Source organism: Lepus europaeus, chromosome 11 (assembly GCF_033115175.1).
Source record: "Lepus europaeus isolate LE1 chromosome 11, mLepTim1.pri, whole genome shotgun sequence".
Classification (NCBI taxonomy): domain Eukaryota; kingdom Metazoa; phylum Chordata; class Mammalia; order Lagomorpha; family Leporidae; genus Lepus; species Lepus europaeus.
The window spans coordinates 109,326,709-109,467,395 of record NC_084837.1 but is presented as its reverse complement, the minus strand read 5'-3'; the positions used below and the strand labels follow the sequence as shown (position 1 = coordinate 109,467,395).

The 140,687-nt window shown below is 51.3% G+C and overlaps 2 protein-coding genes across 9 annotated transcripts; both read left to right on the top strand.

Annotated features, from left to right (window-relative positions):
* The first annotated feature begins 21,103 nt into the window (after positions 1-21,103).
* ZFAND6 (zinc finger AN1-type containing 6) lies at positions 21,104-95,888 on the top strand. 8 transcript variants are annotated; one of them, XM_062206349.1, is made up of 8 exons: positions 33,481-33,553; positions 61,180-61,341; positions 71,043-71,160; positions 79,841-80,011; positions 82,116-82,221; positions 83,425-83,525; positions 92,774-92,887; positions 94,972-95,888. In XM_062206349.1, exons 4-8 carry the CDS (start codon positions 79,858-79,860, stop codon positions 95,118-95,120), a joined length of 624 nt encoding a protein of 207 aa, XP_062062333.1. In that variant the 5' UTR covers positions 33,481-33,553; positions 61,180-61,341; positions 71,043-71,160; positions 79,841-79,857; the 3' UTR covers positions 95,121-95,888. The 8 variants fall into 8 exon arrangements, with proteins under 8 accessions (XP_062062337.1, XP_062062331.1, XP_062062332.1 ...); XM_062206347.1 differs by lacking the exons at positions 33,481-33,553; positions 61,180-61,341 and adding an exon at positions 21,105-21,229; XM_062206348.1 differs by lacking the exon at positions 61,180-61,341 and having other exon boundaries at positions 33,463-33,553.
* Positions 95,889-104,360: 8,472 nt separating this feature from the next.
* On the top strand, positions 104,361-131,257 carry FAH (fumarylacetoacetate hydrolase). Its single transcript, XM_062206346.1, has 14 exons — positions 104,361-104,519; positions 107,615-107,725; positions 108,987-109,108; positions 109,593-109,642; positions 111,779-111,869; positions 116,172-116,269; positions 116,361-116,413; positions 119,549-119,648; positions 120,311-120,441; positions 121,168-121,243; positions 123,378-123,424; positions 125,633-125,734; positions 126,114-126,231; positions 131,094-131,257. Exons 1-14 carry the CDS (start codon positions 104,439-104,441, stop codon positions 131,171-131,173), a joined length of 1,260 nt encoding a protein of 419 aa, XP_062062330.1. The 5' UTR covers positions 104,361-104,438; the 3' UTR covers positions 131,174-131,257.
* Positions 131,258-140,687: the final 9,430 nt, after the last annotated feature.

Below are 140,687 nucleotides of genomic sequence, written 5' to 3'. Positions count from 1 at the left end.
GCCGCCGCAGTACCAGTTCTGCTGCGCCCTCTCGACTGATGGAGGAAGGAGACATTTGTTGCACTAACAAACATGCATATACACATGTGACTATTCCTGTTTATGTCCATCTGTGAGCACACACTAATGTCTCCCACTCCAGTCTAAGCCAGTACCACCTGGCTCGCTCCAGCCTTCCCCCACCTTGCTCATCTGTAACCTCCCCCCCCCCTTTTTTTTTTTGACAGGCAGAGTGGATAGTGAGAGAGAGAGAGAGACAGAGAGAAAGGTCTTCCTTCCGCTGGTTCATCCCCCAAATGGTCGCTATGGCCGGCACACCACGCTGATCCGAAGCCAGGAGCCAGGTGCTTCTCCTGGTCTCCCATACAGGTGCAGGGCCCAAGCACTTGGGCCATCCTCCACTGCCTTCCTGGGCCACAGAGAGCTGGACTGGAAGAGGAGCAACCGGGACAGAACCGGTGCCCCAACCGGGGCTAGAACCCAGGGTGCAGGTGCCGCAGGCGGAGGATTAACCAAGTGAGCCACGGCGCTGGCCCATGCAATTGCTTTTAATCTTGCAGACTCCATTCATTTCCAAAGTGACTTGGGTTACCACTGCCCCCTGCCCAACCGTGGCCCTGGGATCCTTTCATACATTTTTAACATGGTTATTTCATCACAGTTTGCAATCTACACTGAGGACCCCTGAGCTTCTAAATGCCTTTTTTTAATTTTTTTTTTTTTTTGAGATACAAAGATAGAAAGCCTTCTACCCACTGTTTCAGTCCTCGATTACCCACAACAGCCAAGGCGGAAGCTGGGAGCCAAGAAATGAATTGAAGTCTCCCATGTGAATGGCGAGGGTCCAATTGCCTGAGTCAGCACCTGCTGTCTCCTAGGGCCTGCATCAGCAGGAAGGCAGAGTTGGGAGCCAGAGCTGGGAATCGAACCCAGGCATTCTGATGTGGGATGCAGGCATCTCGACCAACAAGGCAAACGCCCACCCTCTCCCCTTTTCCTTGAATATATTAAGGTTACATCCTTGTTCTGTCAAGTTCTATGGGTTTTTACAAATTCATTGTATTATTACAGAATCATACAGAATAGCTTTGTCTCTCTAATTAAAAAAAAAAAATACAAAAACAAAAACAAAAGGGACTGGCGCTGTGGTGCAGCGGGTTAATGCCCTGGCTTGAAGCGCCAGCATCGCATATGGGCACCGGTTCGAGTCCTAGCTGCTCCTCTTCCAAACCAGCTCTCTAGTATGGGCTGGGAAAGCAGTAGAAGATGGTCCAAGTCCTTGGGCCCCTGCACTCGGGTGGGAGACCCAGAAGAAGCTCCTGGCTCCTGGCTTCGGATCAGCGAAGCCACTGCGGCCATCTGGGGAGTGAGCCAGCGGATGGAAGACCTCTCTCTCTCTGGCTCTACCTCTCTGTAACTCTTTCAAATAAATAAATGTATCTTTAAAAAACAAAACACAAAAACCTGTGCTTCACCTATTCAAATCTTTCTACTCCTCTTGGCACCGGCAACCACTTATCTGTTTACCAACTTGATGGCTTGCCCTTTCCAGATTTTTTTTTAAAGTTCACTTTTTAAGAAGATTTTATTTATTTATTTGAGAGGTAGAGTTACAGAGAGAGGCAGAGACAAAGAGAGAGAGAGAGGTCTTCCTTCCACTGGTTCACTCCCCAAATGACCACAATGGTAGGAGCTGTGCCGATCCGGAGCCAGGAGCCAGGAGCTTCTTCCCAGTCTCCCACGTGGATGCAGGGGCCCAAGGACCTGGGCCATCTTCCACTGCTTTCCCAGGCCATAGCAGAGAGCTGGATCGGAAGAGGAGCAGCTGGGACTCGAACTGGCGCCCATGTGGGATGTCAGCAGTGCAGGGCAAAGCCTTAGCATAGTACGCCGCAGCGCCAGCCCACCCAGAATGTTACAGAAATGGGATGCAGTGCTTCCAGACTGGCTCATCTCACTCAGCCATCACTGACGACTCACCCCCGTCTCTTCACACCTTGCTAGCTCGTTTCTTTTTACTGCGGGATGCTGCTCCATCGTACAGGAACATTGCCATTTCTTCATGCACTTACTGAAGAGCATCTTTATTGCTTCCAGCATTTGCACATGATGAATAAAGCTGCTCTCACCATTTGGGCGCAGCATTTTGCATTGGCACACATCTTCAGACACCAAGGACTGCGATAGTTGGATCACACGGTAAATCTGTGTTGAGCTTTGTCAGAAACTGCCGAACTCCTCCAAAGAGGCGACGGAGCTGTGCACTCCCACCAGCAAGGAATGAGAATCCCTGTTGGCTCCACATCCTTGCCAGCAACTTATCAGTTCTGGATTTTAGCCACTCCAATGGGTGCACAGGGGTGCCTCATTGCCTTGATTTGCGCTGGTCTAACGATCAGTGATGTTGGGCATCTTTTCATATAAGTACTTACCATCTCTATATATTCTTGGATGAAGCCTCTGTTTCAGTGTTGTGTCCGTATTTAAAAGTCAGTTTCTGTTTCCTTATTGCTGTGCTTTTAAGAATCCTTTGTATAAGCAGCATAAAAGGCCTTGAGCAGACCCGTGTTTTGCCACTATTCTCTCCCAGTCTGGCTTGACTTCTTATCCTCAGAACAGTGTCTCCACTAAGCAAAAAGTTAACTGCAGTCAAGTCCACCTTACCGGGTCCCTCGCCACCCCGCCCCGGTTCCCCAAACTCAAGAACCTCTTCTAGTTCCTCATCTTAGGCTTTAGTGACCCTGTGTGTTTTTTTTGTTTTTTGTTTTTGTTTTTGTTTTTTTTTTACAGGCAGAGTGGACAGTGAGAGGGAGACAGAGAGAAAGGTCTTCCTTTACCGTTGGTTCACCCCCCAAATGGTTGCCATGGCCAGTGTGCTGCGCCGATCCGAAGCCAGGAGCCAGGTGCTTCTCCTGGTCTCCCATGGGGTGCAGGGCCCAAGCACTTGGGCCATCCTCCACTGCCCTCCCGGGCCACAGCAGAGAGCTGGCCTGGAAAAGGGGCAACCGGGACAGAATCCGGGGCCCCGACCAGGACTAGAACCCGGGGTGCCAGCGCCGCAGGCGAAGGATTAGCCTGTTGAGCCGCGGCGCCGGCCTAGTGGCCCTGTTTTTAAAGTCCCTGCTTCTCAGGACACGGTCGCGCGTGCACGAGGGAACCCAGGGCACAGAACTGCATGTCCCGCCACTTGAGCATGCACAGAAGAAGGGACCGAGGAACCTGGAGCAACCCCAGAACTTACACGCTGGAACCCTTGCAGAAGAAGCCCAAGACGCACTGACCCAGGAAATCTGGAAGTGGACGGCGGCTTCCCACGCTGGCCTGATTCCAAGTCCCTCCAATCAGCTCTCGCCTTGACCGCATTTCCGAATGCCAGCTCTCTCCTACCTGCCCCTTCAGGCAGACCCCAGACCCCAGACCCCAGAGGCAGCTGGGGTCAGAGTCTCCTGCCTCCCTGCCCCCAGCGGTAACCCTCTCTCCTTCAAGGGCCAGCATGGCAGGTTGTACGTAGACACGAGGGCAGTGCAGCCACCTCCCTCACAAACTGGGTTTAAAAAAAAAACCCATCAGCAAACCCAGGATCGAATGGATTTCCCCTAATGCTTTGTCTGGAACTTTTACAGTGCTGTGCTGCATACTCAGGCCTACGATCCATTTTGAGTTCATTTTTGTGAAAGCTGTAAGGTCCGTGGCTATCTCCATCCATTGTTTTCCACATAAATGTCCAATTATTCCAGCCCCATTTGTTGGAAAATGATCCTAGCTATATTGAAATTGCCTTTGCACATTTCTGTCAAAACTCAGTTGACTATATTTGTGTGGATACTGAGATGTTTTCACCAAATAATACAAGAGACTGGCAGAGGCCTGATGTGGAATAATGACTTAGTATATAGTCAGTTACTGCACTTGATCTTAGCCAAAAGGCCGAGAAGCGATTAGAGTCAGTTACTGTTAATGAAGCTATCTTTTTGGTAGTGTGTTGACATTACAGAATAAGAAAGTTAAAATAAACCATGGAATATGTAGGTGTTTAGTGGTTAGATCCTATTTTGGACATGGCTTAACGGCACATTTGTTTCTTATTAAGAGGAAAGTTTTTTTTTTTGACCTAACGATAGTCCTTTTTGGTAGACAGACTGTGTCGTGATTATACAAGTCACAGAGGATTCGGGCTCTGCACTAGGGTTTAACTCAGTGACAGAAAATGCTCTATGCACATTATTTGTATTATGGTAAGCCAAGCTCTATCTCTAACCTGTCACTTGCAAAATTGTAGGTTTTCTTGTTGTTTGAATTTCTCTACAGCTTTGGAAAACTTATAAAGAACCAACATGTGGAGATGTTAGGGGATGGTTAACCCTTTCCTAACCAAGAGGTAAATAAACTCTGAAAACTGCAAGCAGCAAAAAGATGCAGCTGGTGATGCAAGAGCAGGAAGCTGGGAGATGCCTCTCACCAGGAAAGAAAAAGGCTTGATTCTACCCGGACTTTAGGAATGTAGATTTCTGTCCTGAGGCTTCAACAAGGGCTGGAGCAGAAGACAAAAACAAAAAACAAAACTGGGATCTGGAGTAGATTTGATAGTGATTTTGTTTTTCCTAGCTGTGCGGTCTGTAGCAAGGCCACTGGCTTCTTTGGGCTTCTGTAGAAAGCGGTAATCCGCCGGCGCCGTGGCTCACTAAGCTAATCCTCCGCCTGCAGCACCGGCACACCAGGTTCTAGTCCCGGTCGGGGCGCCGGATTCTGTCCTGGTTGCCCCTCTTCCAGGCCAGCTCTCTGCTGTGGCCTGGGAGGGCAGTGGAGGATGGCCCAAGTGCTTGGGCCCTGCACCCGCATGGGAGACCAGGAGAAGCACCTGGCACCTGGCACCTGGCTCCTGGCTTCGGATCAGCGCAGTGTGCCGGCCGTAGCAGCCGCTTGAGGGGTGAACCAAAGGTAAAGGAAGATCTTCCTCTCTGTCTCTCTCTCTCACTGTCCACTCTGCCTGTCAAAAAAAAAAAAAAAAAAAAAGCAAAAGAAAGAAAGCAGTAATAATACCTGCTTGGTGCGCCGCATCAGGCCACTGGGAATCTATTTATAAGATGCAAAATACTGTGCATATGTTAGCTATTTCGTAGCTCTCTTGTTAAGAGGGCTTTCATGCAGTAACATATAGGCTAAAAGCAATACAATCCTGAAAAGACAGGGGAGAGGAACCCAGGGTAGGAGGAAGAAAGTCAACAAGGAAACCCAATGGCCTGGAGCCTTCCCAGCAGGAGAGGCACAGCTCAGCCCCAAGTTCACTGTCATAAGGCTTCTTATGAGAACCTTATGACTTTAGAAGAGGGAGGAACATCCTCATGGCACTACTTAGGAAGAAGGCAGTCAAGATGAAGTAGTATGGGGCTGGCGTTGTGGGGCAGCCAGCTAACTGCCTCTTGCGACAGTGGCATCGCACATTGGAACGCGGCTCCACTTCCAATCCAGCTCCCTGCTAATGTGCCTGGGAAGGCAGCAAATGCCTGGGCACCTGCTACCCACGTGGGAGACCTGGAGCGAGTTCCAGCATCCAGGGTTCGGCCTGGGTAAGTCCCAGCCATTGCATTATTTGGGGAATGAACAGTGTATGGACGATACCTCTCTGTGTCACTCTCCCCCCAAATAAATAAATTTAAAAAAAGATATAGTAGTAGTAAAATCAATTAGAAGCCATTAGAAAACATTGGAATTGAGAAATATAAAATAGGTATTTTTTTACTTATTTATTTGAGAGGTAGTTACAGACAGAGGGAGGGAGAGACAGAGAAAAAGGTCCTTCATCTGCTGGTTCACTCCCCAAATGGCCACAATGGCCAATTGGAAGCCAGGAGCTTCCTCAGGGTCTTCCCAAGCAGATGCAGGAGCCCAAGCACGTAAGCCATCCTCTACTGCCGTCACAGGCCATAGCAGAGAGCTGGATCAGAAGAGGAGCAGCTGGGACTCGAACCAGCAGGTGCTGGCACCGCAGGCGGAGGCCTAGAGTACCGTGCCACAACACCAGCCCCTAGGTATATTTTTTTTAAGATACTAAAGAAGAGATAGTACTCTGAACTCTAGCAAGGTGCAGGAGTCATTACACTAAGAATGAAGGAAAGAGGCCCATGGCAGCTTTCTGTCCAGGACAGCCGGGGTGCCCACTGGGATGCTGGCTAGGGGAGGCCAGAGGGTGTCCCAAGGGGCTCCAGGGGCAGCATTTCCCGCCTTTGGGAGGTGACCACATCAGACTCTCAGTGTTGCCTCTCGGGAATCTGGTTCTGTCATCAGATTCGTTTCTCAGTGGCAGACTCACATTAGCCACGTTCGTAAGAATGATGGATAAGTCCTGGTACCCATTTATAAACTGAATACGAGAGCGCTGACTGAGGCGGGGATACAGCCCGCTCACATTAACTTACAATGCCGGAAGTCTGTTAGATGAAGCAGGCATCTGACAACCAGCACAGCCTCACAGAGACCGTGAGCTGGAAAGCACTTTCATTTACGGCTGGCCTTGCCAGCGCGACCAGCATATGGGAGATCCGGCTCGGAACCACCCCATCTCCTGGACGGGGCTGCATTCCTGACTGTCCATGGCCTCTGTGGTGACAGTCCTCCACGGGATCCACACAGGCTGGAACAGGGATGCCGGTGCGTTCAAGAAGGCTACATTAAAGGCAGGCTGGAACCACTGGATCTCTTTAATCATGGATTCTGTTGGCATGGGCCCCCGGTCCGCAGAGAGCCTCCAGGGGATCTGCAGACCTCATAAACCAGGTGACAAATTTTACGTATAATTTTTGGCATTTCTTTGTTAAGAAAAAGCTTATTTATTTGAAAGGTAGAAATACAGAAAGATGGACAGTGAGTTCTTCCACCAGCTGGTGTGCTACCCAAATGACCACAACAGCCAGGGCTAAGCCAGGTGAAGTCAGGAGCCTGGGATCCCACCCAGGTCTTCCATGTAGGTGGCAAGGAGCCAAGTATGTGAGCCATCAGCTCTCCTGTCTCCCAGGGCACACACAAGCAGCAGCTACCACTGAATCCCAGACAGAGGATGTAGCTGTCCTGAGTGACAGCCTTTGCCATTTTCTAAGGAGAGAATCTACAGGTTTCATCAGTCGCTCAAAGAGGCCCATAAGCTAACAGCATCTCTATTGGATCCCATGAGTTACGTTTGCATTTGAGTACTTAGCAATTGTCTTCAAAGATGTGTTTATTTGAAAGGCAGAGTTACAGAGAGAGAGAAAGAGAGAGAGAGAGGGAGAGAATCTTCTATTTGTTGACTGTCTCCCTAAATGGCCCCAACAGCTGGGACTGGGCCAGGTTGAAGCCAGGAGCCAGGCACTGCATCGAGGCCTTGAAAATGGGTGTAGAGGCCCAAGGACGGAGCCATCTGCCACTGCTTTCCCAGGGGCATCAGCAGGGAGCTGGATGGGAACTGGAGCAGCCAGGACTGGAACCAGAGCTCACAGGAGACGCCGGTGCTGCAGGCATCAATTTTATATTCTGGTGCTCAGCGGGAAGTCATATTAGCCCCAGAATGTTAACAGCACAAATATACACTAACAACTAAACTGAAAAATCCCAAGTGAAATAAGTGGTTTTCTATAAAAATGCACATTATCAAAATTGATAAAGCATGGAGTGAAAAACCTGAAGTCAAGCAAAGATGGAAAATGTTCTCAAAAATAATACTGGAAAGCAGGTTCCTGCTAATGCCCTGGGAGGCAGCGATGGCTTTAGCACTTGGGTTCCTGCCCCCACCCAGGGAACTCAGAGTGAATTCCAGGCTCCTGGCTTCAGTCTGGCTCTGCTTGTGCTGTTGAGGCATCTGGGAAGTGAACCAAAGGATGGACAATCTCTTTATTGCTGGTGCTATTAAAAACATTTATTAAGAAAGGAATAATATTGGGGGCCAGCTCATACACACATACACACGGATTTTTGGAATCAGTGCAACCATGGCAAGGCAAAAGCTATTCCTGCATCTGGACATCTTCAAACAGATTCCACTCAGGACCTGCAGAACAAGGAGGAAGCTGGAGTCCAGGTGAGACCTCCATCCACCCACCTCCTTGGTGACTCTCAGAAGATCTGTTCAGCCTTTTGCCCAGAGGAACTACCGCTGGACAAGAGAGCAAGCATGGACAAGACTGCTGGGGACACCAGTGGATGGAGCCACAGGACCAGACACACAGCAGAGACTCCTATGCTCACTGAACCAACACCCTGCTTGGCCCTCTCTAAAGTTAGGTAGCCTCTGGTCTGAGTAAGTCTCCTGGAATTATCACGAAAGAAGAGAAGAGAAGAGAGGCTAGGGGAAAGGATAGAGATTTAGAATCAAGGAATGTGGGGCCGGTGCTGTAGCACAGAGGGTTAAACCTCTGCCAGGGATGCCACCATCCCATATGAGCGCCAGTTCATGTCCCAGCTGCTCCACTTCCCACCTGGCTCCCTGCTAAGGGCCTGGGAAAAGCATCAGAGGATGGTCCAAGTGCTTGGGGCCTCTGCCACCTGCCTGGGAGATCTGAGAGAAGTTGCTATCTCTTGGCTTTGGCCTGGTTCAGCCCCAGCTATGCAGTCATTGGGGAGTGAATCAGCAAATGGAAGATCTCTCTCTCTCTCTCTCTCTCTAATTCTGACTTTCAAATAAATAAATCTTAAGAATCATTGAATGTAAGCTCATACCAAAGACTTGAGCTGAATTGGGTAAATAGAGATGACAAATCTAAATTCTAAAATATTAGCAGATATGGCTATCTACTGATAGAATACAAAATGATCACCTTCAGAGATAGGGAAAAATCTGTCAGTACAATTTCATAGCCATTTGTAATAATAATGATAAAAATAGCTGGTACTTCTTTTTTTAAAGATTCATTTATTTATTTGAATAAATTTGAAAAAATTTGGTTCACTCTCTGAATGGCCACAATGTCCAGGGCTGGGCCAGGAAGCCAGGAACTCCATTCAGGTCTCCCACGTGGGTGACAGAGACGCAAGCACCTGGGTCATCCCCTGCTGTTTCCAAGAACCATTAGCAGGGAGCTGGATTGGAAGAGGAGGAGCTGGGACTTGAACTGGCTCTCTAATATTGGGTGTGGCTATTGCAAGCAGTGGCTCAACCTGGCTTAACCCACTGAACCACAGCACCTACCCAGTGGCACTTCTGTAGCATCAGGCAACAATTATTTCAAATTATGGTAAACTGTATAGAACCTAAAATTTAGTATTTCACCCATTTCTTTTTTCTTAAAGATTTATTATTTTAAAAAACAGAGTTACAGAGAGAGAGAGAGAGAGAGAATCAATTTTCTATTCTCTGGTTCACTCCCTAAATGGCCACAATGGCTAGGGTCGGGCCAGGCCAAAACCAGGAGCCAGGAGCTTCTTCCAAGTCTCCCAGGTGGGTGCAGGGGCCCAAGCACTTGGACCATCTTCTGAGGCTTTTGCAGGTGCATTAGCAGGGAGCTGGATCAGAACTGGAGCAGCCGGGACTTGAACCTGCGCCCCTATGGGATGCTGGCATCACAGGCACAACTCGCCATGGCACAACACAGGCCCCATCTCACCCATCTCCACGTGCACAGCTCAGTGGCAGTTAAGTGCATTCGCCCAGTGTGCAGCCGTCACCAGCCTCCATCTCCAGGTCCCTTCATCTTGCAAAACTGAAATTCTACCCCTCAATCCCCACCCTCAGCCCCTGGCAACCACCGTGTAACTTTGTCTAGGAATTTCACTTTTCCAGGTATCTCATGGAGTGGATTCACGTAATATTTGTGTTTTTGTGACTGCTTATCTCACTCGGCAAAATGTTCTCGAAGTTTATTCCTGTTGGCGTTACTGTGAGGATGGCCTTCTTTTTAAGGTTAATAGCCTGTTACATGTACGTACTGTTTTTTGTGTATCACACAGCTTTCCACCTTTTGGCTGTTGGCAGTCATGCTGCTATGGACATGAGCATACAATTATTTGAGATGCTGCTTTCAATTTTGAGGATTATATACTCAGAAAGGGGATAGCTGAGTCACACAGTAATTCTACTTTAATTCTCTGTGGTGCCACCACTTTACAACCTCACTAATATTATGCACAAGGGTTCCAATTCCTTCACATTTTTGCCAACTCTCACTTTTTGGTTTGTTTTTATAGTAACCATCCTTAGAATGTGATTTTTAAAAATGTTTATTTTCATCCACACTAAAGGCAGAGTGAGAGCAAGACAGAGAGAGCAAGAGAGAGAGAGAGAGAGAGAGAGAGAGAGTCATCCATCTGCTGGTTCACTAACCAAATGGCTACAACACCCATGGCTGAGCCACGCCAAAGCCAAGAGCCAGGAACTCCATTTGGAGCTCCCACACGGGCGTAGGGACCCAAGCACTTGGGCCATCACCTGTTGTGGCACAGGAGGCACTAGCAGGGAGCCGGATGGGTGGAGTCAGGGCAAGGACTCGTGTGAGCACTCTGATCTGGGATGCAGGCACTGCACACATCAGCTCCTCTTGCTGTGTTACAATGCTGGTCCCAGAACTCAATGCTAAAAATTAAGGTATTTATTCCAATTAAACCAGCATTTGTCAGAAATCAGTCTAGAGTGTCAAATACTATGAATATTATTTAATTCTGCTTTGAAAATCCTGGCTCTAGCAGTAAGGCAAGAAACATAAATTAAAAATTATGAAAATGTGAAAGGAAGAGAGAAAATACCACTACTTTAGTTATGATTACAAAAAGTAAGCAATTGACTGGAGACATATGTAACATATTTTTTTTTTGACAGGCAGAGTGGATAGTGAGAGAGAGAGACAGAGAGGAAGGTCTTCCTTTTTGCCGTTGGTTCACCCTCCAATGGCCGCTGCGGCCAGCGCATCTCGCTGATCCGAAGCCAGGAGCCAGGTGCTTCTCCTGGTCTCCCATGTGGGTGCAGGGCCCAAGCACTTAGGCCATCCTCCACTGCCTTCCAGGACCATAGCAGAGAGCTGGCCTGGAAGAGGGGCAACCGGGACAGAGTCCGGCGCCCCAACCGGGACTAGAACCTGGTGTGCCGGCGCCGCAAGGCGGAGGATTAGCCTGTGAAGACACGGCGCCAGCCATATGTAACATATTTTTAAAGATCAGTTAAGGGGCTGGCATCGTGGCGTAGCAGGTAAAGCAGCCGACTGCCACACCAGCATCCCACATGGGCACCGGTTCATGTTCTGGCTGCTCCACTTCCAATCCAGCTCCTTGCTAAGGGCCTGGGAAAAGCAGCGGAAGACGGCCCAAGAGTTTGGGTCCCTGCCACCCACGTGGAGTTCCAGATGAAGCTTTGGCTTGGTCCAGCCCCAGCCATTGCAGCCATCTGGGAAATGAACCAGCTGATAGAAGATTCTCTCTCTCTGTGTGTGTGTGTGTGTCTCTCTAACTCTGATTTCCAAATAAATAAATGTTTAAAAAAATAAAGTTCAGTTAAATAGGTATAAGAAACACATACAATTAAGTTGTATGAAACCACATGACCAATAACCAGTTTGGAAATATAGCAAAAATTAAATTTTGTCCACAGTATCAGCAAAATGATAATAATATCAGTGAAGTATTAGTAAGAAATATACTGCTCTTGTAATGCCCCTTAATATTTTACTAAGTTCCATTCAATTGAGGAAACAAGGACAGTTTGACAAATGTATATTTTTAAAACAGAACAAACAGAGAGAGAAAAAGCAGATTCCTCAATGGGCCACCCAAACACTGCACAGATGTTCATGTGCCTCCCTGCTCCCTCCCTCGAATCGCTTTCAGCAAAGGCAATTGCAATTAAAATCCTGGCAGGATCTCTCTCGGAAAACTACCACGTTACTACAAATGTAACCTGGAGGCGTCAACAGATCAGAGCTGCCCATCAAATTCAAAGAAGGGCAAGGGATGATGGAAAGACAGGGTCCCGCAGACACCACGATGTGTGGCCAAGCAGGGCGGTGAAGATGTCCCGGGGCCTGAGGGCGAGCACAGGGACGGGGGGCGGGGGGAGGACGATCAGACCTGTGGGGAAAGCTCAGGCCTGGAGCATCGTATATGTAAAAACACGAGCATATGGCAAAGGGGGCCTCTGCACACAGAACCGTGGGGAAGACATGCTTGTAGGATCATTGGTTAGTGAGCTGGAAATGGACCAATTGATACCCGAATCTCACATCAGCACACACACGAAAGATCAACCTTCAACAAAACAAATTTTCGTTTTTGAATAATGATCGATAGATTGATTGATTGAAAGGCAGAGTTACAGAGAGAGGGAGACTGAGAAAGAGATCGTCCATTCGCTGGTTCACTCCCCCAAAAAGGCCACAGCAGCCAGGACTGGGCCTGGGCCAGGTAGAAGCCAGGAGCTTGGAACTCCATCCTGCTCTCCCCTGTGGGGTAGCAGGGGTCCAAGCACTTGGGGCCATCTTCCGCTGCTTTTCCAGGGACAGTAGCAGAGAGCTGGATCAGAAGAGGAGCAGCCGGGACACGAACCAGTACCCATATGGGAGGCCAGTGTCCAAGGCAGTGGCTTAACCTGCTGGGTCAGAACACCAGCCCCTACATTTCTAACCTATTTAGGAAGGCGACAGACATACAGATGGACACATCTCAATTTATCATGGAGCTACCGCAGAAGGAAGAACACAGTGTGCAAAGACAGACAAGAGAAGCCCTGATTCTGCCTACAGGAATCTACAAATCCTGCACCGTGAAGGGGCAGGTGTTTATGTTAGGTTCTGGGTGGCAAGCAGGAGTTTGGTAGGAACAAGAGAGAGTATGTGCACAAGGGTGGGGTCATACAAAGGGCCAGGGTCCTTATTGGAGATCGGCGGAAGGGAGTTCATGCGTGGAGGGAGCCGCTGGCCATCGTCAACATGTGATCCATGAACCCCTGGTGTTCCTGAGACCTTTTAGGTGGATCTGCCAGGTGGTCATTATTTTTACTCCAATACTAAGTCACCATTTGCCTTTTTCCCTGTGACTCTCATGAGTGTATGGTGGAATTCTCCTGAAGCTACGTGTTGATGTGTGATACTGCAACAGATAGAATGCCAAAGAAAACACATGAATCAAACTGTCTCATCAGATCACATGCTGCACAGATGTGCCAAAAAATATGCTGCTCTTTTCACTAACATATTCTGGAAAATATAGTTATCTTTCACTTAAAAAATTCTTAGGGCCGGTGTTGTAGCATAGTGGGTAAAGCCACTGCCTGCAACGCCAGCATCTACATGGGTACTGGTTCATGTCCCGCTGCTCCACTTCTGATCCAGCTTCCTGTTGGTGGCCTGGGAAAAGCAGCAGAGGTTAGTCCCGTGCGTGGGCTATCCACATGGGAGACCCAGATGAAGCTCCTGGCTCCTGGCTCCTGCCTGGCCCAGCCCTGGCCACTACAGCTGTTTGGGAAATGAACCAGTAGATGGAAGACCTCTCTCTCTCTCTCTCTCTGTCTCTCCCTCTCCCTCTCTGTAACTGACTTTCAAATAAATAAATAAATCTCAAAAAAAAAAATCTCCCTGGGAGTTATAAGATGAGGGCTCACAGCCACCCATGTGGGAGACCTGGATTGAGTTCTTGGCAACTGGCTTTGGCCTGGTCCAACCCTGGCTGTTGCAGGCATTTGGGAAGCAAACGCACAAATGAGATATCTCACTCACTCTCTGTCTCTCTGCCTTTTTTTTTTTTTTTTTTTTTTTAATTTGACAGGTGGAGTTATAAACCGTGAGAGAGAGAGACAAAGAGAAAGGTCTTTCTTCCATTGGTTCACTCCCCAAATGGCCGCCATGGCCGGCATTGTGCCAATCCAAAGCCAGGACCCAGGTGCTTCCTCCTGGTCTCCCATGCAAGTGCAGGGGCCCAAGCACTTGGGCCATCCTCCACTGCCTTCCCAGGGCCACATCAGGGAGCTGGATTAGAAGAGGAGCAACCGGGACTAGAACCGGCACCCACATGGGATGCCGGCGCCGCAGGCGGAGGATTAACCAAGTGAGCCGCAGAGCCAGCCCCTGTCTCTCTGCCTTTTGAACAAATAAATGAACTAAATGAACTAAATAGAAATGGTCTACATGTTAACATGTAACAGGTCTGTTACTGCTATATTTAAATGAATTAACACATTTTAAAACGTCTATTTTAAAGCCTAACAGAGAAAACACTAACTGATGCAATCCACACAAACACCAGTTTTTTGGGGTGCTCAAAAAATTCTTAAGCGTATACAGGAGAGGCCAGCACTGTGGCATAATGGTTAAAGCCACCACCTGCAGTGCCGGCATCCCATATGGGTGCTGATTTGAGTCCCGGCTGCTCCACTTCCGATCCAGCTCTCTGCTATGGGCTGGGAAAGCAGTAGAAGATGGCTCAAGCCCTTGGGCCCCTGCACCCACATGGGAGACCTGGAAGAAGCTCCTGGCTCCTGGCTCTGGCCATTGCAGCCAATTGGGGAGCGAACCTGTGAATGGAGGATCTCTCTCTTTCTCTCTCTCTCTGCCTCTCCTCTCTGCGTGTAACTCTGACTTTCAAACAAATAAATAAATCTTAAAGAGAGAGAGAGAGAGAGAGAGTATACAGGAGTCCTCAGACCAAAAAGCTTGAGAATCTGTAGCTTATCTTGATGAGAAGTCATTAGAGGAAGAAATATTAACCCGAGGCAGATGTGTGAGGGGCTTTTCTTCCCCACCAAGCATGGCCTCAGATTCTGCTCCTTGTGGGCCTTACCCCTCCCCCTGCAGGATAGAAGTGGGTTTTGTGTTGAAGATGGTTTTCAGAGGTGGGGCAGACCGAGGTGGCCATCAGTTCTTTGCGAGCACCCTGTTTCAAGAGCTAGAGTCGACCTCCCTGCCTCTTGAGGCCGCGTAGGTCTTGTGTCCTTTTTTTTTTTTTTTTTTTTTTGACAGGCAGAGTGGACAGTGAGAGAAAGACAGAGACAAAGGTCTTCCTTTGCTGTTGGTTCACCCTCCAATGGCCGCCGCGGCCGGTGCACCGTGCTGATCCGAAGGCAGGAGCCAGGTGCTTCTCCTGGTCTCCCATGGGGTGCAGGGCCCAAGCACTTGGGCCATCCTCCACTGCACTCCCGGGCCACAGCAGAGAGCTGGCCTGGAAGAGGGGCAACCGGGACAGAATCTGGTGCCCCGACTGGGACTAGAACCCGGTGCGCCGGAGCCTCAGGCGGAGGATTAGCCTGTTGAGCCGCGGCGCCGGCCAAGGTCTTGTGTCCTTGATCAATAGATTGTGGCAGAAATGGCTGTCCAACTGCCAAGAAGGACCGAGCTCACAGCCCTCGAATCCCAAAAAGCTGGGTCCTGTGAGACGTGGAAGGAGAGACGGGGCTGAGCAGCCATCACAGGTCGGGGAGGGGGGTGTTAAAAACTGATTTGCCAGCTCTTCCCTGGGAGGGTGCTGTTTATGGTTGTCATCATGAGCCTGCAATTTGAATTACTGCATGCTTCCGGTGTTGCAGGGTGCTCCAGCAGGTGTGGGGAACCAGGAGCGCTCTGACCTACGTATGCTGTGTTTCAGGAGTAGCTTTCTGTAAGCAGTGGAAGGACCAACCGGATGGGACGTGGGAGGCCAAGAGAAGGGAATGGAGTTGCAGGCGACTGCTTAAATCCAGGTGGGAAACCATGCGGGAGGGGAGGGCACTTCCAGGGTATTTCTAAAGTACAGTCAATGAAACACACGACTGATTGGACGTTGAGGAGGGGAGGGATTAAGAAAAAGATGAGTTGGGGCTGGTGCTGCGGCATAGCAGGTTAAGTCTCTGCCTGCAGTGCTGGCATCCCATATGGGCGTTGGTTCGAGTCCTGGCTGCTCCACTTCCCATCCAGCTCCCTGCTAATGCACCTGGGGAAGCAGTGGAAGACGGCCTGAGTGCTTGGGCCCCTGCACTCACGCGGGGCACCCAGAAGAAGCTCCTGGCTCCTGGCTTCAGATCGGCCCAGCTCCAGTCACTGCAGCCATTTGGGGAGTGAACCAGCAGATGAAAGATCTCTCACTCTCTCTCTTAAATAAGTAAATTTTAAAAACGTAAAAAAGAAAGGATGGGTAAAAAGCAAAAACTATTACACTTCAAATTATACCACCGAGCAAATGAATGGATAATGCACAGAATGGGAGAAAGTATTTGCAAATTATATATCTGAAAAGAAACAGGAACACAGACCCAACCATAAAAAGAAAATTTAAAAATGGCAAAGATGTGAACAGACATCTCTTCGAAGATACAGAACTGGGCAATTAGAGCTTGAAAGGATGCTCAACACTGTTAGTCACCGGGAAATGCAGAGCGAGGGGCTGGTGCCGTGAAGCAGGTTAAACCACTTCCAATGCCGGCGTCCCATACCAGAGCACAAACCCAAGTCCACACTGCACCACTTCCGGCCCAGCTCCCTGCTGATGCACCTTGGAAGGCAGCAGAAGATGGCCGGCGTGCTTGGGCTCCTGCCACCCACGTGGGAGACCCAGATAGAGCTCCTGGCTCCTGACTTCAGCCTGGCCCAGCCCCAGCTGTTGCAGCCATTGGGGAGTGATCCCAAAGATGAAAGATATCTCTCTCTATTTCTTTCACTTTCTCTCTCCCTCTCTGTCTCTGTTGCTCTGCCCTTCACATAAATAAACTTATTATTATTTTTTAATGCAAAGCAAACCCATTTCATGCTTACTGGGATGGCTAAAATGAAGACAGACTATAGCAAGTACTGGAAGGAGATAAAGATGTTGGAACACTCAATACTGCTAGGAATGTAAAATGGTGTAGTCCTTGTAGCAAACAGTACAGCAGTTCTTCAAATGGTTAAACACAGAATTGCCAAACAACCCAGCAATTCTACCCCTAGGTCTATATACCCAGGAGAAATGAAAACACATCTCATCACAAAAACTTGGATAAAAATATTCACAGTAGTACCACTCATAATAAGTGAAAGGCAGGCAACAATTCAAACGTCCACATTTTGATGAATAGATAAATAAAATGTGATATGGAAACACAACGGAATATTATTCAACAATAACAAGGAATGAAGCACTGCAACATGAACATGAACTTGGAAACACGCTCAGGGCCAGCAGCGAGCCTCGCAAGGCCACAGGTGTCTGACTCTGTATTTATGAAATGCCCAGAACAGGCAAAACTACAGGGACAGACGTAGGTCCATGGTTGCCAAGGGCTGGGGAGGGGGAAGGCAGGAACTTGGGAAAAGGAACAGCCACTGATAATGGGTAAGAGGTTTCTTTTGGGGCTGAAAAAATGTTCTAAAATTGACTGTGGTAATGCTTGCAAACCATTGGATTGTATCCTTTAAACAGGTGAATCAGATGCTATGTGTATTAAATCTCAACAAAGCTGAAAACAAATTAAAGGGGGAAAAAAAAAGCAAGGGATGAGTTTCCAGCTTTAATATCTGGACATGTGGTATCACCATCAGCCAGAACTGGGACTACAGTTGGGAGAACGTATCTGGGTGACACAAATGCGTCTTGGACACATGCAGTGGCTGTGGGACGAGGACAGTGGACATCCAGGAGAGAGGCTGGGTTTGAGACAGTGATGCAGTGTTTTTTTACTGGTGCATCTGAATGTATCTTTTTAAGAAAAATTTTTAAAAGATTTATTTATTATTTTATTTGAAAGGCAGAGTTACAGGGAGAGAGAGAGAGACAGAAAGAGAGCTATCTTCCTTCTATTGGTTCACTCCCCAAATGCCCACAGCAGTCAGGGCTGGGCCATACTGAAGCCAGGAGCCAGGAGCTTCATGCAGGTCTCCCACGTGTGTGCAGGGGCCCCAGCACTTGGGCCATTTTCAGCTGCTTTCCCACTAGCAGAGAGCTGGGTCAGAAGTGGAGCAGCCGGGACTCAACCCAGCACCCAACCGGCTACACCACAACACCTGTCCCTGAACGTATCTTTCAACCTTCGGAACAGCCCTTTCCGCTGGGTGTGTGTCCCCAATTTCCATGATTTTCCTACGACTACAAAGCTGCTAAGTGGGAGTGGTCTGTCGGAATTCCACATCACTGTGCAATGCTGCCATCTCTCAGTCTCTCAGTTCTCTGCTGATTTGGGATGAACGCAAACAGCAAAAGGTAATAAAAATGAACGTTTGCAAATTTACAGCAAATACGGGACTACCTGACTGTGTTAGGGGCCAGGGTTAATACAGTGATAAACTAGATGAGGATCCACAGTTCTGAACAAAAAGACATTTAAGGTAACATTTGTTGTGATTGCTCAAATGCTTGCCAATTCATGAAGATCTGTCACACATATTGTGTGAACCTCTCTCCCAAACCTCTCATAAGTAGGTCTGAGGGTATTTCAAAAGGCTCATGGGAAAATGAGATTAAAAGATGGGTTTATTTTGCTGCCAAAAACTTTGAAATCAATGCAGTTTTTTCATAGTATGCATTTTCCATGAACTGTCCAAGAAGATCCTTTGTGGGCGCGGATGTCAAAAAGGTTTTGTGCCCAAATCAACTTTTGTTTTTTAAAAATAATTATTTGAAAGTCAGAGTTACACACACACAGAGAGAGGAGAGGCAGAGAGAGAGAGAAAGAGAGATAGAGAGAGAGAGAGGCCTTCCATCCGTTGGTTCACTCCCCAATTGGCCGCAACAGCTGGAGCTGTGCTGATCCGAAGCCAGGAGCCAGGAGCTTCTTCCCAGAATCCCATGTGGGTGCAGGAGTCCAAAGACTTGGGTCATCTTCTACTGCTTTCCCAGGACATAGCAGAGAGCTGGATGGGAAGTGGAGCAGCGGGGACTCAAACCGGCACCCATATGGGATGCTGGTGCTTCAGGCCACAGCGCCGGCCCCATCAAATCAACTTCTTTTAAGTCCATTTTGCTTGAACTTTTCAGAGCGCCTTCCCAGTGTAAGTCCTCCTCAATTAGGCTTTTGCCCAACACCTAAAAGATGCTTCCCAAGGAGACCTGGAATTGCTCAAGGCAACAGCCGATTTTCAACTTGAACTAGGGGCTTCTGACACTAGCGGCTCTCCCCGACCTGGACACACCTTGCATTTGCCTTCCGGCTTTACTCTCCTGCCTCCCACTGTGGGACCTGTGCTCTAACAGTTCTCGTTCTGGAATGTTCTTCACACAACTAACAAGCCCGTTCAGATCTCAGGTCTTCAGTGAGGCCTGCCGTGACTACCAAACTTAACACTGCAGCCCAGCCGTCCCGCTGTGCACCCTTAACACTGACCAGCCCTTCCCGACTCACCACATATGTCAGTTACTTAGCAGGGTTACTATTCGCACCTCTCACCCCATGAGAATGAAAACAATCTACAATAGCAAGGGCCTTTGTTTTGCTCACTGATGGCTCATTATCACAGGGTCCTAACAAATCGTGAGCAGGAACCTGACTCCCAGCCAGGACTCCAAGCTCCTTCCATAGGAGCAGAGACCAGTGAACCGAAGGCATCCCATTCCCGAGACTAGCAGTGTCCACGCGGCAGTCACAATCCACCCCTCACCTCCCTTCTCAGTTCCACAGTGGCTTCCCACGTCTCAGCAAGCCAAGCCAACTACTCAATCTGTTAAGACCTATCTTGGGGCTGGTGCTGTGGTGCAGTAGGTTAATCCTCTGCCTGCAGTGGCGGCATCCCATATGGGCGCCAGTTCGAGTCCCCGCTGCTCTACTTCTGATCCAGCTCTCTGCTGTGGCCTGGGAAAGCAGTAGAAGATGGCCCAAGTCCTTGGGCCCCTGCACCCACATGGGATTCCGGGAAGAAGCTCCTGGCTCCTGGCTTTGGTTCGGCACAGCTCCGGCAGTAGCGGCCATCTGGGGAGTCAACCAGTGGATGGAAGACCTCTCTCTCTCTCTCTCTCTCTCTCTCTCTCTCTCTGCCTCTCTGTAACTCTGCCTTTCAAATAAATAAATTAGTAATAATAATAATAATAATGAAAAGACATGCACTCCAACACGGTCCTGCTTGCTTTGAAACTAAAAACATAGTTTGGATGCCTCAGGGCCCAAGGCACGTGGGCTCCAGTTGTCCACAGGTGTGACTGTTTCTCACTTGAGGCTGGACCCCAGGGCGGCAGGAAATTGCTTCCTTCCGTTGCTACTAGGCTAAGCCCCCTGCACATTGTCACAGTGTCACCTCCTCCCTGAAGGCTTCCTGGCTTCTAGCTCCGGCTGCATAATTAATCACTTCCTGTGTTAGGGGATCACTCACCGCCCAGCCCCCCAACTTGTACACAGCAGAAAGAATCCCACTCCTCCAAGCGGGCCCTGGCTTATTGAGCCGGGTGAGGTAATGGCAGCAGACAGAGAGCACCAGGAAAAAATAACATTTCCAGATTACACTTTTAAAAAATCAAAATTAGTGCAAAATATTGAAATTTAAAGCACAGCATTCAAGAGTTTCAGGACTAGGTCTGCAACCCTCGCCCACCAACTAGTGTGTGACCTGAACTCCCGACTCGAGCCAGGGGCTGGAACCACGCTTTCGGAACAGCCTGGGGACAGGGCGTGTCTGCGGCGCGCCGTGCACCTGTGCACGCGTGTTGCACACCTGCGCACGCACGTTTCCTGCTCTCGCTGCTCTTTCCCAACGCTGGCCCCTGGACAGGGCAGAGGAGCGCCGCCGAGGGCGCGGGGCTGCCTGTGGGGTCCGTGGGTCCCACGGGCACACCTGGCAGGTGAGGCGCGACCCCTCTCAGGGGCCTCGAGCTCAGGCACGCGCACTCCCAGAGAGGCGGCAGAAGGACGCGAACCTGCAACCGCCAGACCCTCCAAGGTCTCCGCGGGACGCCCGCAGATCGTCCTCCGGCAGCGGCTGGGGAGACGAGCAAAGAGCGAAGCGACCGGAGCCAACGGCGCAGGCGGGCAGGAAGGAGGAGCGCCGCCCCTCGCTCCGCCCCGCCTCCTCCCCCGGCCTCGACCAATCGGCGCGCGCTGCGAACCCGGCCACGCCCCCTTCCCCGCCCCTGCAGCCCCGCGGCTCCGCCCGGGCCGGTAACAATCAGGCCGCGGGCGGGCCGCGCCGCGTCAGCGCCGGGCGCCGACCAATCGGAGCGCTCTCCCGGCCTCGCGTCACAGGCCGAACAACCAAACAGAAAAGTTTCATCAACAGCGGACGGAGAGGGGGGCCGGCGGCGGCGGCTGGGCCGGAGCGAGCTGGAGGGGTTCGGCGGCCTCACCTGTCCCCATTCACCGGCGGCGACCGGCGGCGGCGTTGGCGGGCAGCGCGTCAGGCGGAGCGGCCGCCGCCAGGTGAGCAGCAGCGCGGCCCGGGGCGCCCGGCCGCCCGCGCCCTTCCCCCGCCGGGCGCCCCTGCCCGGCCCGCGGGCCTGAGGCGGGCGGCGCAGCAGGTGGGGGGCCCGCGGCGGCCGGCGCAGCAGGTGGGGGGCCCTGAGGCGGGGGGGGGGGTGCAGCAGGTGGGGGGCCCGCGCAGCAGGTGGGGGGCCCTGAGGCGGGGGGGGGGTGCAGCAGGTGGGGGGCCCGCGCAGCAGGTGGGGTGCCCTGAGGCGGGGGGGGCGCAGCAGGTGGGGGGCCCTGAGGCGGGGGGGGCGCAGCAGGTGGGGGGCCCTGAGGCGGGGGGGGCGCAGCAGGTGGGGGCCCAGGCGGCGGCGCAGCAGGTGGGGGGCCCGGCGCAGCAGGTTGGGGGCCCTGAGGCGGGGGGGGGGGGGGCGCAGCAGGTGGGGGGCCCGCGGCGGCCGGCGCAGCAGGTGGGGGCCCTCCGGGGCCGGCTTCCAGTCAGGGTGGGCGCGCCAGGCCCCCTAGCCCCCTCAGCCGCCCGGTCCCTGAGCCGTTGGCGGGTGAGGGGCGCCCCGCCGAGCGCGAGCTGGTTTCTGGCGGGGTCCCTCCGCCTGCCGCGTGTTGGGGGGCCCCGGGCGTGCAGAGGGTCCGACCCCCGGGGCGCCTCTTCCTGCCCCGCCCCCCGCCCCGCCTGGTTCTTTGCTCCGCGTTTCTGGGCGGGGGGCTGTGGGGTTTGCAGGCGATGGCACGCGGGGAGGGGGTGAGAGGGGGCCGCGTGCGCCCCCCGGAGCTGCACTTGTTCCTCGTGGGCTGGGGGGTGGGGGGTGGAGACCGCAGGCGACTCCGAGAAACTTGGAGCGGATGCCCCTTTGGAACCGCGGTCGGGATTGATGGATGGATGGATCGGTTTCCGTAAAATGCCACCAGCTTGTCCCGGGTCGCTGCGTGGCGACCATGTCACCACCAGTTTTGGGGCGCGCGCTGAGCTGTTGCAGCCTGCGGGGCTTCGGGGTGGGGGGCACGGGATGCGCACGGGTAATGTAGGAATCTGTGTATTTTTAAATAGGTGTAAGGGAGGCCGAGAGCGCCGGGAATGCGGGAGGGAAATTGAGGGCTTGGTGGATTTATTGCCTCGACTGTATGTCCATAACGTGCGGGCGCCTGCCTTGTGCGCCGTTGTAAATACTGACGTGGGTGCAGCTTTTTGTATGTCAGTTAAATCCGAATAAAAAAAAGATTTTTAAAGTGGCCAAGAGCGCATCTGATACCATAAAGGAAGAGTTTGAACACAGTGTGCTAAGGGAAACTGTGATTCCTCCCCGCAAACCCAGAACTGGAGCTCCAGGAAAACTTGGGTTTGGGTCTGGGCTCCCCGTCCTGTCTTCACTCCAGTCGGGCCCACTGGGTTCGTCATTCTTTTGCCTTTTTAAGAAGTTGTTTTATCACATATGTCGATGTGCCAGAAGCAGTGTGGGGTTTGCTTTGCTTTGGAGTTTTACGAGAGCTGGTATGCTGCCGTAGTCATCTATTGGGGAGCTTTTTAATACTGTGTTTCTCTCCCGTAACTCGGGTGCACGCAGGCCTGTGTTCCTGGTTTTGATTTGGTCTTGCCGCTAGCAGCGTGCTGTGTGAACACTTCTCGCTTCTCTTCCTGGACAAGTTTCCTTGCGAATGTTTCCTGTAGGTTGCATTACAGAGTTTCAGGTAGTGCGTGAAATAGATTGAAATACTTAGAAGGAAAGTCCGCTGGAACAAGTTGGGGGTCTGACCCAGGCTGATTGGCTCCCAGTAGCTGAACATTTGCATGAGAAGCGGAGATCCTGTTTGTAAGGAATCTTTCTCAGCGGTTCCTGTGTGAAGTCCTCAGGCCTTGTTCAGCATGTTCTGTAGAGGAGAAAGCACTCTGATGTAGCCGGCTCTGCCTTCCCTCCCCACTTTGCCACCTCCCCCCCCACTTCCCCCAGTGACCCTGAGACCTGCTCTGTGGCTTCCCCTGCTCCGGAGAAAACCCTGCCCCCAGCTTTTCCTTCCGGTTCTGCGTGGACCCGAGTTAAGGCAAACACCTGTCTAGTGGCAGAGCCTTCCAGGGAAGCCTTGAGACCAAGGTGTCACTCTGTGGCATTGCCTTGTGCGTCCTTGGCCACATTTTTGGAGAAACATATGGATATTTCAAGATTTATTAAGCGCATATTTCAGTATTTTTTAGATCTGAGAATGCCCCAAGGTGTTCTTCCAGAGCAGTCTGTTTTTATCATGCCAACAGCAGTGCAGTGACAAGTTAGGGCACAGTGGTGGTGGCGGTGGTGCTGTGTGTGTGTGTGTGTGTAATGTATAGTGGCAGGTGGCTTGTTTTTGTCTGAAGCTGGAAGTAGAGATGGTTTAGTGTTTGCTGTAGGTAGCTTGCAGAGTGTCAGGATGCTTTGTTTTAGTAGGGCTGTGCCATCTGGCTATGTTTGCATTTGACTGTAAGGGGTGTGGATGTGTGTGTGTGTGTGTGTTTCCCCCAAACTTTGAGAAGGAGTAGAAAGTTAGAAAGAAAAGCCACTCATGACATATCCCTGTCACCTTAAATAATCATTGTTGGGCCCTGCACTGTGGTGTAGCGGGTAAAGCCACCGCCTGCAGTGCCAGCATGTCATGGAGTCCCTGGCTGCTCTACTTGCAATCCAGCTCTCTACTGTGGCCTGGGAAAGCAGTAGAAAATGGCCCAAGTCCTTGGGCCCCTGCACCCATGTTGGAGACCCGGAAGAAGCTCCTGGCTCCCTGGCTCCTGGCTCCTGGCTCCGGATGGGTGAAGCTCCGGCCGTTGCGGCCTGTTGGGGAATGAACCAGAAGATGGAAGACCTCTGTGTCTCTCTGCCTCTCCTTCTCTCTCTGTAACTCTGACTTTCAAATAAATAAATGAACAAATCTTTTTTAAAAAAGAATCATTGTGAATATTTTGTCAGGTATATCCTGGTCTTTCTGTGTATTTTCTTTTCTTTTTACAGATTTATTTATTTTATTTGAAAGTCAGAGTTACACAGAGAGAAGAGAGACAGAGAGTGAGAGACAGAGAGAGAGAGAGGTCTTCCATCCGCTGGCTCACTCCCCAATTGCCGGAACATCCAGAGTGGCCAGAGCTGCATCGATCCGAAGCCAGGAGCCAGGAGCTTCTTCCAGGTCTCCCACATGGGTGCCAGGGGTCCAAGCACTTGGGCCATCCTCTACTGCTTTCCCAGGCCATAGCAGAGAGCTGGATCAGAAGAGGAGCAGCTGGGTGCTTCAGGCCAGAGCATTAACCCGCTGTGCCCCCTCTGTATTTTTTCTCTACCCCTCCTCTCCTTTCCTCTCCCCTCCCTTCCCCTGTCCTTCTCCTCTCCTCTCCTCCCCTCTCCCCTCTCCCCCTCCCTCGGTCTCTCTCTCTTTCCCCCCTCCCTCCCTCCCTCCCTCCCCCTCCCTCCCTTCCTCTTGTTCATTCCCCAAATGCCTGCAACTGCCAGGACTGGGCAGGCCTAAGCCAGGAGCCAGGAACTCAGTCTGGGCTTCCAAATGGGGGGAGGGACCCAAGTACTTGAGTTACCATCTGCTGCTTCCTCGGGTGTGCAGTAGTGGAAAGCTAGAATCTGGGGGTGGAACTTTGATATGGGATGTTGGTGTCCCAGGGAGTTTCTTCATTGCGAGGCCAAACACCTGTTCCTGTGTGCATGTTCTTTATATCCTAAACTAGTAATTCAAATCAGCCTTGGGCTGGCTGGTCTTTCTTTCTTTCTTTTTTTTTTTTTTTTTTTTTTTTTTAAGATTTATTTATTTATTTGAAAGGCAGAATTACGTAGAGGCAGACAGACGCAGAGAGAGCGGGAGAGGTCCTCCGTCTGCTGGTTCGCTCCCCAGGAGGCTGCAATGGCTGGAGCTGCACCCAACTGGCTGCCGGGAGCTTCTGGGTCTCCTATGGGGTGGGCAGGGGGTGCAGGGGCCCAAGGACTTGGGCCATCTTCTACTGCTTTCCCAGGCCACAGCAGAGAGCTGGTTCGGAAGTGGAGAGCCAGGACACGGGACACAAACCTGCGCCCGTATGGGATGCTGACACTCTGGCTGTACTTTCTAAACTGATCCCAAATACGATCTGTTTCTCTACCCTTGTTTTGTGTCGCATGGTGAGGCCTGCTTCAACTTTCACTCCTCTGCAGTCTACCCAGGCTGCTCTTGGCGGAGAGCAGTCATCTAAGTGTGTGAATTTAAACAACTCAAACCCTTCGGTGGTGTTTCAGTACACAAAATAAACGCAGACCTCTCACTGTGGTTTATATCTGCTAGACCAGCAATGCAAATAGGAAAATGATGGGAGCCACACGGAGTAATTTAAAATTTTCTGATAGCCACATTGCCAAAAAGAGAAACAGGTGCAATACTTTTTATTCGACCCCAAGTGCAGTGGTTTCAGGTTGCAGTCCATCCAAGAAGTTGTTAATGGGCTGATTCAGCCTGTGTTCTGGGCACAGCGCTGTGCCTCTCACTTGTGCCTGGTCGCGTTTCAGGTGGGCCTGGTGGTCTCCAGGTTGCATTCCACTGCTCCAAGACCATCCGGGCCCTGCCTGCCTTGTAGACATCCTGTCCGCGTGCTCTCCCTCATACGAGGCTCTCCGGCCGTCCTGGCCTTTTTGGGGCTCTCGAGCAGGCCAGATGTATTCCCTTAAAAGTGTTGTTCCTTCTGCCTCGAGCCATCAGCTGTTTCTGCCCACGGGTCACTCCTTCAGAGATACCCTCCGCTGACCCCTGTGCTGCCCGCTCTCTTCGTGGTAGAACCCACCAACTGAAGTCGTTATTGTCTGCATCACCTGTTTGAATGTAAACTACATGAGGACAGAGATTCCCTCCTCTTTACGGCTGGATCCCCAGGTATTAAAAATGTGAATTTTAAGGAGTATATGTACCATTTCATTTCATGAAAGTAGTACAACTTAGCGACCCATCATGAGTAATCGTACTATATTTTTTCCCTATCATAAGCTCTGTGAAGATCATCTTTAAAGCCATAGCTTCCTATGTATTCCCAATCGTTTCCTCGAAACATGAACCTTTTTTTTTTTTTTTAGAAGTCTTTAAACAAATAGTGCCAATGTTCCATACAGGCTAGACCAACACTACAGTGTGAGAACACACACTTCAACATTATCCGCTCACCCTTCCTTCCCTTTTCATAGGATTTATCACGGTGCTCAGCAGCAGAGATGTGGGTATTGGGCCTCTTCAGCTTGGGTGCATATTTGATTCCCTTCTCAGTAGGGAGGGTGGCAGCCTACTGTGTACTGGAGATGTTTGTCCTGCCTCTTTATTTGCCTTTTATTTGCTTATAGTGTTTTCTGTTTTGTTTTTAAAAACATGCAGCATTTTTACCTTTTAAGAACTGCAGGTTAATTCTTACCTTTTATGGCTGCTACCTAGCTTTTATATTAAAAAGATTCGCCTATGCAGATAACTGTTTTCTTCTAGTTCGTTAGCTTCTGGTTCATTTTTTCATGTCATTTTTTGTTCATCTGGGATTATTTTTATCACCTGGGACTTTGTATCATATTGGATCGATTTATAATATGTGAAGAGAAATGTTATTTATTCTTTTTTTTTTGACAGATAGTTATAGACAGAGAGAGAGGTCTTCCTTCTGTTGGTTCACCCCCCAAAATGGCCACCATGGCTGACGCTGCGCTGATCCGAAGCCAGGAGCCAGGTGCCTCCTCCTGGTCTCCCATGCGGGTGCAGGGCCCAAGCACTTGGGCCATCCTCCACTGCCTTCCCGGGCCACAGCAGAGAGCTGGCCTGGAAGAGGAGCAACTGGGACTAGAACCCGGTGCCCACATGGGATGCTGGCGCCGCAGGCAGAGGATTAACCAAGTGAGCCACGGCGCCGGCCCCGTATGTGATTTATTCTTAACAGTTATTTTGGCCCCGTTTAAGAAAAGTCTTTGTTGCCTCAAACAAAGCTGCCTTTATCATATGTAAGTGCACATGCACTTGGTTCTTTTTAGGATGGTCAATACCAGTGTCTTGGTGCCCTTGCACATTTTTGTGCCCTGGATATGCTGTTTTCATTTTGTGAACAAATATATGTTTCATTTTGTTACTTTACCTCTACACTCTTAACACCCTCCCCCCCCCCCCCCCCCACTCACCCCGGAATTCTTGGTTACCGCTTTTGTTAATCCTTGAGTTTTTTAGTTGATTCCTTGGAAGCACAAATTGGCTTTGATTTTGGGTTCTTAAAAAATTCAGGGGCAGGCGCTGTGGCACAGCAGATTAACACCCTGGCCTGAAGCGTCGGCATCCCATATGGGCGCTGGTTCGAGTCCCGGCTGCTCCACTTCCGATCCAGCTCTCTGCTGTGGCCTGGGATAGCAGTAGGATGGCCCAAGTCCTTGTGCCCCTGCACTCGCATGGGAGACTGGGAAGAAGCTCCTGGCTCCTGGCTTCGGATTGGCACAGTTCTGACTGTTTTGGCCAACTGAGGAGTGAACCATCAGATGGAAGACCTCTCTCTTTCTCTCCCTCTGCCTCTCCTTTCTCTATGTAGCTCTTATTGATTCAAATAAATAAATAAATCATTAAAAAATTCAATGTGTTATGTCTACACTTAATGTTTTATGTTGTGTGGTTTTAAAAATTTAATGCCATTGAAACTTCTCCTACTTGCCCGGGTTCTTGAAAGTTTGGTGATGTTTTTCACACGCATGTGTAATCCCTGTGGTTCCATTCTGTGAGCACCTGCTGCACGCTGGGCGTTGTGCTGGGTGCCCAGCATTCAGCCGCGCGCTGTGCGCAGCTCACAGCCTGTTGGGAAAGCGGAGTGCAGCAGTCGAAGAGTGGAAGCCGTCTCAGAGTTTGACACGTGCTAGGAAGGTGAGGAAAGGAGCTGCTTGGTGGGCTGAGAACCTCTCTCCTAGGAAATGACTGTTACGTTGATTGTGGTACCAAACTTCCTCAATCTGTAAGAACATTTTTAAAAGTAAGGACAAACTGAGTCTTTTGGGTAAAATTTTCTGCCAAAATTGCTTTCCAAGTAGCTTTGAAGCCTTCCCCCACCTCCTCCCTGGAGGACTGCCTCCGCGCTCATCCTGTGTAGAAAATGCGGCACGTGATTCTGAGCTCCAGATCAAGGAGTCGCTTGGAGGAAGTGTCCCCGGTAAAGGGGACAGCTGGGCGGAAGTGCTTGGCCTGGTGTAGACCGGGCGGTGTTGTTTTCAGGAGAGTGGGATGAGCCTTACTCTGAGACCTCTCTGGGAAGGCGCTCACTGTTTCCACGTGGTGGGGCCGCTTGCGTGTGCGCGCTGCTTTCCTGTCTGGTTCAGTTGTGTGGTCCAAATCCGTCTCCCCCAAGTAGCTCCTACGATTTTGCCCGTGGTGCTTCTCTTACTATTTCTTCTGTATTTCCTATTTTCTCTGCTCAGGACTTGGTGTGTGCTGTGATCTCCTCAAGGACTCGTGGACGTCAGGGAACTGGTCAGGTCCTCCTGCTGGGTGTGTGGGCTTATTTTGTACACACTCTTCCTTTCCTCCAGACCCGTGTTTTCCAGTCTGATAGCTATTCAAATGAACTAAAAGTAAATACTATTAAACCTTCAGGTGCTCATTTAGCTACACTTCAGGTGCTCACGTGGCTAGTGGTGCCTGTACTGGACAGTGAAATGTGCAGTCTTTTGCAGAAATATAAATTTACCTGAATTTATAATCTTGTGGCTAATGGGCACTGTATTTTATTTACATTTACATTGCCACATATGTACTTGATTTATATACTCAGCAAGAATGAGAATCTCTCCATTTAAAAATTATTCATCAGGCAGGCATTTGGCACAGCAGGTAAAGTGTGTGTTAGGTTACCCACACCCCATATCAGACTGCCTGGCTATGAGTCCCAGCTCCACTTAACAGTTCCAGCTTCCTTAATGTATAGCATGGCGAGCACCAGGTCGTGGCTCCAGCTCGCGGGTCTGTCTGTGCCACTGGTGTGGGAGATTTCCTGGTTTGGGCCTGACCCAGCCCTGGCTGTTGCTGTTAGAGGCATTTGGGGAGTAAACCTCGGGAGGTGGGAGATCTCTGTCTTTGTGTGTATGTGTCTCTCCCTTTCAAATAGTGTTGTTTTTTTTTAATATAAATTGCTTATCAGATGTATTAATAATTTTTATTAGTTTATTTAACTTTTTAAAAATTTTATTTATTTGACAGAGTTACAGAGAGAGGGAGAGACAGAGAGAAAGGTCTTCTGTTCGCTGGTTCACACTCCAAGTGGCTGCAATGACCGGAGCTAGGGCAATCTGAAGCCAGGAGCCTGTAGCTTCTGGGTCTCCCATGCGGGTGGGCTCAAGCACTTGGGCCATCTGCTGCTGCTTTCCAAGGCCAAAGCAGAGAGCTGGATCAGAGGAGGAGCAGCCGGGATATGAACTGAACTGGGGCTGCACGTGGAGCCCACTATTCCACAGCACAAGCCGGTTTATTAAAATATATTTTTTAAAGACTTGTTTATGTATTTGAAAGACAGAGTTACAGAGAGGCAGAGAGAGAGAAAGAGAACAGAGGGGGGGGGGTGGTCTTTCATCCCTTGGTTTACTCCCCAGGTGGCCGCAATGGCTGGAGCTGCAAGGATCCGAATCCAGGAGCCAGGAGCTTCTTCCAGGTCTCCCACGTGGGTGCAGGGGCCCAAGGACTTGGGCCATCTTTTACTGCCTTCCCAGGTCACAGCAGAGAGCTGGATGGGAAGTGGGGCAGCCAGGACTCGAACTGCCGCCCATATGGGATGCCGGCACTACAGGCGGCAGCGGTGGCTTTACCTGCTGTGCCACGGTGCTGGGCCCTTTAAATATTTTAATACGACTGTTAGAAAACTGAAAATCCCTTTGGCCCCTGTTGTATTTTTGTTGGGCAGCTTCTACAGTGTGGGAGTTCTGTCCATCTTATTTACCATGGTATCCACAGCAGCTACCGGTGCCCAGTCCCTAGTCGGGGTGCAAAGGTCTGGCAAGTGAATGAACTAGCTCTGTCAGCTGCAGTGTCATTGCTTAATTGACAGGCAGTGTTACCTGCACATGTTTTGATTTTCAGAATTGTTAGTTTTCATTGTGACTACAAGTTTTAAAAAATTTTTGAGGAAAGAAGCCTCTGATAGGTAGAAAAATCAGTCTTGCAATCTTTTACTTTGTCTTTTGGTTTATGCTGCTGAGGAGGTAGAGATTAAAGCCTGCCAATTTACTTTCTGTCCACTTGTCTTTGTCTAGCAGTTTTATTGATCATCTATGTTATATTGTTTGGGCGAATGAAAATTTATGGCCTTTAAATCTTTATAGGTGAGGATTAGGAATACTTTTTCCTTTACTTATGCTTTTATCTGCCTGTTATCCTTGTTTGTTTCTAATTTACAATTATTGGTTACCTTGCTATCCCTTTAGACTTTAGACAAAGAGTTTGCTGTCTTGCCCTCCCAGGAAGATGTCTCTTCCTATCAGTTTGGCTTATGCTTTCTTATCTGTCTGTGGCCTCACTGTGTCCTTTGTGTTCCGGGTTTGCTGGGTGGGCCATTAATACCCTCCCCAACTCCCTGATACACACTGTACTATTTTCCCATAATGAGTTGGAAGATAGACAGCAGGGGTTGCAAACTCTGCATACATCTTGTAGCCAAGGTGTACTTGCCAAAGAAAGAGTTTTTCTTTATTGTCTGTGCTCGCTGGGATGGTGGTTTTCAGACTTCGTCCTCACTGATCCCAGGCGCGTGGCCTGGTCTCAAGGTGGTCCTTTCATCACCTCCTGCCTAACCTACCAGCGGTGTCCAGGGAGAAGGCCCAGATTAACTAATTGTGTAGGCAGAGCGGTTCGCACTACTCTCAGTGCTTTAGTCTCTGCCCTGCTCTGTGTATGCTCTATCAACAGTTGTTTAATTCTTTAGGCATTGGCTCTTTATTTAGGGCCTTTTTAATCAGAAGTGAAGTGGGACCAAGTTCAGTGGCTTGTTCGCTTCAGAATTGTTTCTAGCTGATAGTTTGGGAAAATCTCAAGGCTCCCACGAAGAATACACAATGCATCCTTTGAGTGCTCGGTGTTGAGCTAGTGGTGTCATCGCGAGCAGTCAGAGGCGTGGCGCTCTTGCAAGCTCCTTGTTCTGTTAAGCCATACTGTTCTCATGTAGTCCTGCTTGGGAGTTTTATGGTCGGGATGCCACTTTAGTTATTTTGCTCTTTCTGGTGATTTAGAAATGCAGTAAAATTCCCCTGATTGTAACTTGTGTGACAGCTAAAATGATAACCATCACCTTGAAGTTCTTTCCAGAAAGTCTTGGAGGTCTCGGCACATCTGGAATTGCTAGACTCCCTCTGTTCTTGGTTACGGTGTGACAGCAGTCCTGGTTATGTGAATGTATGGTTGGTGTCTGTTCCATGCAGATAATCAACTTTGAAGTGAAAAGTGGATGTCAGAGCACAGGTTTATTTGGTTCCTCTGTCTCCTGCCGAATTTCGGGGTGAAGATGATTGCCATTTCTTTTTTGCTGTAATCCTTTAAACTTGTTGGTCATCTGCAGTCTGTTTTCCCCAGTCCTGGGCTGGAACTCACAATTAGGTGTTCTTCCTGGCCCTCGTCTGCTTCCAGGGTTCTTTTGCAAGAGTGTCCACATGGTGGGAAGAAAACCTGAACTTGACTCGCGAAGTGCTGGGTGTTCAAAGCAGTGCATCCTTGCAAAGGATCTTGGGACTAGACCTCTGTGAATCGGCCCTTTCAGTTTGCCCACTTACAGGCATAATGGGTGATGCAGCTCTTGGGGCTGCAGCAGGGTGTTGCTCCGTGTTGGCGTCTAGTTGCGTTATGGGGATTTTCAGTTGTTACAGAGTTCTCTTTGTGTTCAGAACTGGTTTGCGTTCTAATACAAGTTTTCTTGAGGAAAAATGGTTGTAAGATGTTTGAACTTCATAAGCTGTGGATTTAATTTAAAATTTGTTTAGTATGTACACTAATTTTAAGAAGCAATCATTCTAATCTGCTTTCAGTTTGAATTTATTTTTATGAATCACTGAATCACCATCACAATTTCTGGTGGAGGCGAAAATTATACTTCACTAAACATCCTAAATGCTGTTGAATCAGCCAGATAATGATTAATGTCAGAGCAGTGTTTGATGGGCCAAGCTACTAAAACATTAAAAACAGTTCTGATGAAAACATAAACCTGGATCATAAAATACAGCACACTTAGTCACGGATAAAGTGACAGCCTGTCTTTTTGCTCAAAATCGAAGTGCTTCTGTTGTGTCTCCTAAGACAGTCCTGTGATGCGGCTCAGCGACCCAGCAGTGTAAGGTCACAAACCCCCTCTTCCCACAGCGTGCCCCTGACACCTTGAGGGTCTGGAATCGTTTCTGCTCATCTTTTAAAAACAACAATTAAAAAAACTTTAGTCTTCCTGGACCTTATACCTGAGGACGTCCTAATCCTAAGAACAAGTGATCTTTTTTTTTTTTTTTTTTGAGATTTCCATTTGCAATGGATGAGCATTGACCTTGACTAAACATTCATACAGTGTACACCTGTTAAATGTGCCAACATTGAAGTGTTTCAGCCCCGTTTTTTTTTTTTTCTTCAGCTTGAAGTGGAACCATCAATCTTTGATGTCACTGAAAATTTTACTCTGTTGTGATACTGAGAACGTGTCAGTGAGTTTGATAGGTGGCTTAGGAATGCATCTTTTGCTTTCAGTATTTTAGTGCTATATATTTTCGCCTAAGTTAATAAGGTTCTCTTTAAGTCTTAGAGAAAATATTGTTTTGTTCCTCTTACGAAAATTTTGTCGTGGATTTTCTGTTGCCGTTTTACATCTTCAGACAAATGTGAACTCTATTAAAATAGGAATCTGGCTTTTTAAAGTGTAACTCCCCCCTCAAGGCTCTGTAAGAAAATGTCAAGTGGTTTAGGTTAAGACCATTCCTTTTCACCGGTTGGTTGCTGAATTCCAAATTAAAGCTCCTCCCGTGAGATGTTCATTGCTGCTACTTCGTTTATTTTTCACCGAGACAAAAGAGAAAGCGAATAGTATATGATGGGAAAACCGAAACGCGGCCTCTGTTTCTTTAAGAAGCCAGCTTATCCAGGGGGTTTTAGTGCGTCTAACCTAACCTGCTAGCACGGAAAAGTTCTTTAAAATAATGGATATTAGCCGGGCCCAATCACGGCGGCCAGTGTCGCCCGCTGGGAGGAGACTGCCCGGGCCGGCCACTGGGAGGGGAGAAGGTGGAGCCTGGTCTTCAGGGTTGGTTGCTGTGGAGAGCAGCTTCAAGTGAAGTTAACCTGAGGTGAAGCACACAGAAAATTGTGGAGGTTTCGTGGGTAGGATTTTTGTTCTAATCCTTTAACGACCTTTGCTTTTATACTTTTGCTGCTTTGTGCTTCTGTGTGTGCTGGGCTTTGGCACTGCTCTGTTTTCTGATGCAAACGGAACATTAAAATTAAGCAGGGAGGCAGAACAAAAGGGCTGTTTGGACAGGAAATAGGTGTTCAGAGAATCAAACTTGACTTTCTTTTATCATTATTTTTAGTTCTGGATTTGAGTGTCATGAAAGAATCTTTGAATCAGATCATATCCAGCGGCAGGCTTTTCTCTGGGCTTGGACGTCCGAGCAGCCGTTGTCAGCTTTCATAAATGACATCTTGAGGAGCTCTGTTTGTGTGATTTTCCTCAAACTTAAGGTGTGGAGTTGCTACCCCGATAAATGTGAGGGACTTAAATTCGTTCTTTTTAGAGAACTGAAATGCCAGTGCCAACTGTTTAATTTTCTTTTTCACCCTGGCGCACCCCCCCCCCCCCCTTTTAACTTTGATATATTTTAAACTTGGCAGTATGTTGATGTTTTTAATGTGCTCATAATTTTAGGCTTTTTTTTTTTTTTTGAAAGTCATTGAATCATATGATTTGGAACAGTAAAACTGGTTTCTTCAAACTTCATTTCTTTCAAAGGTCAAATTAAGTAATTAACACTCTTGAGATAGGAAATGAGTTTGATTTGTATTTTTAAAGGCTGTAGGTAGGCTACTGAAACTTTTTTTTAAAGTACTTTTAAGACCATTAATCTTATGTATAAAATGATTGTAGTGTTTTAGAGTTCTAGAATTTTTCTTCGAGGGATTCTTTTATTTATGGTGTTGCTCTTTTCTGTCATAGAAATTTAGGTGTAAAAATTCATCTCAATGATCAGTCCAAATGCCAGATGACCATGTTTAGCCTCTGTCCTTGTATTTGCTATGTTACTTGTTCCAGATCATGCAGTCTTTAACTTAATGTTTTTCCATTATGTCTGTTGCTTTACCAATGCTATAATAATAAAAGCAAGAAAAGTCACCCATTGGCCCACAGTATCGTTGTATGGCGCTCACATTCTTCCCATCTGCCCTCCTGTGTATCATTCTTGCATTTTTCCAGTAATTGTGAATGCAGTTTTGTACTCTTTTTCACTGAACTGTATCATCTGCTGTTAAAATTGCTTTCATTCCAGTATTACATAGTTCTTTCCCGTTGGTACAACCTTAATTAACCTAGTCTTTTGCCTCTTCAACTCTCAGGTTCTTAGTTTTTCACCATTTAAAATGGCATTGTGTTGAACACACTTCTGTGTGTATCTTTAGAATATTTTCCCTTTTAAAAAAAAGGTTTATTTCTTTTTGGGAAAAATCCCCTGGAGTGGGCTTACCTAGATCAAAGGATATGAACACGTCACTGGCCAAATTCCTCTTCGGAAAGGTTACACCAGTTTATATTCCACCAGCAGGATGCGCTTCAAAGTCTCTCGAATGGGCAGCCCCTTACATTTCCTATTAAAGCGTGCCTCTGGAGCTCTGGGCTGTTGATTAGTTTTTGCCTAAACGCATAGCCTACTTTAAACTCCATTTTTCCAAGATACAGATGGATCTAAATCCATTTTCTGGATATTAAAATCAGCTGAAGGACACTGTGAACATTTCTGCTGACTTAAGTGAGCAGTTACATCTTTGTTGGGGCTTTTATGTGTTGCCCATGTTGCTGTCACTGAGCACAGGGCTTTGTTGAGGCCAGCTTTGCTTAGTATGTGCTGCTTTGGATAAGTACACACCAGGGGAAATACTGCCTTTCAAGAAGATACATCCTGGACATTTGTTGAGGGGCTAGGGTATTGCCATTTCACACGACCTGTCTCTGAATAGCCTGTGTCCCTGCGTGCGTGTCGGAAATTTTTTTTAGTACAGTTCAAAACTGGAGAATCTATACAGGTTGTTGTAGGGTTTTACATGGTGTGTGAGCACCTCCGTCATGTCTCACAGGTTTCTGGTTAAAGGTGTGAAGGTAGCCAGCATGCTAGACAGCGTGTTTTGTCTCTCACAGGGACCTCCACTGCCCAGTCTGTTGGAGACCTGGGTTCAGCTGCTTGGGCTGTGAACTGGTTGACTGATGTTCCAGAATAGACATAAAAAGGTGTCTTGAAACACTATTCAGATAATTGACAATACGAATTTAATTTATAAGTGGGGGGCAGAGGCAAGTCCCGGGCGAGCCGCTGGTACAGTGCTGGTTCAACGCCCTGTGCTCTTGAATGGGAAGTTTAGCTCATTTTGCAGTTGAAGTAATGTCCCTTATTCTCTTTAAACTTTGTTCCGACTTACTGTTGGAATGTTTGTTTCCGGGGAGAGTGTTTTTTTATGTCTATTTTAATCCTTATCATTGAAGGATAATTTTTCCAGACACTGTTTTTTTTTTTAACATTTGGAATAGAATAGAAAGACTTAAAATTTACCACATTTTTATCTCTAATATTTTCCGTATTCTGAATTTGGGAAAATGTCCAATGCATGGGTCCCTCAGGAAGCTCATGGGAAATGGAGTTTAAAGTTTTTGAAATCTTGGCATAGGTTTTCCATAACATGCATTTCCCTGAGCTTTTGAAGTGTCCTAGTATTTGATTCTCTTCTAAACAAAATTTATTCCTTTTTGCTACCAGTAGAGATGAAGATAATTTAAAATATCATGTTAGTAAAAGTCATTCCAAGTTTTGGCAGCTGATTATATTTTAACAGACGCACAAGGTGAAGATTTACCTGCTCTTGGGACATTAGCATTTTGAGAGACTGTGGTCTTGGTGGTCTCTCTACGGTATATCTGGTTGGCAGAGCTAAGGAGAAAAATACCCTTAAATTGACCTAGATATTGGGGCAAAAATTTGAATAGTAACAACTGTTTTATTCTTTGGTAATGGAAAAGTGATAGAGGGTATATCCAGTGCTTTCACAGTCTTCCCTGTTAGCTAATTGAAGGAGAATGTGTGGGTTTTTTCCCTCTATAATACAAGGAAACATTGCAATGGACGGTAAATTGACAAAACTTGCAAGAACCTAGCACTTGGCTTGGCGTGTATGAGGTTTCCTTGTTCCACGTGACGGGAAATGACCAGCTGAGTGGTGTTTTTCCTCCATGAAGAGGCGAATGTTTTAGGTGGTCACTCCTCTGTCAGTACCTTAGGAAGCGCAGACTTAGGAACAGGTGTCTGTGAACCTGTTTGAATTTGGTTTTCTGTTTGGGTGTCAGCAGAAAAAGTGAACTTGAAAGTTTTGTGGTTGTTTAGCAGTATTCTGGTGGAGGGGAGCACATCCATCTGTTCTCGTTACACACTTTTCTCCCCCAGTTTACGCTCACTGGGTCTGTAAACACACCGGCCGCGGGTCCTGGTGAGCACTCTGACAGTCAGCCTTGCTCACTGCACCTCCTCACCTCCTCCCGTGAACTTGCTGACGCTGCCTGCACGACCCCCACGACCCGTGCAGCTTTCCCCTTTACAGCCCTCAAGCCGGAGCCTGGTGGGTGTCGCCAGCCCCTGCCCCTTCTGTGTGGTGTATAACATCCTGTATATGTTAAGAGCTCCCAGACCTGGAGCCCCACAGCTCCAGGCCACCAAAATGAACCGTCCAGGCCAGCGCCTGGGAGTCACTCTGCGTCTTCCTTTTCACTTCCATTCGCCACAGAGCCCTGTCCATTTCCAGCCTGCGCTATCTCCAGAATCCATCCCTTCCTTAGCCCAGGCCACACTATGGTTTTTCACTAACATTACTAAAATAGCCTGCTGACTGATGTTTACTTCCAGTTTGGGCTCTGTGTAATGCATTATTTACTGTGTAGTCATGTCTGTTTGTTTAAAATTTGCCACTGATTCCTGGTAGCCCTTTGAACATTAACAACCCAGGGTGATTAACAACACCAGCCGAGTCGATGCTGAATGTTTTCCCCAAACAACCTTAAGAGCTGAAGTATCGGTACCTCCCTCAACAGATGAGACAGCGGACAAAGACCGATCTGTCCAAAGTTGCCTTAGCTGGCCGGTGAGGAGCGCACGTTGACCCAGCGTTTGCCAGGTCAAAGTCCTTGCCTGTGAGCACTGAGCTCGGGCCCTGCTACCTGGCTCCCTCTCAGCTCTCTGCCCTTTTTCCCACACTGCTCCTCTTCACCCTTTAACTGTCCGTTTGCAGTTCCTCCTTCAAGGGCAAACTCAAAACTTGCTGCCCAAGTCTAAAAATACTTGAAGAAAAACATTTTCAGAAAAAGGTTTCTAACACTTTTTGAAACTCTGAAAAAAGGCATGATTCCTCAGCGTCCTCCGAGTGTAAGACAAAAGAATGAGCTATAAGGAAGGTAAAGGTAGTTTTCTACATGGGTTCATTCTTGAATTTCAAAGCTGTTGATTCCTTATATTTAACAAAAGCTTGAGACCGGGTTGTTTTAAGAGGAAGAGTTGGCAAAGTTATTTGAACTGCTAGTGGCCTCCTCAGACAGCAGGTCCCCGGGATCTGTGCTCGTTTTGCATCCAGGTGTGTTAAGGTATATACCTGTGGGGGCCAGCGCTGTGGTACAGTAGGTTAAGCCTCCACCTGCAGCGCCGGCTATCCCGTAAGGGCGCCAATTCGAGTCCTGGCTGCTCCACTGGGAAAACAGCAGAAGATGGCCCAAGTCCTTGGCCCCCTGCCCCCTCGTGGGAGACCCCAAGAAGCTGCTGGCTCCTGGCTTCGGGTCAGTATAGCTCCGACCGTTGTGGCCATTTGGGGAGTGAGCCAGCGGATGGAAGACCTCTGTCTCTCCCTGTCTCTGTCTGGAACTCTACCTCTCAAATAAATAAATAACAGTTTTTAAAAAAAATGAAAAGCAAAAAGTATATACCTGTGAACACAGGCCACAGAACTTTTACTGAGTAACTTAGAGGTAGGGGGTAGAGAGAGGCCATGTGTATTCTTTTTATTAACAAAACTTGAATATTGTAGCCTGCATCACATGAAAATTGAGGTAAACAGAAATAGTTGACTTGGAATAAGTTTCATTTAAAATATGTCATTGCTTTTCTCTTCACCTGGCACTGCCATCACCCAACATGTTTTATTTATTTATTTATTTATTTATTTTATTTTTTGACAGGTAGAGTGGACAGTGAGAGAGAAAGACAGAGAGAAAGGTCTTCCTTTGCTGTTGGTTCACCCTCCAATGGCTGCCGCGGCCTGCGCACCGCACTGATCCAAAGCCAGGAGCCAGGTGCTTCTCCTGGTCTCCCATGCGGGTGCAGGGCCCAAGCACTTGGGCCATCCTCCACTGCCTTCCTGGGCCACAGCAGAGAGCTGGACTGGAAGAGGAGCAACCGGGACTAGAACCTGGGGTGCCGGCGCCGCTAGGCGGAGGATTAGCCCGTTGAGCCACTGTGCCGGCCAACCCCCAACATGTTTTAAAGAGAAATTACCTACCCCCTGAAAAGTGTTTTAATTCATAGCTTTTTTTTTTTTTTAAAGATCTATTTATTTATTTAAAAGGTGAAGTTAACAGAGCGAGAGTCAGAGAGAGAAGTCTTCCATCCGCTGATTCACTCCCAGTGGCTACAATGGCAAGGGCTGGGCCAGACCGGAGCCAGGAGCCAGGAGCTTTATCAGGGTTTTCCACATGGGTGCAGGTCCCCAAGCATTTGGGCCATCTAGCACTGCTTTGCCAGGTGCATTAGCAGGGAGCTGGATTGGAGCAGCCAGAACTCAAGCCCTGAGTCCATATGGGGTGCTGGCATTGCAGGCGGCAGCTTAACCTGCTCATGCCACAGCGCTGGCCCCTCATCCATAGCTCTAAAAGCAAGTTGGTGGTAAAGGAAGAAGACCAAATGGATAGAACTTTTGAAGTATGGGTAATTATTACCAATAATTTTTTGAAGGAGTCGAATATTTAATTATAGTTGGAGGTAAAGGTAGTTATAGGCTTGTAATAAAAGTTTGTGTTACTGGTTATGAAAGCAGGGGTGCTTTTTGGTTTTTGTTTTCCAATCTGAAGCTTTGTTGAGAAAGGAAGTGCCATGCTTCCCGGAAGTCTTATTGGCATCCTTAATTATCCCAAGTAAGATTTTGCTGTCTTTAAATTAAAAGGTGTAAAATAGTTTATTTTGTAGATTTTTAGTTTTACTTTTTTGTGTAATGTACTTTTCTATAATTTGGGAAGGATTTTTTTCTTTAGCTTTGGTAAGTAGAATATACAACCATTTTTCCTTAAATTTTTTAGATAACTGCTTAAGATATATGTCTTTTCTTAATGAATACTAGATCTCAGTTTTAGAGAGCTTTATAAAATACGTTTACTTTTAGTAGGAAAACACCTGTACTGAAAGAATCCCATTAATGGCCTAAGATAATTGTTTCAGTAGCCAGTTCTCACTGGGTTGTGTGTTTAGAACCTAATGAGGTGGGTACTTAGCTGAGTGCAGAGTGGATTGAGGTAGTGCTTTTCTGAGAGAAGTTAGGTGCGGCTGGCCGGGGTGAGCGGCTGGCCGGGGTGAGCGGCTGTCTTCTGTCCGGTAGGTCGGCGCTGCGTACTACCAGTGACATATGGGGTTTCTATACGTGATCGTCGTAGGTGCTCCGTGGGGACCAAGAGCACTGTAAGCTAAGACAATCAGGAAACCAGAAAAAGCAACATCTGAGCCCTGCCTTGAAGATTGGTTCCATATGTTTGAGACCACCCAGTGACAGCCTTTTTTTAAATAGTTTATTTTGAATGTAGAGCAGTATTTTATAGTATTCACCTGAAAGTGGTAACATGGGGAGAATAAGAGATTCCAGCTGCTCCAGCTGAAGTTTGGACGCTGGGTTAGTGTGTGCGCTCTCATTTCCCACTCCTCCGGGGAGCTCTCACGGGGTGGGGAAGAGGCATGGAGGCCACTGCGGCTGCGGGAGTGGCCTGGCTGTGAACCACCGTGAGAACCAGAGAGTTCGTCTGACTGTAGTGTCATAAGATGGGTGTTACCTTCGTCCCAGGGTCACAAATGACGATAAAGCCGTGGAGACATTCGGGAACTTGACAGGTGACGAAGAGCTGGTCACAGGTCAGAGCCTGGATGCACACTGGCAAGGCTGGGACCTTGTGTGTGTGGCCCTTCCAGGTTTGCTTGGGGAGGAAGGGCAGTCCAGGGCAGGGAGGCTGCCAGACGTTGTTTCTGAAGCTCCCTGGTGATCTCAGTAATTTTATTAACATTCTGAACTTGGGTTTGTGATCTCAGGCTCACTGTGATGGACAGGGCTGACAAGCATTGTTCATTCTTACTTCAGTAAGCATCAAGTGGTAGAACTGGTAGAGTTCTGGATCCCCAAGGATTTTTGTGAAGATTCCTCAGCTTCTGGCTCCCCACCTTCCACCTTTCCTTTTCTGTGAATTTCCATTTTCTGGTTCTTTGATTTCCTACAAGCTTAAATAAGAATTTCTTTCCTTTTCCTTTTCCTTTTCCTCCCCTCCCCTCCCCTCCCCTCTCCTCTCTCTTTTCTTTTCTTTTCTTTTCTTTTCTTTTCTTTCTCTCTCTCTCCTTTTTTTTTAAGGTTTATTTTAGAGAGAGGGAGAGAGACAGAGATCTTCCATCTGCTGGTTCACTCCCCAAATGGCTGCAGTGGCTAGAGCTGGGCTGATCAGGAGCCAGGAGCTTCTTCCAGGTCTCCCACATGGGTGCAGGGCTCCAAGCACTTGGGCCGTGCTCAGCTGCTTTTCCAAGTGCACTAACAAAGAGCTGGATTGGAAGTGGAGCAGCTAGCACTGGAACCAGCACCCATAGGGGCTGCTTGCACCATAGGTGGCAGCTGTACCTGCTATGCCACAGTGCCAGCCACAAGAATTTCTTCTAAGAAATGTATTAATCAACTGATCTGTCTTCAGTTCTCTTGATAAGGATGCTTCTGAAGTGGGCGTGGTTTGGTGGACTGAGCACCTGATTTGTGCCCTGTTGTACACGTGTTACCTTAAACTTACCCAGACCTGTGAGTTGGTTTCTTAAGCACTTACTCAGTGCTTTGCTAAAAACGTATGTTGGGGAAACAGGCAGAGAATTAAAACGTTCAGTGAAACAAGATAAAGAGACCAGATCTTAATAGGTCTGGAGTCAGAAGACTTTATAAAGGATAAAGTGGGCCGGCACTGCGGCTCACTAGGCTAATCCTCCACCTGTGGCGCCGGCACACCAGGTTCTAGTCCCGGTTGGGGCGCCAGATTCTGTCCTGGTTGTTCCTCTTCCAGTCCAGCTCTCTGCTGTGGCCCGGGAAGGCAGTGGAGGATGGCCCAGGTCCTTGGGCCCTGCACCCGCAGGGGAGACCAGGAGAAGCACCTGGCTCCTGGCTTCGGATCAGCGCGGTGCAGCGCCCATTGTGGGGTGAACCATCGGGAAAAGAAGACCTTTCTCTTCTGTCTCTCTCACTGTCCACTCTGCCTGTCCAAAAAAAAAAAAAAAAAAAAAAAAAAATAAAGTGGTTGTGCTAAGATTAGAAGATAAATGAAAGGCAACCAGAGTGAGTGAAAGGGATGCAGGAGGCAGGCCTCATAGCTTGAGAGAGAGCAGGGACCTCTGGAGCTTAAAGGGCCCTGAGCGACAGTGGCAGAATGAGGCTGGAGAGATGGGCAGAGCGAGCCTGCTCTCTTCATGCTGGGCCCTCTGGACTGTGGATCTCGGCCGTGGTCTGATCATACCTGCTCGAGTATCTTCCTTTACAGTAAAGGGGCAAGGCACTGGGGGGTTCAGCTCGCATAGCCCATAAGAAACAGAGCTCGATTTTAAACCTAGGCCTGAGAGTATGTCAGCACTGTGCTTCTCTCAGTCTATTTAAGGCCTTTGGTCAGGAACACAGGAGGGGGAGCGTGTTGGGCACCTACTCTGTTAGCAGAAGTCCGGTGAGAAAGGTCACTTCCTGTGAGACTTGCCGCGAGACACACCTAATAACTGAGGCATAACTGGCCAGCACCTAAGCAGGTGTGTTGGCCACATGTGAAATACTGATCTAATTACTAATTTACATTTTGGGGGGAGGGCTGTGGGTCAGAAATGACTAAGATGTGAAGACAAGAATGGCAGAGAGAGTGACGTGTTCTTGCAAGAAAGAGGCGGGCAGAGCTGTTTTTTTGGAACAAGTTACTGAGGTGTGTTGGGTTTTGAGATTTAGGACTCTGTTTTAAAATCAGTGGAGGGTTTTGCACTTCCTGGTACAGGTCTGGCTCTGAATTAGACAGTGCACACAGAGGTAAACAGGACTCAGAGTTGCCACCGCTGTGCACCACGTCCACCTCCTCACGCATCGTCCAGCCTGAGTTCGCCTCCCGCACTGCAGCCTGCATCTGGTTAAGAAGTTTGAGGTCCCTTCATTCCTCCTCGCCCTTTTGGTCCCAGACCTGGTGTGGCTTCCTCCTGCCCCAGAGTTCCTGTCCAGAGTGAACAGGGCACCTGCAACAGCGTGTTCCTGTTGCTGCCCTGACCGAGACTTTCCCAGAGGACACAGGCCCTGTCGTCTCCCGTGGTGGCTGCTGACTCGTGCCTATTCCACAAGGGCTTACCAAGGGCATGAGGTCCGTGTTTCTAGCTCTCTCTGTTTTCAGGCCATTACTCTTCCAGGTGAAACACCTGAGATGCGTCGAGCAAGGCGCCTTCTCCTGTGCCTGCCGTCTTTGTCTCTGTCTTGCTCTGTCATCGTGCCTCTCTTTCCCCCTCGTCCCACCCAAAAGTCAGGTGTGTTTGTGTGTGTGTGTGGCTTGACTTCACAGCATATTGTGAAATCTTTCTGTGAAGTTATTCTTCATTCACTCAAAACATAGGAATGCCTGCTGCGTGCTGGGTGCTGTGCCAATTGCAAATAGAACGTTAAAGGCGCTAGTCCTGCTCTCTGTGCCGAGGATGCTCATGTAAACCTAGTGAGTGGGAACATAATTGTGAACAGCTACATAGCGTTCTGTTGCTTGAAGCACTGGAGGTAGTTTAACCATCTCCCTATTCTTGCCACTTTGGGGCCAAGTTTTTTCTTTTCTGTTAGAAGCAATGCTACCACCGTTGTGTGTCTTTGGTATAAATTCATGGAAGTGGAATTTTGGGTAAAAAAGTATGCGTGTTTTTAACTTACTGTACTGGAGAAAAGTTGAAGTTTACATTTTATTGATTGATGGACGAGACAGGGAGCCATCCACTCACTCACTCCGCAGATGCTCAGAATGGCCTTCAGGCCAGGCCTGGGACTCCTGGGACTCAGGCCCGGCCTCTCACGGCGGTGGGAGGAACCCAATTCTTGGAGCCCTCGCTGCTGCTTCCCCGGTGTCTATATCACCAGGGAGCTGGAGCCAGGAGCGGAAGAGTGGTTTTGAAGCCAGGCACTCCTGTATGGGATGTGGGCCTCTCAACGACCAAGCCAAATGTTCCCGCATGTAATATCTTGCTAGGAAGATATGAAGAAGATCGCTCATCTGCACCCATGCTGTGCATATGTGTTAATGTTTTTCAGTGATTGCCAGTTTGGTAGGTAGAAGTTTTTTTCTCGTAATAAGACGAAACTTACATACCACAAAATCTACCCATTTCATAAATGTTCAGTCATTTTCAGTACATTTACAAAGTTGTACAATTAAAATCCAAATTCAGTTTTAGAATATGTCATCCAAAATATCTCTCACCCCACTAAAAACAGTCCCAGTCTGCCTGTACCCTCTTCTCCCATCCCCCATTCCTGGGTAACCAACAATCTGCCCTCCTACAGAGCTTTCCCTTTTGACATTTCATATAAATGGAAACATGAAGTATGTGGTCTTTACTGGTTTGTGGTGGGACAGCATCACTAGCTCATCCTTTTTTTTTTGATTGTGATAAAATATACATAAAACTTGACTTTTAAAACTTTTTTAAAGTTTTTTTAATTTATTTAAAAGGCAGTTATATATATATATAGAGAGAGAGAGATCTTCCATCTGCTGGTTTACTCCCCAAAAGGCCCAAAAGAGCTGGCTGATCTGAAGCCAGGAACCAAGGGCTTCTTCCCTCAAGCACTCGGGCCATCCTCTGCTGCTTTCCCAGGCCATTAGCAGGGAGCTGGATTGGAAGGAGAGCAGCCGGGACATGCACCAGTGCCCGTGTGAGATGCCGATACAGCAGACCACTGCTTTACCCATTACATCACAGTGCTGGCCCTCCATTTAAAACATTTGTAAGTAGATCAACAGCATTAAGTATCAGCTATCACCACTATCCATCTCCAGAACTTTTGTTTAACTTTATTTTTAAGATTTTATTTGAAAGACAGAGTGACACAGAGACTCTTCTGCCTGCTGATTCACTCCCTAAGCACCTTGGGCAGTCAGGGCTGGGCCAGGAACTCCATCTGGGTCTCCTATGTGGTTGACAGGAACCCAAACACTTGGGCCATCAGCTGTTGCCTCCCAGGCCCATCAACAGAAAGCTGGATCAGAAGCATAGAGTACCTGGGACTTGAACCCAGGAACTCCAGTATAGAATGTGTGTGGGTGTGCCAAGCTACTGCTTAGCCTGCTGTACCACAACTTTTTTTTTTTTTTTAAGATTTATTTATTTATTTGAAAGTCAGAGTTACATAAGGAGAGGAGAGGCAGAGAGAAAGAGAGAGAGAGGTCTTGCATCTGATGGTTCACTCCCCAATTGGCCTCAACGGCCGGAGCTGCGCCAATTCAAAGCCAGGAGCCAGGAGCTTCCTCCGGATCTCCCACGCGGGTGCAGGGGCCCAAGGCCTTGGGCCATCTTCTACTGCTTTCCCAGGCCATAGCAGAGAGCTAGATTGGAAGAGGAGTAACCGGGACTAGAACTGGTGCCCATATGGGATCCAGCGCTTCAGGCCAGGGTGTTAACCCGCTGTGCCACAGCGCTGGCCCCGCATCACTGTTTTTTTTTTTTGGACAGGCAGAGTTAGAGAGAGAGACAGAGAGAAAGGTCTTCCCTCTGTTGGTTGGTTCACTTCCCACATGGCCGCTATGGCTGGCGCGCTGCGCTGATCCAAAGCCAGGAGCCAAGTGCTTCCTCCTGGTTTCCCATGCGGGTGCAGGGCCCAAGCACTTGGGCCATCCTCCACTGCCTCCCCTGGCCACAGTAGAGAGCTGGACTGGAAGAGGAGCAACCGGGACAGAATCCGGCGCCCCAACCAGGACTAGAACCCAGGGTGCCGGCGCCGCAGGTGGAGGATTAGCCTAGTGAGCCGCAGCGCCAGCCACAACTTTTGAAATTGTACCTGATAAAGAACTTTTGAAATGGTACCTAACTGAACTCCAGTACCTATAAAACAGCAGCTCCCTAGTCCTTCTCCTATTTAGTCCCTGGTAACCAACATTGCATTTCCCGTCTCTGAATTTGACTGCTTCATGTAAGTGGAGTCAGCGAATATTTGTCATTTTGTGTCTGACTTGTTTCACTTAGCATAATTTCAAGATTCATTTATATTGTAGGATATATCAGAATTTCATTCCTTTAAGGCTGAATAAATAACCTGTTGTATATGAGCACAGTATTTTTAAACATTTATGGAAAGTGGAATTTAAAGATGAGTTTATTTTGGTGCAAAATTTTAAATCCCTGCATAGTTTTTTTCATAAATGCTTTTTCCATGCATTTTTCTTCCTGCTGTTCTTAGCTCTTAATTTTAGACCCATTCCGCCATCACGCTGCCACTAAAACTGACCTGCTAAGTGCTGCCAGAAAAATTTTCACGTCCTGTATTTTGACACCACTAAGACTTTTTCTGTGGCTTTTGTTGTGATTTCAAACCTTTACACAGAGCTTGCATGAACAGTACAAACAGGTCCCTGGGATATCCTCCTCTTGGGCTCCCAGCTGACAGATTCTGTCCTGTTTGCTCTATTCCCTGTCCTCTGTACTTCTTTCCTGAGTCACTGGAGAGCAGGCTGAAGGTCCAGCCCTTTACCTCTAAGTACTTGCGGTATCTGTTTCCTTAGAACACAAATATTCTCACAATACAGTGAGATTGTTACCAAAATCAGAAAATTTAACGTTTATGCAATAGTATTATTTAATCTTCCACCCATATTAGCTTTGCAGTTGTCCTCACAATATCCTTTTATAGCCGCTTTTTAAAAAAATTTTATTTAAAGATTTTGTTTATTTGAGAGGTGGAGGTGGAGACAGAGAGAAAGGTCTTCCATCTGCCGGTTTGCTCCCCAGATGGCTACTATGGCCGGAGCCGGGCCGATCTGAAGCCAGGAGCTTCTTCTGGTCTCCCATACAGGTGTGTGGGCCCAGGCACTTGGGCCATCTTCCACTGCTTTCCCAGGCCGTTAGCAGGGAGCTGGATTAGAAGAGGAGCAGCCAGGACATGAACCCTTGTCCATATGGGATGTTTGTGCTGTTTGGGGAGGCTTAGCCTACCAGACCACATGCTGGCTACAGTGTGTGTGTGTGTGTGTGTTTTAACTTTACAATTCACAGCTTAAGCTTGATCTTAGCCCTTCGTGGTAACAGCCCCCTCTTTCTTCATTCTTTTAGATTTTGACCTCACTCTTGCCTCTAACTTCAGTTATCATTGAGATTATCAAGTTCATTTTCTCAGTTTCCTGACCACTTTCTTTCTTGACTTGCAATATTGTATCTTCATTTCCCTTTTCTTTGTACAAGATATATTCTTCTTCCTGGGTAGGAAAGTTCTGTTTCCATGTGCTGTAGATCAGTGCTGTCAATATGGTAGGCAGTTACTTACATTTAAGTGAAATTAAAGTTTGGCTCCCCCCTTGCAGCAGCTCTGTTCAGATGCCTGGCGGCTGCCAAGTGACCAGTGCTCTGGCAGACTCCCTTCTCAGCCGGCAGCTGAAGCATTTCCTGTGGAGCCCCCCTCTGGTGGCGCCCTCGCTCCTCCATGTGTCCTCGTGTGTCACCAAGTCCTTGTACCTTGTACAAAGTACCTGTACCTTGTGCTTCAGTCTCACAAACCACATGCATTCTCTTCAAATATTCTGTTTCCTGCTTGTTTGACTTTACATACCTCTTCCCATATCTTCTTGAGAGAATTACTCAGATTTAACAACTCATTCTGTTCTTCACTAATCACACCAGCCGGTAATAATTTAACACAATTGCCTTTGGTGCTAAAGCTGTGAGCTCCTTTCAGGGTGAGGACCATAATTCTTTACCTTCTCTACCTTTCTTTACCTTACTCTTCAGATAATGTCAGATTGAAATGAAGTTGTAGTCTGTGTCCTCTGGACTCTTGGTGTGGGCTGATGGTCATTTGCCCAGGCAGGTGGAGTAGCCTGCCTTAGAACACAACTGTGCTCTGCTGTCTACACAGTCCCTTCTAGCCTGCTCTGAACCCTCAGCCTTGACTTCCCTCTGAATGCTTGAACCATGTTTTGCTTGGTTTTTCCTTTCGTTTCCTTTCTTCCTTCTTTTCTTCTTCTTTTTTAGGTTTTACTCATTTATTTGAGAGGTAGAGTTAAAGACAGAGAGAGAGACAGAGAGAAATGTCCTCTATCCACTGGCTCACTCCCCAAATGGCTGCAGTGGCCAGAGCTGAGCCGATCCAAGCCAGGAGCCAGGAGATTCTTCCGGGTCTCCCACATGGGTGTGCGGACCCAGGCGTTTCGGACATCTTCCACTGCTCTCCTAGGCCATAGCAGAGAGCTGGATCGGAAGAGGAGCAGCTGGGATTCGAACCTGTGCCCATATGGAATGCTGGCGCCGTAGGCGGAGGCTCAGTCTGCTACGCCACAGCGCTAGCCCCTGCTTGTTACTTTTCTAATCTGGAATCCACTCTGCAGCCTCCTAGACGTTTATATGTTAGGAGAACCGATCCACTGTGGTTCCAGGGATGCACCGTGTGAAACCATAGCATCATGTTTTATTTAGTCAAAAATAAGTCATCCTCATTCAAAATATAACTCGGGCAACGTCCTCCATAAGCGAAGTAATCCTTCCCTGAGGCAGAACAAATCCTGCTGCCGCTACCTCCCCTCCTGGTTGATGGTTGTGTTGTTTCATGCTGCCTTGTGACCTGTTACCGCGTCGCTTTCTGAGGACAGCGGGCATTTCTTACTCACTGCAGGCAGTTCAGGAAGTTTTTCAGGTTACGTAGCTCCAAGTTTTAAAGCAAGAACTTGAAGCAGTGTGTGCTTTTCTTCCCGTTGTATCCGTGGTGTCTGCCACGTATTTTAGTGCTTAGGAAATGCCTCTTGAATTACCAGGGCTCCTGCCGTATCTGCATCTCATTTTTCCTTGAGGTTTTATCATGTGTAGGTGCTTGGGCCGTGGAGACACTCTGCGTCCAGTCCAGATCCTTTTGCTGCCGCTGGTGAGGTGTGGGTGCGGTTGAGTGTGTCGCCCAGCGGTTCGTGTGTTGCAGGTTTGGTCCTCAGCGTGGCCAGGCTGCAGGGTGTCGGCCCTTTACTGCAAGGCAGTCAGATCATTGGCACCCCTCCCTGGGGACGGGGGGGCGATGAATCCTCTCTGAGTCCCCCAGAGGGCGGGATGTTAGAAAAAGAGCAAGCCTGGCCCCTGGCTTCCCACCTTGAGACCCTCACCAGAGGCCAGACTTGGGGCAGCCTGTGCTGGACAGCCTCCAGAGTGATGAGCTCTTTAGGATTCAGCTCGGTTATTTAGTGATGGCAACGCAGATGGCCTGCAGCAACCTGAAAGATGCTTGACCTGAGCGAGTGTCGTCATCTCCTTGGGTCTGGTTTTCCTCATCTCCGCGTACTTCCTGCCTCGGGGGGGTCGTGAAGAACCGCCGAGATGGTGCAGAAGAAGCATCTATAGCGTCCCTCCCAGTTCGCCCTTCACCTGCTTCTCTGACTCACTGCCAGTTTCTCATGGTCCTTGCTGCCCTGCTGTCTCTGCAGGGCCGCTCTGCTGGCGGTCAGGGTGACATCCAAGTGCGTTGCTGGTAGGGGTTAGCAAGAGAGGAACCCTGGAGAGAGGGCTGAGCTAGCACAGTGTTTGGGAGACACTGCTAGTTAGAACTCTGAAGCCCAAACTAGTGTGCAGTTCCAGTTACCTGGACACCTTTGGGCAACCTGTTTTCAAATATAATTTCTTGGGCCCGGTGCTGTGGTGCAGCACATTAACGTCCTGGCCTGAAGTGCCAGCATCCCATGTGGGCGCCAGTTCTAGTCCCGGCTGCTCCTCTTCGGATCCAGCTCTCTGCTGTGGCCTGGGAAAGCAGTAGAAGATGGCCCAAGTCCTTGGGCCCCTGCACCCATGTGGGAGATCAGGAAGAAGCTCCTGGCTGCTGGCTCTGGATCGGCCCAGCTCTGACCGTTGCCACCATCTGGGGAGTGAACCATCGGACGGAAGACATCTCTCTCTGCCTCTCCTCTTTCCGTGTAACTCTGACTTTCAAATAAATAAGTCAATCTTTAAAAAAAAAAAAAAAGATAAGACAAATATAATTTCTTTTTAATAGTTTTATTTTAGTTTTTTTTTTTTTTTTTTAAAAAAGCCTTGGAACTTTGGGAGTATTTTAGAAATACCAACTTTTGGCATCTGTTAAGAACAGAGTCACAGACTTGGAATCCAGAGTCACATGCAGAAGCCTGAAGCCGCCTTCTACATGGCCCACCAACGCGGCGGCGTGGTCCCCTTCAGATGCTCTGATGTCTTGTTGGACCCGACGCAGCCCTGGTCACCATAGGTGTGACCCCATGCTGGGTCAGGTAAGGAGAGGTTGGCAAGAGAAAGACTTCATTAGTGTTGTATTGCCTTTAGTAAGAACCACAGTGTTTACCACCCTCCAGTGATTTTGCATCCGAGAAGGGGGTGAAGAGGAGGAGGAGGAGAGAGAGAAGGACAGGGAGGTGTGAGTGAAGAGGGACCACAGAAGCTCTGAAGATGCCAGCGCTGCGTGGCTGGTTTGTCTGATTGAACCTCTAAGCCCTATTGTGTTCTTCCCATAATTTTAATAGTTTTCTCCGAATAATCAGTTTTGTGTTGGTTTGCTTTCTCAAATAGTTCCATTCAGAGAAAATGTAAACAGAAGTTCCATTCGGATAGAATAGTTAATCTTACTTTTTATAATACTATCTGACTATGAAAATCAGGAGTGAAATAAGATTTCTAGTTTGTCATTGATTTGTTTTTAATTGTCTTTAATGAGAAATATCCCAGTTTTAAATATACATTTAATATTTCACTATCACCATTAATATTAACAGCTGGTAACATTCCTGAGTTTAAACTTTTGCTTTCTTTCTTTTTTTTTTTTTTGTGACAGGCAGAGTGGACAGTGAGAGAGACAGAGAGGTCTTCCTTTTCCGTTGGTTCACCCCCCAATGGCCGCTGCTGCCAGTGCACCGCACTGATCCAAAGCCAGGAGCCAGGTGCTTCTCCTGGTCTCCCATGCAGGTGCAGGGCCCAAGGACTTGGACCATCCTCCATTGCACTCCTGGGCCATAGCAGAGCTGGACTGGAAGAGGGGCAACCGGGACAGAATCTGGTGCCCTGACCGGGACTAGAACCTGGGGTGCCTGTGCCGCAGGTGGAGGATTAGCCTAGTGAGCCGTGGCGCCGGCTTAAACTTTTGCTTTCTGATAGTACAGAAACCTTGTTTCTGAGAAACAAATTGTTTACAGTGATTATTCAGTGGGTAGGTTGGAATGGAAGCTGTTTTATAGTTTCAGTAGCTTAACCCTTGCCATGAGAACGCAGTATAATTTACAGTGTCTGCTAGCAAGGAGAGAGGGTGTCCTGGCTGGCTGGTTGTCATTGCTTTAAGCTCATGGCACATCTTAAAAGCAAATTTTTTAAAAAAATGTGGATTACCTTTAAGAGAACACACACATTTCATCTTATCCGGAACCCTTCTGTGTTAAATGACGCTGACTGTCGCTCTTTTGAGCAGAGAAAGGAAGCGAGTGTTAACTGGTAGGAACAGGCAGAACCATGACGGCAGGGAGCGGTGTACCTGTGCCTCAGGGTTTCCATAAAGTGTTAGCCCCCAGCCGAACATTTTTGAAAGCTCACAATCTCATTGTTTTATAATTAGCATTTGCCTAATCAGAGTATGTATTCTGAATGGACAGTCCCTCTTTTCTGTGGACACCTTTATTGCATTGTAGTTGGTTTTAAAGTTTAGAGAAAAAAAGCAGGAAAAGAAACCAGGCTAGCCATGGAAAGTCCTGTTCCCGGTCAGATGTGAGCATCTTGTAACACTATGAGCACAGATGCAGTGCAACTCCGCTATGTGAAAGCAGCCATTGGTGTGTGTGTTGCTTATGCTGCCTGGTTGATGCAAAGAGGAAGGAAGGGGGCCGGCACCGCGGCTCACTAGGCTAATCCTCTGCCTTGCGGCGCTGGCACACCGGGTTCTAGTCCTGGTTTGGGCACCAGATTCTGTCCCGGTTGCCCCTCTTCCAGGCCAGCTCTCTGCTGTGGCCAGGGAGTGCAGTGGAGGATGGCCCAAGTGCTTGGGCCCTGCACCCCTTGGGAGACCAGGAGAAGCACCTGGCTCCTGGCTTCGGATCAGTGCGATGCGCTGGCCACAGCGCGCCAGCCACAGTGGCCATTGGAGGGTGAACCAACGGCAAAGGAAGACCTTTCTCTCTGTCTCTCTCTCTATCCACTCTGCCTGTCAAAAAAAAAAGAGGAAGGAAGGGGAGAAGCTGCTGACCTGTTTCTGGCAGGACACCCTCTTGGTGGAGAAGGGCTCGTTAGCGTGGAGAGGAATGGTGGCTGTGTTGTGGATGTGGGTCTTGCTCTATGGAAGTAATTGAGACAGAGAGCATGAACGCAGGGAATTTTCCTCTCAAAATTAGTTCTGTTTCCTCGTTTTTCGCCAGCTGCCCCAGCTTTTCCTCTGTCCTGCCCCGTGGAACCAGCATTGGAGTGAGGCCCGCGAGAACTGGCTTTGTCTGTAGGTGATGTGGCAGGCACTGCCCGTGCCTGAGGAGCCGGCTGCCGTTCTGAGTTGGCTGCTAGCGCCCGTGCGTCACGTGCGATGCCCCGGGTTGCTGGGAGCTCCCTACAGTGCCCGCTCGCAGGGGCTTCCAGCAGCAGTCCCTCCTTTAGTTTCTCCCAAGCAAATGCCGTCTCCTTTTTCCCAAGAGGTTGGTTTCTTGCTCTTCTGCGTAGATTCTTCCTCGGTGGCCGTGGGCTGCAGTTTCTGTGAAGCCCATCTCCACACACTGTCTTCTGCTGGCTCTTCGAGCCCTCTGGGAGAGGCTTGCCGCGCACAGGGGAGGCCTCCACCTTCATCCAGATGTTCACTTTCCTGGTGGCTTCTGGGTTTCAGTAGCGGAAATGTCTAGCCAACAAAAAATATTTGTTATAATTTCAAATAGTGGTTCTCTAAAATGTATAGGGAGAAATACTTAGTTTTTTTGGACAGTTCTTTTGGAGATACATGATTCAAAATTTCAAGAGGAAAAATCAGTTTAAAAAGTTGGAGGGAGCAGGTGTTTGACCTAGAGGTTAAGACTCCCACCTTCCACCTGACTTCAGGTCCCAGCTGCCCCTGATTCCAGCTTCCGGCTAATGCTGGCCTTAGGACGCAGGAGCGAATGGCCAGGTAACTGGGTCCCTGCCACTCGTGTGAGAGACACAAAGGTGTTGAGTGCACCCAGTGAATGGAGGAGCATGCTCCGGATGGCTGGTGTGCATGCAAGCATCCGCTCTTCTCTCCTCCCCCCACCCCCTTCCTCTCTTTCTCTCAAATGCAAAATTTAAAAAAATAAGTTGGAATTTCCCTGGAATGCTTCCCAAACATGGAGTTCTCAATCTCTTTATAACATTTGGATCAGTATTTCTGAAAACCAAGGATTAGCGGAACCAGAGGAGGTTGGGGGTCCAAGGATCTTTTAGGGTTATATCCTCTGGTGTTCTGTTAGGTTTCAGATTATTCCGAAGTTAACACTTTCATAGTACTTTGAAAATGTTTTCAGTTGTAAGCAGTACTTACTGTGTTTTAGGTTACAGGTAGTATTTCCCATTATGTATCTAACTAGTTTGTCTCAAACTGGAATCTGGGGATCCCTGAGGCTTCTTAAGGAATGCTAGTCTTTGGGCCTAGTCTCTAGAAATTGATTCATTAGGTCTGGAGTGGGCCCAGGATCTTGCAATTTTCTGATGCTATGACGCCTAGGTTTTAAGAAACACTGGTCTAGGGGCTGGTGCCATGGTGCAGTGGGTTAATCCTCTGCCTGTGGCATCGGCATCCCATATGGGCACCGGTTCTAGTCCTGGCTGCCCCACTTCCCATCCAGCTCTCTGCTGTGGCCTGGGAAAGCAGTGGAAGGTGGGCCAAGTCCTTGGGCCCCTCCACCCACATGGGAGACCAGGAAGAAGCACCTGGCTCCTGGCTTTGGCTTGGCGCAGCTCCGGCTGTTGCGGCCAACAGGGGAGTGAACCAACGGAAGGAAGACCTTTCTCTCTGCCTCTCCCTCTCACTGTCTGTAACTCTACCTCTCAAATAAATAAATCTTTAAAAAAAAAAAAAGAGAGAGAAACATTGGTCTAAAGCTTACACAGAAAAATCCAAGTGCAGTGATCATTTTGGAAAACCTCCAACTTGTTGACCTGGCTCATCTCTTGAAGTTTTGGATCGTGCCCTCCTTGCTATGGTTCTGGCTGACTTAAATTCAGCTCTTGGGAGTTTGACTTCCTGGCACTATGCTGAGGTCTGTGTTGGAGTCACTTGAGCATCATCCAGCAGCTGGAAGACCGAAGGGTGAAGTAGGACATTGGGTGCTATGTGACTTCAGAGTGTGACCCGTGGCACTTGTGGTTTTGTAAGTCACACAGGAACACAGGAGGAGCAGCGGAGTCTCATCCTCAGATGACTGCTGTAGGCCTCTCCAGCCATCCATGGGCCCGCTCTCACCAGCATGGGAAGGTGGTCTCTGCAGACCATCCATGGGCCTGCTCTCACCAGCATGGAAGGTGGTCTCTGCAGATCCGTGCACATCCAGTAGTGAGGGCCTTCTCAGTGGTGTAGGAGCTAATGTGTGCTTGTTTTTCTAATTAAGGGAGACTTTAAAATTAGTCACATTGCTAACGCTTATTTTTGCATTAGGAGTAGTGAAGGTGGACGTGTGGGGTGTTTTAGTGAGGAGAAAAGGGACTGCTTCCGTGTCACTGGTATGCAGTTTTTGTTGGTATGTTTTCTCTAAATGACCTAAGAGTGCCATTAAGTTCTTGAAGAGAGTGTAGTGTAAATTAGAAAGTCTTAGCAAACAAGGACTTGTCATCTGGCGTACTATTTTTAGATCATCATGGATTAATCTACTGCTGCCTTTAATGGCCTAATTTAGACCAGATTAGTGTGTTCTGAACTATTAAAGTGTTCCCTGATTGATCCAAAAAATCAAAGACGGAAAAGACTTAGGTAATTAGATTTTTTGTGGGTGATTAGATTTTCTATAGTTGATATATAAGGGGTTCTGTTTGTTTTTGTGATGTGTATAAATACAAGTCACAAGCGTTTGCCTAGAGCACCTATTCCAAGCAGCCTGCCAGATAATAGGCATACCGTACAATGGTGAGCAGGACAGGCGGCTCCTAAAATACAGAGTTACCCACATGTTCTGAGGGAGCTGGCACTTAGCCTGGCAGTTAAGACAAAGCCTGCAGCTTGGCTCCAGGCTCTGGCTCCTGCCAATGCAGACCCTGGGCGGGCAGGCAGCCATCAAGTATAATTGGGTCCTCGCCACCCACTTAGGAGATCTGGATTAAGTTCCTGGTTCCAGGCTTCGGCCTGGCCTAGCCTCAACTGTTGTGGGCATCTGGGGAGTGCACCAGCAGGTGGAAGCTCCCTCTCTGCCTCTGTCTCTGTCTCTCTGTGCCTCTCAAACATTGTCTAAAAGAACAATGTACAAGCCGGCGCCGTGGCTCAACAGGCTAATCCTCCGCCTTGCGGCGCCGGCACACTGGGTTCTAGTCCTGGTCGGGGCACCGATCCTGTCCCGGTTGCCCCTCTTCCAGGCCAGCTCTCTGCTGTGGCCAGGGAGTGCAGTGGAGGATGGCCCAAGTGTTTGGGCTCTGCACCCCATGGGAGACCAGGATAAGCACCTGGCTCCTGCCATCGGAACAGCGCGGTGCGCCGGCCGCAGCGCGCTACCGCGGCAGCCATTGGAGGGTGAACCAACGGCAAAGGAAGACCTTTCTCTCTGTCTCTCTCTCTCTCTCACTGTCCACTCTGCCTGTCAAAAAAAAAAAAAACAAAAAAACAAAAAAAAAGAACAATGTACGGGGCTGAATTACATGGCCTGGAAAGCACCTTGTGTGTTACTTTGTGCTCTGAGTAGTGCTGATGCTTTCATATTTCAGTTTCTCCCCACTTGCAACAGATAGCTAGCTATTAACTGGGATGATGATCAAATAGGACTTACAGGAAAGCATTGATTTGATAGGAGTTGGAAACTTAGAAAAATCAACTTTGTATTCTCAAACAGTATAATAAACTGAACATGGTATTACAGTATAATAAACTGAACATGGTATTTAAAACATACCAGAGTGAGCATTGCTATGAGATGCTTAGTAGCATTTTAATGTATTCAGAGTGCTAAATGTTAAGAGTTAGGGAGAAAGGACCCCGGGTAGCGTTGTCTTCTCAGTCCCTGAGGAGGCTGTATTCACTGTCTGTGGAAGTGAGCAGGTTCCTGGAATATTTTATCGTAATGTACTCCACAGTACTAACAGAATTGACAAGAAAATGTTTTAAATGAATTGTATTGTTTCTATAAGATACTTCTTCGTTATTATCAGTTTTCTAAAGATGTCTCTTGGTCTTAAATTACCTAGTATGCTTTAGGTTAATCTTTGAATATGTTTAAGTATTAAAAAATACTGAAGGGGCTGGCACAGTGCCATAGTGGGTAAACCCACTGCCTGCAGTGCCAGCATCCTGTATGGGCGCCCGTTCGAGTCCTGGCTGCTCCATTTCAGATCCAGCTCTCTGCTACGGCCTGGAAAGGCAGTAGAAGATGACTTGGGTCCTTGGGCCTCTGCACCCATGTGGGAGACCCAAAAGCTCCTGGCACTTGGCTTTGTATCAACCCAGCTCTGGTTGTTGGAGCCACATGGGGAGTGAACCAATGGATGGAAAACTGACTCACTGTCTATCTCTCCTTCTCTGTCTCTTTTTCTCTCTGCCTCTCCCTCTTTGTAACTCTGCCTTTTAAATAAATAAATAAATCTTTAAAAATAACAAAAGAGTATTGAAAACTCTATAGGAGCATGAATTGTTTTGTGACATAAATTTAATGAATATGCAAGGAAGTTGTTTCTGAGATGTGTGAAATTTGCTTTTTCTCCCATTTTTTGAAGAGTTAAGAAACATCGGAAAGTGATTGCTGTCTGAAGGAATAAGCTACACTGCCTGTGTTTGAGAGGTCCCGTTAGTTAATGCATGAGAATCACTTAGCTGTCAGTGACCCGTCATAGTCCAGGAGAGGCAGATGGTGTGGTAGAACTCGGACTGTAGCTTCCCCCACCCTTCAACTTTAAAAATTGGTGATGAACATGTTTAAGCTCAGTTCCCACTGTGCTTACTGTAAAATAACAACATACATGTGTTTAAAAAGCAATTCTAATTGATACTGTCAGGCCCCAGATCATTTCCAAGGTGTTGAGATGATGTAAGAAGGAGACGGAGAGAGGAGGAAGGAGGAAAAGTCTCTGCTCATCACTCAGTGAGGGTCAGTATTTACTACGTTATTTTAAGATATGTAAAATCAAATTACTTGGTAGAAAACTCACACTTGCAGAAACTCCGTCTCCGCAGCTGTGTGGCATCTTCTGGTGTAACTCACACTTTTCATGAACTACACAAACTAAATACTGAAAAATATGTTGAATTTGGGCCGGCGCCGTGGATCACTTGGTTAATCCTCTGCCTGCAGTGCTGGCATCCCATATGGGTGCCAGGTTCCAGTCCCAGTGGCTCCTCTTCCAGTCCAGCTCTCTGCTGTGGCCCGGGAGTGCAGTGGAGGATGGCCCAAGTGCTTGGGCCCTGCACCCACATGGGAGACCAGAAGGAGGCTCCAGGCTCCTGGCTCCTGGCTTCAGATCCGTGCAGCGCTGACTGTGGGGAGTGAACCAACAGAGAGGGCAGACCTTTCTCTCTGTCTCTCTCTCACTGTCTATAACTCTACCTGTCAAATAAAAAAAGCAAAAAACAAACAAACAAACAAAAAATTTGAATCAAAATGACTTTCTACCCCTTCTCCTATATTGTTTTAAAATTAGCTTTGTTAAAATAACTACATAACATAAAATGTGCAAATTTTGTGTGCAGTTTCAGTTACGATGTGTGTAGCCGTATGACTGCCACCATGCCAGTTGTGATACAGAACATTTGCGTCACCCAGGAAGTTTCTTACATTCTGTTGGTCACTGTGCCTTCTCTCTGTGAAGTCTCCATACCTGTGGTGTCTGGCTCTGCTTTCTGTCGTCGTTGAATTTCTGTACCGTTTCATATAAATGGAATCATCTTATGTGGTCCTTTATAGCCTTTTCCTTAAGTTTATTTAGCATTATAATTTGGAGAATCCCCCATCTTTTGTTCATTGGTGTTTCATTGCTTCCCAGTGCTTATCCCACTGTGTGACTGTGGCGCCGGGTTGTCACCACTTGATGAAGTTTGGGATGTTTCCAGTTGAGAGCTGCTAGGAAGTTACTGCAGCACTCCTGCGCAAGTCGGAGTTTCTTCTCTCAGTTTTGGTAGATGGAGGAGTGTAACTCACATTGAAAGGTTCATATTTATCTCGAGGGAAGAACAGAATTGCCAGCTGTTATTCTTCTGTGTTTTTTTTTTTTTTTTCCTTAAGTAGAGCAACTGAGAACTGGTGTCCACATGGGATGCGGCTTTACCGGCAACGCTGGCCCCTCTCCTTTGTTCTTTATCCCACCCTGTACCCGTCTTTCCAAAGTTACTAGCCTTTCTTTCCCTTAACTAACCTGCTCTTAAAATGGCTTTGTTTATTTAAAACTCTAGAGCCCGCTGGGTCTTGAATGGGCTGAGCCCTGGCCTCCTGCCCCGCCCTGCATTGTGCCCTCCACTCAGTGCAGTGCCATTGCTGCCCTGTTCTCCAGCGCTGGGACTTAATGCAGCTTAAATCAAGGGAAACACAGAAGCTACGGACCCAGGCGTATGGATTGTAACGCCACATATCAGGACTTGGTAGAAGGTCATTGTTGGCCATGTGGATCTGACCAAGCTTCGTGAAAGCCTGGGACAGGAGCTCTGTTTGCTGACTCGCGTGTGTGTGTTATGATCTCCTTGTCCTTGTGAGAGTAAATTTGGAAGACAAGTTTCTCATCCTCCCAAATACACATTATATATATATGTGTGTGTGTGTGTGTGTGTGTATAATTTATTTATGAGGGGTCTTCAACATTTCACTGAAAATGCATATGATGAAAACCACTGCCCAGATTTTAAAAGTTTTGCACCATACCAAACTTACTTTTACTTCCATTTTCCATAAACTTTTTGAGACACCTGTGTACATATAGATACATGTGTCCATGTACACATCCTGTATTTCTTGTTTAAAGTGACATAAATTTTAGGTTTGAGTAGGTTACCTTTCCATCACAGTATGATGCTTTTTTTTTTTTTTGGGACAGGCAGAGTTAGACAGTGAGAGAGAAAGACAGAGAGAAATGTCTTCCTTCCGTTGGTTCACTCCCCCAAATGCCCTTCACGGCCGTTGTTGCACTGATCCGAAGCCAGGAGCCAGGTGTTTATCCTGGTCTCCCATGGGGTGCAGGGCCCAAGCACCCGGGCCATCCTCCACTGCACTCCTGGGCCACAGCAGAGAGCTGGCCTGGAAGAGGAGCGACTGGGACAGAATCCGGTGCCCCAACTGGGACTAGAACCCGGAGTACCGGCACCGCAGGCGGAGGATTAGCCTAGGAAGCCGGGGCGCCAGCCTATTCTGATGCTTTTATTAAATCATTTGCCTGCAGCAGTCAGAGAACTGGAGGTCAGAGGGCAAGTTGGAGAGCTAAGGGAAGAGTGCAGACGCAGAGGGTTGGCGCACATTCCATCAAAGTGGGAGAGAAGGCAGGGCCTGGGGTGAGGATAAAAAGTGCTTGGCTTGTCTTGCTGTTGTGCATCCTATCAGAACCTGCCGAGGGCCTCCTCCTTCCTCCTTCCGTCTTCAGAGTTTCTGGCAGAGATGTGTGGTCCTGCGTTCCCAGCGGAAGAACAGCAGCAGTCTGTTAGAGTAGCTGTCTCCTTTCTTTGGAGCGGCTGCAGTAGGAAGAAGAGCAAGCTTGGGGGAGACGGACGCTGCCCTGACCTCCATCCTTGACTCACATCTGTGATCAGTGGAGTGGCACTGGCCATGCTTTTTTTTTTTTTTTTTTTTAATTTGACAGGTAGAGTTATAGAGAGAGACAGAGAGAAAGGTCTTCCTTCCATTGGTTCACCCCCCAAATAGCTGCTACTGCTGGAGCCGCGCCGATCCGAAGCCAGGAGCCAGGAGCTTCTTTCTGGTCTCCCATGCAGGTGCAGAGGCCCCAGCACCCAGGCCATCCTCCGCTGTGTTCTCGGGCCACAGCAGAGAGCTGGACTGGAAGAGGAGCCACTGGAACTAGAACCGGCGCCCATATGTGATACGGGCGCTGCAGGCAGAGGATTTACCAAGTGAGCCACGGCGCCGGCCTCCATACTTGTTTTAAAACACATCACTATTTCCTCTAATTCATCGAATAGATAATCAAACATCATGTGGATTGCTTCTGGGTTGGAGCTGGTGTGTGTGGAAATCTATACTCTTGGACTCTGTAGACTATCAGGTTGGAATAGTTATTTTTCAGATTTTGTTCTGAAATAACTCAATTCATGAAAAACTACAATAATTCAGTTCCTGTGTACCACTTTGCAGGATGGACCCATTGTTGACATTTTGCCCAGTTTGTTCTGTCATTCCCTGACATGATGGTTTTTCTGAACTCTTTGAAAATAAGTTTCTTGTAGGCATCATCTCCCTTTACAATGTACTGCTTCAGTGCCCGGTTTCTAAGAACAAAGGTACTCTCGTATGTCACAGCTACAAATTAAGGCGACGTAACTGATAATTTAGTTTCCTGATAAGCAGTCTGCATTCAGGTTTCCCATTGGTGTTCTGTAGTGATTTTCTCCAGTCTAGGGTCCAGCCCAGTCTCCATCCGTACATTTATTTTTCACTTATCTTTATTCTCCTTTAACCAGAATGTCTCCTCAGCTGTTCTTTCACTCTTGAAGAGGATTCTAGGTGGCTTGTTTGTAGACTTTCCTGCGCTGTGGGTTTGTTTGATGTGCCCGTGGTCCAGTGTGGGCGGGAAAGTCACCGTCAGGAAGTGTGCCTCTGGCTCCTGCCGTCAGGAGGCCCGGGTCCCCTTGTCCATCATCAAAGGTGCTGCTGATCTGTTACTTTAGAGATGTTCTGTAGCTGGTGGCTATGCTAAGTAAATTAGCTAAACTTAAGGAAAACAGAACACCAGCTTTTGCTTGTTTTGAGTACAAATGATTATAAAAGGTAACCCTTGCTCACCTGGCCTGTGGCCAAGTGTAGAGAACCTACAGGCTGAAATTCTGTAGTGTATGTTGTACGTTAGTGCCAGCTACTGCCACCCGTTTTTCTAGCTGTAATAGTGAAAGCACGCCTTAAAACTTTAAGTAGTTCGAATGTGATAGTCATTTTAACTGTCTCAACTCTGTTCCTGTTACATGTGTTACAGGAATGAAACTGAAGTCCGCTGCAGTAAAACTGAAGGCTGTAAAATGTTTTCTTGGTCAAACTCAGACTCTAAGTAGCTGCTCATGAGGCTAGGGGAGGCAGGGCGCTGGTGCTGGTGTCTGCCCCAAGGCACGGGACAGCCGTCTGCTCATCAACTTCGACTGTGAGTAGACTGTGGCCTGCAGTGCCACGTCATTGGGCATGGTAGCTCAGTTTTCTTTATTCTTCTAAAACTCTTGATGCGCTTCCGTCAGCACCAGGAGACTTTTTTTAGGGCCTTTTTTTTTCCTGGTGGGTAGGCTACTGAGGGTGGAGTGGGTGGAGATTTTTACTTATAAAATATTTTCACCATAATGCTTAGAGCTAATGTCATTAGTGACTGTGCGCCCTTTTTTGGAATCACTCTAAGCATTAGAATTTGTGTTACTGATTTTTTATTAGGTAGCAAAAGGTATTAATTCTTAGATGATTGCTTGCTTTTGCTGTACATTTTTGCCCTTTAAAATTAATAATCATATTTTGACCAGATAGCCGTAAGGAATGTATTTTAGGAATATGATGTTTGATATTAAAGTAGAAAATTATCCTGAAAGTAATCTAATAACAAGTTATAATATGTTTTAAAGTTAGTATTTTTAAAAGTGACTCAGGTTTCTTCTAAGAGAGCATATACTTCAGAATAAAGAAACTCTTTTACCCACAATGCAGTTGGAGCTCTTCTAAAGTTGCCAATCTGATTGTTGACAATGTAAATCCTTGCTTAGGAAAACCGCTGCCTGCCTTGACTAAAAGTTACCACCTTAAGAATCGACTATGAAGGGGTATTTTTCCCTATTTTCCTCATTTTTTCTCTTCATGGATTCAGGAATGAGCCTCTTAATTGACTGTCCCCGCTTAGGAGACTGCTCGGTTTGTACAGGGGGGTGATTGGCATAGGCAGGGTGCTGCGTTGAGCAAAATGATGAGCGTGAGGTCAGCGCAACATTCCATGAGCTGCTGGTGAGACAGGGACTAGAAGGCATGTTCATCTGCCTCGCGTGTTTGGGCTAAGATAAATTCATTTTCTCTTTCATGTCACAAGCTATTGGCTGAAGGACAGCCAAAATGGACTGTCGGAGCGTGTGGAGAGTGCCCGCGGACCGTGCTGCTCCTGTGCGCTCACCAAGGGCGCACGCAGGCACGCTCTGTGTGGCTGCCTCCTAGTGAGACCCCAGCGCTGCTCTCCCACAGGCAGGGGTCTCCAGAGCCTGTCTAGTAGCACTAAAGAAGACGCATTCTAATCCCCGCGTTTAATACTGACAACCCTCACTTGAACGAAGTGTTAGGCTCTGTAATATGAGATTTAACTCTCCAGTTACAGTCGTTTGGCATTTTGCTTGTAAAGCTGAGCCTACATTGATGTTGCTGTTCTGTTTACAATATTTCAGCAACCTTTGCTTCTCTTTTTTAAATTAATGTCAAAAATAAAATTTCAGATGAAAGCATTCTTCACAACATACTAATGAAACTTTGTCTTTTAACCCGAGATTCAACACCAAGAACACACAATAGAAAAGAGAAGCTTTTATACCTGTAACTGAAGGATTTGGAGGGACATCGTGTGGCACTGAATTGGTCCTAGATTTCCTTTTCCCCTTTCTGCCTCTGAGATGATTGTCCTCTGTGTTACCCGGCCATGAAGGGATGGGGAACCCTTTCTCCTGCCGAGGGCCATTGGGTATTTGTAACGTCATTCGTGGGTCATTCAAAGTCCTCAGCTTAAAAATTAGTCAGTTGTTATAGATTCACTGAATTTCAAGTCCACCTGTGATTGCCCTGGAAGGCTGGGCATTCCCCACCCCTGCTGGCCAGGAGTGCTAAGAAGCTGATGAATTTTACTGGGATGGGGGGTGTGGGTGGGAGTATGTGTGACTGTTCTGTCTCCTGTGTCCTCTCCTGCCTTCACCTTACCACGCTAGCATGGGCTTCTCATTGTTTTTTTTTCTTAAGATTTATTTATTTATTTGAAAGGCAGAATTACAGAGAGGCAGAGAGGGGGTGGGAAGAAAGGAAGGAAGGAAGGTAGGGAGGGAGGTAAGTAGGAAGGTAGGAAAGTCGGAAGGTCTTCCATTGCTGGTTCACTCCCCAAATGGTCGCAACGGCTAGAGCTGGGCTCATCTAAAGCTTCTTCCAGGTCTCCCAGGTGGGTGCAGGGGCCCAAGGACCTGGACCATCTTTTACTATTTTTCCAGGCCATAGCCAGGAGCTGGATCAGAAGAGGAGCAGCTGGGACTTGAATCGGCACCGCTATGGGATGCCTATGCCAAAGGTGGCAGCTTTACCCACTACACTGCAGTGCTGGCCCCTAGAACAGTGCTTTCTAAACTAGAAGCACCTTTGAAGATGGTTGTTATAGGTGGTGTGCTAGCCTCTCAGGAGGACTGGGTTTCAGTTTGTGATTTTAATGAAATAGAGTCTGATCTGAGCAGTCTGGGTTTCAGCACTGAGCAGTCTGGGTTTCAGCACTGATAATCACTCTCACTGTGTGCTTAGAAATACCGTAGGTGTTAGTGAAGAAAGAAATATAGTTTTATATTCTAAAAGAAATCACTGTTTACTGAATTCCTATCAGGAACTAGAACGCATGGTAACAGAAGAAATCTGTTCTAACTGGAGAATGAACAAAGGGAGGATTATTAAAAAGATGTATAGGAAATCATGTGAAATTAAATTGCAAATGTATGATAGCACTGGTACTTCTTATGTGTCTGTATTCTGTCCCGTTCCTCGCCAGCCCCTGACTTTAGGTGGATTCATTGGCTCAGGCAGTCACGCAGGTCTGATTAACTTGTCTCGAGGGACCATTGCCTGACACTAAATGGGCAGCCAGGACTGGGAGCTGTGGTCAGTGCAGACTGCACAGAAGAGGATGGTGGAGCGGGCAGCAACTGGCACGTGCAGCTGCGATGTCCTTAACTGATCGAAAAGGTGTGTGTGTGGTGTGTGCGTGTGTGTGTGCGTGCGCACGCGAGATAATGTAGATGTGGTGGACACTGAGATCATCCATATAAAGTGCTTAGCCCAGGGCCCACTACATAATAATGAATGGATATCTTCATTGGGTGCTTACTGATGCGTACCTAATTATGTAGTTTTCTACATGATTTTTAAATTTAGAGAAACAGTTTGGAGAACTTTGTAGGATGAATTGATGAGCATCTCAGATCCAAGGCGGGGTGACCTCCTGCCTGGGCCGTGGCCATGCAAGTTTTCATGACAGTGTTGTTGTGTATGAATGGCTTTGTTTTTAAACAGGAATTTAGAGTTTCAGGGTTGTGTAGCCATTTGACCCCTTTGTTTACTTGGAGTCTCTCAGAGAGACCTGGTGTGTGAAGACACCAGAAGGGCGCTGTTCTCCTGAAGCAGATTTGTGGCCCAGTCTACTCTCTCCTCGTCTCTGTTCCCGCCTCTTTGCCTGGGCCTCAGCAGTCTTTGATAAAACAGAAGCACCGGAGCTAAGGGGAAGGGGGGCTTAACAAGTGCCGTTCACGAAGCACTTGACTACCAGGTTTCCTATAACACACGCTGTTCTGAGAAGAATTCAAGGCGACTTTAAAAACACACTATGACAACACCGAAAGTAGATGAAAAAGGTCTGCGTGAGGGAAAACGGTAGAGAAACTGCAGAGAACTCAGAAACACTGTGAATGAACAAGAAATAAACTTTATGAAGACTCGCCTAATTGATACACATGATTTAGATGCCCTAAGATTTTCTTTTAAATTCTGGCTCCTTGCAGGCCGGCTGTTAACTGAAGTCGGCCGTGGTACTGTTGGTTTATATGGAAAAATGGTACCAAGAACATTTAAAACCTTGTGTATTACTTGTACCAAGAACATTTAAAACCTTGTGTATTACTTCAGCCACTGTTGATCATATTGTGTTCTAAGTTATAAATGAAATGTTCTTAGGTTATCTGGGTCAGGATTTCATTCCCTTCCCCTGCATTACTGGTAGTGTACCTCTTCGCTGGCCATAGCCTTTGTGTTAGCTGCTGTGAGCAGTCCCATGCATGGCTTGGAGCGCTTACGTTTGCCATGCTACCTTTTGGGCATGTGTTTTGTTCATTCACAGTGTTTCTGAATTCTCTGCAGTTTCTCTACCGTTTTCCCTCACGCAGACCTTTTTCATCTACTTTCGGTGTTGTCATAGTGTGTTTTTAAAGTCGCCTTGAATTCTCAGAACAGCGTGTGTTATAGGAAACCTGGTAGTCAAGTGCTTCGTGAACGGCACTTGTTAAGCCCTCCTTCCCCTTAGCTCCGGTGTGGAGTTCAGGCTTCTTAGCTTTCACGATGTGGCCTGCTTCTGGGATCCCCCCACTGACCTGTCTTCCCTGCTGGGCTACCATACAGTCCCATAGCAGTGGGGCCACACTGTGAGATGCATCACTGGGTGATCTGGTCCCTGTGTGAACAGCACAGATTGTACTTACACAAACTGAAGTGGCTGTGATGCCGCGCTGTGGTGTCTCATGGGACCACCTTCGTACGTGGGGTCCACTGTTGACTGAAGTAGTACGCGATGCATGGCTATGTCTGTCTGTCTTTATCCTCCCCCTGCACTTAAAAATACTAGAATGGCTCTTAGTAAGTTGTTATTGGCAGGCATCCAGAATAATTGGTGCACAGTTTTATAAACTCTCGAGAGAAGGGTGTTAGAAAGCATCCCATTTCAGGTATAATCAAGAAGGAGTATTGCCTCTAGTGGAAGCGAGGCATAGTCAGAGATACTTAAACAAGTGATCGCTGCTGGGTGGCCAGGAGGCCTTTTGTGCCTGCGCTTTGTGAGCTGTGGGTGAAGGAGTCTTGTGTTTATGACTGCAGCTACTATGGAGTACCTGGCAATTTATGGCTCTCCCTCTCATTGTAAACGGAGGTGTTTGGCTTACATAAGCCACCCAGTTCTGATCTGAGCTTTGTTTTGTTTTCACAATCACTGTCCCATTTGATCCTCCTGAAAATCCTGTGAGTAGGAAAGGGTGGGTATCACACCTGTCTTCTTACGAGGAACTTGGAGAGAGAGAGAAAGAGACCGAGATTGAGCTTTTCCATCCGTTTACTCCCCAAAATAGCCGCATTGCCAGGGCTAGAACAGGCCAAAGCCAGGAGCATGAGACAGCATCTAGTTCTGCCGTGCGGGTGGCAGGGACCCACGTTCCTGAACCATCACCTATTGCCTCCCAAGGTACGCATTAGCAGGACACTGGATCAGAGATCTGGGACTCAAACCCAGGCGTTCCTACTCGGCTTGCAGGCTTTGCTTAACCACTGTGCCACCAAGCAGTCCCCGAGGCCAGAGGTAGCAGAATCAGAGCCAGGTTCAGGATTAAGTCAGTCAGTTGTTCTTTGCACTGTGCCATGATGCACATCAAGTTATTCCTACCTGTGTAACAGTTGTCAGAAGGCTTCATAGTCATAGGCGTCACAGAGGTGGTGTCGTCGTAGAGGGGAAGACAGAACGCATGGTGAATGAAGATGTGGATAGGGGAGTAAGGAAGGAACACTGGAAAGGGTTGCAGCAGGTGATGGGTGGTGAGGAGGCCTTCCTGGGAGGTGACACTGGGCAGAGACCCAGAGAGGGGAAGGGCCCTGCTCAGAGGATTCCCGGAGTCTGGGAGGAACAGCAGGGCACGGAGGCAGGAATGCACCTGGCACCCCCGGGTGCTTGACTGATGGGGAAGGGACAGAAGGAGCCCTTGAGTCAGGGAGGAGGAGGGGGCTTTTGCTCTTTGTGAGCTGGGAGACCATCAGAGGACTTTGAGGAAGCAGGTATTGTGGTTAGGGTTAGCTGTTACGGGGTCACTGGCTGCTGTGTTGAAAACAAGCGCTAGGAAGACTGGAACAGCAGCAGGGAGACTTGCAGGCCGGGAGCTTAGTTATCAATGCATAATAAAGGACACTGGCCTTTAGCGGCCTGAAGCCACTGCATTTAAAACACTAAATAGTTTTTAAAGGGCACATTAAAACACACGCTTGTCTCACAGATTCTCTTGGGAGTCAGAAATGGTGTTGCTCTGTGGTTTTAGTTCAAGGCCTCATGGGGCTGCAGCCTACCTGCTAGCCTCGGCTCTGGTCATCCAGAGATTTGACCAGGGCTAACGGGTCTGCTTCCAAAGTCCACTCCCAGCTGTTGGCCAGAGGCCCCGTCTGCTTTCCCTGTGGGCCACCTTCCTTAGAGTGAGTGAGCAGGAGAGTAGCGTGCCGACACTTCGTGGTTCTCTTTGGATTGTCCACCGATAACACTGTGGATGGGAACTCACGGGAGGCTCAAGAATCCTTGGGCACCACCTTGGAGGCTGGGAACAAACAAGCAGAGAATGAGACTTTAAAGTGCGATCCGTATAGATTGTAAACAAATCAAACACCGAGTAGGGGCATCTAATGAGAGATGTGCAAGACTGCACCAAACGTGGCTGGGAACCGAAGGAAGGCCTGAATGCGCCGAGGATGTACAGTCAAGAAACCCAGAAGCCAGCAGCCACGAGGAAGAGTAAACTGATGCCAGACATCCAAGCCATAGCCGACAAGGTTTGATTCTTAGTACTTGATTCCAGTATTCCCAAGGTCACTTCTCAAAGGCTGTCGTAGTTCAGAATAAAAAGACCAGTGGAACAGAACCACGAGCCCAGGTAAAGACTCGCGTGTGTGTGGAACACAGGCGAGACTGTAGTGTAGCAAGGGAAGGGTGGGCTCAGTGGCTGGCTTGGGCTGAGTGAATACCCATGTGGGGAAAAACATGGGTCTTAACCCCAGCCTCATTCTACGCAGAACGTCACCTCCAGAGAGATGACAGCTCTAAATGTGAGAGGCCAAATAGTAAAAGTTTAAGAAAAAAATAGATCAACTTCATGACCTTGGTGTGGGCAAAGACTTACTAAATTACATCCCCACAGCACTAACTATGGAGGAAGATAGTTGACAGAATTTAAATTAAAGTCCAAGACATCACGGAAAGTAGAAAAGACATTTGCTAGATAGAGGAGGACATGAGCAAGGGGCAGACAACCCAGCAAACGCGGAGGCGAGAGGGACGCGGCCAGTGAACGCCCGCCGCTCTGCAGCCGGACGTGTGCAGTGCTCGGCTGTCTCGTGGCAGTGGGAGCTGCAGGCCTGCAGCACAGTGTCTGTGCTGAAGACAGACAGGTGTGCCAGCTTCTTCAGGCTTCTCTACCAGAGTGCCTTAACACGGAGAAAAGTCTCTCTGGACCCTGGAGTCCGGCAGTGGGGACTCCGGGGTTTGCTTTGTATCTGTCTCACGGTTCCCCTTGCTCTGCCTTATAAGGACCCATGTGAATGCCTTTTGGGTCCACCAGGTCCTTACCTTAACCCCATCCTTATCCACATAAGGGAATAGCAGCGGCCTGCAGGGATCAGGACTTGTCGTCCAGCCACACAGAACGGACAGCGTTAAGTATTGGGAGATGAGAAAAGCCACACTCTCATCTGCTGCCAGGGGAGTAGAAATTTCCCACTTGGGGAACCTGGCAGAATCTGCTGAAGATGAGCATCCATGTTACCTGGGGGCCTGCACTTCCACACCCAGGTGTGTGCTAAACCGAAATGTGTGTGTGTCAGTCAAGAGACACGACAGGGGCAGCCGTTTGTGCTAGTAGGCGGGACGCTGCTTGAGACAGCCACGTGCCATGTCACAGCACCGGGGTTCAGTCTGGACTTTGCTCCCAGTGCCAGCTTCCTGCTGGTGCATAGGTGATGGCTCAAGCCACCCAGATAAGAGATCTGGGTCCCAGCTTCGGCCCGGTCCAGCCCTGGCGGATGCAAGCATTTGGGAAGTGAATGGACAAAGGGAGGTCTGTCTGTCTCTTTCAGATGAATTAAATAAATGAATAAAAGCTTTAAAAGACATAAAATAATGTTCATAACTGCAGTACTTGTGGTAGTTCTAGACTAGAATGCTCCAGAATTCCCATCAGAGTAGACAGTGGTTTACTCCTGTAACGGAATACACTGTGTAGCACCGAGGATGAATGAACTCCAGTTAGTATGAATGCATGGTTGCATCTCACGGTTGGAAGGAAGCCAAAGTGTGTATACGCTGTGTAGTTCCGTGTAGGAGCGTTCAGGAGCAGGAGAAGCTGCTGGTACCTGGAGTGTTAGAAGTCAGCGTAGTGGTCATTCCTGCGTGTGTGTCGGCCGAGAAGTAGCCAAACAGGTTCACTTTGTGAACATTGCACCTTTGCATGCGGGGTTTGTTGGAAGGGGAGTTGTGGCTTTTTGTAGGTTTCCTTTCTAAAGGGCATCTTTTGCTTGAACTAATGGAGTAGTTTTCATTTTGATTTGCATTGATTATCCTCTTGGGTTTGAGAATTTTAAGAAAGCAACATTTAGGACTTAATTCTAAGATTCCTAAGGGCTCTGAATTGAATGTAACTGGGTCCCAGGTCAAGGCAGAACCAGCATTAGTCTCCTGTAGCCAGGGACATGAAGCCCGTGTTCAGCCTTGCTTACCACGTTGTTTGAATTCTTGTGCAAGTTCTTTCTGCATTGTTGTTTTCACACTGTTAATCTCACAGAAAAGCCTGCTGTTTTCCCACTAGTTCCAGCAAAACCCAGGGAAAACTGATTGGTCAGCTTGAGTCACATGGCCAGGCGTGGCTCCCTTGTCAGCGCCCGAGACAGGACTAGCCTGGAGGGGAGGGGTTGGGCCTACCCAAAGCAAGTGAAATGGTCTTCCTGCAGGAGAAAGGGGTTCTGTTACCTAATGGGGTAGGGAAGGAGAAAGCACACCAGGCGGACAGAAGCTCACCTGGAGATACCTTTCCAGTCTTTCCTCTTTGTACTTAACTAAGACACATGAGGGTTTTTTTTTTTTTTAACATTTATATATTTGAGAGGCAGAGTTACAAACAGAGACAGAAAGGTCTCCCATCCACTGGTTTGCTCTCCAAATGGCCAAAACAGCTGGATCTGAGTCAGTCCAAAGCCAGGAGCTTCTTCCGGGTCTCCCACACAGGTGCAGAGGTCCAGGCACTTGGGCCACCCTCTGCTGCTTTTCCAGGCCATAGCAGAGAGCTGAGTTGGAAGAGGAGCAGCCAAGACTTCGGTCGGCGCCCATAAGGGATGCCAGTGCCACAGGCAGAGGCTTAGCCTACTAGGCCGCAGTGCTGGCCCCAGACACAGGCGGTTTAACGGGGACACAAGATCCTCGAAGTTCACCTTCTGCTTTGGAGCCGAGGCTCCAGCACTGCAGGTCGTGCTGCGCCTGCCCCTGCCCCTGACTGCACCCCTGTGCTGCTCCAATTCAGGAACTGGCCCTCTTGTGCCCGTCGTCCGTCTCTGTTCAGCCCGTGAGCTCAGAGTGGCTTTTATATTTTAAGTGGTTGGGAGGAAAATCAAAAGAAGAACATTTTATGATGTGACGATTCTGTGAAACCTAGGCGGAGGGTAGAGCTTTTTGGAACACAGGCATGCCTTTGTTTTTGTACTGGCTGTGGCTGTCGTGTGTGGCCCTGAAGCCTGATGTGCTTACAGAGAGGTCATTTACACGAGTTTGCCGGTCCCTGGTTTGAACACTGTTGGGCAGAGCGTAGTCATGGAGAGACATGCGAGGTGGGATTCTCACAGTTTTCTTGAAACCTGTCTTCAGCTGCAGGTAATGCGGGGGTGTCGCGCAGTCCATGGGAGCCTCCCTTGGAGTGGGAACCAGGAAAGTTAGGGTTCTATTTGCTAGAATTACCTCTGGGCTCTGGTAGGTTTCAATAGCCTAGAATATTGGAAGTGATGTATTAATTATTTGCTGGGAAAGAGTATGTAGTGTCATCCAGGCCTTTATCCTGTTAGCCAGACGTGTGCCTTTTTGTCTTTCAGCCCAAGCAACAGCAGGAAAGACACCTGACATAGGGAACTGGGGGCTGCTATACAGAGAGCACCGCCAAGCATCCACAGTGCGGCAGGAACCCTTACCAGAGTCCCATACTTTATCAGAGTGAGTAGCATTCTTCCTAAGGATATTGTATCAAGTGTACTTCCCGAGCTGTTTTATGAACTTCCCGGGAATTTTTGTTACCCCTGCAAAAGTGCTTCCCCGACCCCTGAACATGTGTGCATTGTATGCCCGCGTGGTAGCTGGAGGTGCAGGTGCTGCTCCCTCAGAGATTCCCCCTGCCGCCAGCGCATGCTGATTCCAGCCGAGAAATCTAGCAGGATGTACCATGAATTCTACTTTACTCTCCTTAGGGATCTCTATGCCACGCAATTACTAAGAATTTGCCGTTTCTGTGTGGTTACTTTTCCATTGAGCACATAAAGGCAGAGGGTGAGGAGTGGTCTCTATTGCCACTTTGTGCTGCAGGGCTAGTTCCATCTTTAATGGTCATTCTTTTTAAATTTGTGTTATTGGGGTTTTTTTTTTTCTGTCTTGAAATTAATAGTAAAGACCCCATATTAATGCCTCATGTTGACCTAGAGATTGAAAACTCAGATGCATTGTAAGGTCAGTCAGATAACTACAGTGAAGGCCCCCACCTTACAGAGCCCTAGCTGTTCAATTTTAATTTTGAGAACACAAGTCCACTATTTGTCTGATCTTCCTGTTTTATGAAAGAAGCTAGAAATATGAACTTTTCTGTGACATTGGCTAATTTTTGAATGGTAACAACTAAATGTTTAAAGTCTTTAAAATTCATTTATTTGAAAGAGAGAGAGATATTAGCCATCCGCTGGTTTACTCCGCATGTGCCAGCCAGGGCTAGGTTAGGCCAAATCCAGGAGTCCGGAGCTCAGCCTGGATTTCCCAGGTGGGTGGCAGGAACTCGCATTCTGGAGCCATCACCTGTCTCCCAGGGTGAGCGCCAGTAGGAAGCTAGAATAAGAAGTGGAGCCAGGACTGAGACCCAAGCACTCCGATATGGGATGTGAGAATCCCAAATAGCATCTTAGTCACTGTGCCAAACGCCCACCCCAAACAACTGATTAAAAAAAAATTAATATAGGACTGGCGCTAAGGTGCAGAGGGTAAAGCCACGTCACCTAACTGCCATCCCTTAGGGGCACTGGTTTGAGTCCCAGCTGCTCCACTTCTAATGCAGCTCCCTGCTAATATGTCTGGGAGAACAATGGAGGATGGCCCAAGTGCTTGGGCCCCTGCACCCACGTGAGAGACCTGGAAGAAACTCCTGGCTGCAGCCTGGCCCAGCCCTGGCCATTGCAACTGTTTGGGGAATCAACCAGCAGATGGAAGATCCCTCCCTTTCTCTCTCTCTCTCTCTCTCTCTCTCTCTCTCTCTCTGTCTCTGTCTCTAACTCTGCCTTTCAAATAAAATAAATCTTAAGAAAAAAAAATGTGCTGGCCAACAAAACACGGCTGTGGGTCCGATTTTATCCAAGTTTGTCAGTTCACAACTTCTTTGGATTAACTCATCATTGTAAATTACGTTTCCTTCCAATCTCTTTCACGAGGAGAAAGAAAAACAATGACGTGAAAAAACTGCATTTTGCAGCTGCCTTAGGCTACTAGTCATTCTTGCTGAACAGCTGTTCCAGTATATAAATTATGAACACTGCAGTTTGAAACAGTTTTCATCAATCTGTTTCCTCCCCTTTTCAATAGAAAACAGCCATTTTTTGCCTGACAAGAGTACTTTTAACTATAATAAACTACGTTTAGTAAACAGGGTATTTTGGTAGGATTCCTATTAGGCATAAAGTGGATCTGAAGAAGAAACTTCTTAGCTGGGCAGTGCATTGTATACATACGAGGTTCCTAAGAACAGTCAGACCAAGTGCCCCAAAGGAGCGGTCAGGAGTCAGGTAACTAAAGGGAAGACGGTCTTTATGGAGGTGGAATGATTTCCTGAACAGGCGGCTGTACCGTAGGCAGAGGGCCGAAGTGGGTGACGTTGACACAGGAAGGAGCCGCACGAGCTACGAGCGTGTTTCCAGGAACTCACATGGTTTGGATGGAAACTCTGAGGATCTGATAAAGAGCATCTCTGGGTACCAGGCACTGATACTTTCGATATGCGCTGTTGAATCTGGTCAGAGAGCGAAAGTGCCCCCTCCAGGGACGAGCCTGGTGAGGGTGGGGAGCATGTCCAGGCTCCTCAGGTCATTAGATGGCGCAGCTGGCGCTCGGACCCCCGCGGCCCTCACGCCTAGGCCTTCCCTTCTCACACTGGCTGGTGTGGGGGAAGTACGTACAGCAGAGAAGCTAGGTTGAGAGCTCTCTTGGGGGCAGTTACGTATTAACAGAACCCAGATCTGAAACAGCCAGACTCATGGTTGAAATAGAAAGTAAAAGCATGAGACGTTTCAGCGTGAAAACTTGGTGATCGAAGCGCAGGGAAGCAGGCTTAACTGACGTGTGTTTGCCACTCTGTAATGGGTCCACGTTGCATGCATTTACTGCTCTTCTCATGCCAGGGCCTTAGTAACTGGTAAAGCACCTTTCTCTGCAGTCTTAAAATACTTAGTATTGACTGTTCATGCTGGTCAGGACTTCGTAGGTTAAAAAGACATAAAGGCCAAATTTCTCCAAAGTGTGGTTGCTGGTTATTCAAGGTATATAACTTAATATTGATTAAATGAAATCTTCTTAGATTAGTCTTTAAATGAAAATATCAGAACTCATGAATGCTTGTCAAATTATAGGTTTGTATCAGTTTCCTCATTTTAAAAAAAATTTGGTGTTTTCAATAACACCAAATATGGCAGGATCTTGAGAGGGTTAAATGAGATATAAATAAAACAATAAAAACAGTTCTTGGCCCATGATAAAGTAACACAATTACCTTTTTATGGTTTTTTGGTCTTTTTGATCATCACAAAAAGGTACATTTTGTGTCCTAAAGGTGTATGAGGCTGATTCTTTATTTTTAAGTAACCTGTGAAATCTTTCTTCTGTATCTCTTCTTGAGTTTAAGAAAACCCTTGTTAATTTTTGCTGTGTAGGGCAGTGACTCGGGGAAATTGTTGGTGTTGCTTGTTTTGTAACATTAGCTTCATGTTCTGAAGTGAGTACTGTGATAGAAGGGCACGGTGGTAACATTGCACTTTTTGGCTGTGAAGGTTGAGTTTTGTGGAATAGAGTATTTGTCTTTTCTGGGTGTTTGTGCTCCTTGGCCACGCACTGAAAGATGTAGGCGTCTCAGTGGGAGAGCTGTCTCAGGGCACTCTGCTCTGGGGTCGTGAATGGGCTGGGGGGGGCTGCTGTTTCAGATGCTGTGTCTCAGTCTTTACATCTCAGGAACCTGGGTAGGCGTGTTATCCCTGATTGCCTCCACTTCCATAAATGTTAACTCCAGGGACAATGCTGTACATCTCTTTAAGTCGTGCAGTACACGAGGTGCTACTGCCTGTGTCGAGAGTATGTATTTAATAGCCATGAGATCTCAAAACTTCTGATTTGAGGACCTAATGTCCATTCTCTACAATCTGAGAGGTGGCATCAAGTGCAGGGAGTTGGTGTTTGGCAGCAGTTAACACACAGCCCCTGCTCCACTGCTGATTCCAGCTTCTTGCTAATGTGCATAAGTAATGTATTTATTTTTGGAGATTTATTTACTTATTTGAAAGAGCTACAGAGAGAGAGAGAGAATTTCTATTCTCTGGTTCACTCCCCAAATGCCTGCAATGGCCAGGGCTGGGCCAGGCTGAAGCCAGGAGCCAACAGTTTCATCTGGGTCTCCCACGAGGGTGGCAGGGCGTCAGACACTTGGGCCATCTGCTGCTGCTTTTCCCAGGCCAGTAGCAGGGAGCTAGAATGGATGTGGAGTAGTCGGGACAGAAACTGACCACCTGTATGGGGTGTAGATTTCACAGACAGTATCTACCCACTGACACATAGGGCCAATCCCACATAAATAAATTTTTTTTTGTGGGGGGGCAGGGAGAGTTAGATAGAAAGGTCTTCCTTCCGTTGGTTCACCCCTCAAATGGCTGCCACAGCCGGTGCGTTGTGCTGATCCGAAGCGAGGAGCCAAGTGCTTCCTCCTGGTCTCCCATGGGGTGCAGGGCCCAAGCACCTGGGCCATCCTCCACTGCCTTCCCAGGCCACAGCAGAGAGCTGGACTGGAAGAGGAGCAACCGGGACAGAATCCGGCGCCCCGACCGGGACTAGAACCTGGGGTGCCAGCGCCACAGGTGGAGGATTAGCCAAGTGAGCTGCGGCGCCGGCCCCACATAAATAATTTTAAAATAAATAATTTAAAAACAAATTATTAGTTGTCCTGAAGAACTTTTATTTATCAAAGTTACATCTAGTGCTGCTTATGGTATTACAAATTAAGCTGGGAAAATTTTTAAATTCTATTCCTTTTGATATATTTTAGTGAAAAATAATCATACAAAGACTCTGTCATGGCAAGAGGGGCATTTTTTTTAAAGATTTATTTTATTTATTTGAAAAAGTTACAGAGAGAGAGAGAGATCTTCAATCCGCTGGTTCACTCCCTGGATGGCCGCAACAGCCAGAGCTGTGCCGATCCAAGCCAGGAGCTAGGAGCTTCTTCCAGGTCTCCCACACAGGTGCAGGGGCCCAAGGACTTGGGCCATATTCTACTGCTTTCCCAGGCCATAGCAGAGAGCTGGATCAGAAGTGGAGCAGCAGGGACTCAAACCGGTAACCATATGGGATGCCAGTGCTTCAGGCCAAGCTTTAACCCACTGTGCCACAGCGCTGGCCCCAAGAGGGGCATTGTTACCACGTTTTTGCAAGTATCTTTAAGGTCTGGCTTAGCACAGATTCTTATAGCTGCCTCATAGCTCATAGTCTATTTTAATTACCTTTTCAGATAACAAATGTTATTCCTTTTTATTTTTATTTTTTTAAATTTTTATTTATTTTTTGCCAGGTAGACAGTGAGAGAGAGAGAGAGAGTTATAGACAGTGAGAGAGAGACAGAGAGAAAGGTCTTCTTTCCGTTGGTTCACTCCCCTAATCGGCCACTACGGCCGGTGCTGCACAGATCCGAAGCCAGGAGCCAGGTGCTTCTCCTGGTCTCCCATGCGGGTGCAGGGCCCAAGCATCCTCTACTGCCTTCCCGGGCCACAGCAGAGAACTGGACTGGAAGAGGAGCAACCGGGACAGAACTGGCACCTGGGACTAGAACCTGGGGTGCTGGCGCCGCAGGCGGAGGATTAGCCTAGTGAGCCGCAGCGCTGGCCTAATGTTATTCCTTTTTGGTACTATATTTAAACTTGACAGGCTGTAGTTTGTTTTTAAGTAAGTATTGATTGATTTCTTTGAAAGGCAGAGTGACAGAGATCTTCCGTCCACTGGTTCATTCCCGAGATAGCCGCAGAACCTGAAACTCCCTTGGGGTCTCCCACGTGGGTGCAGGGGCTTGAGCCCTCTGGCCATCCTCCACTGCTTTCCCAGGAGCACTGGCAGGGACCTGGAGAGAAGCAGAGCAAGCAGCACTCAGTCTGGCACTCAGATATGGGATGCAGGGAAGCAAGCGGCGGCTTAGCCTGCAGCGCCACAGTGCGGAGCCCAATAATTAGTAGTGTTTTTCTTTTTAAGATTTATTTATTTATTTGAAAGGCAGAGCTACAGAGGCAGAGCTACATTTGCTGGTTCACTCCCCAAATGGCTACAGCGGTGGAGATGGACTGATCCAAAGCCAGGAGCCAGGAGCTTCTTCCAGGTCTCCCAAGCGGATGCAGGGGCCCAAGGACCTGCACTGTCTTCTACTGATTTCCCAGGTGCATTAGCAGGGAGCTGAATCGGAAGTGGAGCAGCTGGGACTCGAACCAGTGTCCATATGGGATGCCAGCACTGCAGGCGGCGGCTTTACCCGCTATGCCACTGTACCAGCCCCAGTTGTTAGTTTCTTAAAGGAGAGTGCAAGCCATTTAAAATTTTATCTTGTTATATTAAAATTCATTGCTCTTTCACTTTGAATAGGTCTTTGGTTCATGAATAATTTTGTACCATTTTCCATTGATCACTTGGAAAATACTGATTCTTTGATTTCTGAAGATGAAATACTGATTAAGCCTCAACTAAGCACAGCTCATTAATATAACTGACCTCGTTGGAAGCGCTCAAAACTCTTGAGCTGGTTTTTTTGTTTTGTTTTGTCTTGTTTTGTTTTCATTTGAATGACAGTATTGTCCTTGGTGGCGAATTATATTGGTTGTTTAAAGTGACAGATAGACTGTTCATTTTCAGGAGAATGTGATGTACTCACATCTGAATAACCAGTTTGTCAGTGGTCCTTTTATTTATTTTTTTTAAGATTTTATTTATTTATTTGACAGGTAGAGTTACAGACAGTGAGAGACAGAGACAGAGAGAAAGGTCTTCCTTCCAGATGGCCGCAACGGCTGGAGCTGCGCTGATCCGAAACTGGGAGCCAGGTGCTTCTTCCTGGCCTCCTACGTGGGTGCAGGGGCCCAAGCACTTTGGCCATCCTCTACTACTTTCCCAGGCCATAGCAGAGAGCTGGAGTGGAAGTGGAGCAACTGGGACTAGAACCCGGCGCCCATATGGGATGCCAGCGCCACAGGCGGAGGATTAACTCACTGCGCCATAGTGCCGGCCTCAGTGGTTCTTTTGAATAACTGTGTTCCATAGAACAGGTTTCTCAATTCCAATAGTTGCACAAGTGTTTTGTCTTCAGTCATACTTCTGCGTGTAGCAGGAGTGCTTCCTGTGCGCTGCCTAGTTTGTCAGAATACTAACGAGCTGTGTTCGCCCCTCACTTTGACTGGGAGAGGCGGTGGTGGAGTTAGGCGCCTGGATGATGCAGCAGCTGCTCACCACGGCTGCTTTTGCACCGCTGGCTCTCGTATCAATGCAGTGAGAGAGGCAGGCGGTTCTCGAGGTTACTCTGAGGGCAGCATTGGCCGCACAGGAGTCGGGGGACCCCGCTTTGAGAGTCGCTGGTGTAGGAGCGTGGACTTTGGTGGAGCCAGGCTGCCTGGCTTGAATCCCAGGTCCATCACTCACCAGTCAGATGCAAGATTGTGAGCAGTCACCCGGTCAGTACCCAGACAAAACATAGGGAAGAAAACCAGAAACTGCCAAGCAGCGTCTCAAACAGATTGGAGGGTGTGTGTGTGTTTGACGTGAGCTCTTGTCTACCAGTGTCCTTGTCCTTGGCTTTGTTATATGTGTGTACAGGGCTGCAGGAGGGCAGGGACTGTCGCATGGCTCCAAGTCTGCGGTTCTAGGATATTCCTTTTTAAAGGCAGGCACTGGGCTGCTACTTTTTTTTTTTTTTTTTTTTTTCTTTTTGGGCTAATTCAGTCCAGTGCCCTAACTTGATTTTCCAAATTTTCATTAAATCCTCTCTGCCCCTTACAGTCTTTCCAAAAAAATAAAGAAAAATCTGTGAACAGTGGGTGCTTTCCTTCCATATTTAGTAATTCAAGGAAAGTTGAGTGGCAAAACATCCTCCTCCTTGTATGGTCTTTGGGCACACAGGCTCGTCTTCAGCGCACATAGACCCATTTCAGAGTAACCTTTATTCAGGAGGCTGTTTTTGCTAGGAGCAAGCCCGTGACTGCCGGCTGTCATGGTTTTCATGCCAGAGAGCCAGTGGCTTTGTGGGAGAAGTGGTGCATGGGGCTCCTCCATCTGCTGCCATTTCACGTTGTCTTCGCCTGGCTCCAAGCAGGTCCTCAGCCCTGGCATCCCTTGACTCCTCCTTCTACCCTGTTCCTTGTCGTTCAGTTTCTTAATTTCAAATACCTAAAACATAGCGTTTTCCTCTAGTTAGCAAGTATTATTCTAATTTTGGAGACATTTTAAAGTGCAGAACAGGTGTACGTCAGGAAGGAACTGGCATCCGGCGTGGCCGCCCTTGGACCCGCTCTTTGCTGCTCTGATGATGAATGGGAGCCGTGTGAGCCCTGGCTGGCATCATGGGCTGCGCACTCACTGGCAGCACGTCCTCCCTAAGTACTCTAGAATGTTCTCAGTGACCTGTGGTGTTGTCGTTAATGTGTACAGTGCTTCTCAAGAAATTGAGTTCTCCTAGCGTTGGGCATTTAGGTGACTTGGAGTTTATCCGCGTTGTGAGCACATCCTTGTCTGTGAGTGCTCTCCTCGTCTCTGGTTCTGCTCGCTGGAGAGACCTGGCAGGGCGCAGTTCTGCTTCTCGAGTGGCACTCCCCTTTTACAGGGCTCCTGAGGGGGTTGCCAAATTACTCCCAGAGACGGAAGCAGGCTCTCACTTCCCCAACATCCTCCCCAGCCCTCTGTGTTTTCCCCGGATTGGTCTTGGTAAATACTTTCTGAATAGAGTAACTCGTACATATGTAATATTAAGCCAGAGTGTAAAAGCTTAGGAGTGAAATGGTGTATCACACAGCAGAACTACAGTGTATGTTTCTCTACATTGAACTAGTCTGGAAAGGGCTTTCCGAGCATTCTGGTGGTGTGGAGGCTTCAAAACACACAGCTTCTGCAGGACTTGTCTTCATTGTCTGAGCCCAGGACCAACCTGGCGGTATGGAGTAGGTTGGGGATGACAGCCTACGAGGTGTCCTTTTGTTCATGTTTTTCATTCTTCAGCCCTAGGTTTTGGGGCTGCTGTTGAGGGTGGTTTGAGGGTGGAGGTGAGCATATGTAGTTTTTTTCTTTCATTTTCTAAGGCAGATTTGGAAAATGTATGATTTAGGCTTGTGTGAGTTCTTTGCTAATTCTGTGTAAATTTCAGGTGTGCAACAGAGGAACATGGCTCAGGAAACAAATCACAGCCAAGTGCCTATGCTTTGTTCCACGGGCTGCGGATTTTACGGAAACCCTCGTACGAACGGCATGTGCTCAGTGTGCTATAAAGAGCATCTTCAGAGACAGAACAGTAGTAACGGTAGAATAAGCCCGCCTGGTAAGTGGTTCTGCTAAGACGCAGCAGTGTTGAGAACGGAAGAGCACTCGGGCCCAGTGTGCACCGTAGAAGCTTCCTCAGCTCATCCTTGTACTCACTTTCCCATGCTCAAAGCGACCCCACTTCTCACTGGTGCCTGCGCTGAGTGGTGGGGAGTCGGGAGTGAGGGAGTCCTAGGTCCTAGCCCAGGGAACAAAAGTAAACCCATTCCGTCGTCTTGCTGTGCTGCGCAGCTCTGCTGCCTTATGGAGAGAGGCATGCCTGGAGGACATCTTACAGCTCTCTTGGGAAGTAAGGGAAGTGAGGGCTTCTGGGGGACGTGGGTTTCCTGTCTGGGGCGCCTTCTGCAGCCAAGGCAGAGGAAAGAGAATGTATGGTTGTGGCAGCAGCGAGTCCTGAGTGTGACCAGGGCTGACCTGAGGGAGCGGAGGTGTAGTGCACTAGTCAGAATAAGGAATAGTCAGCTCATTTTACTGGGGTAGCTTTTTCTTTTTTCCCCTGGATTGTTTATCCATTTTATTCGTTTGAGAAGCAGAGAGAGAGAAAGGTTTCCCATCTGCCATCTCACTCCCCACACACCCACACACCACTTGCATGGAGGGCGTTAGCAGGACGCCAAGCAGATCTGGGAGTAGAACTCAGGTGCCGTAGGCTGGGGGCTGTTGTGCCACGCAGGGTCTTACCACTGCACCAGTGCCCAGCCCTGCTGTGGACGTGCGGTGTTGTAGTTCAGTAGTTCTATGAAAAGAATCAAAGTGTCACAAGTACTGATGAAGAATGACTCTCATGCAAGTCAGTGCCCAAATGTTCAGATTTTTGTGGTTAATCAAATCCAGGCTGTTGACTTAATTTGTGATTTCATATAGGGTCTTTCTTTTTTTAAAAGATTGATTGATTGATTTTTTTTATTTGACAGATAGAGTTAGACAGTGAGAGAGAGAGAGACAGAGAGAAAGGTCTTCCTTCCATTGGTTCACCCCCCAAATGACCGCTACGGCCAGAACTACGCCGATCCGAAGCCAGGAGCCAGGTGCCAGGTGCTTCTTCCTGGTCTCCCATGTGGGTGCAGGGCCCAAGCACTTGGGCCATCCTCCACTGCCCTCCCAGGCCACAGCAGAGAGCTGGACCGAAAGAGGAGCAACCGGGACTAGAACCCGGCACCCACATGGGATGCCGGTGCCACAGGTGGAGGATTAACCAAGTGAGCCATGGCGCCGGCCCCTCATATGGGGTCTTTCTTACTGTTTCTTATTCAAGCTGCAAACTAGACTATTTAATTGAAACTTCTCAAAAAACTAGAAGGCTAATATCAAATGAAAATAAATTGTTACTTTTTCTAAAAAGATATATTTGAAAGGCAGAGTTAGGGAGACAGAGGTCATCCATCCACTGGTTCACTCCCCAGATGCCTGCAGTGGCCAGAGCTGGCCTGGCCTGAAGCAAGAAGCCAGGAGCCATGACCTTGCTCGGGGTCTCCCACATGGGTGCAGGAGCCCAAGTACCAGGCCATCTTTCGCTGCTTACACAGACACATTAGCAGGGAGCTGGATCTGAAGTGGAGCAGCTAGGACACCAACCAGCACCCTTGCCTATTGCAGGCCGTGGCTTAACCTGCTACGACACAGCGCCAGCCCAAGTTGTTTTTAAATCACACCATCCTCTTCATTTCTGCCTTGTGAAGCACAGGGAAAGTTAACGTGGTGTGCGGAGCCTGAATCCATGTTTGCCTGACTGCTAAGCCATCTTTTATTTTAAATGTCTGATTTACGCACACGTTCTTGCATTAAAGGGTGTGGGTTGGAGTGATACTCAACCTGAGAAGTAGCTCAGTTTATTAATATATACAGCTTATATGTATGTGATTTCCTTTTTGGTTAAAATTATACTTTTCTGGTAAAAATGAAAAACAACTAAAATAATATAGCATTTTTATTGGCAAACTATTGAAAACATTTTAGCTGAAAATAATGAATCCACATATTGTACCGCAAAACACAATCTCCACCTAATATATTTAGTGGAGAATCAGTGGTAGCTTTGAAGATGGGGCCTTGGACTTCCCGAGCGCAGGGTCACTGATGTGTGTGCGGTCCTGTCCCGGCAGCTCCTGCCAGTCGCCTGTCGGAGTCACTCCCAGCCCAGTGCGCAGATGGCAGTGGCCCCGAAGCGCAGTCGGCGTCAGACTCTTCGTCCTCATCTATGCAGCCAAGGTGAGGGCGTCTCGCAGCTGCTAAGGAAAACTAAGGGACGGATGCTGGTTTGGGTGAGCGTCACTGAGGAAAACCGTGTGACGCCGCCTGAGCACTCAGTGGTCTGAGATGGGGTCTGTCTGAGGCTGCGTACTGCGCTCAGGTTTTCCTTGCTTTCCCATTGGGCAGGGGAGGGCGTCTGTGGAGACGGGGATTCCCTCTTCAGACATCTTTGCCTTTGTTCTCATAATACGCCCTGCCCCTTCCCTGGAGTCCTCTGGAGCTTGTTAGTCCTGGACGCGTGAGTACCTAGTGTTAAAAACACAGTCGTGCCACAGATCATCTTTGTCTTCTACCGTGATGTATAGTACATGCTTGTTTGTAGTATATTTTTCTCTTTTTAAAATATATTGATTGATTTATTTGAAAGAGTACAGAGAGAGAGACTTTTCCATCTGCTGGTTCACTCCTCCAACACACTAGCCAGAGCAGAGCCAGGCCAAAGGCAGGAGCCAGGAGCTTCTTCCAGATCTCCCACGTGGGTGCAGCGGCTCAAGCACCTGGGCCATCTTCTGTTATGTTTCCAGGCACGTTTGCAGGGAGCTGGACAGGAAGTAGAACAACCAGGTCTTGAACTGGCACCCATATGGGGTGCTGGCATTTCAGGCGGGGGCTTTAGCTGCTACACCACCATGCCGATATATTTTTCTTTCTAACTCTGAGGATACTTCATTTAGAAACCTGCATGCAGAAATATTTGTTCCATTTTTAGTCTCCTGTTAGGAACACACACATTTTATGTATAAAATATATAATGTATATAATATATAATGTGTGTGTATTGTATATATGTATATGTACATATAATGTGTGTGTGTTCCTGCACTGTGGTTCCTTTTTCTAATTCGCAGTAGGAGATGTACAGTTCTGTGACGCCAGCATGTCTTCTGCAGCTTCGCATTAGGGTTCTTTCCCCACACCCTTATCCTGCTGCTTTTCATGTGGTGAATTCGTGTGGTACTTGAAAGGACACACACTGTTACTTTGTTCCCAAAACAATGAACTTCTGGTCCAAATTAGTCTCCAGTTTCAAAGCTCTGTGCTAGTTATTTTTAAAAAGTGTTAATGATCTGTGTAGATAAGTTGACCTCTTATTATATCACTTCAGTTAATAATCATCAGTAGAGACCATTTTTTAAAATGGAAACACTTTTGTTTTTCTAGCCCTGTATCAAATCAGTCACTTTTATCAGAATCTGTAGCATCTTCCCAAGTGGACAGTACATCTGTGGACAAAGCAGTACCTGAAACAGAAGATCTGCAAGGTGTGTATATGAACAAGAAGATACTGTGTCATTTGTGTGTGGTCGTAGGCCAGACGCTAGCTACTTCCTTCCTTTGTGAACCGAATGCTTTGTATCTTCAGGTATTTATGAAATGTTGGAAACCACTTCCAATTTGGGTATAATTACATTATCAGCATAAATAGAAACTTCAAAATTGGTTTAGTTAGAAAAATATGGTTCAATGAACATGGCTGTTGCCCTGTTCTATTTATTGTTTATTAACACTGTTTCCTCTCCAAGCAAAATGAGGCTGCTGGCTTGCGGGGAATCTGTTTCTCCTGGGTTGTGACTGAGATCCCCGCGTGCAGTCAGCACTTTGTGTTCGGCACAGCCTCACGGTTTGTGCTCTTCAGATCCCCATTCTGTGGATCAGAGAGGTCTGAGAAGGCTTGGCCGTGGGCATGGGCGGTCTGAGAAGGCTTTCTTATTGAGAGAGCTAGTGCAGAGGCCACTTTAGAAGGCTGATCAATAATGGGTGCTGAATTGGTTATTTGCTCCCACCAGTGGAAGTGACGTGTTGGATGAGAAACGTTGGCTGGGGTGGGAAGCCCAGGGCTGGGCAGGGTGTCGCTGTGCCCAGGGTGGGACGTAGAGAGAAGCCGGGCCCCGCCAAGCTTCCCATTGCCCTCTTGTTCACACAGCAGAAACAGCTGCACCCAGCAGTGTTGGTTTCCAGCCATTAAATTTTAAATTTTAGTGGCTAAGTCCCCTTACTTTGATTTCATTCCCAGATGTTATGCATGACATAAGTTGGACATAGAACTTGCAAGAGAATATATGTGTCCAATATAAATATTCTAGTCCACCTTGCATATTATTATGAATTCCATAAATATTGTAAGTGAACAATTTTAGTTAAAAAGAAAGTTCTGAGGAAGAGAAGAGGTGAGGGCTGTTTTTAAGAGCAGGAATAGATTCAGTTACCCACTGGAAGTGGGAGCTACGTCAGGAGTCTGAGTCTTCAGTGAGATGGTGGCAAAGGTGTGACTGCTGTAGACAGGGGGCTGCAGAAGATGACGAGTCTGGACAGAATTTTGGAGAGTGGCAGCTGGGAGTGACAGAACCTCAGACGCAGAGAGCTCATTGCGGGGTCGTTGGTAAACTGCAGGCATTCGAGTGCGTGGGGTGACAGTCTTGTGCCTGAGACTTGTATGTTGTTTGCAGAGGCTGAAAGATGGGGAGCGTTTTACAGCCGTCATGGTTTGTGGACAGCAGTGCAGGTTCCCCCACCTAGGCTGAGTGTACGAACTCAAAAATGGCCATGATGCCATTTCAGGAGAAATCACAGCGGGCTTGAGGAATTACAGACTTCTTTTTGCACGCATAAGTTGAATGCCTTCGGGTTAAATTAGTATCAACTTCTAAGTACCTTTTAAAAACTTAGCATCCATAATTCAGATAGCAGCATCTTTGACAAATCAGGTGGACCTTTCACCCGAGTTTGAGAGATTAATTTTCAATGTATAAAGTCCCTTGATGATCTAGTTTTTTAAAAACATTTTAACTTACATTGTTAATACATTTTTATTATAAATACAAATATAAATAATAGCGTGCGTGTATATACATATATATCCATACATGCGCGCACACACACACTCTTACAGTTCCCTTATTGGATAGGGATAGGTTCGGAGAATTTTTCCATCTATTTCGTAGCTGAGTGGAAAGAGATCAAAAGGTCTCTTCGGCTTGGTCGTGGCGTTCGCTCTGGCCCTGGAACCCGGGTGTCTGACTCTAGCCCGGCTGTGCGAGTCGGCCTGGGGTGTGGAGCTGGGTGTTCCTGTTTAGTGTCTGTTTCCCAGGAGAGGGGAGCTGGTCTGGCAGGCCACCCAGGCACCTGCTTTCTTCCTTATCACTCGTGTGCCTGCCTCAGGGGAATTAATTTAGTGAGGAATCCAGTCCCAGATGGAAGCGGGGTCTGAGTAGCAGCCGTGTGCCTGAGCCAGGGTTTGCTAACAGTTTTTATTAGCGTCTTCAGAACAGCTTTTTGTCTGCAGGTGTCCTGTGCATAATGAGGCTATGCTGCCACCAGCTGGGTGTGCTGCTTTCATTGTGCTCCCATAGTTCCCAAGAATTTTTCTCCTGTTGGAGAATTTAGCAAACTGTAACATGTTTCTTGTATAACCATGCTTTTTTAAATAAAAGAACCATAATAGCAGTATTTCACTTACACAGTGTCCCTTAAAGAATATCAATTCAGGTTTCCAGTTCACAAAAGCTGGCTTTAAAAAAAAAATCACGTTCATCATGTTTCTATAACTCATTGTCCTTGAATGGCCGCCTTGTTCAACAGTGCAATTAACCTTGGATACCCTCTCCGTCCCTGCTTCCTGGACCACACTGAAGAGAATGTGGAATTTGGATGGAGAGGTTCTGTTTCCATAGCTTGACACCCCCAGTTAGCTTCTGTGAGCCCTTATATTTTTAAAGGCAGATGATCACCATGTCTGTCTGTAGGGTGTTGAAGTTACTGAGACAATAGAAGTGCAGTGAGCTTCGTAAACTGCACCCAGTGTCCTCCGAGTAATGCCAGAGGACCTCGGAGTCACGGGTGCGTTGAAGAGGGGGAGCGCATCCCGGGGAGCTGAGTTACTGTCAGGGCCCATGGAGAGGGGACTGCTGCCCTGGGGGACAGGGCGACCAGCATTCTCAGGCACCTCCCAGCCCAGAGGGCTCCCGACTCCACAGCGCGTGGACGTGGGAAGTCAGTGGTTCAGGACCATCCCTTTAGACTGGTGGAGGGAAACTGTGCAGGTTAAAAAACCAGGGGTTCCTCTGATTTTGAAGAGTGATGAAAGTAGCCAAAGCCATTTTGAAACAGAACAACAGAGTTGAGGACCAACTCTTCCCAGTTTCATAGTTTTCATCAGGCCCGTGGCACTGGCGTGAGGATTGTCAGACCAGTGGGTACAAGTGTGAGCCCAGAAATATTCTTCCAAGTTATGGCTACTTGGTTTTCTCCAGAGGCGCCAGGAGCATTCTATGGGAAAAGAGTAATACTTTCAGCAGATGATACTGGGACAACCTCATGTCCACATTCAAAAGAATGAATTGGGAAAAAAAAAAAAAAAAAAGAATGAATTCAACCCTGGCTCATACTGTATGCAGAAACAATCTTTCAAAATACAGCATAGATGTAAATAAATGTAAGAGCTAAAATTATAAAGCTTTTCAAAGAAATAGGTTAAACTTGTGGTATTGGATTAGGCAGTAGTTGCTTGGATATGACACCTATAGCAATAGCAACCAAAGAAAAACCGAAATGAATTGAAGTACATCAAGCTTAAAATGTTAGTCCAACCAGCACTGTCAAGAGAATGGAAAACAGTTCACAGAATGAGAGAAACTATAAATCATACCTGATAAAAATATAGAAGGAAATAATTATAATGCAACAATAAAAAAGCAACCGAAATAAAAGTAGGCAATGGATTTGAATACACATTGCTCCAAAGAGGATAGCACAAGTTGTCAATAGGCACGTTAACAACATTCAGCATCATTATCGTTAGGGATGTGTAAATCAAAGCTCTAAGAGATACCACTTCACAGCCACGAGGGTGACTGTACTCGGTGATGTCTTGTCAAGGCCGTGGAGACATTGGCGCTCATGCGTTTCTGGTGGGGAAATAAAATGGTGCAGGTGATGCAGAACAGTTCCCCACGTGACCCAGCAGTTTCACCCTCGCTCCAAGGGTAGAGAAGCATCTGTACACACAGAGAGTCGCACATGAAGGGTTCATGGCAGCATTATTCAATGTAGCCAAAAAGTGGAAAGAACTCCGATGGCATCCATACTAGGTTACCCTGAAACCACAAGACGGAAGGAAATTCTGATCCGTGGCACAGTGTGGATGAACTTTATTTATTTGGTCGACAGAGTGACAGGTGCTTTCCCAGGCTTCATAGCAGGGAGCTAGATTGGAAGTAGAACAGCCAGGAATCAAACCGGCACTCGGAGAAGGGATGCCGAAGTGGCAGGCGGCGGCCTAACCCGTCCCCCCACAACATTAGCCCCGTGCGGTGGGTAAGTAGAAGGAGCCGGGTGCAGAAAGCCACGTGTGTGACCAATGTTGTGGTGTGTTTGGAATAGGCAGAATGGTGCCTACAGAAAGATGCGTAGGTACCAGGGCCGTCGGGAGTGATTGCCAACGCACAAGGTTTTGCGTTAGAGTGGACTAGGAAGTGTTGATGAGTGGACTAGTTCTGGCAGGTTCATGGCCTTGTGAATATCCTAATTAGACACTTCATCATTATCATTAGCATCAGCAGTTGAAAATGTGTTTAGGTGGTTAAGTGAACACGTGACAGTGTTATCTCTTGTCTCGTCCCTACCCCACCACCCCGAAAAAGACTGCGAAGGTAGCTTTTGCTCTGGGGAAATGGCAAACGCAGAGGCACCCAGGCAGCGAAACATGGAAGCTGGGAGTCACTGGGCAGACCGGTTCTTGAGAGGGCAGTGCAGGCCAGGGGACCTTGCAGCCAGGGTCCATGTGGAGCCAGACAGTGGGAATCGCTGCCAGAGTCCCTTTGCTTGCTAAAATGACACCATGTCGCGTGTTAGGGAGCTGAGTGTAGAAGGCTTCTCTGGGAACAGGAACCAGCCTCACGTGCAGAGCTGCTCTCTGTCCAGCACGGGCACTGCAGGCCTTGAGCGCTTGAAGCGTGGCTAGTCCAGAAGCAGAGTGTTGGTGCTACTCGGCCGCTGGGTATCCTGCAGGTGCGGCACACACGCTGGGCTTCAAAGACCTCGTGCTCCTCCACGTGGAAATTCTCTAGTACACCTTACATTCAGTACAGTTTTGAAGTGCTGGTGTTACCCACTTTCACTTTTCAACATGATTGCTAGAAAATATAAAATTAAATGCCTATCATGCCTTTGGGTTGCTGCTACTATGACAAGCCTATCTTTTTAAAACTATTTTAAGTTTTTCTCATTTTATTTGATTGAGTCCACACCCTCTTTTGGTACATGGAGGGAGAGGGCAGGCCCTGTGTCTCAGTGGGCCACTGTGAGCGTGCCCTGTCCCTTCCATGACAGTCTGTTCAACTGTGATGTGCTGTCCGTGCTTAGGGGCAGGTGAGCAGAGAGAGAACAGCGTGCAAGCGCTGAGGCTCCTCCTTGGATGAGACTGTGAGAAAGGACACACGTGGGTACCTCCAAAAGTTCACGGGAAACGCAGTTAAACAAATCACTTGGAGATCTGCATGTCATTTTCACATAACACACATTTCATTCAACCTTTCTGAAGACCCCTCGTGTAGAGTATTGTGTTACAAGGATATTGCATCCACCCCCAGGACCAGTTAGATACTAAGGTCATGTTTGGGAGTTACCTGCTAATGCCATCTTCTGTTCCCTGTTAGTTCTCACCATGTGTGACTATGCCCCAGACAGGTGGTGCTAGGTAGTTTTCTGTACCTGTTGTTACATGAGCACTTTCTGCTTTTCCTCTCCAAGACCCAGAGCGGAGGGCCTTGTTGCCCCTGACTGTGGCCCTCCATGTGGGTGGCGAACTGTCCCTGCACAGTGCTTTTCTGAAGCAGCGATAGTGGCCAGTAGACTCTGTTGCCAGTTTCCAGTTACAGCTACGTGAGTGAGTGCCGAGCAGTTTACTCCACAGTCTTCATGCCCTCACGCGGGCCCAGGGACAACTTCAGTACCAGTGGGCGGCCGCCTCTTCGTGATGGTTCACAGGCCGGCAGCCTGCCTCCAGTTGTCACCTCCAAGTGTAGCCGCCACCTGGTTCTCGGGGGCTGTCCTTGTGGCTTTAGGTTCAGCCAGGTCTTGGTCCTTTGGCCAGTGGTCACTGTGTAGCCCTTTTAAAGATTGAATTTTACATAACCAAAACTTGATAAGGCATTCTCCATTCATAAATCTAACAGATAAGCTGAGAAACAGGCCAATTTCTGGAAATCATAGACATGTACAGATTACCATGTCATCTTGCTGTGACTTAATTTGGTGGCTGTTTAAATTCAGGCTCTCAGCCACTGGTTTCAGGTAAGCCAAGGTCACCTTTATCTCATGGGCACGTAACTGACCCTTACTGGTCCCACACTTGAGCCCCAACTTGGAAGCTTTGAGATCACCTGCTGATCCTTAGTTTTAAAGATTGAGTGTTTGCCTCAGTTAGAAGAAAGCCCTTGCCTCAGACGGGCATGGAGGTCAACATTGACGCACCTGCTGGCGAGGTCTGGACGGCGTGCGTATGGGTAGCACACAGAGACATTTTCATTTTCTCCAAGTACCATTCAGAGTTTGCAACTCATTAGTTAAGCCAGTTTTGTTTGTGTGCAAGGCAGCTTGCGTATCAATTCTAGGTGTCGGGGACAGTACACAGAGCTGGGTTGTTCCTGACTGCGAGATGACTTGTTTTGAGCTCTGTACGTGTATCTAAGCTCCGCATGGAGCTGCTCCAGGGGCTGGAATAAAACAGTAGACATTCACCCTTGCCCTCATGATGCTAACATGGTAGGGATGTCTGTTAATGGAAATTGGAGGTTTTGTGTGTCCATGTTCTGTTTCAAAAATCAGATGTTTGTATCACAGGAACTGTGTCCACGTGTCTAGGTGGAGTAGTCCTCATTAGTGCATATTTGCCTGTTAGGGTGGGGCATCCTGCATTTTGTCCTGTTATGTTGCCGGCAGGAGGCAGTGTGTTAGCACACCTAGGTTAGAGTGCACTGCAGCCGGCGTTGGAGGTGTAGTGCGTGCATTTGCTGTAATAGGTGCTGCAGATTCACATGGGGAAAAGATGCCGTCTTACCTCCTGCACATGAATCCGGTGGGTCAGCCACTTGGTGTGGAGTGGTAGAAGCCACGGTGATGGAGAGAAATAGGACAGGTTCCTGCCCTCGGAGAACACAGTCCTGACAGCGTGAGCACACAGAGGAGGGTTTCCAACCTCAGCTGATGGGGCGGGGCAGCGGGGTTGGAGGTGATGAGACAGCTCAGTAGGAAACACAGATCGGTGTTAGCCAGGGAAAGAGTGTGCCGATGCCCAGGGGTGAGAGTTTGGTGTGCCCAGGGCGGCACTAGTGCCTGCACTTCAGTGATGCTAAGGCACAGAGTATGGGGAGGGAGTGGCTAGAGAAGAGGGCGAAGGACATCCTGGGCTTCCAAGATGGGTCCCAGTGGAAGGAACATGCCTAGCTTTCCACCCACGGCAGATGAAGGTAGTTGGATGCTGGGTGGGGAGGTAGACTGAAGAGGGGCTCTGGTGACAGACCCAGTATTTGGGAAGGCTGTGAAAGCTGGTCGTAGTGAAAAACTGCAGAGAACTGAGCCAGGAAGGGCATTTGATCTGGACCCTAAAGAAAGAAGACGGCCTAGGTCCAGTGAGGATGAGGGAAAGGCATGTGGGTAGTTTGGGAGATGCGAGCAAAGGTGCGTGGCATTTCCCATTACAGAGGAGATGGACCTGTGATGATGAAACCGGAGAGGTGAGAGCTGCAGCTGGGGCAAGGCACTCCCTGCTGCAGAGCCGGTGTCACGCCCACAAGGTCATGTTTCTAGACGCTGACGCTGAGCAGCGTGGTGAGTGACAGGAGCAGGGCACACGGCAGGAATATGACCTGACTCTGGCCTTGGTTTCAATACGTAAATGCATCTATTTATCTTAACTCTAATACTTTAAATTTTCTTTGCCTCAGTGTATCTTACTCCTAACATTTTACATGGTTTGTTTTCAATGTGAGACACTCTTGAGAGCGTTAGACAAACAGTGTGCCAAAGAACACTTGTTTTTCCCCTCCGTGCTCTGAGGAGTGTACACAGCTGTGACCTTGAGAAACTTCAGGGGCCTGCATGCAGCCATTCTGTTCACCCTCCCGCAGGACACCGCAGGACAGGTTCTCCGAGGGTGCCGCCTGCTGGTCTGTTACTCTAGGGTGAACTGGAGGACAGTGTGTGTGAGGTCAGGTACTCTAGGTGAGCTGGAGGAGGACCGTCTGGGATGAGGTCAGGTACTCTAGGTGAGCTGGAGGAGGACCGTCTGGGATGAGGTCAGGTACTCTAGGGTGAGCTGGAGGAGGACCAACCGTCCGGGATGAGGTCAGGTACTCTAGGGTGAGCCGGAGGAGGACCGTCTGGGATGAGGTCAGGTACTCTAGGTGAGCTGGAGGAGGACCGTCTGGGATGAGGTCAGGTACTCTAGGGTGAGCCGGAGGAGGACCGTCTGGGATGAGGTCAGGTACCCTAGGTGAGCCGGAGGAGGACCGTCTGGGATGAGGTCAGGTACTCTAGGGTGAGCCGGAGGAGGACCGTCTGGGATGAGGTCAGGTACTCTAGGGTGAGCTGGAGGAGGACCGTCTGGGATGAGGTCAGGTACTCTAGGGTGAGCTGGAGGAGGACCGTCCGGGATGAGGTCAGGTACCCTAGGGTGAGCTGGAGGAGGACCGTCTGGGATGAGGTCAGGTACTCTAGGTGAGCCGGAGGAGGACCGTCTGGGATGAGGTCAGGTACTCTAGGTGAGCCGGAGGAGGACCGTCTGGGATGAGGTCAGGTACTCTAGGTGAGCTGGAAGAGGACCGTCTGGGATGAGGTCAGGTACTCTAGGTGAGCTGGAGGAGGACCGTCTGGGATGAGGTCAGGTACTCTAGGGTGAGCTGGAGGAGGACCATCTGGGATGAGGTCAGGTACTCTAGGTGAGCCAGAGGAGGACCATCTGGGATGAGGTCAGGTACTCTAGGTGAGCCGGAGGAGGACCGTCCGGGATGAGGTCAGGTACTCTAGGGTGAGCCGGAGGAGGACCGTCTGGGATGAGGTCAGGTACCCTAGGTGAGCTGGAGGAGGACCGTCTGGGATGAGGTCAGGTACTCCAGGTGAGCCGGAGGAGGACCGTCTGGGATGAGGTCAGGTACTCTAGGTGAGCCGGAGGAGGACCGTCTGGGATGAGGTCAGGTACTCTAGGGTGAGCTGGAAGAGGACCAACCGTCTGGGATGAGGTCAGGTACTCTAGGTGAGCCAGAGGAGGACTATCTGGGATCAGCCTCTGGGGTCGCGGCCTACAAGTCAGCTCTGTCTGCTCTGGGTTGTTGTCTGTGCGCCTGATCATATGCTGAACTGAGCGGGGAGGTGTTCTGTACACGGCTTTGCTGTTTAATGTAGGCGTGTCTCGTGCTCAAACAACTGAAGAATGGATCCGGTGGGAGGGGGATCGCATCCCCAGCATCAGATTCTTGTTTGAATCATTAAACTTGCCACCTTCCTGTTTTGTCAGCTTCGGTATCAGATACGGCACAGCTACCGTCTGAAGAGCAGAGCAAGTCTGCTGAGAAACCGAAACAGAAGAAGAGCCGCTGTTTCATGTGCAGGAAGAAGCTGGGACTGACCGGTAAGGGCTGATCCGTGGCTTCGGACTAAGCTGATGTTCCGGAGCACGTGTGGCGCACTGTCGCTGTCCTGAGTCAGCATTGTGTCTGCTCCCAGGACAATTACGTGGCGGACACACTGCAGCTGCCGATCTTCTTACATAGAAATAGTTCTAGTGAGATGGCTCCAGTGAAGTGACGGAGCTGAGGCTGCCACGTCAGGACCAGCGAGGTCCGTGTGCCCGGTGCCAGGGTACCTGCCTGCCCGGTGCTGTGCCATCTGTAGCTGAGGCTGAGCTCCGTGTCCCGCCCGCGCAGCCCAGTGCTGCCACACCGAGTAGTTGTGCCGGTGCTGGCTGCCCTAGCCCAGTGGTTCGGTGGTGGTGGTAAGCAGAGAGGGAGAAAACAGTGTTGAAAACTACTGAGCAAGGACCGTGGATGTGCGTGCAGCGAGCCTGGTGGAGGCCGTGTCTCGGCTGGGCCTTGACTGATGCTGAGGACTTGTCACCGACGGAGCTGGTCCCGTTCCAGCAGGATGGCGGCTGGGGCAGAAGCGCAGAGAAAGGAAAGCACGGAGCTCCCTTGGGGACCACGGGGTGTGGGATGGAGCTGAGGCCCAGAGTCAGACGGGGGTGAGGGGCGGCAAGCACCCGCAGTGCTGAGAGTTCCTGCGCCCGGTGCTCTCTGAACACTTGCCTGAAGCCTGGCAGGTGGACAGAGGAGAGTAGGTCAGATTCGGAGCACAGTTGTGCTTCAGGATGGTTCTCTCTGCCTGAAGGGGTTGGTGATGAAGAAGAAGAGATATTACATTAGAGTCTGAAACTCAGGATGCTGACCCACACCTTGTCAGGGGTGTATGTAAGGAATATAAACATGAATAAACAAGGCATCGCAAAGTATACGTATTTAATGTCAAACAGAACTCTCAGACTCTGGGATTGCAGGGTGAGTAATTTTCACCCTGTCCTTTGTGTCGTTCTAATCTAGGGTCACTGCTGCATTTTTCTTTCATTATGAAGTTTTAGAATCTGTTTTTGAAGTTAAAAAATGTGGTAAAGGAGGTTAAGTTCAAACGTCAGTGTTTAAAATACTGATTCCTAAGCTCCATTTCCAACAATTTCACAACACAGTAAAATCCTAATTCGGGACAGCAGGTCCAGTTTGATTTTTATTTATTTATTTTTAAATTTGTATTTATTTGAGGAACAGGGAACCTCCCACCTGTGGTTCACTCCCCACTGCCTGCAATGACCACTAGGAGCCAGGACCTCAGTAGTGGCAGGGACCCGACTACATGGGTCACCACCCGTTGCCTCCCAGGGTTGACATCAGTGGGAGCCCCGCACTCTGCTGTGGGACGCGGGCATCCTAACTGGTGTCTTGGCTGCTAGGCCCACCGCCCGCCCCCAGCACCAGTTTTTCTGTAAAGATGTTCTTTAGCTGTTACATCTCTGTTTTGGCTTCTAGCCTTTGGCATTTCCTTAAAATCAAGTAGCATGTATTGTGTGTTTACACTATGTGTGGACTTAATACATTCCTTATTTAATCTGTGACTCCAGAGTTACAGAAGCAGAACGTGAGTCTTGGAAAGGCTCCGTGTCCTGCCCACACGAGCAGGTAGATTCACGTTACACAGCCTGCCTCTGGATGCACGCACTGTCTCAGCCGGGCGCAGTGCGGGAGAAGCTCGTGCGGGACTCCGTCAGCACGGCTCGCAGAGGCTCTGCTCTGTCTCAGTGCAGTGTTGAAGATGGCTTTCCACAGTGGGCTGTGTTTACTTTGCAGCGTTTGGGTTTGAAAAATGTTTCACGTGTTCAAGTTAGCAACCCCTGTTTTTGATAGGAAGTGATTCTGGCCATTCCGCAGGCAAAGACTGAGCTCAGAGAAGTGGTTGGGACTCGTCTGGTAAAACCTGTATTTGTAGAAAGGAGTTAAGAATTGAAGCTGTGAGCTGGTGAGCTTTGAGAATGTGCTTGTGCTGATGTGCATTGGGAGTGGTTCTCTGCATGGGTGCCCCGGACACAGGGCGCTGCTCAGCATTAGTTACGCCACAGGACGACGCCCTCGCCCTTCGCCCGACTCACGTCTGTGTGTCATCCATTTTCAGGGTTTGAATGCCGGTGTGGAAATGTTTACTGTGGTGTGCACCGTTACTCGGATGTACACAATTGCTCTTACAATTACAAAGCTGATGCTGCTGAGAAAATCAGAAAAGAAAATCCAGTCGTTGTTGGTGAAAAGATCCAGAAGATTTGAACTCCTCCTGGAATACAAAATCCTTTGACCATCTGCAAACTAAAAATTGACTTGAGGTTTTTTTTCCTAGTCACTGGGAAGGTAGAGCAATGTATCTTGCATAGACCTTTTAATCATGCATGTCATCAGAAGAATAGATTTTTGTTTTTGTTTTGAAAATGACTCTGAACATTTATTTCCATTGCAGTTTCTGTGGCTGAAAAGACTTAAACTTTACAAGTATTATCCTTTTAAGATCATTTTAATTTTAGTCGAGTGCAGAGGGCTTTTATAACAAACGTGGAGAAATTTTGGAAGGCTGTGATTTTTCCAGTATTAAACACGCATGCGTTCCTCTTGCAGTTCATTTCCTCGTTGTGTATGTATATATAGCTTTTCTCTGCAGCACGATTTCCCTTCGGGTGATGCCCTCTAGGGCACGGCTAGTTATCAGTAACTGAATGTATCTTGATCATCATGGCTGCTTCTGTTCTCTCATTCACAAAGGTTACACGTGTGGTAGCTGATAGTTTCTTTGTAGCCACTATTTATGTCTGAATCATTTGTCACAGGAGATGAGTATGTATGATGAGATTCTTAGTTTGTGTGTTTAAAAATTTTTTTTGAGCGAGGGAAGAAAAAGCTGTGTGCATTTCATTGCTGGCTGCAGATTTCTTTCAGGTTACGCTCCTCGGTCTGTGTGTGTACAATATGAAGAATGATCTGAAGTAATTGTGCTGTATTTATGTTTATCCACAGTCTTTGATTAAATAAAAAGGAAAACCAGAATGCTCCCTTGTATTATTCTGTTCTCATACTTACTCTAGCAGTGAATTTGTCTTTCGGCCTTTTAGTTTCCTTCTTCGTAATGTTTGCAGGCGTGTGGCCGTTGTCTGTCTGGAGTCTCCTTCTGACTGGTCTTCCGCTGATACGCCGTCATCTTACTCCCTGTGAACCCGAGGCCTCAGCATTTCTGCACAGCCCAGAGTCTCCTCGCCACTTTCCTAGCCCTCATCTGTGAGGCCGTTCCGCCAGGTCACATTGACTGACAGCCGGCAGGGAGGGGCTCCTTTGGCGAGCTGGATTAGGGAGACTGGAAGAGGGTGACTGGAGGAGTGGGCAGCTGGGCGCGTGGACCGTTTTGCCCTGTGGTTTCCAGACGGTTGGCACCAGCCTTTCTGAAACATGAGGTAGCCACAGGCAGCACTTCCATCTAGAATTCTAGGTTGGAAATGTTTGTTTACTTGCGTGTTCTACCTGAGTATTTAAGGGTGATTTAATATTAGAATCTGTAAATTTAAATGGTGGCATTGGCAGGTTATAATGAGCAAGCAATCAATAGATTCAGATAGTTGTTTAATAGAATTTAACATCCATTCATGACTTCGAAAATATCCTTGATAAATTAGGGCTAGAAAAAGATTTCCTTAAGCTAATGGTTTCTACATAAAATCAATCAACCAAACAAATCAAAATCCAAGCATTTACCAAAAGAAGAAACTGGCTTCCTTCCAAACCCGGAAACAACGGATGGCCAGCCGCTGTCGCTGCTTAGGCTAAGAACTGTGTGGCAGTCAGAGCCAATCAAGCAAGACAAGAGCAAGTCTTAAGAAGAAAGGGAAAAACTCACGTTTGCACATTATATGATTGTTCTCATAGAAAACCTGAACACGGCTGGAAGTGACTGGAGAAAAGAGTTTAATTTTCAGGGTCTGCTGCGTTTCTTCACACCAGCAAACTAGAAAGCCAGAACCATGGGTCCAGCCTGCCAGTCGCCCAGGAAGTGAACGGTGTGCGTTGAAGCTCTCAAGAATGAGTTCTGAAGCATTATTAAGAGTAATGAAAAGGGCCGGCGCCGTGGCTTAACAGGCTAATCCTCCGCCTTGCGGCGCCGGCACACCGGGTTCTAGTCTCAGTTGGGGCGCCGGATTCTGTCCCGGTTGCCCCTCTTCCAGGCCAGCTCTCTGCTATGGCCCGGGAAGACAGTGGAGGATGGCCCAAGTGCTCGGGCCCTGCACCTGCATGGGAGACCAGGAGAAGTACCTGGCTCCTGGCTTCGGATCAGCGAGATGCGCCGGCCGCAGCGGCCATTGGAGGGTGAACCAATGGCAAAGGAAGACCTTTCTCTCTCTCTCTCACTGTCCACTCTGCCTGTCAGAAAAAAAAAAAAGAGTAATGAAAAGACTCCCCATAAATAGACATGTCCATGCACAGGGAGATCACATCAAGGATGCCATTTGTCCCCAGCAGACCTGTGTTCCATCTTTTCAAACATAGCCTTGACATTTCTCTACCTTGTCCTATTAACACAGAAGCAACAAGATTAATTCAGAGGGCCAGTGGAATAGAAAGCCACGACAGTGGAGACAGGAGGTGGGTAGCACTTAACCAACAAGAGAGCTGAGCGGCATCTGGAAACCTAGTCGGGGGCAGCCTCTGGGAGTCCCACAGGGCCATGACATACCTGTAATGTTAAAACTTGGCTCTCGGAAATGAAAGGGGCCATTACTGCGGATCCCACGTGCATAGGAGATAGTAAAGGAATTTTATGAGCAGTTCTATGCCCAGAGCTTTGATAATGGACCAGTTCCTTGAAGGATGGAATGTACCAAAACTCTCCCAGAGAGGAACAAATCAACTAAAACGGAATTGTTTGCAGATGACACGCTATCTGCAGGAAATGTCAACATTTAAAAAAATCATGGAACTAATTAAGCATTATCGTAAGTTTGCAGCATATAAGGTTAATACAATACACCAAAAATTAATATAGAAAAGCAATTGCTTCCCTATATACCAGGAATGGGAACTGTGAATTTGAAATTAAAAACATACCACTTGCATTAATATATAAGGCCCAGAAATAGATATAAATTAATATTCCCAAGATCTATATGAGGAAGACTAAAAAATGTTTACTGATAGGAAGACAGTACTGTCAGTTCTTCCCAACTTGATCTATAAATTAAAAGCAGTTTGAATTAAAATCCCAGTGAGTTACTTCATGCGTATTGATAAGGTGACTAAGTTGTATATGGAGAGCCCAAAGATCCAGACTAGCCAAATCTTGAAGAAAATCAGAAGACTTGTACCACTCAACTTACAGAATTAATAGAAGGGGCCAGCGCTGTGGTGCAGCAGGTTAAAGCCCTGGCCTGAAGCACTGGCATCCCATATGGGCACCGGTTCGAGTCCCGGCTGCTCCACTTCCAATTGAGCTCTCTGCTATGGCCTAGGAAAGCAGTAGAAGATGGCCCAAGTCCTTGGGCCCCTGCACCTGTGGGGGAGACCTGGAAGAAGCTCCTGGCTCCTGGCTTCGGATCGGCTCAGCTCCAGCCACTGAGGCCATCCGGGGAGTGAACCAGCAGATGGAAGACCTCTTTGTCACTACCTCTCTCTGTAACTCTGTCTTGCAAATAAATAAAAATAAATCTTTGGAAAAGAATAGTCTTAGCACAAGAATTGATAACAGAATAGATAGATAGATAATACAGAAATACAGCAATTAGGGAAATGTCGTTTTCATTCAGAATTTTTTTTCCAACCAATTTTGAAGGATCAACTACATGTTCCCATGTAAAACAGTGAAATTAGAGTTAAGTGAAACTTTGCAGAAATTAACTCAAAATGTATCAAATAATTGTAAGGCACAACAATTTGAAACTCAAAGAATGCAGGTGATATTTAAGGTGATCTTGGTTTGGCAATGCTTTTTTAGGTAAAACACCAAAAGCAAAATTTGTGAAAGAAAAAAACATTTCTACATTGGGGGCAAGTGTTGTGGCACAGAGAGTTAAGCAGGCACTTGGAGCACCACATTGCATATCGGAGTGCCGGTTCAAGTCCCAGCTGCTTCATTTCTGATCCAGGTTCCTGCTCGTGCACCTAGGAAAGCAGCAGAAGAGGGCCCAAGTGCTTGAGACTTAAGCCTCTGCCACCAGGGAGGGAGACCCAGCTGGAGTTCCTGGCTCCTGGCTTTATCCTGGCCTAGCCCTGGCTGTTGTGGCTATTTGTGAAATGAACCAGATAATGGAAGATTCCCCCCACGCCCCTCTTGTTGTCGCTCTGCCTTTCTAAAAACTTTACAAGTTGGATTTCATTAAAATGACTAACTTCTTTGCAAGAGCCACTGTTAAGGAAAAGACAAGCTATAGAGTAGGAGAAAATGTTAGCAGAACATGTATCTGGTAAAGGGCTTTTATTCAAAGCAAAAAAGAATGCCTAAAATTCTATAAAATAAAAACCCGAGTTAAAAATGGGCAAAATATCTGAACAGACACCTTATCAAAGGAAATGTACGGATGGTAAAGAAGCATGTGGAAAGATGCTCACGAACATGTCTGGGGAATTAAAGCAACAAGACATCAGTACACACCTCTTAGAACGGCTAAAATCCAAACGCACTGACACCACCCGATGCTGTCGACGTGTGAAGCAGGCTCAGCAGAACGCAGTGTGGTACTGCTGCCTGGGAAGCCTACTGCCGTTTCTTACAACGCCTTACTGCACAACCCAGCGACGGCATGCCTAGACACTTGCCCAAATAGGATTTTAAAGCACTGTGTCCACACTGAAACCTGCACAGCAGTTTGTAGCAGCTCTGTACCCCAAACAGCAGTCCACCAGCTGGTACATCTACACAAGGAAGCAACATTCGGCAGCATCGGCAATGAACGCTCAGTGCAGGGAAGCACACGGGGACGTTAAATGCATGTTAAGTGAGAGAAGCCAGTCTGAAAAAGCTATGTGCTGTGTGTGAATTCAACTCTGGCAACACCGTAGAGACAGTAAAAAAATGAGCTGTTTCTAGGTGAAGCACGGGGGGGGGGGGGGGGGGGGCTTTTAGAAATCAACAGAACAATCCCATTTAGAATCTAGAACAAACAGAAAGTTGGGAATAAGTTTAACCAACTCTATACACTGAAAACTAGGGAACATTGCAGAAAGCAACAGGAGAACATAGTAATAAATGGGAAGACAGCCCATGTTCATGAATTGGAAGAACTGATATTGCTGAAATGTCCACAGTACCCAAGGTGATCTACAGTCTCCATGCAATCTGTATGAAAATTCCAATACCATCCTTTCAAAAAACTTTTTCAAATATTTTATTACTTTAAAAAACAATAAATCTTGTTTGTGATTAACAATAATTGTACATACTTATGGGGTACAGAGTGATGTTTGTGGGGTTTTTTTGCTAGACCATTATTCTATGATGCCTTTAATTTTTTAAGGTTTTTATTTTACTTGAAAGAGTTATACAGAGAGGAGAGGCAGAGAGACAGAGAGGTCTTCCATCCAATGGGTCACCCCTCAATTGGCCGCAATGGTCGGAACTATGCCGATCCGAAGCCAGGAACTTCCTCCGGGTCTCCCACGCCAGTGCAGGGGCCAGGGACTTGGGCCATCTTCTACTGCTTTCCCAGGCCACAGCAGAGAGCTGGGCAGGAAGTGGAGCAGCTGGGTCTTGAACCAGCACCCATATGAGATGCTGGCGCTTCAGGACAGGGCATTAACCCGCTGTGCCACAGCGCCGGCCCCTTAAGGTTTTTACTTTTTAAATTTTAAGTTAACTTTAAGAGATTCAATATAGTTCATAGATACAGTTCTAAGAAACTCCCTCCCTCCCACCAATGCATTCCTTTAAAAAAATAGGAAAAAATGATCCTAAAATTTTTGTGGAACCATGAGAGATATCAAATAGCCAAAGCAATCTTTAAAAAAATCTTTTTTTATTTGAAAGGCAGAGTTACAGAGAGAGGAGAGACAGAGAGCTCTTCCATCTGCTGGTTCACTCCCCAAATGGCCACAATGACTGGGGATGGGCCAGGCTGAAGCCAAATGCCAGGAGCTTTTTCCAGGTCTCTTATGTGGGTGCAGGGCCCCCAGAGACGTGGGCCACCCTCCGCTGCTTTCCCAGGTGCACTAGCAGGGAGCCGGATCGAAAGTGAACCAGTCAGGAATCCAGTCGGCGTCCATATGGGGTGCCAGCACTGCAGGTAGTAACTTAACATGTTCTGCCATAGCACCAAGCCCAACCAAAGTAGTCTTGAGGAAAAAGCACAAAGCTGTTTTTATCCAAACAGCATGGCCCTGGCACAGAAACACACTTACTGACCAGTGGAACAAGAGTAGAAAGCCCAGAAGTAAATCCAGACATTTGTAGTTTATTTACTTGAAAGGCCAAGTGACAGAGATGGATCTTCTGTCCGCAGGTTTACCCCCAACATGCTCAATGGCCAGGAGCCAAGAGCCAGGAACTCTGTCTGGGTCTAGCGCATGGGTACAGTGGCCCAAGCACTCAGGCCATCTTCTACTGCTTTCCTAGGCACATTAGCGGGGAGAGGAAGTGGAGCAACTGGGAATTGAACCAGCACCCATGTGGGATACTGGAATCAGGTAGCGGCTTAACCCGCTATGCCACAATGCCGGCCCCTAGTCAACTGATTTTTGACAAAGGGGCTAAGGACACATGTTATGGGAAGAAGATTCTCTTCAATATATGGTGTGCGGGGCCAGCATCCTGGCGCAGTGGGTTAAGCCACTGCCTAGAACGCCAGCATCCCATATGGGCCCAGCCAACAAGAGGGCCACCCAGTCTCAGGCTGGGAGCCTCCAAACCATGAGCAGAAATACATTTCCTTCGTAATCTCTTGTCCCATATATTTCGTCACAGTAATGGAAAGCTGGCGAGTGCAGCGAGCAGACAACACCTGGAATCCACCCTAAGACGGCCTGCCTTCCCCTGCTTCCTCTCCCCAGTCCTCCTCCCTCCCTTCCTCCTCCTTTTTTACACCAGTCTTCATTTGTTGTTTGAGTTGCATGGTATTGGGTGCACACTTCACTGCTGAGCTAAATGGCATGACAGAGGAAGGCACACAGGTCCTGCCTGGGCTTGGGACCAGCTGTTGACAAACACGGGCTTTGAAGAGTGAACATAATTATAGGGAGACAGGTGCAGGACTTTTGGACTTTATTTAAAGTCATTTGTCTTTGTCATTATTATTCAATTAAAATGCTTACGCAGGGAAATGGTTAGCCTTTTCAAATCCTAGCATGATTCTGCCACTTAAAAAAAAAAAAATGTGTTTATTTTGAAAGAGCTACAGAGAGATCTTCTGTCCGCTGGCGCACTGCCCAGATGGTTTCCATGGCCAGAGCTGGGCCAGGCTAAAGCCAGGAGCCAGGAGCTTCTTCCAGGTCTCCCATGCAGGTGCAGGGGCCCAAAGACTTGGGCCATTTCCACTGCTTTCCCAGGCTATGAGCAGGGAGCTGGATCGGAAGTGGAGCAACCAGGACACAAATCAGTACCTATATGGGATGCTGGTGTCACAGGTCTTGGCTTTACCTGCTACACCACAACACTGGTCCCATCTGCACCTCTTTTTAGATTTTGTTTAATTTATTTGAAAGGCAGAGTGACAGAGGGAGTGACAGAGAGACAAAGGTCTGCCATCTGCTGGTTCACTCCCCAAATGCTTGCAACAGCCAAGGCTGGTCCATGCCAAGGCCAGGATCCAGGAACCCCGCAGGGTCTCCTACGTGCATGCAGGGGCCCCAGCACCTAAAGCCTCCTATGCTGCCTTCCCAGGCACATTAGCAGGAAGCTGGATCAGAAGCAGAGCAGTCAGGATTCGGGCCAGCACTGTGATACGGGATACTGCTGACTGATGTGTGTCCTGGGAGCAGTAGGTGATGGCTCAAGTCAAGTGGTTGAGGCCCTGCACCCACATGGGAGACGTGGATGGAGCTCCTGGCTTCAGCCAGGCCCCAGCCCCAGCCGTTGTGGGCAAGTGGAGAGTGGACCAGTGAGTGGGAGCCCTCTTGGTGGGTCTCGTCTCTGCCTTTTGAATAAAATAGATAAATAACGATAATTGATTTAAAGAAAGTTTGAAAAGACTAATTTCTAGAATTTTGGCTTAAATTTGTTTTTAATTTTTTTTAGAAAGCTCTGCTCGTATTAATTCCTTAACTTCCGATTCTGATGTGATAGGAATTGCCAAGGCAAATTAACTGAAAGTGTTTGAAAGTGCTGGGGTGTACACGGATCGCCACCGAGCCCCCTTCACCCGGTACGGTTTTCAACTCGCTTTGAAAGACGATTTTGTTAGCGCAGAAGGCCGCATTTCCAACGTCCGATCTCTTCACCTTTTCAGCCATGGCTGTCTTCAGGACAGAAAGCAAAAGTCAGAAATTCGGGAGCGGCCCACTTCCTGGCGGGATGGCTTTCCGGGAAGAAACAGCTGGCGGCATCCTCCTCCTTCTCCCCTTCCCCCTCCCCCCTCCTCCTCCTCTCCTCCTCCCCCTCCTCCTCCTCCCCCTCCTCTTCCTCCCCCTCCTCCCCTCCTCCTCTTCCCCCTCCTCCTCTCCCTCCCCATCCTCCCCCTCCTCTTCCCCCCTCCTCTCCCTCCCCATCCTCTCCCTCCCCATCCTCTCCCTCCTCTCCCTCCCCATCCTCTCCCTCCTCTTCCTCCTCCCCCCTCCTCCTCCCCTCTCCCCCTCCTCCCCTCCCTCCTCCCTCTGCCCCTCCCCGAGCCCCCCTCTCCACACGCACCCTAGGCACTCCGTTCCCGCACGCAGCGCCGCCCCCGCCCCAGCTTCATCTACAGCACGCCGAGGTCAGCCGCTCCAGGTCCGGTCAAGGCTGCCACGCGACACGAGCCGGTGAGCAGCACCCGCGAGGGAGGACCGTTCTCTGTCACCTCCCCAGCAGGCACACCTGTCCCCGCCACGCACAGCCGTACGTATTCGCTTTCCTAAACCCAGGGCGCCGGCCACAGCTCTGCTTGGCTGCCTGGGGCCAGACCCGGCGGGAGTCCCCGGAGCAGGGCTCTAAATGCCGGGCTGGCGTCCGCTCGGCTTGGGAGCGGGGGCCATGTGCCCACAGACGGGGCTGGTCCCCGCAGGTGGACGGGCGAGGGGCGGGGCCAGAGGAGAGGATGGGGGCGGAACCACGTGAGGGGGGAGCTCGCGGAGGCGGTGGGACCAGAGGAGGGATTCGCGGAGTGGGCGGGGCGAGAGGAGGGCGGGGCGAGAGGAGGGCGTGACGGAGATTGGAGGAGGCGGGGCTCAAGGCGGGGCAACGGGGAGTGAAGAGGACGCTCACGGATGGGGGCGGAGCCATATGAGGGCGGGGCCGGGGAGGGGGCGGAGCGTTCCCCGCAGGACCGGACGGCGGGCTGGAGCCTCCCTGGTCAGTGTTGCGACACCCGGAAGCGCCCCGGGGGCGGGGAGCGGGCGTGAGGGGGCGGGCCCGGGGGCAGGGGGCCGAGTCCATGCCGGGGCGCCCCCGCAGCGTCCGCGTCCAGTCCTGCCGGCCACACCGCGCTCGCCGCCATGTCGTTCATCCCGGTGGCCCCGGAGTCCGACTTCCCCATCCAGAACCTGCCCTACGGCGTCTTCTCCACCCCCAGCCACGTGAGCGGCGGCGGCGGGGCGCGGGCGTGGGGGCGCGCGGGGGCGCGGGCCTGCGGGTCTGGCGAGCGGGAGCCCCCTCGGCGCGCAGCTCCCCTCGGCTCGGCGCCCGCCGGCGCTGTCCGGACAGTGCGCCTGAAGGGACGCCGCAGGCCCGGCCTGCGCCCGGCAGGGTGCAGAGCATGTGTGCCAGGTCGGGCCCCAGCCGCCCCGGGGAGCTGCCGTGGGTCGGTCGTGGTTTCGCAACCGGCAGGCCTCCCCAGATGTTGCAAGGACACAGCAGCGAGGGCCTGACCCGGGAGGCCCCGTACACCTTAACCTGTGCGTTGGCCAACCAGCTTCCCAGGCCTGGCGCCTCCCCCTGCCCTCCCGGGACACTCTGCCCTGCCACACGTTCCCTCGGCTTTCCCAGGAGCCCAGACCCACGAGACAGAGACGGGTGAGAGCAGGGCCGCCCCGCCAGGACCAGCATTCCAGGGGTGTCTGGCCCGTGGGCCGTAGCTTCCCTGTTAGGATGTTACTGGAGATGAACCTCCTCCCCCCATCTCTGGCTGCTGCTGGGCTGGGAGAGCTGATTTGCTCAGAGCCCTGTTAAGGCACCGGGCTCTGGCCCTGTCCCTCCCCACCAGCCTCTGCTCTGAGCAGTGTCCTACCCCAGGGCCTTAGCGTGCATGGGTCCTGCTACATGGAACACTTCCTTGTACTTCCTACATCCTGGTCTCTTCTCACTCTTTTTTTTTTTTTTTTTTTTTTTTTGACAGGCAGAGTGGACAGTGAGAGAGAGAGAGAAAGGTCTTCCTTTTGCCATTGGTTCACCCTCCAATGGCCACTGCGGTAGGCGCGCTGCGGCCGGCGCACCGCGCTGATCCAATGGCAGGAGCCAGGTGCTTCTCCTGGTCTCCCATGGGCTGCAGGGCCCAAGCACTTGGGCCATCCTCCACTGCACTCCCTGGCCACAGCAGAGAGCTGGCCTGGAAGAGGGGCAACCGGGACAGGATCGGTGCCCCGACCGGGACTAGAACCCGGTGTGCCGGCGCCACAAGGCGGAGGATTAGCCTAGTGAGCCGCGGCGCCGGCCTCTTCTCACTCTTAAGGGCTCGGCTTCAACGTCAGCCTCTCGGACAGGCGTCCCCTGCAAACCCTCCACCTGAGCGCCTTGCTGCAGCTCAGCTGGGGTCACCACCTCCAGCCACACCCAGGGGGGCCTCTTGCTTCCGGTAGGCCGCAGCACATGCTGTGGAAATGCTTACAGCATGAGGGGCGTCCACCTGTGTGCTCTGGCGCCGTGGGATTGGCAGATGCCCCGCTGGATTCTCAGAGGGAGCCTGCCATGTGTCGTTGTCCCCGCTAACTGAGGCTCAGACAGTAACAGGTGTGCCCCAGGTGGGGGCAGATTGGGGGCTGGGCTTCCCCTGCCTCAGCCTCCCAGCCTCACCCCTTCCCCTCCTCGTGGGCTGGGGTTGGGTGAGCCACAGGAGGACCGAAGCCCGCAGGGGACCAGGGCCTTGTCCAAGGGCGTCCGTGCGGTGGTAAAGGACAGAGCAGCTGGGAGCGCTCCTAGGTTAGCTCTGGAGGAGGATAACCGTCCAGGCCAGAAGCTGAGGCCCTCCCAGGCCGCTCGTCCAGGTGGTCAGGCCACAGCGTGGAGCGCGGGGCTGTAGCTTATCCCCGCTGCTTCAGCCTTTGTGCACAGTTGAGGACACAGGCAGCCACGCTGTCACTACACCTCCGGGGCTGCCCTGGCCGGCAGTGGCTCCTTTTGGCCTCCAGCTGGGAGTGGGGATCAGGGTCGGCCACGCCCATCCTCCGAGTGGACAGTCCACTCAGATCCACAGCTGAGACCCAGCGAGTTGGCAGTGGGGCTGGGACTGAGCGGCTCGGCTCTGCCAGGGGCCTCAGGGTCGGCTGAGGGTCTGGTCTGTGCCCAGTCCCAGGATGGGACATACATGAAGATAGCCTGTGCAGGGGAGGAGCCACGGGGGATCCGGGCTGCCGGTCACCCTACCTGGAAGTTCCCTGGGCCTGGGGTGGCTCGGCAGGTGGGCCAAGAGAGTGGGGAGCTGGTTCACATAGCGCTCTGGGGGTGAGGGGTGGGATGGCCCACAGCCAGCCCTCTGGGTCCCTGTGGATGAGCAAGGCTCAGAGTTGGAGGCCAAAGAGCAGCCTTTGCGAAATATTTACAGCTTCTGACGGGCCGGAGCTGGGGCTGGCATTTTACAGTGCAGAGGGTCACTTCCCTGCATGTCCCAGGCAGTCTGACGTCTCTCAGCTCTCAGGGAACCTGAACTCCCCTCTGCGTGTGCCAGCAACACGGCCTGTTCCAAGCCACCTGCCCCAGCCTGTGTGCGGAGCACTTACCAAGTAAAGGCCTAGGTTGAACCTGGAAAGTATTCCCGCTGCCAGGAGAGGTAGTGAGCTCCCCATCACTGGAGGCATCGAAGCCAGGCCTGGGGAACGTTGCCAAGTTCTTTTTTTTTTTTTTTTTTTTTTTTGAACAGGCAGATTGGATAGTGAGAGAGAGAGAGACAGAGAGAAAGGTCTTCCTTTTTGCCGTTGGTTCACCCTCCAATGGCTGCTGTGGCCCGCGCGCTGCAGCTGGCGCATCACACTGATCCGAAGCCAGGAGCCAGGTGCTTCCTCCTGGTCTCCAATGCGGGTGCAGGGCCCAAGCACTTGGGCCATCCTCCACTGCCTTCCTGGGCCACAGCAGAGAGCTGGCCTGGAAGAGGAGCAACCGGGACAGAATCCGGCGCCCCAACTGGGACTAGAACCCTGTGTGCCAGCGCCGCAAGGCGGAGGATTAGCCTGTTGAGCCACGGCGCCGGCCTGCCAAGTTCTGTGACTTGAGAAGGGGCTTGGACCAGCCTGCCTGTCCCTCCCCACCTCGAGGCGGATTATTCGGTTCCCATTCTGCTAACACAGGTTCTCTCTCCTCTGTGATCTGGAAGCGGCGGTGGCACCGGGGATCTGGGGTCGGAGGGGGTTCCTCAGGAGCCTCTCTGTAAAGGGACATCTCTGGGGGACCCGTCCGGCTTTCTGTGCAGATGAGCTTTGCCCACCCGAGGCTTTCCCCTGCTGACCATGCCGTCTCCTCCCAGCCCAGACCCAGGATTGGCGTGGCCATTGGCGACCAGATCCTGGACCTGAGTGCCATCAAGCACCTCTTCACGGGGCCTGTCCTCTCCCAACACCAGGATGTCTTCGATGAGGTGGGTGATGGGGACTGTCCCCGATCTCGGTGGCACACCCTGCAGGTGCCACCAGGGACACGCTCCTTGTCTCCATGTGAGGTCTCCAGGGCTCTACATGGGTGAAGCTGAGACAGACAGGCTAGCCGGGGGTGGTCTTGGGGGCTGGCTTCTCCCCTCTGGGTGCGTTCGCACATCTGTGTCTGACCCTGGGCCTCTGTCTCAGGTGCAGCTCAAGCTCTTTCAGCCTCTGCCTGTTCAGTGCCTGGGTGGCCCCAGCGGATGGGCCGGCCAGGAGCCCTGCCTTGCAGCCTGAAGTAGCACCACCCTCCTTATCCCCGGTCTACCTCCTACAGGCTCAAAAGGGTTGTGTCCCCAGCGAGCAGGTGCAGACTTAATTCTTTGCCCTTACTCCCCAAGCAATACAGTGTAACAGGGTTAGAAGGTTTGTACGGGTTAGCAGCCACGGAGGCGTGGCTTACCAAACCCTGGAGGGTGTGCTTAGCTGCCCTGTAAGCACTACCCTGTGGGCACCTGCGGATACCGAGGGGCCACTGTCCGTGGACTCGTGCGATGGTCATGAATTCCCTTCCCTGTCAGTGGTCAGCTTGGCTGACGGGCGTCTTCCCGCTGGTGTCGGGAGGTCCCTGGGATCTATGGAGAGCTTCCTGTGTGCCAGGCGCTGTAGGAAGGTGCTCCCCGTCAGTCCTCCCAGGGACCCCTCTAGCGTAGGAATCAGAATCCTCACTAGATGGGCGGGGACCCGAGCGTCTGGAACAAGACCTGATTCTCCCTGAAAGTGTTAGAGCCAAAGCTGGCCCTTAGCTCTGCCAGTGCTGCTCCTCCCATGCCCCCTGACCCGGCTTAGCTTAAGTGGGGCTTGGAAGTTTTCTACCAAGGGCCATTTGGTTATTTACTATGTCATTTACAGACCATACAACATTATCAACCTCAACAGTAGCCTGTTATAGATGCATTGAGAGAGAGAGAGAAAGAGACAGACAGAGAGGTCTTCCATCCACTAGGTCAGTCCCCAGACAGCCACAATGGCCAGTGCTGGGCCAGGTCAAAGCCAGGAGCTTCATCCAGGTCTCAGGTACAGGGGCCCAAGCACTTGGGCCATCATCTGCTGCTTTCCCAGGCCACTAGAAAGGAGCGGGATCAGAAGTAGAGCAGCCGGGACTCAAACCGGTGCCCGTGCGTTTGGACAGGGGTAGAGGCTCGGGGTACCCTGAGAGCTGTACTCCGCATGTGATGGCCTCTCTCCATGTCTTGGTCCTAGCCAACTCTCAACAGCTTCATGGGCCTGGGCCAGGCTGCCTGGAAGGAGGCGAGAGCGCTCCTGCAGAACTTGCTGTCTGCTGGCCACGCCAGGCTCAGAGACGACCAGGAGCTGCGGGCGCGGTAAGGGGTGCGAGGGAGCAAACACGCGGGGCAGTCGAGGACTGGGTGGTGGGCGGTGCTGCCTTGGCCTTGGCCTGGGCAAGTCAGCTCACCCCTGCCCAGCCCCTGCCGGGCTGCATGTGGGTGGGAGGGCCCTCGACAGCCTGGGTTTGCCTGCTGCTGGTTCTGGAGCCAGGCCAGCCCCTGGGCCACCCTGTCACTCAGCCGTTCCCCATCGGCATCAGCCAGCCCTCATTGGCCCCACTGTACCCCGGGGACAGAGATGGGGCCTTTTGGGTTTAGTGGTCAGAGGTCCTCCCTATGGGGCCCAGGCCAGCCATGCCCGGGTCTGGCCTGAAGGTGCCCACTGGATCTGGTAGGCAGGGTTCCAGGGATGGTCTGCGTGGATCCTGCAGCGAGTGGGGGTGGCGGAGTGGGGATGACCAGAGCTGGGACCCCTCTTTGCTGCTTGCTTGACCTTGAAGCCCCTGGTTCTGTGTTTCAGCGCCTTCACCTCTCAGGCTGTTGCCACGATGCACCTGCCAGCCACCATAGGTGAGTGTAGTCTCTTTGCTGACCCAGGACGAGCAGCTCAGCAGGCCAAGCAGGCTGGCCTGGGCTTCTGTCCCCACGTCCCAGTAGAGAGGACCCAGGAGGGGCCCCGGGCCAGTTTCCCCCTCCCCGTCCCTGACAGCTCTCAGTCCCCAGGCCTGGCATTGGCTCAGGCTGCATCTGGAGGCCGGTTAGGGGCCGACACCCTGCTCGAGTTTGTGATGAAGCCCTCGCTGCTCCCTGGGGGCCGCTCCTGTCCTGGGGGCTGTGGGACAAGTGCTTTGGCTCCAGCATGAGTCAGCGGCTCTGAGGGAGGAGGCTAGAGGCCCAGGAAGGGCTGCAGCGTGCGCACTTGGCAGGACTGCCGGCTGGGGTTGCCATGGGGAAGTTGGAGTTGCTGGGAGGCTCTCCGCCCGACACAGAGGCTGGCTGGGCGCCCTGGCCCGCAGTCCAGGAGGAGGCTTTGCATGTGGACGGGCCTGGGCCCCTGTGCTGAGGGGTTAGCTGTCCCTTCTGCAGCTCTTTGCAAAAGGCTGGGTGGAGGGCAGGGCAGGGCAGGGCAGGGCCTGATCGCCTGCCCTCCCTCCTGTGCTGTTACTTTGTTGCTCTTGTTCTGGATCTGATCTTTATTTTTGTTTTATTTTTATTTATTTGAAAGGCAACATTAGAGAGAGAGAGAGAGATCTTCCAACCACTGGTTTATTCTCCAAGTGATTGCAACAGCTAAGGCTGGGCCAGGCCAAAGCCAGGAGCCTGGAACGCCATCTGCGTCCAGTCACTTGGGGCATCCTTTGCTGACTTCCCAAGTGCAGTAGCAGGGAGCTGGATCGGAAGTGGAGCAGCCGGGACTCAAACCGGCACTCTTGGGATGCCGGTGCCACAGGCGGCTGCTTAGCCCACTGCACCATGACACTGGCCCCGTGGTTCTAGTCTTTTGAAAACCATTCTGTTCCCGGTTGCTCCTCTTCCAGGCCAGCTCTCTGCTGTGGCCAGGGAGTGCAGTGGAGGATGGCCCAAGTCCTTGGGCCCTGCACCCCATGGGAGACCAGGAGAAGCACCTGGCTCCTGCCATCGGATCAGCGCGGTGCGCTGGCCGCAGCGCGCCTACTGCGGCGGCCATTGGAGGGTGAACCAATGGCAAAGGAAGACCTTTCTCTCTCTCTCTCTCTCTCTCTCTCTCACTGTCCACTCTGCCTGTCAAAAAAAAAAAAAAAAGGAAAGAAAACCCTTCTGTTATTCGGTGCTAAGTAGCGTCGAAGGCTCAGACGAGCCACCGTCTTGCTCAGCCCACCCGCCGCCTCGTTTCTCTCATCCTCCCCTATATCTGCCCCTGAACTGCGGTACCCAGCTCTGTGTTTTGGAGAGGAGATCTAGGAATCTGAACAGGCAGACAGTCCTGACTGGCTTACCCTGCAGGTTCTAGCAATTCACTCTCCGCTGGGAGAGCAGACAGGAGCCGGCCCGCCGCTGGCAAATGACCCCACTCAGTTTGTTGTAATCAGTAGGCACCGAGTGAGCACCTGCGGCGTGGGAGGCCTTGTTCGTGGCACCGAGGGAGGGTCACGCAGAGTGAGGGCTGGGCTGAGGCTGGCCCCAAATGGCCACGGTATAGCAAAGGTGTGCGTACCCTTGGCCACAATGCCCATGGGAAGTGACACCCCAGGAGAGAGCCGCTGAAGGGAAGCTGGGGTAGGGGAGGGGAGGATTTTGCCTGAGAGAATGGGGAGGGCTTCCTGGAGGAGGCTGCCGGGCTTGGAGCACACAGAGGTAAGGGAGGACTCAGGCACAGCTTCAGCGAAGGCGGGGGTCGCGGAGCCCTCGGGGGTCTCAGGAGCAGCAGACGGTGGAAATGGGAGACTGGGGAAGGGGCGTGGTGTCAGCCACTTCCTGTTTGGATCCCACCGCGTGTTTCAGAAAGCCTTGGCGCCTTCCTTCTTTTTTTTTTATTCTTTTTTTTTTTAAAGATTTATTTATTTGAAAGGCAAAGTTATATATAGAGATTGAGATCTTCCATCTGCTGGTTTGCTCCCCCGGGTCCACGCAGGCTGCGGGGTGGGCAGTGCGCAGGTCATCGTGTGGGCGGTCCCGGCCCCAGCCCTCACAGGGTCCCGGATGGCGTTTCCGGTCTGCCCCCTGCAGGAGACTACACGGACTTCTATTCCTCGCGACAGCACGCCACCAACGTCGGCATCATGTTCAGGGGCCAGGAGAACGCGCTGATGCCCAATTGGTAGGTCCCGCACCTGACGCCTGGACCACGGCCACCACGTCTGTCTGCCCTGCAGCTGCTCGTGGGCCCCAGCAGCTGCCGGGTTTCCCCCCCTGGGCCCCGGGGGAACCGGGGAGGAAAGGCCGGAATGACCTCGCGTGGTGTTGCCGTCTCAGGTCTCAGTCTCTGGTCTGTGGACTCTGGCCCTGGGGTGGGGTCCTGGGGTGGGTCCCTTAGGCACCCCTTAGAAAAAGGGTGGGGATTAGATCCCCTGAGCCGCTGCCAACCTTCTGTGTTCTTTCATTTGTGAGAATCGGCCATGACTCTGGTTACCTTGGCATGTTTTAAACCCTGCACTGTCCTGAATGAGAATACTTAGATGTGCCTGGGGCCTCCTGTTCCTCCATACACAGTCCATTGCGTTCACGTCTTGGATCTGAGCTGCCTGATTCTGAGCCCAGCTTACAGGAGGGAAAACGAGGCCAGAGGCCGGACCAGGGCTGAGAACCTCAGCTGCAGGCCGTGCACTTTGTTCTGCCTTGTTCTGTGGGAGCGATGGCTCCCGAGCCCCGAGGCCTGGGCACCTTAGAGAGGCCATGCCCGCAGGGGGAGGCTGTGTGAGAACCAAGAGGAAGAAGCAAGGAGGCGAGAGAGAGGCGGTCCCAAGGCAGGGAAGGTAAGCAGTGAGGCTCAGCCTGCAGGACTGGGTCTTCAGGCTGTCACTCAAGGTAGGCAAACAGAGACCCCGGTCCTGGCCACCCACAGCCTTTCTATTCTACTGTCTGTGGTGGTGAGACCAAGTGGACTGTGCATCCCCCAGGGTGCGGGCTGCCGCCTGGGGGCCAGGACTCTAGTGGTCAAAGGGCACTAGCAGGGAAGCTGGACTGGAAGAGGAGCAGCTAGGACACAAACCTGCTACGCCGCAGTGCCAGCCTCCATAAGCATCATTTTGATTCCATTTCTCCGTGAACTTTCTCCCTCTCCTATATTCTTTCATACTCTGCGCCAGTTTCCCTGTGCAGTCACTTCTTTCCTGCCAGTTTGAGTGTTTTACAATGAATAGAAACTTTCCCTTTGTTGCAATGTATTGCAAATATTTTCTTCCTATGTGTTATCTTATTGACTTTATTTGCTTTCTTGATGTAGACTTTTACATTTGTAAGAAGTATCACCTGTTGTTGGTTCTCTCTATGACATTTATTCTTGTGCTGTGTTTAGAGAGCGTTTCTCCTGCTCCCAGAATTTGAAAATACCGCTTGTGTTTTCTTCTGGTCCTTCTAACCACCTTTCTGTACATTGAGGTTCTTAACCCATCTGGAACTTGCGTGGTGTGCGGTGTGAGGTAGGGGTCTGTGTTCACTTCCTGGAGCTGCGCTACCAAGTACTGCAGACAGGGCGGCTCGGGACACCTGTTCTTTCTCAGGGTCCTGGAGGCCCTCGGCGTGGAATCGAGGCATTGGCAGGGCTGGGTCCCCTCGTCAGCTCCTAGGAGGCACTGTGTTTCCTTGCCGCCTCCAGCTTCTCATAGCTGTATCTCTGGTGGCTACGGCACTGCAGCCTCTGCTTCTGTCTCCTCTTCTCCATCGTCTCCTTGGTCTCTTCTGGGGACACATTGGATTTAGGTCCATCTGGATCAGGCATAGGGAACCATTTTTCTGCCACAGCCATTTGGTTATTTATAACATCACTTGGGCCCATACAAAATTACCAACTTAAAAATTAGCCTGCTGGGCCCAACATGTGGTGCAGCAGGTTAAGCCACTGCCTGTGATGCCAGCATCCCGTTTAGGCACCGTCTCATTTCCTGGCTGCTTCACTTCCAATCCAGCTCCCTGCTAATGTGCCTGGGAAAGCCGCAGAAGACGGCCCAAGTGCTTGGGCCCCTGTACCCATGTGGGAGACTCAGAAGAAGCTCCTGGCTCCTGGCTTTGGCCTGGCCCAGCCCTGGCCATTGCAGCCCTTTGGGGAGTGAACCAGTGGATGGAATATCTCTTTCTGTCTCTCTCTCTTACTCCCCAGAAGGCCTCTTTGGCCAAGGCTGAGCCAGGTGAGCCAGGAGCCAGGAGCTTCTTCCGGGTCTCTCACATGGGTGCAGGGGCCCAAGCACTCGGGCCATCATCTGCTGCTTTCCCAAGCGCATTAGCAGGGAATGGGATCAGATGTAGAGCAGCTGGGACACAAATGGCGCTCGTACCGGATGCTGGCATCGCAGGAGCGGCTTTATCTGCTAGACCACGACGCCAGCTCCCAGGATGATGTCATCTGAGAGTTCCTTCATCATATCTGTGACGACCCCCCCAACCCACCCACCGCCACGTTTTCTGGGGGGTGGGACATGGCCATAGGTACTGGCAAGCTACCACGGAGTCCCCCAGAGCGTGTGACTTACCCCCTGGTCTCAGATACCTACCAGTCTCTGCTGCTCGTGCGGTATTCTCACCTCCCTGTGGTTCTCCGGCCTGCTCCGGTCATCACGCCGCACCTGTGCTGTCAGTCGCCCGCCCTCCGCGGTTCCACATCCACAGCTTCAACCAGCAGCGGACTGAAAGCGTGTGGGAGGCCGGCGCCGCGGCTCACTAGGCTAATCTACCGCCTGTGGCGCCGGCACCCCGGGTTCTAGTCCCATTTGGGGTGCCAGTTCTGTCCCGGTTGCTCCTCTTCCAGGCCAGCTCTCTGCTGTGGCCCAGGAAGGCAGTGGAGGATGGCCCAAGTGCTTGGGCCCTGCACCTGCATGGGAGACCAGGAGGAAGCACCTGGCTCCTGGCTTTGGATTGGCACAACGCGCCGGCTACAGTGGCCATTGGGGGTGAACCAACAGAACAGGAAGACCTTTCTCTGTCTCTCTCTCACTGTCCACTCTGCCTGTCAAAAAAAAAAAAAAAAAAAAAAAGCGTGTGGGAAACATGGCCTATTCTCAGGACGTTCAGGTCTTTAAACTGCCTGGCGCCTCCTTTGTGTGTGATGTGGGTAGGGGTCCTGCGTTTCTGAACACGTGCAGGGGTCCTTGTCTGACTCCCAGAATCACAGCTCCGTGCAGGGCCTTGGCACCATGTTGGGGATCAGAAGCAATGTGGAGGGAGCTCGAAGCGTGCAGGAGGTGGTCTGTGGGCCATGTCACACGAGGAGCCCTGCAGCCCAGCATCCCTGGGCAACTGTGGCTGCGGTCAGGAGAACCTGCTGCCTGGTGTCGTCTGCTCTGGGGGTGGGGGGAGACTTCCTCCTTCATGATCTCTCGCGGTCCCTGACTTGGCGGCACTGGGCGAATCCTCTGCCCTGAGCTGCAGGTGCTGTGTTCCTTGGGTCCAACTGTGCTCAGTGCGGGGCGGGTGCAGAGGGCACAGCGGAACTTGGTGTGAATCACAGAGACCCCCGTTCCTGCTGCATGACCCCAGCCCAGCCAGGGGCACTCACAGGGCCCGGTGCTGGCCGATGACGCTGTCACACGGGTCCTTGTAGAGGGGACACCGAGAGGGAGGTGGACGGGGAGCCCATGGTGGGCTTGGTGTTCAACTCACCACAGCCAGTGAGAAGACTCCCGCCCTCGTGCACCTGTCGCCACCACCCGCCTCCCGGACGCTGTGTCTGCCGTCCCCACGAGTCAGTCCCTGCCCCTTCCGTCCCCCCGGCTGCCCCCGACCTCCTTTCTGTGCCTGTGACTGTGACGACGGTGGGACCCTCGTCAGTGGCGTCCTGCGACATCTGTCGTCTTGTGTCTGGCTACTCTCCCTTAGCGTGGTGTCCTGAGTTCAGCTGTGGGGAGCGTGTGTCAGAATTCCCTCCCTTTGTCAGTCTTCCACCGTGTGACCCAGCACGCTCTGTCGTTTGTCTCTTCATCCACCCCCGGACCCTCGGGAGAGCTTCTTGACTCTGGAACCTGTACCTATGTCAACTCTGCACTCCTGGCTTTAAAAAGTTGGACTTTTCTTTAAAGATTATTTTTATTCTATTTGAAAGGCAGAGTTGCAGTTGGGGTGTGGGGGGCGCAGGCAGAGATACCTTCTATCTGTTGGCTCAACTCTGCAAATGGCCATAAAGGCCAGATCTGGGCCAGGCTGAAGCCAGGTGCCTGGAACTCCATCCCACGTGGATGCAGGGGCCCCGGGCACTTGGGCCATCCTCCACTGCCTTCCCAGGGACATTAGCAGGGAGTTGGATTGGAAGTGGAGCCACCGGTACTCGAACCAACTCTCATTTGGGATGCCGGCACTGCAAGCATTGGCTTAGCCTGCTGTGCCACAGTGCCAGCTCCTAAAACATTTTAAAGTCTGTTTTATGCCAGGAAGTGTCTTTGATGGCCGGCCCCCTCTCCCCTCCTATTATCAGGCTGCACTTACCAGTGGGTTACCACGGCCGTGCGTCCTCCGTCGTCGTGTCTGGCACCCCGATCCGCAGACCCGTGGGGCAAATGCGACCTGACAACAGTAAGTGCTCCCAGCGCCCAGCCCTTGGCACCTGCCGCGAGCTCGCCGGCCGGGCGCTCACAGCAGCCTCTCATGTCTGGTGTTGTTCCAGCCCAGCCTCCTGTGTACGGCGCCAGCAAACGCCTGGACATAGAGCTGGAAATGGTAAGCTGAGCCTCCGTGGAGGCGTTCCCGGCAGGGCTGTGCCCCGCGCCGAGCTCACGGCTTGTCCCCAGCCGGCCGTCGGAAGCACGGGCCGTCGTCACATGTAGATCCTGTGTCTGCACGTGCGGACAGTGAAGCGTGGAGTCAGTGGCCGGCCATGTTGACACGCATTCTGTATGGACACGCGTGTCCTTTTAGGGTGTGTTCAGTGCCTGGGGCTTTTTGTGGGGGTGGTTGTGCTGTTTATAACATGGTCCTCGTTGCTGAAATGCTGTTGGCTATTCCTAAGTGCGAGAAAGTCTGGGAAAGTTTATAGGAAATGTTTATTACGAAAAAACTCCATGGGTTTCCACTTTTTAAAATTTTTTGCACCAAAATAAACTTAACCTTTTAATTCCCTTTGGCCGTGACCTCTCGGAAGTCCCCTTGAATGTGTGGATCGGCTCGGTTAGATCCTGCCGTCGGCCCTGAGTGCAATGTTAATAGGTCAGCCATGTAAGCGGGGGCTGGTGTCGTGGTGCTGTGGATGGAGCCACGGCTCGCCGCACTGGCGTCCCAGTGTCACTCCAAGTCCTGGCTGCTGTGCTTCTGATCAGCTCCCTGCCGACGTGCCCGGGAAAGCCGCAGAGGGTGACCGGAGTACAAGGGCCCCTGCCACCCATGGGGGAGACCGGGATGGAGCTCCTGGCTTCGGCCTGGCCCAGATCTGGCCGCTGCTGCCATTTGGGACGTAAACCCGTGGAGGGAAGATCTCTGTCTCTTCGCCTTTCACATAAATAATGTGTTTTTTATTTTTTAAGAAAAAAAGGTTCATGGACAAATGGAATTCAAAGTTCATTTCCATGAGCTTGTTAAAGCCCTTCTGTAAATGAAAGATGTCTTTGAAAAGGAACACACAAAACAAGGTTATGCATTGTATCTTTATCATGCCCAGAGCCTCAGAGGAGCCACACCGTGTGTATCTCCTGCAGGCCGAGGGTTGGTATTTGCTGAGTCAGTGTCTGTGGCGAGACTCTACTGTGTACGCCATCACACGCATGGCTGGGCCTGCACAACCCCGGAACCACGGTCATTTCGAGGCTGTGTGTGTGTGTTTATTAATTACACTTTTTTTTAATTAAAAAAGTTTTTCATCTTATTGGAAAGTCAGAGACATGGAGACAGAGATCCAAAGAGCTCGTCCAACCACTGGTTCATCCCCCGAAGGCCTGCAACAGATGGGGCTGAACCAGGCCGAGGCCAGGAGCCCAGAGCTCCATCGTGCTCTCCCATGTGGGTGGCAGGGACCCGAACACTTGAGCCGTCACCTCCTGCCTCCCAGGGAGGGCGTTAGCAGGAAGCTGGACGGGAGCAGAGCTGGGGCTTGAACTTCCCATTCGGATATGGGTGTGGCCATGCCAGATGATGTCTTCACAGCCGTACCAGGTACGCACTCCATGGTGAGCTTTTTATTTTGATGTCATTACAGAGATAAGAAATAACACAGAGGCTCTGAATGCTGCTCACACGGCCTTTGCATGGTGCCAGCCTGCACAGCCACAGTGGCACATCACAGCCAGGGTGTGGATGCCGATGTACTCGGCTCTGTTACCCCAAGGACCTCTCTTTTTTTAAAAAAGATTTTAATTTGAAAGAGTTAGAGAGAGAGAGAGAGAGAGATCTTCCATCCGCTGGTTCACTCCCCAAATAGCCACAATAGCCCAGGCTGGTCCGGGCTGAAGCCAGGAGCTCAGAACTCCATCCAGGTCTCCCACATAGGTGCAGGGGCCCAAGTACTTGGGCCATCTTCCACTGCTTTTCCAGGCCCATTTACCAGGGAGCTGGATCGGAAGTGGAGCGGCTGGGACTTGAACCGGCACTCATAAGGATGCTGATCTCACAAACAGCAACTTAACCCCCAATGCCACATCACCGGTCCCCTTTAAGTTCCCGTTTTAAGAGGCACACTGTTCTCTGAGCAGCCTCAGGGTGAGGGGACCAGGAAGGCAGTGGAAGGGAGGGGCTGAACTGGAGGAGGGAGTGCTTGGGGCAGCGGGCAGTGTCTTCACACCCCCTGGGTGATCAGATGAGCAGTGGCAGGGTTGGGCCCAGTGAGGGGAGTGCAGGCGGGCAGAGGGAGCGGCCTCTGCCGCAGGCAGCCCCCCAGGCTTTAGGCATGACTATCTCAGCTCTGGGTCCCAGGATATCCCTGCCACCCTCTGCGCCCACTGCCCCAGTGAAGGTGCCATGTGAGACGTGGGGTGGTCTCCTGGCCAGCAGTCACCAGGCTGGGGTCCTGTCCCTAGGAGAATGGGGGTCTCTGCAGGCAGAGGCTTCCTGACCTTGGGCCCTGTTCCAGGGCTGGAAGTTAGCGAGTAGAAGAACAACTGTGGGCACTGGGCACAGGTGGCCTGGCCTTGAGGGTGGCGGGAATCTCCAGTGAGCAGGTGCAACACAGAGGTGCAGACCTTCCAGGTCGGCGGGGTGACAGGTGCGGTGGGGGGTGTACCCACCAGGCCCTCTTTGCGTCGTGAGGGAGGCACAAAGACCAACCCCGGTCTTTTCATTTTGTGCCAGCCTCAGTTGCTGTCAGATCTTTCAATGCCAAGTGTGTGTGTGTGGGAGAGGGGGTGAAGGGGAAAGAGCAGAGTGACATGGAAGGTGCTAGAGGGAGGAGGGGGAGGCACCGTGGAGCTCTGGGGGCCTGTGAGCAGGGCCTGGGTAGGCCCTGGACGGCTGCTGCACGCTGCTCACCTGACCCCTTGGGCGCAGTTTGTGACGTAGGAACAGTGGCCTGCTCCCCACGACCCACATCCGGGCACCTCCGGCTCCTGCCTCCAGCTTCCTCATGGGCGCCCTGGGAGGCAGCAGCAGCTGATGGCTCAGCTGGGTCCCTGCTACTCACCAGGAGACCTAGATTGAGTTTCTGGCTCCTGACCTTGACCTTAGCCCCTTCCCGGCTGTAGTGGACCTTTGAGGAAGGAACTGATTGATGGGAGCTATCAGACAGAAAGATAGAAAGTATGTCTTAAAGACCCGGACTCCTGCAGGCCCCCGAGGCAGTCCTGGTGCTGGGCTGGCCCTGGTTCCCTGGGCGGCAGGTGAGCCAGGGCAGCAGGCAGCCCGGGCTCTGATCAGCTCGCTCCCCTTTGCCAGGCTTTCTTCGTAGGCCCCGGGAACAGACTGGGAGAGCCCATCCCCATCTCCAAGGCCCACGAGCACATTTTCGGCATGGTCCTCATGAATGACTGGAGCGGTACGTCCCCGGGGGTCGCGCTCGGTGGCAGGGGGATGGGGACACTGACGCCGCAGCTGCGCGGGTGTCCTGGCTGGGAATGCGAGCCCTGCTGGCTCTGCACACCTGACCCCCCTGAGCTGCCGCGCTCTTGGCTGCTGCCCAGGGACACGGCAGGTGTCACAGCTCAGAGCTCCAAGCCCTTACTGTGTGTCGGGCCTGGGCTTGACACCCTCACAATCCCCCGCCCCGCACGTGCCCTGCTGCTGCCCCCTACAGGTACTGGCGGTACTGCCATGCCCACGATGCAGGTGAGGCCCTGAGAAATTTCTGTTGCTAAGATTTGAAGCAAAGCAGCCCAGCCCCGGTGCTGGTGCAGGACAAGAGGATGGTGCCGGACACCCCGGGAGGTGCCCCTCCTGCCTTGGAGGCTGAGCTCCTGGCCCCTTCCTGGGGCCACCCTGGCCACCCTTGGCTGTCCCCCTCTGTGCTGTCACCTGGCACATCACCCTCCAGGACTTCTGTCCTTGCCACTGGGTGCTCTTGGCCCCCTGGTCCTGGGAGCCAGGCTGGTGCAGGGAGGAGGCTGTGCTGGGTGTCTGCTCCTTGGTCGAGGCCAGGCAGGAGCCTGGGGTGGGAGCCCGGCCGTTCTTGGGAGACCCTGGAGCCTGCCTTCTTTGCAGCCCGAGACATTCAGCAGTGGGAGTATGTGCCCCTGGGGCCGTTCCTTGGCAAGAGTTTTGGAACCACCATCTCCCCGTGGGTGGTGCCCATGGACGCCCTCCTGCCCTTTGCTGTGCCTAACCCGGAGCAGGTAAGTGCGCCTGGTGCAGGAGCCCACAGACATGGTCCTGAGGGAGCCACAGAGAGGCGCTCACCCCTGTGCCCTGCAGGCAGCCGCACTCTGCTCATCTTTCACGGCGTTGCCCTGCTTCGTCCAGCTCCGCCTTCGTAATCGGGGGCCACTCTGCCTGCCTCCCCACCAGCCTTCCCGCGCCCCATGCGTGCACAGCCCCCACCCTGCCTGCGTGGAGCTTTTCTCTAGAGCAGCCCCCAGGTTAGAGTTGCATTGAGAAGAGAGGCTTTGTACCCCTACTGCGCCACCAGCCTCTCACTACGGAGAGCACCCACAGAGCTCACGTCCCACGAGGGACTCAGGTGGCATGCTTTGGGAGGGCGCTGCTTTGGGCCAAAGTGCAGGCCTCCCAGCCTGGCTGTCCCGGCTGCCCCCGAGCTGGCTCCCGCACCAGATGGGGCCTGGTCCTCTGCCCCCTGGGAGGCCACCAGCTGCCCCTCTTGCTGTGTTCCCCACCTCTAGTTTGTGACCTTTGACCTGTTGATGCCCCTCCCTCAATTCCTGGAGCCTGGCCGGGCCCCTCCTACCCCTACTGTCCCAAGGGGAGAGGGGGCACAGCGTCCAGGGGCATGGAGCGAGGTCCCTGGAGACAAGAGGCTCCTGCTGCCTGGGGTCCCTGGGCAGGGGGGGCAGGTGCTGGGGGAACCCAGTCTGAGGCCCCCGTGCTGTGCGCTGCCCTCCCAGGACCCCAAGCCCCTGCCGTACCTCCGCCATGACCAGCCCTACACGTTTGACATCAATCTCTTTGTCGCTCTGAAAGGTACGTGGGGTGGGCAGGTATGTCCAAGGGCTCAGTGGGTACATGGGGCTCTGCACCATGACAGGTGGTATGTGGGGTGGGCAGGGGTGCCCAGGGGCTCTGTGGGTGCGTGGGGCCCAGCACCACGGCAGGTGGTACGTGGGGTGGGCAGGTGTGCCCAGGGGCTTGGCACGTGGGCCCAATACCATCACCTGGACGGCTCAGAAGCTTTGGGGGGGGGGGGGGCAGGGGCTGCCACGCCAGGAGCCGTGTGTGGCTCTTGGAGAGGATAGGAGGGTGCCTGTGCTCCCGTGTGACATGAGCTCTGTCCCTGAGCTCCCAGCTCTAGGGCAGAGAGCACAGAGCCTGGGGCCTCATCCTCCATGTGATTCCCCCTGCAACGCCTGCCCCGGCTCTTGGCCCTGCTCGCATCCCACAGTGACTGCATGGCAGGGCTGCGTGTCCATGTTTGAGAACCTTCCTTGCCCCCGGGAGCCGTGGCTCAGCCCACTGGGGCCATACCGAGCCCGCACTCCCAGCCCCACTGCAGACGCTGGGCCTGCATCCCCTGCACCTGTGAGAACAAAGCTGCCATGCTGAAGCGCCCCTGGCTTGTCTGAGAAATGGGGTAGCGATGACATCGGCCTCATGGTGTCATGGGCGCCGAGCACATCAGCTCATGGAAAAATCTGAAACAGTGCCTGTCCCTGGGAGCGTCAGGAGCCAGGGGCACATCTGCACGGTGGCTGCGCTCTGGGCAGGCTCCTCCCCTGGCCCTCTCTCCCGTCCTGGCTGCCCGCGCCATCCTCGACTCTGTCTCTTTCCCCGCTGGTCCCAGGGCCCCGGCTCTGTGCGGAGCTGCCCTCTGGCAGGAGGCTCAACGTCGCCCAGAAGGGAGCAAGTTTGCAGGCAGGGGGAGCGACAGGGCTGCTGTAGCCCTGCTCCTTCCTGTGCCAAAGGGAAACTGAGGCTCGGGGCGTGGGTGGGTGGGGACAAAGAGTTCTCCCAGGTCACTTAGCTGGGATGGCAAGACCGGAACTAAACCCGAGAATCCTAACTTCTAGGCTCATAGTTAGAGTGACAGAGAGAGAGAGAGAGAGAGAGAGAGAGAGAGAGAGAGCTTCTTCCGCTAGTTTACTCCCCAAATGGCTGCAGCAGCCGGGGCTGGGCCAGGCCGAAGCCAGAAGCCAGGAGCTGCTTCCGGGTCTCCCACGTGAGTAGCAGGGCCCTAGCACGTGGGCTGTCTTCTGCTGCTTTCCCAGCCCCTTAGCTGGGAGCTGGATCGGAAGTGGAGCAGCCTGGACACGAGCCACTCCCGTATGGGATGCTGGCATGGCAGGTGGCAACTTAACCCTCCATGCCACAGCGCCGGCCCCTGGAGTCCACTTCTGCCTTCTTTTCATCCCGGGGTTTCTGCCTTCTGCCCAGAGGTGCGCTGCTGACCAAGGGACAAGGTGACCGAGAGAGCGCAGTGTGCAGAGATGCGCTGCTGAGGTTCGCGTTGTGGTCTGTGTGGGGATCTGGGTGGAAGGATGGGGGAAGGGCAGCAGGAGGCTGAGGACCGCACCTGTTCTCCACCTGGGAGCCCGAGCCGGGAGCCTGGGAGAGAGCTGGGTTTTGAGGAAGTGGAAGAACTTTCTAAGTATCCATGCTGTTCAGCGGTGGAGTAGCGAGAGCCTGGAGCTTTGCACGCAGTGGGTGTGGACTAAATGCTGCTGGAGGAGATCGCTTATCCCTGCAGGGGACCACTTGGATGGCCTTAGCCGGCGGCCTCCGGGGGCAGCAGCAGGTTAGCCTTGTCAGAGGTCACAAAGAGGTTTCAGCTGGCACACTAGCGCGTTGTCGGGGCTGCCAGGAGCCTTGTGTTAAGAAGGATTCTGAGGCTGACTCTGGACTCAGAAGGACGTGTGCCCGATCCCATCACACCGTCCACGGCGGGTGCGGGCAGAGGAAGTGGAGGCTGTGTGCACGGCTCTCGCACCCCTGGATCAGCGCATCTCCGTGGAGGTCTCCCACCGACCCTTAAATGAAATCAGATTTGCTGAACAACAGGCGGCTCAGGCCACAGAACGCTTGCAAGATGTATTTCTGTTTCCCCTCCCTGATGGATGCGACCAAGTCTTCAGCAATGTTATTGTTCTTTTCTCTCCAACAGGAGAAAATATGAGCCAGGCAGCCATCATTTGCAGGTCCAACTTTAAGGTAAGCCTCGGAGCGGGCGCGCAGCCTCTCGGGAGCTCACCGGGGCGGAAGGTCTGTCCTTCCCTGGCAGCAGCAGGAGAGGTGGCGACAGGTCCGCCTGTGGGCCCAGAGCTCCCTGTCCCCGTCCACAAGTGGCCGCGAGGTTGCACAGTTGTCTCGAGACGGAAGCTGCAGGAACGTGGCCAGTGGCCAGTGGGAACAGTTGGTGTTCCTCCAGGGGTCTTATCCTTGGGTCCTCCTGCCGTGCCAGGGGCCGGCCTGATGGCAGTAGCTTAAGATTTTATTTTATTTATTTTAAAAAAGATTTATTTATTGTAGTTGAAAGGCAGAGTTACAGAGAGACAAGAGGAGAGAGAGAGAGGTTTTCCATCTGCTGGTTCACTACCCCGAATGGCTGCAATGGCCAGGGCTGGGCCAAGCCGAAGCCAGGAGCTTCACCCGGGTCTCCCACGTGGGTGCAGGGACCCAAGCACTTGGGCCATCCTCTGCTGCTCTCCCAGGCCATAGCAGAGAGCCGGATCAGAAGTGGAGCAGCTGGGACTTGAACAGGTGCCCATATGGGATGATGGCATTGCAGGCTGCGGCTTTACCTGCTACGCCGCGACACCAGCCCCCTGGCTCAATATTTTAAATAAACTTTCAATGGAAGCATCACACGCGTAGATAATGCACGAGTTGAAAGTGCATGGCTTGAGGGAATTTCACAAAATGAACATCCTTGTGCAACCAGTGCCCGATCAACAACGGGGAATTTCCAGCCCCACAGCTCAGCTGTGCCCGGGCTTCTCGGGGCCACATCACTCCCTGACCTCTGTGACTCCGTCCCTCGTGCCTGTCGGTCACTTTTCTGCCTGGCCTCTTGGTCATCGCTCTGTGAGTGTTTGCGAGATTTGCCCGGGGAGCTCGTTTCTCTCACTACCATTGTCCTGGTCACTGTGGCCTTGTCCTGATCGCTGTGGCCATGTTCTGCGGCTGGCGCGTCTGTTCTGCCACGGAGGGGCATTTGGTTGATTCCGGTTTTGGGGCCCTCCCCAAACCACTGTGACCACCGCAGCACACATGCGCCAGTGGTGCACCCAGGAGCGGATTCAAAGATTTCATAGAAAAATGGGGATTAAAAGATAAGTTTATCCTGGTTCAAAAAAAAAAAAAAAAAATGTGAGGGCCTGGACTGTGGCATAGCAGGTAAAGCCACCACCTGCAGTGCTGGCATCCCACATGGACGCCGGTTCAAGTCCCGGCTGCTCCTCTTCCTATCCAGCTCTCTGCTATGGCCTGGGAAAGAGGCAGAAGATGGCCCAAGTGCTTGGGTCCCTGCACCCATGTGGGAGACCAGGAGAAGCTCCTGGCTCCTGGCTTGGGTCTGGCCCAGACCTGGCTGTTGCGGCCATTTGGAGAATGAAACAGTGATGGAAGACCTCTCTCTCTTTTTCTCTCCCTCTCACTTCTGCAACTCTGTCTTTCAAATAAAATGAAACTTTTAAAAAGAGGTTGAAATCCATGTGTAGCGTTTCATCGTCCACATTTTGCTTGAGCTTCTCGACGGCCTCCCGTGCGCACTCAGCCTAGGGCTACTTCTGAGTGCTTTGCCAGGGCGGTGGCACCACTTCCACTCAGACCTCGTCAGCACCCGGTGGCATCTGCCGTCTCGTTTTAGCCATTGCAGGTGGTGGTCTCGGCTGGTCCTGTCTGTGTTTGTTGACTGCCTGCAGAGCCTCTGAACCAGTGCATTTCTGGTTTACTGTCACCCTGGGGCCCCTGAGGCTGGCTGGAAGCATTCGGGGTCTCTGAGGAGGCATGAGGGCAGCCGCAGAAGCGGCAGCTCTGAGCCACGGTGGCTGTGAACGGGCAGGTGCGCCCTGCCTGTGACAGCCCTGTGGCCTGTGGTGCCTCGGCCCCTCTCCCCCGACCTCCACCCCTTGGCCTGCTCTAACACTGTGTTTCAGTCATTCGCTTGCTTGCCCAGGCCTGGGGTGCGGGGTGGGGGGTGTGATTGAGGCCTTTGTTCGCCAAGAAGGGGACTCTGCCGTGGACCCAGGGGGCATTCGCAGATCGGGGTGCAGCCGTGTGACACCTTGTAGCTCCCAGGGGTGCTTGTTGGAGGAGGCCGTGGGGCAGGCTCCAGGCAGCTGGGGGTGGCGCTGGTGCGGGCCCTGGTGTGGGCCCAGCTAGCTCTGCAGCTCCCGACCCGGTGTGCCCCCGCCCCAGCACATGTACTGGACGATGCTACAGCAGCTCACGCACCACTCTGTCAATGGCTGCAACCTGCGCCCGGGGGACCTGGTGGCTTCCGGAACCATCAGCGGCCCGGTGAGTAGCAGGCCTGGCGTCCCCAGGGGTGGCCATGTCTCCCTCTCTGCCTCCCTCATGACGCCGTCCGCCCCTGGGTGCAGAAGGGCTCCTCCAAGTTCAGAGCTAAAGGGACCGACCTGACCCCATGGGGCAGCAGCCTCAGTAGTGTGGCGGCCACGCGGCTATGGCCCTGCCTGTGTCCCCGTGTCACCTGTGCCTGTGAGTCTGGGGCGGAGTCATGGACTGGGGCGGGGGGTGCATGACCCTGAGGGCTTAGGGTTAGGTCTCCCCTGTGGGCGGGCAGCCACGAGAGCAGGGAGGGGCCTGGACCCCTGGCAGTGGGGACTCTGCACGCTCAGTGACCCCTTCCCCCCTGTCCCCGGCCCCTACTGTGCAGGAGCCCGAGAGCTTCGGCTCCCTGCTGGAGCTGTCCTGGAGGGGCACAAAGCCCATTGAGCTGGGCCAAGGGCAGACCAGGACATTCCTGCTGGACGGCGACGAAGTCACCCTGACAGGTGAGGCCCCCGGCCCAGCCCCCACGACCCGTCCATGCCTGTGTTGTTGGGACCGCGGGCCACACCCGGCGCCCAGATCCTGTGATGTGGGAGGCCCATGTTGCCCCCTTCTCCAGGAGATAAGGGGCAGCTTTCTGGCCCCGGGCCTCCCAGCAAACTCCCTGCCCACCTGCAGCTGGGCTCCGGGCAGTGTTGGAGTTAGTGTCAGCCGCCCGTTCCCCGCACATTCTGCCCTGCACACAGCTTAGCTGTGTTACCTTATTTGAAAAGAGACAAACCAGGAAAGACAGACAGAGATCCCAAGCTGAAGGCAGGAGCTGGGGACTCCATCCGGGTTTCCCATGTGCCCTAGCACTGGAGCCGTCACCTGCCGCCTCCCAGGGTGCCAGGGTGCACGTTACCAGGGAGCTGGGCAGGGGCAGAGCCAAGACTCCAGCCCTGGCACTGCCCAAACACCTGCCCAGCCCAGCTAGGCCTCCTGCCGTTTGGCCTTTCGGCACCTCAGTTTCCTCATCTTTGAAATGGGCTTAGATGGCGGAAGGCAGGCCCTGCCAGCCATTCGCTCCTCCAGCAGACGTCTTGTACGCCTGCCCTGAGACCCGTCCTGGGCACGGTTTCTGTGTGGAAGACGAAGGCGTGGGGGCCCGAGGCCTCCCAGCACCTGGTCCCCCGCCCCGGCAGGCCTTCCAGCCGGCCTCTGCTGGAGTCTAAGGCACCCAGGGCGTGTGTCCCTGTGGGCGGGTGGAGCCGGTGGCCATCTTCCCCATCGTTGTCAACGCTGTCGCCTCCTGCCGGGGTCCCTGCATGAAGTGGGCGCGTCGGGTGCCTGCCCTGGCCTCAGAAGCATCCCGGGACCGAGGGGGCTCCGCAGCTGTCACGTGCTGTCACCCTCCCTCCCTGACCCCGTCTCGGCACTTCTGACCCCCCACTCCGTGGGCTGGGGTCCTGGGCGGATTTCCCCAGCCTAGCCTGCTGGGTGTGCTCTGAAGTGCAGGTGCTCTCTGTGTGCAGCCAGCCTCGCGCATGGCCCGAGCTCCGGTCCCGCTCGTGGTGCCGCAGGCCGAGCCGCACCGTTGCCTCCCCAGCCGCTCTTCTTTCTCGTGGCTCCGGGCTGCCTCTCTCAGGCTCACCTTCTCCTGTCTGATTCTGCCCTGCTCCTACCACATCACCACTGTGTGGAAAGGAGCCGCCTTGCTCCTTGACGTACAGACCCTGGGACCCAGCCCCAGCCCAGCCCGGCCACCGCTTGGTCTGCTTGCTCCGAGCCAGTCCACCTCCGTCCTCCCTGCTGGCAGCTCGCTCAGGACCCACAGTAATGGTCACTCATGTGCACACACCAGGTTCCCTGCTAACACTGTGGGCTCTCTCAGTCTCCCGTGGTACCGCTTGGTCTGCTTGCTCCGAGCCAGTCCACCTCCATCCTCCCTGCTGGCAGCTCGCTCAGGACCCGCAGTCCTGGTCACTCGTGTGCACACACCAGGTTCCCTGCTAACACTGTGGGCTCTCTCAGTCTCCCATGGTACCGCTTGGTCTGCTTGCTCCGAGCCAGTCCACCTCCGTCCTCCCTGCTGTCAGTTCGCTCAGGACCCACAGTCCTGGTCACCCGTGTGCGCACACCAGCTTCCCTGGTAACACCGCAGGCTCCCTCAGTCTCCCGTGGCTGCCGCAGTAACTGATTACCATGAACCTTCTGGCTTCCAGCACAGAGGCCTATACTCCCGCATTTGTTACAGGACATCTGGGAGTCTGGGCTCCCGGTGAACGTCGGCGTCAGCGTTGGCATTGGCGTCGGCGTCAGCAGGGCTGTGTTCTCTCCAGAGGCTCCCAGGAGGCCCCGTTCTTGCCTCTTGCAGCTCAGGCCTCCCCATACTCCCCCCCCCCCCAGGGCACCCGTTCTCCTGCTCTGTGTTATCTTGTCTCCTTCTACCTCCCCCACATGGCACACATGGGAGGGCATTGGAAAAGCTGGAATCACATCTCCCAAACCGGGTCCAGGCTTAGGACCTGACATTCTTGGGGGCCAGTAATTCAGGCCCTGCAGAGGTGCTGGAGGCCGAGGCTCAGTCCGTGTGGCCGTGAGTTATTCAATGAAAACATATCTGGAGGAGGAGGTGCGGACGGAGCTCAGGACGGCTCAGAAGCCACGGCCCCTGCTCCCATTTCTCATCACTCCCTCCCTAGCTGCAGTTTCATGGTGCTCGTACAGCCGGAGCCCAGCCACGGCACATCTGGTGCTCGCCAGAGGCCTGTGGTGATGCCTCAAGGCCCTGGCTTTGCAAAGCAGAAGGCAGTGACCCTGCTGGAGGTCACCGGGCTGTGTGCCCAGGGTTCTGGTGCTGTTGTGTCCAGCGTCCCCGTGGTGCGTCAGGGCCACGGTGCTGGGGGCCGAGGGAAGCCATCGGAGGCAGCTTGGGTTTGGAGAAAGGAAGGAAGAGAAGAGGTGGCAGGGGGATGTGGTGGTGGTAGCCCTGGGGACTCGGGCACAGATGCCTCCACGGCCGGCGGTCATCTCTGCCTTCTCGTCCCGGGTGCCCAGTGGACCTGCACTAGGACCTGCACAAGGCTTCCGTGGCCAGCCCCACGTCCACGTGCTCCTCTTGCTGTGTGCTTGTGTCTCCCACAGGCTGCTCTCCGCTCCAGCATCAAACGCAGGAACTGAGGCCGGCATCACACGGGGAGGGGAGGGGCAGTCGGGATGTGAACCCAGGCCACTGGGCTCTGGGCCCCGTGCTCCTAACCACTGCGTCCTCTTGTCCACTGGAGAGTGCAGTGTGTTCTCTACTCCTTGAGGGTAGGAGGGGAGGCGAGGGAAGTGAGCAGGCCACGTGGCTGAGCAGTGCCACGGCACCCGGCACCCCCAGCTGCGCTCTCTTGCTCCACCTGGTGTTCAGCTTGTGACCTGCAGGGACGTGTGTCTCCTTCAGATGCCACCTGTACCGACAATCGTGGCTTTTTCCCTGTGCCAGGAGTTCCTGGGCACCAGCATCCAAAGCGAAAGCCGCCCCTTCTTCCCTGGAGAAGAACCGGGCTCTCGCTGGCAGCCCCTGCCGGCAGCCTGCTCCGCGCCCCTCCTGCCTCCTCTCCCGCCGTCTCTGCTTCCTTGGCCTGGCTCAGAGCTCCTGGGCGTGGCTGGCCCTAGCTGTGGGGACCCATCTCCTCCAGGGCCGTGGACAGTGGCCCACGTGGCTTTGGGAGGATCTCCTGTCCCCTCAGCTCAGCCACAGGCTCAGGTGCTGCCTCTGCTTTCTTTGCACCGCGGTACCCACTCCTGCAGTCCACCTGCACTCCTCCTTCCCCTCCCCCCCGCCTCCCCCTACCGTGTCCTGCAGAATGGAGCGCTCCCTGCCCACTCCAAGACCAGCTCTGCTCTTCCTGCTGGCGGCCATGGCCCCCAGCCCCTCCCGACCCCTCTCCCTGTCTTCTCTGCCCCTCTGGCTTAGCACGTTAACACCGCGATGACAGCTGTGACACAGCACGGGAACACCTTTGTTGTGCGCCTCCTGCACACCCGTATGTCTCCTTACGCAGTCCTACACTCCCACGGTCCCTTCTTTCTCACTGATAGGGTTGGTAGACGGGCCGGAATCTCGCGAGAGCTGGCAGGTGTCAGGCTTCGCTGTCGCCTCCCCCAGACACAGGCCTTCTGTGTTGCCTTCGTCAGGTCACTTCCTGTAGCTGGGCTGTGCTGGTGGCTCCGTCCCTGACCCTGACCCTGACCCTGACCCTGGTGTGGAAGCCTCTGAGCTGTGGGATTCGAATGTGACTTCCAGGGAGGTGCCAGGAACAAGTGACAGAGTAGGCAGGACACTGGCCCAGACAGAGGCCATCGCCCTGCGTGCTGCGAGTCACTGCACAGGTCGCGGGTGGTGGCTCGGCCAGGGGCTCTGGCGCCGGTGTGCGGGCTCAGGAAGGAGCTGGCGGCTGGACAGGCTTGCCGAGTCCAGCCAGTGTGGAGGCCCTGTGAGGGCCCTGTGCTGTGTGGAGCCGGACGCCACCTACAGCCCCACTGAGCAGGTGCAGCAGACGTGTCCAGGGCCTTTGCACCTGCTGTTCTGCGATGCCGCCCAGAGAACTCCTACCTGCCCGTCAAGACCCAGCTCGTATATCCCCCCCCTTCTGCCGCCTTCTCACCTGTGGGCGCCTCTCCCCTGCCTCATGTGCATTCCGGGGCCCCCACCAAGCAGAGCCTCCTCCAGGCCATGGAGGGGCTTCTCCTCCATTGGCCTCAACACCACCGTTGTTGAAATGGAACTGAACGAGTGAGTGGAGCGAGTGCAGTTGTTGGCCATCCCTGCCTGAGTGGTGCTGGGATTTTTGTCTCACCCAGATACCTCATTGAACCCTCGCACCCTGGCGAGACCGGCACCATTGCTCCCCGTCTGCAGATGTGGGTGCTGAGTTCTGACGTCAGACACGTGGCCCCGGCTGCCAAGCCCACAAGCAGCAGCGTAGCCAACACTCTCTCTCTCTGTGTTCTCCGTGTGTTCACCCAGCTCCTCCCTGCAGGGGTCCTGGCCAGTGTGTGTGATCCTTAGACCCATTTCACAGATGAAGAACCAGAGCTCCAAGGGGCCCAACGTGGCAGAGCCAGGAGCCCAGGGGGAGGAGCCCGGCTCCCATGCTCAGGCAGTTGGAGAATTTGAAGCTCAACCTGGGTGGGGGGAGTCGACACCGCCAGGAAGCCTGAGCCTCGCCGGGTCTCGGGGCAATTCCGAGTTCTAGGTCAGGTGCTCCCCCGTGCGGCTCTGCACGGCTTTGCTGTCAGAGGCCTGAGCCTGTGCTGTCGGGGCCTTCCCGCCTGGGGCCAGCTGTGTGCCCACTGCCCCGCTGCTCCCTGGCTAACCCCGTCCTCTCTGTTGCAGGATATTGCCAAGGGGACGGCTACCGTGTCGGCTTTGGCCAGTGTTCTGGAAGAGTGCTTCCTGCCCTCCTGCCCGCATGAGCGGCTCCAGCCCCCTGGGTGACAGGGACCTCCCGCAACAGTAAATAAAGCCGTGGTGCAGTGTCCCCACGCCCGAGGCCCACACTGCCCAGCGTGCACCTGTGTCCCGGGTCCTCGAGGGAGAATCACTAACTTCTTTTCAGATTCATTTATTTGAGAGACAGACAGACAGACGGAGCTCCCATCTGCTGGTTCACTCCCCCAGATGCCCACAAAAGCAGGGGCTGGACCAGGTCAAAGTCGGGAGCCAGGAACCCCGTCTGGGTCTCCCACGTGGGCAACAGGGACCCAACTGCCTGAGCCGTCACCTGCCGCCGCCGAGGGTGCACATTAGCGGGGAGCTGGGGTCCGGGTGTCATGTGGGCAGGTGGCCCATGTGCTGTTCCCTGAGCTGGGCGGAGCTGAAAACAGGAAGAGCAGGACTTTGGAGAGCAGCCAGAGGCCCTGGAGCCTGGACCAGGGCCGCGGGCAGCCAGGGCGCGGCAGCAGTAGGGCATGCTCCAGCCCGGACAGTGACCCGTAGATTGTCACAGGGCGGGGCTGAGGCCTGGCTCCCAGAGTCCTTCACGGCACTGGAGGAGGAGCTGGGGCATCTTGCTGGGCCGGCGGCTTTGACAGACACATGCCAGCTGCACCGTGGGCCTGTGCGGTCAGCAGGTTTCCGTGCCTTCTGACATGGCACCGCTGTGGCTTGCCGTCGTGCAGCTGGAGTTGGGAGTGGAGGCGGGTACTGAACCTAAGTACCCCAGTGTGGGGTGTGGGCACCTTTCAAAAATTCATGTGAAAGGCAAAGAGAGCTACGGAGAGTGAGGGGTTAAGGGAGAGAACGTTAGGGATCTTGCATCTGCTGGTTCACTCCCCAAATGGCTGCAATGGCCGGAGCTGGGCGAGACTGGAGCCAGGAGCCTGGACCTCCATCCGCGTCTCCCACAGGGATGGCAGGGGCCGAACCCAGCAGGCAGCTGGGCTGGAGGTGGAGGCAGGACCCCTCCCAGTGTCCCAGCAGTGGCCTTACTCATGTAGGACAGCGCCTGCCCAGGCTGTGAGCCTCTGAAGTGATGTCTTAACCGCCCCCTAAAGACTGGCCCTGGCTTCTCATTTTCATGGGGGAGTTGAGGGTCTCGGTGGGGTCTTGGTGCATGGACTTGAGCATATGCCGAGAGTCATTGTAACAAACGACCCCTACTGGTGGTGACCGGCTGGGCGGGGGAGCTCAGGGCCATCTGCAGGTGCAGCCCCCATCCCCCACCCTCAACACACACACAATCCTGCAAAGGGACTCCGCCCCTCAGGTGCAAGCCTCCCCACGTGGATCTCTTCCTACACCCCTGGCCCAGAAACATCTGGAAGGCTTGACCACGTGTTCAGGCATAAGCAGACACAGCCGGCTGCCCTCCCGAGTCAGCGCCTGTTGGGGCCGATGGGTGGTCACACTTGGGGTGCCACTCAGTGCCAGGGCACCGCAGCTGCTCCAAACCTTGGACAGAATCCCCCTCCCTGCCGCGGTGATGGGTGCGAGGGCAGGGGAGGGGCCCGAGCCTCCCTGAGTGGGGAGAGTGAATGCTGCCCCATCTCCTCCACCCCTGCCCACTGCCCATGGGCAGCCCTGGGCCTCGCGGGCTCCTAGGTGGCTGCTGAGCCCCATGCCGAGTGTGCGGAGCCTGCCCGTCAGACCACAGCGTGCATCCAACAAGCGTTTACCAGGTGCCTTGCCTGTGCCGGGCACTGTTCTAGGCACAAGAAGAATGGCAGTGAGTGACAGCACAGCCCCAAACCCTTGCCTTCTCGCAGGAAAAGCTGTGACGGTGGGGATGACGTTCTGCGGGGTCTAGGGGTGTGTGGCCAGAGCAGGCCCCCGTTGTGTAGGTCGTAGGGCCTTTGTGCCAGAGCGCTGCCCGGACTGAATCTGGAAGCCCCACCTTGGCCCGGGGTCTTTCTGAGCTCCTGGGGGCTGTGTTCCCAGGGCCCTGAAACCCCTGCTCCGCAGCCTGGGCCCGAGGGCGTCCCTTAGCCATCTCCTGGCGTCAACCGCAGGCGGGGACCCAGCTTCACGCCCTCAAAGCCCTCCTCGCACCTGCCTGTCGGCTGCCTGCTGCTCCCAGCAGAGCCCTTCTGGAGGTGTCTGGGCAAAGATGGCCTAAAATCCTGATGGATCCACTGGCCCTGTGGCGCCAGGGCCGATGGGTCTCACTCAGCGGGGCACCTTCAGCCTGACTTCTCACTGCCCGTTAGTGCATGGCAGGTGCTCCCCCAGCCAGGCACAGCAACCCCAGCGTCTGGCCTCGACGCCTCTCCGCCCTGGGCTGGGCGGGTTTCGGATAGCAGGGGCCAGAGGAGAGCCAGGGAAGAGGAGCCTCCTTCCTCCCTCCAGGGACTTACCTGCTCTCAAACACCCTGGGTCACCCAGCAACAGCTGCCAGGGTGCTCCTTGAGATCTTTATAGTTTATGTTCTCTCCAAGATTCCTGTTAATGAAAACAGACATCAAAAGAGCCCAAGTTCCCATCTACTTAAAACTCACATGCTTGCAACAGCCAGGAGCTGGGGGCTCCCTCCCGGTCTCCCATGTGGGTGGCAGGGACCCAAGCACTTGACCCATTGCCTCCCAGTGTGCATCTGAAGGGAGCTGGAATCCGAGGTCAAGCTGAGACTGGAACCCAGGTACCCCGATGCGGGATGGAGGTGCTACAAGCAGTGGCTTATCCACTGCACCAAACAGCAGCCTTCCATGTAGTCCCATTTTAAAAACGTGTTTCCTTTCTTTCTTTGGAAGCATTTGGTTTCTGTGTGCCCCTCTCCTTTCCTCTTGGCAAGACCCCTGCATCCAAGGGAGTCCCTTCCCCTGCTGTGCCTGCAGAGGGGCAGAAGGGACTTGGAAACCCTGGGCCCACGCTGCGTCCTGGGATGGCTGTTGCGGCGTGGCGGCTTAAGCTGCCGATGGGAACGTGCACAGTGCTTAGGGGAGGGCCTGAGTTCGAGTCCCGGCTCCGCCTCTGATTCCCACTTCCTGCTAGTGATGCTGGGAAGGCAGTGGGTGATGCCCAAAGTGCTGGGGTCTTTGCCGCCCAGGTGGGAGACCTGGCTGGAGCTCCTGGCTCCTGGCCTCGGCCTGGCCCAGCCCTAGCTGTTGCAGGCATTTGGGGAGTGAACCACTGGATGGGAGATCTCCCCCTCTCTGTCTGCCTTTCAAATACACACACACAAACATGCACACGTCCAGCTGTACAAACACCATCAGATGAGCATCCCTAAAGCTTAAGAGGAAAGCACTGGGTGTTGGCTTGCAGAGCCTGCTCTGTTTTCGTTTTCTGCCCTCAGGGGCTAAGGCTGGGGCCAGTCTTGTTTCCAGACTGCAGGCACAAGCTGGAGCTGCAGCCGCGTCCTGCCCCCGGGGTACTGAGTGTCCCCCGACGCTGTGATCCCGTTGCGTGGGATTTGCTCTCTGCCTTGTTGGATTTTGAGCTGCGTGACACAGTCCGGGCGTCCCTCACATGCAGCTGTCCTTCGGTTCCTGTTTGTTCACTGCACACGTGAGCTCTGGAGGGTCACCGGGCCACAGGTGCATCCCACTCAGGTCTGCTCCTGAGCCAAGAGAGCACATGGGGGCCCCTTTGTGTCTGGGCGTCTCAGAGGACTGAAGCCAAGCCACAGGCTATTAAAAAACACTTCTGTTCTCCCGCCTGGACATGCTTGCTGTCAGAATTACCGTGCTAAACTATTTGCAAAGCTGTAACATTCACATGATTGAAAATGGGTAAGATACTCCCCCGAACTTCATCATCACCGGACTCGCAGAGGGCTTGACGGATGGCTGTGTGCGGAGGAGCATAAATCCATGAGATGGACTTGCTTTATACATTTTTAAATGAAACGTTTGTAGAATGTGAGACAGCTCTCCATCACTCGCTCCCTCCCCAGATGGCCCCATGAACAGGGCTGAGCCGGGGGAACTCGTTCCAGGTCTCCGGCGGGGTGTGTGTGTGTGGGTGGCAGGAGCCCAGTTACCTGAGTCTTCCCCCCCACCTCCCAGGGTCTGCACTGCAGAGCTACAGTCAGGGACCAGAGCTGAGGCTGGAGCCCGGGCTCTGCAATGTGGTGTGCAGGTCCAGCTGCCAGGCCAAGTGCCCACATGATTTTCCCGGGGTGGGGTGGCCCAGCGGTTGAGATGTCCTCATCCCGGCTCTGAGTGCCTGGGTTGAGTCCCAGGCCTGCTGCTCACTCCAGCCTCCTGCCACTGCCCAGCCTGGGAGGCAGCAGTGGTGGTTCAAGTGACTGGGTCTGGCCGGTGCCGTGGCTCACTAGGCTAATCCTCCACCTGCGGCATTGGCACCCCGGGTTCTAGTCCCGGTCAGGGTGCCGGACCTGTCCCAGTTGCTCCTCTTCCAGTCCAGTTCTCTGCTGTGGCCTGGGAGTGCAGTGGAGAATGGCCCAGATCCTTGGGCCCTGTACCCCATGGGAGACCAGGAGAAGCACCTGGCTCCTGGCTTCGGATCAGCGTGGTGCGCTGGCCACAGTGCACTAGCCACAGCGGCCATTGGGGGGTGAACCAATGGCAAAGGAAGACCTTTCTCTCTGTTTCTCTCACTGTCCACTCTGCTTGTCAAAAAAAAAAAAAAAAAAGGTGACTGGGTCCCTGCTGCCCATGTGGGAGACCCGGATCAAGCTCCTGGCTCTCAGCTTCTGCCTGGCTCAGCTCTGGCTGCTCTGGGCCTTTGGGGAGTGATCCAGCAGATGGGCGGTATCCCTCTCTCCTCTCTTCATGTCTCTATCAAAAAATGAATAAAATTAATTTTTTTTGCTTTAATTTCAGTGGAAACACTAATTGTGCCATCCTAAGCTTTTCACAGAACTTGAGTTTTATTGACAGTATCATAGATTAAAAATTAAATTGAATTATATTCCAACTGTACAAGATACAAAGATTTTCTGACTCTAAATGGTAAGAATTTAAGATTTTATTTCAGATGCATTTACAAAGTTGTTTTTCTTTCCAATTATTTTCATTTTTATTTGAAAGGTTGAGAAACAGAGATTCGTCTGTTTGCTGGTTACTTCTCCCAAATTCCCACAACAGCCAGGGCTGGGCCAGGTTGAAGCCCAGAGCCAGGAGCTCCATCTGGGTCTCCCACAAGGGTGGCAGGGACTCAAACCCTTGATCCGACACCTGCTGCCTCCCAGGGTTCCTATAATCCGGAAGTTGCACAGGAAGCGGAGGAGCTGGAAGTGGAGTCAGATACCCCGAGACGAAACGTGGGCATCCCAGCGGCTGCCTGCCACGGCACCTGCTGCCCGCCACTCAAAGTTCTCAGTTCTTTTTCTTTTTGAAAATATTCCAAGTTCTCTGTAAAAAGTAAAGGCAAGATTCAAATTATGAAAGAACGCCAACATTTAAGGTCAAACTTGTTTAAATGAAACGGAAATGTTTACATTTATTTTGGGGAAATGTGAAATCCCATTAAATGCTTTTTACAGAAACAGCACTGTGTCCTCTGCTGGCGTGCAACAACCGGCCAGCGGCCAAAGTCGGGATTCCGTCCGGCTCTTCCTTTGTGGGACGTTGAAAGCTGCGTATGCGTAATTGGCTATGAATTAGTGGATTCGTCTGCTTTAGCCTTGTAGAGCCGCTGCAAACGCGCGCTCATCTGTGAGGAGCCTGCACGTGGAACAAGAAGACGGATGCTCGGTCTCACTGGGCAGGAGTGAGTGGCGCTGGGGCTGGGGGGAGGACTGCGGCCCCGAGGCTCTTGCTGTCCTGCCCGTTTCCCACGCAGGACTCCACGTGGCCCTGTGTGGGGCTCACACAATCACCTGCAGTCCGAGGACACAGGGCAAGGAAGTGAAGCAGCAGCCCTTGGGGCTGCTCACGGGGAGCGGTATTTAGGGCACAGGGCGGGCTGTAGCCAGCTGAGTCCCAGGGGAGAGGTCCCTGTTCGATCTTTCTTTCTTTTTTTTTTTTTTTTAAAGATTTATTTTATTTATTTGAAAAAGTTACAGAGAGAGAGAGAGAGAGGTCTTCCATCCACTAGTTCACTCCCCAATTGGCTGCAATGGCTGTAGCTGTGCCAATCCGAAGCCAGGAGCCAGGAGCTTCCTCCAGATCTCCCACGCGGGTGCAGGGGCCCAAGGACTTGGGCCATCCTCCACTGCCATCCCAGGCCATAGCAGAGAGCTGGATCAGAAGAGGAGCAGCCAGGTCTCGAACTGGCGCCCATATGGGATGCTGGCACTTCAGGCCAGGGTGTTAACCCGCGGCACCACAGCGCCGGCCCCCCTGTTTGATCTTGGACACATTAACCTCGTGTATCTTCACAAGCTTTTGTTTGCTTATGTGAGAGAGGCAGAGCTCCCATCTACTGCTCCACTCCCCAGGGAGCGAAGCCGGGGTGGGGGGCTCAGGTCAGGTCTCCCACCTGGGAGGCAGGGACCCCAGCCCTTGAGCCATCACCGCTGCCTCCTAGGATGCGCATCAGCAGGAAGCTGGAGTCAGGAGCTGGAGGTGGGCATGGAGCCCAGACGCTGGGACGCGGGCATCACCACACCTGGCCGTGCACCTGTCCCATGTGCTCCTAGGATAGGGAAGGAGAAAGACGCTGAGAGAACGTATCCCCCTGATGCTGCCCCTGCTGAGTCATGGATTGGGCAGTGACCGCATCCCTCTGTGTCCACCTGCCTGGAGTCCCTCCTGCTGTGGGCAGCGCAGCCACCTCCCTTGCTGGACCCTGCTGCTCCCGCTTCCTCCCGGGGCCAGGGATGGCCGAGGCTGCTGCTTGTGGTCAGTCCTGGATTCTGCAAACAGTCCCGGCAGTACACCCTCTGCAGTGACTCCTTGGCAGGTGCAGTTACCCTGCTGAGTAAAGTCATCAGTGTCAGGAAAGGGAGCAGCGAACAGACTGAGGGTAAGATTTGGGGTTGCGGTTGCTCCTGTGTTTGATGAGAGGAGGGGTGGCATCCTTGTTGGGGGCCCTGAGACTCTAGTAACCTGTGGCGTGCAGCGATAGCACAGTTGTCAGAATATCACCAGTGGGGGCACGGGACCGGGGGCACATTGAGGGCAAGAGTTACATGAGTGAGACTCGTGGGCGCTTGTTTGCAGCTGTGTGAATATTGAGGATTACACAGACCGTAAGGAGGGCTGACTGCTCATGATGGGCCCACGGAGTTGACACATACAAAGGGAAACTCCCAACCTTGAATTCGTACCCCAAGCCGCAGAGGGAGCATCAGAAGGCTCCCAGGCAGCTGTAGTCAGTTCACGCAGCCGCAGGATCTGGCTCAGGTCTGGGTTGCAAAGCAGGGAGACGTGTCGTCTTTACAGCTCTCTTACCTAACGGGAGGACAGTGACTAAGGGGGAGCCTGAGACGGCACAGGGACATCTGGACAGATGCAACTTTGAGCTCCCAAGTCCTCCTGGCCCTTCCCTGTGTACCCCTGGTTGAGGGACCCCAGCCTCCTTCTGCTTAAAATCTTTCAGTGAGTGCACCTGCCACAGGTGCAGGGCCCACCCCTCCCCTCTACACACACGCTTTCTGTCTGCAGGGCCATGACTAGAGCTAGATCTTAGCATGGGCTGGGGGAGAAGGGCAAGGCTTTCAGAATACACATGGGAGAAACTTCAGGGTCCCTGAGCCTGCTGAGCAGTATAGCAATCAATTCCAAGACACTTAGACCAAGGAAGATAGGAGGCAGGAATTTATTGTTGCGTATGCACTAATAGAGAATTCTGGATTTAATATGTTGCCTGGGACCCCTGGGAGTGGCATTAACCATCTGCTAAGCTCATTTCTTGGTTGAAATATAAACTCAGTAAGGGGTCATCAGTGAATGAGGTTGAGTTACCCCAACTCAGCACAACTCAACCCCAGCTCCCTGGAACACGGCAGAGGGAGGAGTCTGCAGGCTCCGGGAGCTGGGGATACTGGGCTGGGTCTGTTGTGTGCAATCAGATCAGTCACTTCCGAAGAAACCTCACCAGAGGGCCCTAGGACAATGCCTTCAATGGGGCATGAGGAAGTATAGTGGGGGTAGACATGAAGGCACGAGCTGGGACACCTGCATCCCATGTTGGAATACCAGGGTTCAACGCCCAGCTTGGGCTCCTGACTAGCTTCTTATTATGCAAAGCCTGGGGGCTACAGTGATGGCTCAAATGATCGGGTTCTTGTCCCGCCACGTGGGAGACCTGGATTGCATTTCTGGGCTCCTGCTGTGGCCTGGCCCAGTCCTAGAAGATGTTCTGGATGTTGTATGCTTATTAGGAAAGGCTCGCCTATTCCCTGGCACCTGTTAGCGCTGTTATACACCCAACATGGAGAGACTGGTGCCCTCCCAGAGCAGCGGTTCTCCAAATGTATTCCCTGGGTCCGTACCTTCAACATCACCCTGAAACTTGTGAGACACACAGATTGTGGGACTCCTCCCAAGACCAACCAAGCTAAAAGTAATTCTGGAACACAACAGTTGTGTTAGTACAGGCTGTTCAGGAGATTCTGGTGAGAACGTATGAGAACCCCTGTGCTAGAAAATTCTGTAAAGTTGCACTTCAATCAACAAAGGTCATTGGGGGCCGCTGCTGTGGCTCACTTGGTTAATCCTCCGCCTGCGGCACCAGCATCCCATATGGGCGCCGGGTTCTAGTCCCGGTTGCCCCTCTTCCAGTCCAGCTCTCTGCTGTGGCCTGGGAAGGCAGTGGAGGATGGCCCAGGTGCTTGGGTCCTGCACTCACATGGAAGACCAGGAGGAGGCACCTGGCTCCTGGCTTCGGATTAGTGTAGCTCCGGCCGTAGTGGCCATTTGGGGAGTGAACCAATGGAAGAAAGACCTCTCTCTCTGTCTCTCCCTCTCTCACTGTTTATCTGTCAAATAAATAAATAAAAATAAATAAATAAAATCTTTTAAAAATGAAGGTCATTGGAAGGAGTTGATGTCACCTGTCAGACTGTGGGTCACCCTCATTGCATTACCTCAGGGCTCTGCCATTATCCCTCTCTCTGTCACTTCAAGGGGGAATCCTGGTTATCTTGACAACCCATAGAGCCTCATGAGTGCCTGCTGCTTTGAAGGCATTGTGCTCACTGGATCTGGTCTGGTCGACACCGTGGGTGGCACCTGCTTGCCAAAACGGAGAGCAATCGGTGTGCATTTCCAGGCAATCGCCACTAGGCGGTTTCTTGAGCGCTAGGAGTCTGGAGTGTGTTGGGATGTCCCCTCTGGGTGAGACACACCACTGTACTGCCTTGCTCACCACAGAGGAAGAAGTTGAGTGGTTGAGGGTTCTCGTTTGCACGTGCCTCCCTGAGGCGTTTACTGTACATGTCCTAAGACTGCTGGCTTTGATGGGGCACCACGTGTTAAAAGGCTCTAGAAGGGGCCGGGTTTGTGGTATACAGGGCTGGGGCTCTGCTGCTGCACTGACATCCCATATGGGCACCGGTTCTAGTCCCGGCTGCTCCACTTCTGATCCAGCTCTCTGCTGTGGTCTGGGAAAGCAGTAGAGGATGGTCCAAGTCCTTGGGCC

Bases quoted from the DNA above. Each gene is read 5' to 3' on its own strand.
- ZFAND6 (XM_062206353.1), top strand. From the start codon at position 79,858: ATGGCTCAGGAAACAAATCACAGCCAAGTGCCTATGCTTTGTTCCACG. The intron at 82,222-83,424 runs GTGAGGGCGTCT...TTGTTTTTCTAG, and splicing joins TCCTCATCTATGCAGCCAAG to CCCTGTATCAAATCAGTCAC. The intron at 83,526-92,773 runs GTGTGTATATGA...CTGTTTTGTCAG, and splicing joins TGAAACAGAAGATCTGCAAG to CTTCGGTATCAGATACGGCA.
- FAH (XM_062206346.1), top strand. From the start codon at position 104,439: ATGTCGTTCATCCCGGTGGCCCCGGAGTCCGACTTCCCCATCCAGAAC. The intron at 119,649-120,310 runs GTACGTCCCCGG...CCTTCTTTGCAG, and splicing joins CCTCATGAATGACTGGAGCG to CCCGAGACATTCAGCAGTGG. The intron at 120,442-121,167 runs GTAAGTGCGCCT...CTGCCCTCCCAG, and splicing joins CTGTGCCTAACCCGGAGCAG to GACCCCAAGCCCCTGCCGTA.